The sequence below is a fragment of the Megascapheus bottae genome, chromosome 2 (assembly GCF_031878675.1).
Source record: "Megascapheus bottae isolate mThoBot1 chromosome 2, mThoBot2.hap1, whole genome shotgun sequence".
Taxonomy (NCBI): Eukaryota; Metazoa; Chordata; class Mammalia; order Rodentia; family Geomyidae; genus Megascapheus; species Megascapheus bottae.
Genome location: NC_143510.1, coordinates 84758483 through 84902661, shown reverse-complemented (window position 1 = coordinate 84902661; position 144179 = coordinate 84758483). Strand labels below are relative to the sequence as shown.

General features: G+C 41.5%; 1 pseudogene; it reads right to left on the bottom strand.

The window, feature by feature from the left end:
* Nucleotides 1-44948: 44948 nt before the first annotated feature.
* LOC150067456 (adenosine 5'-monophosphoramidase HINT1 pseudogene) lies at nucleotides 44949-110643 on the bottom strand (annotated as a pseudogene).
* Nucleotides 110644-144179: the final 33536 nt, after the last annotated feature.

The following is a 144179-nucleotide window of genomic DNA, read 5'->3' as shown; positions in this document are numbered from 1 at the left end:
GTGTCAGAGACACAGTGTTACACAACCTTAGGGGATAATACAGACCTGTGTTTCTCTGTAGGACAATGTCTGTAGTGTTCTCTGGACTTGTTTCTGCCAGCTCTCTTTCAATCAGTCAGTGTGCAAGCTAGTATTCGATGCAAGCTCCTCTATTTTCATGGTAATGGTTTCACTCCTGATTCTTGTCACCTTTTGCAGCCTGTACACAAATCATACAGTTTGTTACGTGGAAACTATCTTCTGCTGTGTCATAGGCTTGAAACAGTTTGATGGAATTTTTCCTCTTTATGTGTCCCACAGGCACGCTAAGAGCTGATTGATAGCCTGCACCTCAATGGATTTTACAACACTAAAGTCATAGTGTACCAAGCACCATTAAGAAGTCCAAAAGTCCACTGAAGGAAGGCAGCTTACCAAAGCCTCTTTCTGACTTCTCTCAGGCCATGAAATGTGCTTGTTACCACGAGCTTTATCTTATGATCAGCTAAACCTCAGTGGACTTACTTCAAGGAATATGAATTTATATGATATGGCAGGAGCTCTTGTCTCTTTGATGATGTAACTGATGAACAAATTTTGATTCAGGTATTAATATTTTGGCCTTCCCTCAGAGAAATTCAAATGCTCAACAATCATCGAGCCATTTCCTAGCTCTGTGTTTTGTTTTGTTTTGTTAGTCTTTTGTTTCTACCCTATCCAATGTTAAAAGTACAAACACTTGCTGGCAAGTAATATGATGTTTCTTTCTTACATTCATTTCTTTACTTGTTCATTTTTCCAAATAGGATGGATGGTAAAATGCACCCCTGGACTTCTATTTCCATTTTTCCCATGCACACATTGGTGAGGAGAGGGGCTACAAGTATATCATACTTGCATACTTAGCTGGTGGGTCCAGAACCTCCACCTTCCCATTTATACTTGAGTCCTATCCCTTATGTCTGTAACAGATGTAGTAATGAGGTTGCCAATTTCATCATTAACACTATGTTCGGCAACTGCTTTCTGAGGCATAGATCTGTTTATGAGAATAGTAGATGGAAACTGACATAACTATGATGGGAAGCCGGATTTCAGCAGATCTAAACAGCAATACACATGCAAGGAAAAAAATCTATAAGTAGAATAATGTGAACATTTACAAAAATGCCCTATGAAAATATAATGGAATCTCTATGACAATCCCATTATGTTACCTTTCAAATTTGTGAATGAATCTGAATTGATTTAGTTTACTGTTTTTTGTTTTTTGTTATTTTTTTTGCCTCCCCAGGAACTGTCAATCCAATAGGACAGCATACTAAAGAACACAGTCCTGAATGGATTAATTGAATTGAAGGACTTAGGAAAAGATGTCTAGATTAACTCATGCTATAAATCAGATGAATTAGCAAAATCTTTCTCAGAAATCCAAACAACTTTGTATTCATATGCAGAAAGTCTTTCCAAACTTATGGAGGAAGAATGTATACTAGTAGAGAGTTGCCAGAGCAATCAGTTCTGAGCTCTATTGTCTCTTGAGACAGAAAAGTCAAGAACAAAATAAATAATGATAGATATTTTGAGAGTGAAACTACTGCCACCAATATGATGTGGGGAAAGGAAAGGAAGAGAAAGAAAAGAAAAAGGAAAAGGGGGAAGGAAAAGTAGGGAAGGGAAAGAGGAGAGAAGATAAGGAAAGGGAAGGAAATGGAAAAGAAGGAAAGGAAGAGAAGGGGAAGAGAGGGGAGGAGGGAGAAGAGAATGAAGGACAAGAGGAGGGAAGGGAAAGGAGGAGAAGGAGAAGGGGATGGTGGGAAGAAAGAAAGGAAGTTAGAGGGAAAGGAAGGAAGGGAAGAAAAAGAGTAGCAGAGAAGATGGGCTACAGATGTTCTGAAATTTAGATCTACATCTGCCATCTTCTAGATATGTGATTTTGAGAATATATTTATGTGTCCATGTCTCAGTTTTCCCATCTGTGAAATAGAATTAATGCTCAGTACCCCACAGGGAAGCCGAACAATGAAATATCAAGACAAGGCACTAACCACAATACCTCTCATAGTCATCCTCAATTGTCTCTAATTCTCCCACAGCTATTCGACTAGGAGTCCTAACGGTGCCACATTATCTTCATTACTACCTGTAAAAATAGTGCTGTTTAGATAAGTTATTCTCCGTAAGCAGTGAAACGTGTAAAGCTTTCTGTTCCCTCGTCACTTTGGGTTGGTTGCCAACCAGAAAATTTTGCAAACATAAAGATTTTGTCTGTAGCCTTGGGATTTCAATCGTCCGTGCAGTCAGAAAGATTTATTGAACACCTGAGATGAGCCAGACAGCCTACTAAACAATACTGAGGCTATAGCAGTGATCAGACACAAAAATGTCCTTCCCACATAATTCGAACAATCCAATTGACGAGACAGGCTTTAAACAAATAGTCACAAACATGAAAGCTGAATGAAAACTTTGATCACTGTTAAAGCTGTGGGCTTTCTCTTGTAAGAACATGAATGCTTTTTTTTTCCTTCTAAAAAATAAAAATAAAAATCAAGAAGTTAATTTTAGACAGCTATAAAAATCATCCTGAAACTCTCAAACAACTTGAAACTCTTTTGCCTGCTTTTGCAAGAAGGACATTTGGAGAATGAATGCCTGTGTCATGTTAGGAATGTATTTTTTTTTGTTTGAGAGCTATATTTCCTGCAACTGAAAATTAATGTAAGATGTTGGCTGGTCTGCAATGGGACAATAGACCGTATGAAATCATTTTGTGGTTTGATAGTTCATTATGAATTGGAAAAATCTCCACCCCACCTTCTCCTGTCCCTCTGCCTCATGCTACCACAAATAGCAATTAGCTGAACTAGAAGAGATTATAGTCAGGTACACGTTTGAAGTGGGGCTCTGTTTTAGTGGTAGTGGAGTTAAGAGTGAGAGAGTGGGAACTTTCAGGAGGAAAAGCTCCTTTTGTGGTGTGTTTTCAGTCTCTGGGCATCCTGGTCACTCCACAGACACCCGTGGAATCCTAGGGTATTGGGACCTTTTGTGTTTAACATAAGGACCAACCTCAAGGGCGTTTGCTGAGTGTGGAGATGGGGTGATGGCACTCATTCTGCAATGTGCAGAATGGCACAGTCCTCTTAACATTTGGACTGGGATTCATTGGAGATTCATTGGAGAAGAAGCAAGGCCATCGTGGGTTTCATATCTTAGGAATGAATCTAAGAGATATATATTGGGATTTCCAAATGATCTAGCCAATGTTGGACCCAGTACATTGAGGTTTTAATGTTACAGTATTTAAGCAAGTACATACTTACCCTTCTTCTAAATAACAGGGCTATAAAAACATCATTTCCAAGCCAGGCACTGATGGCTCATGCCTGCAATCCTAAACTACTCAGCAGGCTGAAATCTGAGGATGGAGGCTTGAAACCCGCTGAGGCAAGTCCATGAAACTCCGATGAAAACACTGAAAGTAGAGCTGTGGAACAAGTAGTAGAGCACTAGACTTGAGCCTAAGGAGATCAGGGACATCAAGCCAGGTCCTGAGGACCTGGGCAGTGTGCGCATGCACACACACATGCATACACACACACACACACACACACACACACACACACACACACACACACACACGCATGCATCAATTCCAGTTCTCTGAGAGATCATAATCAAGTGGTAGACTCAGCCCAGAGACACTCACAACATGACAGACTCGAAGAGTCCAGGAGTGGCCCAGGGGAGATGCCCAAGCCTCAGAGGAAAGAAGATGAATTCTAAGGGAAGAGAGCCACATTGATTACAAAAGACAAGCTTTGAAATTATAGATGGACAGGGGGAGGAGTTCCCCTCAAAATATACAAAATACATTCTCAAATGGATCGTTTTTTCCACTTTATACAGAGTTTGAAATAAAGGTATTTGACAAACAACAGCTTCATTTAAAAATTTTTCATGAGTCCCTGTCAGTTTATCTAACCTTTGCCCTTAGGTGTTACGGTCCACAAAGGGAAGAAATGGAATGCTCATAGACTTTCCTCTTTTGTCTAACATGTATTGTTCATTTACTGTTTTCTGATTCGCACACACACTAGGACATTTCTTCACTGACAAAGAGATCATCTGTGTGGAGTCACACTTGCCATCACAGTGCAATCATGAATAGTGATCCTTTTCACTATTGACTGCCCTAAATAGTGGGCGGTAAATTATGTTGTCACTCTAATTATAGTCCATGCACAAAAGCACATTTGGTCAAGACTAAACATCTGAGGCCCATTGCTTTTTCTTCTTTTTCTCTCTTGCTACCTTAATTAGATGACAGCAAGTCAGGCCACAGTCTTAAAATATTCTTTATAACTGCCACGATATTTATATTGTGAACTAACATTCTGGTATGCCTTCCCAATCCTACTTTCCAAAAATCTCTTTTTCAATGGAGATTTTTCTGTGTGCCTTATTATATACCTATAGCAGCAGGAGATGTTACATGAGCCTTCACCAGACAAATGCCTGTATTTGCCATGAATAACTTATCTGAGTTTTGTAACTCTAATAATCTCTAAGGATTTATCTGACCCAGGATAAGACAGTCTACCCAGGCTTCCTTTAATTTGGGGCTTTGAAGAGCTAATGAAACTGAGTAGTATCTGGAATGCATAACATTGTGTCACTTTGTAGTTTTAATAATCTTGATCCAAATACGAATTTATACAGACAGATTTAGGTTGTTGATGTCCAAAGAACCATTAGATATCCATGAGTCCAGCTGTGCATGGTGATTCATGCTCAAAATCCCAGAACTCAAGAAGTTGAAGCAAAAGGGTCACCAGCTCAAAAACAGGCTGGACTACATATGCAGACCTCTTCTCAAAAAAAGAGGAAAAAGTCACAAGCTTGCTATCTTGAAGATCGAGGGGGAAATGATTACTTCAACAAAAACCAGTGTGATTAGATGGGAGGAAGATTCAGAAAGGTTACATTGTAAGAATGTAAAAGGAGGCTGCACTTGAGTATGATTTCCTTCCAGTTTTGCCAATATTAAGAGTGATGAAACTGAGTCGGCTCAGAAGGAAATACCTGATTGATTAGTGATGTCTGCCATGGTCATAGAAATCAAGAGTACTATAGTTGCATCAAAGTCCATTCAAGAACTTTGTGGAGACTAATGACCCATTAATAGTTGCAAGATCAACAGATTAAACCCTTCATTTCATTGTTGACATGGCTTTGGCTCCGATAGGGGAAAGCATTTTTCTTTAAGTTCTCCAACTCAGTTGGTTAGTAGCTCAGTTATTAGTAGCCAAGGCTCTGGTCTACTGGATATTAGAACATCAAAAATCTGGAGAAAGGTCCAGGAGTTTGGCCTAGCGGTAGAGTGTTTGCCTAGCCTGCACAAAGACCGGGATTTGATTCCTTGGTACCACATACATAGAAAAAACTGGAAGTGGTGCTGAGGCTCAAGTAGTAGAGCTCTAGCCTTGAAAAAGCCCAAGGACAGTGCTCAAGCACTGAGTTCAAGCCCCAGGACTGTCAATAAAAAGTCTGAAGAAAGGTACAAAAAGGAAGAATAATGAAAGTACCTTTCCTCTACTTCAGTTTTGCTACAGGTTGTCCTTATACACAGAAAAATCAGAAGAAAAATGATAAAATTGAATAAGACTGCTTTGAATGGCTGTGGATATAACACAAAACTCATGGGCAATAATGGATAACACCCCTTTCCTTAACAAAGGAAGTTTAATTTTACAACATCTCGGTAGTCATTGAATATCATCACACTTTTCCTCTAAGAAGTAAAATCAGGATCATACAGGATTAGGCAGTATCTGGGCATATGTCCTCTGTTTGGAATTTTCCAGAAAGGACTGGAATGAACTGTGACAGCTGTCAAGTGGCTTTTAGAGAACACCCTGTTGTCCTCTTGCTAAGGAGCTCAATTGTGCAACAGGAGTCACTCAATTTATCCTTTAACACAGCTTGATCCTAGCTTTATCGCTGAATTCCATTCACCTCATTCATGCATTGGCTTCTGTCGTGTTCCCTGCTTCTTTGGGGGAGGCGGGAAGGAAAAGCTGGGGCTAGATAAAAATGCTGAGATAAATAAAGGAACAAGAAATGAACACCTCTGAGCTAAAAGTGCTGTTAGAATCTAGAAGTGTCTTTCTGATTTTTGAAAGGATGTCTATTGCCTCTCCTCAATAAAATTCTACTCTAAATGGTACCGTCGTGATGAATCTGGGTCTAGAAACACAGGCGACTGCTTATACACCAAAACACAGACATGTTATATCATCAGGGGACAAGTCACTAAGCAGGTAACTATGGAACATAGGTTAGCTGTAGTAGATCTGCAGCCTACATATTCCAGGCCCTCAAGATCCAGCATGCCCCCACTTCACTCTGCATATCTACCTTCACCCCCAGGCCTGTTTTTCCTGTGGTATTTTTAATTTAGTGCACACTTCTCCCTGTCTCCCAAGGTCCATATCGAACTGGGTATCCAGGATTGTGGATCACTCCTCTACATCATCTCTCTATTTTAACTCCCTACTTCTTTGCTCTCATTATCTTTGTGCAGGGCCCCATGATTTTGCTGAGGTTTCTTCTTTATAGTTCCTCCACTTCCTTTTCCTCATCATTCCTCATTCTGACCTTAGTGATCTCCCTAAAGCAACAGAATCTTTTTGTTTGTTTGATGATGATGATGATGATGATGATGATGATGATGATGATGAGTTGCTGGTCCTGGAGCTTGACTTTACGGCATGGGCACTGTCCCTGAGCCTCTTTGTACTCAAGGCTAGTACTCTACCACTTGAGCCATAGTACTACTTCATGATTTTTCTGAGTAGTTTATTGGAGATAAGAGTTTCATAGACTTTCCTGCTGGTGCTGGCTTCAAACTATAATCCTCAGATCATAGCCTCCTAAGTATTACAGGCATGAGCAAATGGCATGGAGCACAACAGAATCCTTAAATGTAAGTATTTACATTTTTTTTTTGCCAGCCCTAGCCTTGAGCTCAGGGCCTGAGCACTGTCCTTGGGCTTCCTCAAGGCTAGAGCTCTACCACTTGAGCCTCAGCACCACTTTCGGCTTTTCTCTATGTATGTGGTACAAAGGAATTGAACCCGGGTCTTCGTGCATGCTAGGCAAGCACTCTACCACTAGGCTAAACTCCCAGCCCAAGTATTTACATTTTTATTAATTGTGTTTCTTACAGTCCAATGCCCTTAGTGAGACCTTTCACCTCAATCTGCCAACATTTCTTCTCATGCTTTAGCACCACACCCCCACCGCATTCGGTGATGCCATAGACTTGCCACTCAACTCTTGCACACCACCAGGCATTTCCACATAGTCTTAATATGCTAGAGTGATTCTCCATTTGGCAATTTATATCTATGTTTTAAGATCTAGTAATAGCCAGGCGCCAGTGACTAAGGCTTTTAATCCTAGCTTCATGGGAGGCAGAAATCTGAGAATCACAGTTTGAAACCAGCAAAATCCAGAAGTGGAGCTGTGGCTCAAGGGTTAGAGCACCAACTTTGAGAAAGTGGGAAAAAAAAAGCTCAGTGATAGTATTCAGGCCCTGAGTTCAAGTCCCAGGAATAGTATAAAAATGATCTAGTTGTGTATTATATTGAGAGTCCATTAGGCATATTTATTTTTTATCTTCTTTAGATCCCAATCTCAAGGGACCTCCCTTTATTGAGCTCTTGAAATTAAGAGACTGTAAGTTTAGTCTCCCCATTAGAAGGCGGAAATTCTAAATATAAAGAATATCTAATAGGTATTCAAATCCTTTATCCACATTTAACCTTAAATAAATCTATCCAAAGTTTATCACTCAAAAGTATTTGATAAGGAAATGAACTAAACACTTACCACAGTGGTGAACAAAATTAGGCATGACCTCTGTTCTCAGAAAGCTTGCAGCCCAACACAGAAATTAGTGTTGAGTAAATACACATTACAAATCTATAAAAATAAGAAGTGCCAAGGGCTGGTGGCTCATGCTTATAATTCTAGCCTCTCAGGAGGCTGAAATCTGAGGATCTCAGACAGCCCGGGTAGGTAAGTCTGTCTCTGGGACTCTTTTGTGTTGTTGTTGGTGGTGGTGGTGGGACTTGAACTCTGGGCTTGGGTGCTATCCCTGAGCTCTTTAGTTCAAGGCTAGCGCTCTACCACTTGAGCCACAGAGCCACTTCCAGGTTCCTAGTGATTAATTGGAGATGAGTCGCATGGACTTTCATGCCTGAGCTCGTTTTGAACTTTGAACCTAAGATCTCAGCCTCCTGAGTAGCTAGGATTACAGACATGAGCCGGCACATGGCTGTCCATGAGACCGTTCTCTCCAATAAACATTTCAGAAAAGGCTGGAAGTGGTGCTGTGGCTCAAGTGGTAGAGCACTAGCCTAAAGCACAGAAAGGATCAGGGACGGAGTCTAGGCCCTGAGTGCAAACTCCAGGATTGGCAAAAAATAAAATGGCATCTAGTTCACCATATTCAGTTTGTCTAAAGGAGAAAGGACAAGAGGATCTGGATAGAGGGGACAGTACTGAAGTACTCAAGATCTTCTACTTCAAATTGAGAAGCTTAGTGGGCAACCATGCAAGCATGGAAGCTTTAACACATAAAGTCATTGTGTACTTTAAGATCACTTTAGCTACAAGGTGGAAAGCAGTGGAAGGGGTGAACAACAAACGGGAATTTAGAATTTAGGGCCAAATTCTAAGTGAGGGAAAATGATAACTTGGACCAGCAAAAGAAAGTTAGAGGTAGAGAAATGTAGGTGGATTTGCAAGATTTTTTTGGAAGTCTTAGGCATATATCAAAATTTAGGATGGATTTAACATGCGTAATATATCAAATATGTTTCTATTTAGATCTTGTATATAAATGTATGTGTAAATGTAAGTATCTTTAAAATATGTTTATATATAAATAAAACAAATACTAATAAATATATAAATAACTACGTAAATATATATTTATAAACATCAGTATGTCAATATATTTATATATATATAAAGTTATAGTTTTGTTTCTAATATGTGCATGTTTAAAGTAAATATATCAAATATTATATAGTATTAATACTTTCATTAAATACATAATTATTCTATTATATATGTAGAACATATTACATAAAGTCAAGTAAGGCTGTAAGGCAGAGGCTGTTTGAGGTGCTACCTGGGTCCTACAAAGTAAAGATTTTCAGCACTATACTGGACTTTGAAACCACTTATATTTCTAGTGCAGATCTCAGAAACGTGGGAAGGCAGAATGGTAAGGGAAAGTCGGGATGGTAGCTCCCACCAATCCCTTACAAGTCGAGAGAAGGAGTGAGGACCACAAGAAGAAGGCGATAGAAGTTCATGGGCCAGGTGAGGGCTGCAACGGGCTATCTGCTGGGTGCACCAGTGCTCCCAGAATATGAGAAGAGGTGAGGACAGCCCGTGCAGGTTCCCAGGGGGACCCTTGCTGAGACGTGGGCAGTGAGTAGATTTCAGAGACACAGATGCAAAAGGAAGGACCCCTGGCAGGAGAAATGGGACCTGCATGTTCGTGAGAGGAGGAAAAGCTGTTGGAATGCATTTCCTTTACACTGAGAAACAAGACAGACAGCTTGTTACATATTCTCTTGAGTGATAACAAAGAGAATATGGTTGAGGGCACATATTAATGCCCAAGATGCACCCTTGACCAATCAAGTGTCAGAGTGCTTGTGTCTTTAGGTATCTGAAGCTCGGATGTGGCTGCTTCAAATACATTCAATCTCAGCTGCACCTCTGATTGAGCATTTCCGAGTTGACTGAGTTTTGGGTACTCAGAAAAACTCTAAAGTCTTGAAATCAATAAAACCTGACATTGAGTGAAATTCAACTAGGATGTGTGTGTGTGTGTGTGTGTGTGTGTGTGTGTGTGTGTGTGTGTGTGTATGGTTTGATGTTTTTTCTTTCTTTCCTTTTCTTTTCTTTTCCCCTCAGGGTCTTGTACTTGCTAGGCAAGCTCTCTAATACATAATGTTTGGGATGTATCAAAAAGTTACAATAGAAATTGAAAAATTCTAACTGGACAAAATTGAATATACATGAGACCAATGTTCCTTAAAGACAAGCTCCATAGATTAAAAGCGTATGACTCACTATGGACTGATTGTTAAGATATAATTTTACACTCGGCACAGTTTACGAAATCAAATACTCTAAAGCTGAGAATCAAGTTCCCCAGAGATTCTGATACTCAATAAATCCCCACTGTAATAATCCAGAAGTGAATTAGCATATTAGAAACTTAAGACTCTCTCTTATTTTCTACTCATTTTTCTCCTTTTAGAGAAAAGTGAATGAATATTAAACATGAAAAGCATATAAAAATTGTTGTATATTCAGCTTGGAGATTTGGATCCTAAATAGTTAACAGACAGGGAATTCCAAGGTTAAAATTCTTTCCACCCTCCCTGGCTTATACATAAATAATCTGTGTTCTTGTTTGTTCACGCTAAACAGAGACCTTCATATGTGATTATTTATGCTGTCAAGCAAATCACATAAAATAGAAGGTATAAATTACTCTATGGGCAGCTGCTTGTCAGCTTAGAGTATGTACATTTTCAACCTCTATATGGAATCCACATTGAGTTTGTCTTTAAATGTCATTTTAGGGGATCTGTCACTTTGGGTTAAGAGGAGATAGCAACCTCATTTTGCTTTGATGCACAGAGTCTGTCCTCGCTGTTCTTTACCCTGACCTCATTACAGGTCCACTTTTCAGAAAGTACAGAGAATCTACTCCATGAACAAGAACTCACTCAGATTTTGTATGCCAAAAGACCTGAGGTGATCTTGTTGACAAATCCTTCATCGGTTTCAGGTTTAGCTCATAAATGGGAGTGTTCAGAGAGTAAAAACAGAGTTAGGCTTCAATCATGATGAGCATAAAGGTCCCAAGTAATAAGAAAACTAGGAAGTCAAAACTTCATATAACACACACACGGGTAAATTCCTGGCTTTGGAGGAGGGGTAGGGAAAAAGCTCACCTTACAATGAAGTGAAGTCTGGGGGAAAATAAGTGGAATTACAAGTGAGTCCCTAAAGCAATGCATACGGAATGAGCAGAGACCTTCTTAAAATGCTGCCTAGAGGCGTATGAACCTCAGAGACAATGGACTTGCACATCCTGAGATCCCCTGGCAAGAGAAGGGACATGGACCCCAGAATAGGAACCTTCTTCTCTCCCCTCACAAGTCACGTCACTGGTCTAGAATTAAGCCTGGACTGCCAGCTCCTCACCTACTTGTGAACTGCGAGTGTAAGCATTAAATAATTGTGTCCACAACATGGTCCTCATCCTGTCCATTATCCTCTGTGTGTAACCACCCTGAAAGAATCATCTCATCATCATCATCTCCTCCAATCAGCTGACCTTAAACAACTTCAGCACACTTCCAGCTTACCTCAAAAGCTGGCAATAAATGTCCCTAATATCCTCTTTTTTTGTGGGGTGAAGGGCAGTGGTATGGGATTCAAGAGTAGTTCAAGGGCTTGAATTCAGGGCCTAAACACTGCCTCTTAGCTTTTTTTACTCAAGGCTGGCATTTTTATCCCTTGAGCCACTGCTCAATTTCTGGCTTTTTGGTGTTCCACTGGAAGATAAGAATTTCACTGACTTTCCTGCCTGCCTGGTTTTGAACCATGCTCCTCAAATCTCAGCCTCCTGAATAACTAGGAGTACGGCATGTGGTCAGCCTTGTTCTCGTTCTTGCAGTCAACCTTTCAAAGCTCATGACTTGGCTTTGGGGCAGAAGGATCCCTGTGTGTGTGTGTGTGTGTGTGTGTGTGTGTGTGTGTGTGTGTGTGTGTGTGTGTGTGTGTGTGTGTGTATTACGGGGAGGGGAGGCCACAGGAAAGCTCTTGGAGCCCAGCTTTGAGCCACATCGTTCACAGTCCAATAAAATAGCCCGGAGCTCCTAAAACATCTGCACACTAACTCATTTTAACCATCCAGGCGTTTGGAGTGTGTTTGTCTGAGCAGCCATGCTGGGTCCCTTGGCTCAGATGGCAGAATCCCTTCTCAAGGATACCACTGCATTCACTGCAAGGAGGGGGTCGCCTCATCAAGCCCTCCTGTCGTTCTTTTCGGGTGCTCAGAACAATTCAAGGAGACAAGGGGGCTTCCTGAATCACCTTCTCAGGTGAAACTGGAATGAATACATGTTTCCTATCATGGGCCCACAGGAAGAGACTCAAAAGAACCCAACAGCCCAATCAAAGATTACATGGAAGAAAAGGTTGAGGAATGGAAAAGCAAACGATAGCCAGTACTTTAGCCACCCATTTCATAGCATGTTTAAAACAAACTCCTTCAGACCCCAACAGATCCTGAGTGTCATAATTAAATGGGGAAAATGGAGCCATTATGGGGCCTTTTGCTTTCTTTGATCATGTGTTATTCTTGTGAGTAACGTGTAACCGGAGCTGAGACTCACCTCACAGGGGCAGCTGCTGCTGCGGATGCCTGCTCTCTGCTGCTTGCTAAGGCCAGTGGCAAGAGGAACGTCCATGAGGTGAGGACAAATAGCCCTCACCAAGGGAGACCCAGTGAGACGCATGGCACCAGAGAGCCACCCTCTGCTACGTGGTCCTTTGGCTCTCTATACACCAATTCTCTGTTCCTGAGAACTGGAATTTTTCTGCCTTGAAGGGGAAAAGCAGAGGACATGTCAATGACAGTAAAAGAAAGTCACAAAAAAGTAACCTCTGAAGTATTTTATTTTAATTTTTTTTTATTCTTTGAGGTCCCTGATTCACTTGCATTGCTATCTACTCAACAAACACACACACACACACACACACACACACACACACACACACACACACAGAGCAGCTGGCATGAACACACAATTGAAAGCTCAGTGATCCTTCTAGACTAAAGAAGACCAATGAAACTGAAAAGCAAACTGAATTAACAAGACCCTCTTCTCATTTGCCATGAGTGTGCTCTTGTTGATTCACTAGAGCGCCCTCATGTGACGCTCTGAGGTAATACCATTCAAGGCCTGGGAAAGGATGTTTCCATACAAAGTCATCATAATTCACAATACTGCTCTCTTTCTACCTGCAGGTCTTGAGCAAGACCAGAAAGACAGAAAGCATTTCTCCTGTGTGAAGTTTCGAGAGAGCGCCATCCAATGTGTGTCCAGCAAAACCTAGCAAGTCTTTGCATCAGCATCCTGAACTAAGGAACACTCTAAATGCTCACACCCACTTCCCTGAGCGGGAAACAGCTCTGGATTAGACAGTGACCAGGTAGAGGAGGGTTTAGTCTCAGACACTCCATCTCTTCCCCAGTAGAGAAGCGGTCAGCATAGACGGAACTGACAGAGCCAAGAGCCTACACACGGATTAAACCTAAAAGTGTATGATAGTACGATGCTTCTCAAAGTAGGATTCGGGGAACAGTTGCATCAGAATTCCCTACAGTGTTGGTAAGAATTGTGGATATCTTGTTTCCCTTCTGTACCTGTTGAATCTGTATCTCCACTACTGGAACCCAAGAGCCAGGATCTTCTTGAAGTTTTCAAGCTGAGTTTTCTGCACACATTTTGAGCAGTAATCCTCATTCTTCCATCTCCTTGAAGAATGGAGATTTATATGTGAGTCAAAGCTCTTTCCTCCGCAAGCTAATAAGATGACCTCAGGTACTATAATAAGGGAGCAGGAAAGGCAGTTGTAAGTAAGTAAGAGAGAGTACTCCAGTGATTCTATATTTCCCCCACTGCATATTCAGATAGAAAGAGCCAGCCATGTTAATCCCTTCCACGCTACCCCCACTCTCTAGCCACAGCACACATGTGCTGGGGTAGCAGAGGAAGAGAGCTTCCCAGGTAAAGAATTCTTCCTGGAAACTTCTGTATCCTGTTCAGAATGGAGAGGGACAATCAGAGACTTCACTTCTAGAGGACACCAACCCAGATAAGATGGGCCTGTTCTTCCAGTCCCTCAGCCTCCTTCCTAATGGGAAATTGTAGCTATCTAGTCTGTAGCTGGTACCTCAGGCCACCCACTTGTGTTTCTAGTAGACACTCATTTGTGGCTATCCCCACAATTATATTATTATGAATTATAACTAATATAAATGAATCCCCAAGGTTCTTGCACGTGGTTGCAGAGATAGGTGTTTTGAATAACAGATACAAAGCTACAGAAGCAGTTATTCACATGCTGAGTTTACAGTCAGGGTGGGAAGTGAACACTCCATGTCTCTCTTCTACCTAGGCCTCTATCATCATTTGTCTCTATTCCAGGGATGAGGGTCCTTTCTGTTCTCAGAAAGAAACAAACATTGCAGAATGGTCCTCACATGTTTCATAAGAAAACCCTAGGGTCTTGGATGTTTTCAACGGGATTTTGTGTGCATAACTTCTGCCCAGGGCACAAAACACTGAGAGGCCATTCTTATTTCTGTTCTTGGGTAGAGGGCAGAGTGAGCATGTGCCTTATGCCAACACCCTGATGTGGGAATGAGGCTACTTTTCCTCCCAGCAGATACTCAAGACCCAAGAGAAACAAGCAACAAACCAAAGAGAGCCTTGACCCTTGCTTACAAGACAGACAGGATTTAATACACAACTCAGTCACTTACTTGTTGTACGACCTGAGCTAATGGCTATAACCTCTCTAAAGAACTCTATTAATAATCCACGTGTTACGATGGTGATGATGGGGATTAGTCAAGTTAATTAAGGCATTAATATTAATTAATCATAATGAAGACATTAGATAAGGCATGAAACACAGTTTCAGTGTGTCTGGTATGTACAAGAGCTCTATTCATACTAATGAGTGTGACTATGTTTAGAAGTCACACTCCTTAATTTATGGCTGGGAAATCTGTCTAAGACCTTGTTCAGTACATTTTATAGTTCATTCTTTATTCTCCATTCTCACTCTCCCTGCCCTCCCCTCTCTTCCTTCATTTGATTGCATATGCCCTTAGAAGTTTTAGAATGTCTGAAAAACATATAGCTTTATTGTGTTTGTGTGTAGGTGTGAGTGTGTGCGCACTTGTGCTGAATTTTAATATACTCTACTGGTAGAGTGCTGTAAATTGTTTTCCACCTTTTGCACTTCACACTGGGCAGTGTGTTTTCGGCAGTATCCACATTATTGCTTGCCAGAAGCTCTCAACTTCACTAGCAACAGAATCACTTGAGGGACCTTCGAAGAATATTCATACCTAGGTCTCAATTCTAGTCGTTCTGATTTAATTTATCTAGGGTGGAGCATTAGTTCCAGGTCATTCCAAAGTACAGCCAGCACTAAGAATCACTATGGAAATAAATCCAGCTCATACACTGGACTGCTCTGGCCAAATAGAGGAAGAAGGCCCATCCTTTTTAGTCCTTAGCAAGTCCATGTAGTAAAGTCCAGTGATGATGCCCTGAAGACTGTACCTTGAAAGGAAAGAGGAGAGGGCAACTTGCATGTAAGTGGTATGAATGGGAGGGAAGAAACCAAACCTCCTACTCTGTCTCTCCCACAGTTGTAAGTCAGGAAGCAACTTGTCGATCCATTCTTTCGGTCACCTCCATGTGCCAGGCATTATGCCAAGAATGAATAATACCGCAGAGAACAGAGAAGTCAAGATCTCAGCCCTCAATAGCTTTCAACTCGCTAAAATAGTTTCTTAGCCCTATCCAGCATCGCCTCTGATTTGACTGGCATAGCCATGGCTCAGAATCTGCATCTTGACCAGCAGCAAGTGACACTGGTACCTATGCCCCCTTCAAGGCAGCCCCATCCATGCTGTGAGAATAAGACTATTCAGTGCACATGTGGTGAGTTTAACTCATTTCCCCTCTACAGCATTTTCAAGAAAGCAGAGTCTTCTTTCTTTTCTCCTTGTTCATTTTTGTGCAGGTACCAGACCTTGAACTCAAATCCTCATACTTTCACCTTTTTCATTCTACCTCTTGAGCCATGCTTCCATCTTGGCTTTTTGTATGTCATTTGTAGATAGGGCTCGGGCTGGCTTTGAACTCTGATCCTCAGATCTCAGCCTCATGAGTACCTAGGATTCCAGGAGAGAGCCACCAGCACCAGTTGCTTTTGTTTGTGATTAATGATCATAACCTGCATCTCAACCTGTCAAAATCAAATATAAATCGGGGTTTTTCTGCTAATCACACTTTGCAGAAGACCAAGAGTAGTCATTTCATATATCCCTTTATTTTGTTATTGTTGTTATGAGTTTTATTTTTAAATATATTTAATTGCACAAAACATCTATAATTACTTATTTAACTTTTCCTACATTGCTACATAGGTACCATCTCTATTGCACTTTAGACTTGAGACTATGGATTCTTCTTATTTTCTATTTTAAGAATATTTCAGGAGGGGCTGGGAGTTTTGCCTAGTGGTAGAGTGCTTGCCTAGCATGCACAAAGAGTAGGGTTCGATTCCTCAGTACGATATACATAGAAAAAAAAGCCGGAAGTGGTGCTGTGGCTCAAATGGTAGAGCTCTAGCCTTGAGAAAGCCCAAGGATGGTGCTCAGGCCCTGAGTTCAAGGCCCAGGACATGCAAAAAAAAAAAAAAGAATATGTCAGGATATTTCCATCAGTGTAGCACTACTTGTGAAAACATCACTCTATTTTTTTTGATTGCCTGAAAATGTCTTTGTTAGCCAAATTTCTGCAGATTGCTTTTCACTGGATTTAGAAATATTGTTGGTAGTTTTTGTCTGTTGGATTTTCAGAGATAAAGATATGGAATATTTTATGTTTATCATTATCTTAAGAAGTCAAGCTTACTGACACTCCTTTGACCATACTAGACCTTCTTGGTCACTCTGGTCTTAAGACTTTATCTTTCCTCTTTAATTTTTGACAGACTAATATGCTTTCTTACATGTGATTTTTCTTATATTCATCCATCCTGAGTATTCATTGGTTATTTATATCCAACCATTCTGTTTTCTTCTTGGAAGGAAGAAAAGTATTCCATGACATTTTCAAACTTTTTTCTTCTCTCCTAAAAATTGGGCCATTCTATGTTAAGCCTGTGTTCTATATCTTCTTATGCTTATTTTTGTGTTTTGCTGCCTTCATCATTCCACTTTTTACTTTGCTCATTTTTCTCCTGATACATTCTTCAGTTTGCTAATTCTCTCTTTTTTTTTTGCCTGTCCTGGGCTTGAGCTCAGGGCCTGAGCACTGTCCTTGGACTTTCTCAAGGCTAGAGCTCTACCACTTGAGCCTCAGCACCACTTCCGGCTTTTTTTCTATGTATGTGGTACCGAGGAATCGAACCTGGGTCTTCATGCATGCTAGGCAAGCACTTTAACCACTAGGCCAAACTCCTGGCCCCCGCTAATTCTCTCTTCAACTGAGTCTAATCTAGTCATAAGCATAATTTAATGATTTCTTAATTTTATCCCTTTTCAATTTTAAGATAAAAAAAATCATCATTTTTGCCAGGCATGGTGGCTCATGCCTCCAATCCTAGCTACTCAGGAGGCTGAGATCTAAGGATCAAGGTTAAAACCAGCTGGGGCACTTATCTCCAATTGATCATTAGAAAATTGGAAGTGGGGATGTGGCTCAGGGGTAAGGCTGTAGCCTTGAGCTGAAGAGCTCAGGGACAGTGCCCAGGCCCAGAATTCAAGTCCCATGACCCACCAAAAAAAACCAATCACCACTTTTTATGTAAATTTGAGTCTTGACATTTCATTGTTGAAACGATCGTTGTTTCCTCTATTTTTTTAATTCATTCACTTTATTTTTGTTATAGAGGTGATGTACAGAGGGATTAAAATTACACGAGTCAGGTAATAGTACATCTCCTTTCCTTCAGCGTCTTCTGTTCCCTCCTTCTATCCCAGTCCCTCCCTCCATCTCCACCCACAAGTTGTAGTTCACTTTCATCAGTGTCCAGTGAGCTCTACTGCTGCTCCTTTTCGCCCTTTCCCCTTCAGTTTCCTCTGTTATCTTGAGCTTATTAAATACATTTAAAGCCTCCATTTGATAATAGAATCTCCAGCCTTTACTTGAAGTATTTTTCTGTCCTGTCTTCGATTTTTCAATCTATGCACTTTGTTTACTTGTATACATTGCAATTGTTTACCAAGTTCCAGACATTGTGCATGCAAGTTTCTAGATTAATTCGAGACTATGAATGATGTAATCTTCCTCAAAAGATAATTCAATTTTTTTTCTGGAAGACAGTCAGGGTAAAGGTAGATCCTTTTATTCCAATTTAGAACTGAACTAAACTGGAGCTGTGTTTGAGAGTTTGGACAGGTTGATCTCTTTCCAGTTGGGACTTGCTCTCACTGTGCAGCCCTTTAAGAGGACCTAATGCAAAACAACAAAAACAAAACAAAACTTTTTTTTTTCCAAACCAATTACCTTACTTCTCAATAAACTCCTACTCTTGTCTCCTATACCACTAAGTTTGCCAGTAGCTCTGTCAGCTATGTAGGTTCATAGCTGTTCATCTTGTTGGGCATTAATCTTGGGCCAACAAATTCCTTGGTGAGAAAAATTTCTACCCGTTTTCTGTACAAAGAAAGTTTACCTATAACTGATAAAGGAATACTTCAATTTATCATCAGATACCCTGAGTAGTACCTAGAAATACAGAAGGCACCATGACTCCCAGGGGAAAGAGGAAACTCAGTCACAGTATGTTCAGAAGCAAGCCAAGTAGTAAACTGAGGGTTCGATTATTGGACTCTTTTAGCCATGAATTTCCATACCTAACAGTCTCAGCCACAGGTGTCAGATCAGATTCTAGCGGTGGAGAGCAGACACAAGCTTCGAGTCCTGGCATGATGAAGACAAAGAAGTTCCTTGGTAAGAAGGAAGAACAAGGCCAGTTCCTAGACGGGGTGAAGAAGGAAATGCATTCCCAGCCCTTGATGACAAATCACAGGGGTTTGGTACACATGGACTGTGAAAGCACACCAGTATTTCTAGCTCTAGTGTTCTTCAACAAAACAGATGATGACAAACAGCCTTGTCTACAGAGGGCTCCAAGACTGGCTGTGATCGATCGTAACACCTCTGACCAAGTGGTGCTAAGGAATGAAGAAGTCAGGAGTTTCATTCTGCCAGTGAAGAACAAGTTCCTTTGTACCTGCTGGTTAAGGCATCCAGTCTTCCTCCTTTACCAGGAGAGAAAGAAATTTCATCTTTCCTCAAAAGGAAGAATCAGAGGGAGTGTGGCAGAGTCAGGACTTAAACCACTCTAGGATACTGACCTCACACTCAGAACAGAGAGATGGGCTCACTGGTGGCCACGTGAAGCAAATGGGACTTCTGTTCCTCTTCTCTGGGAAAATCAGCAGGACCCTTATAGTGAACTGGAACTCTCCCTGTCACCAGGCATCCCAAGGCAGCCCCACTCCCCTGTGTGTGGATAACTGAACATTCATCCAGAGCTAGCATGATGAAGCAGCATCTCTCCATATCCAGCATTACAGGTGTCAACCTTGAATGGAAGAGCCAAGTGAGAGTTCAAGGATCTGAGTTCAAACCTTAGTATGGCACAAAAACAGACAAACACAGATTGAACAGGACACAGAAACTCAAACCTATAATCCTGGCTACTTTGGAAGTTCTAAAAATTGTGTTTCAGGGCAACTCAAGTACCAAGTTTGCCACACTCCATTTCAACAAATAGCTGGGCATGTACCTATTATTTTAGCCATAGGGGAAGGACAATATCTGAGTATAACAGCAAGCTCTTTTCATTGCAGTCTGCCTGGACATATAGAGAGACCCAACTTCAAGAATAACAAATGCAAAAAGAGCCTGGAGGCATGGCTTAACTGGTAAAAGCACCTGCATAGCAAGTACAAAATCCTGAATTCCAACCTCAGCACTACAAACAAAACCAAACAAAGAAAATAAATTTGGCAGGGCAAATTTTAAAACACTATAAGAAACTTCCTTTAAATATAATGAAAATAAAAACTGGGAGAAAGATAAAGCATGCAAATACTAATCAAAATAGGATAAGATGGCTATCTCACTGTCAGATGCATATATGCTTCAGAGCAAAGAAATTACACAATATGGAGAGGGACATGATATTATAAATGTGAATTCACCAAGGAGAAAGCATTCTGATGCCTATCCAGCCAACTGATTTCTGACAAAGGTAAAATTCATTCAATGGAGGAAGGTTAATGTATGGTGTTAGAGCAAAAACATATCCCTTAAACTAACACACACACACACACACACACACACACACACACACACACACACACACAATGAATTGTGACCTGAGCCTAGCATTGTGGATTTAAATTAATTCAAAACTCAACATCTATGTGAATGTGGAAGATGTAACTCTAAAGTTTTTAGGAGAAAAATCTCCTGCATCTGGGCATTGGTGAAACATTCTTAGGTAAGGCATCCAAAGCATGCCTTCTGCCACAAAAAAACCTCATCATTTTAACTTCCTCTAAATGACAATCTTTTGCTGCTGTAAAGGACCTTCAGAGGATCTCAGATAACACATGGGATTCCCTAAAATTGTGTGTATTGGAGCATGAACTAGTCATGTGTGCTGAACTAAGATGAATTAGAAGATTTGAATTGATCAGAGTGGTAAAGAGGACACATGTTAGTCACAGGAAATATCTTCTTAGCTGCCCATAACCAGAAGCCCATTGATTTCCTTAGGACAGATTGATCTGAAGAAGCAAAAGAAAGAAAGAAAGAAATGTGGGTGAAGGATGGCTTTGGAATGATACCCCCAAATATCATGTTCATTTCAGGGAGCCAGAGTGAGTGTAAGGTTTCAGAGGAGGAAAAAAAAAAGAGGAGGCACAAAATTCCATTCGCCTTCTGAAACATAAGCTCTGACATGCATAATCACTCAAGCCCCCAAATTTCTGCCTGGAATGCACGCTTCTGGGAGGAGCAGGCCCGCAGAGGGTGACTTAGATGAATCATCGAAATGGAAACTCTTCAGAAGTTGGCTTTGTTAAAAACCAGTTCAGAAGGTTGTGGGAGAACCAGTGCATCCTATGCTTAACTTTTCTGTCTTTGCTTGTTCTCCATCTTCTCTGTAAGTATCAGTTGCCATATTTACACACTTGTTATTAAGTTACATTTCAGTGTTAGGCTTATTTATTGTATAGGGACTGGCTAACTACATACACCACTTCACCCCAAATGAGTGTCCACCAGAATGTCTAAATGGATTGGTGTAAAAGAGCAGCAAAGACAGGTCAAGGTCTGTATTATGGAGGAAGATAAGAGTGAGGTGAGACTATCTCGACTCCAGATGTATTAGCCTCTCCCTCACTCCATCTTTTCCCTCCCTCCCTCCCTCCCTTCTTTCCCTTCTCCACCCTTTCTTTTCTCCTTTCCCTTCCTTCTTTCATTCTTTCCTTCCTTCCCTTCTCCCTTTCTCCCTCCCTCTCTCCCTTCCTCCTTTCTTCCCTGTTCCTTATTTTCTTTCTGCTTTCACTTCTTTTCTCTTTTACTTCTTCCCCTTCACTCCCTTTTCTTCTCTTTTTTCTCCACGTGCTCCCTTTTGCTTCCCTCTCTCCTTCCTTCCTTTTCTCTCTCCATCCCTAAAAAAAATCAATTATTAGAATCTATTATGCAAGTCACTAAAGATATAATATCATTGCATGGTATTTCTTATGAAAAGAGAGTACTTTTCAGTAGCCATTATCTGTTCTAAACATTTATGGACAAAAAGCAATGATTAACAGTTAGTTTAGACTTGCTAATATGCCCAGGGAAATCTTGTGCCCTGCACAATATGCAGTAATACCTGGATAATAACTAGTTTCCCCATATTATAGTCAAGGAACTGGAAGATCAGAAAATCAGCGTAGCCACCTCAGAATTGGAAGCTTAGCACTTCCTGAAAGCATCTTATCTGAAATCCTCTGTCTAAGAAGTACTCGATAGAACAAATGATACTCCATAGAATAAATGAGCTTTCCTAAAAGCATATCCACAGTAAGTCTTCCAGACCCATGCGGAACAAGACTTGTGAAGGACAGTGCTCATAAGGCCATTGGTCTCAATGGGAAAGTGAAGCTACCCAGCCGTCCTCACTGCTGCTGGCCATATGGCTTTTGCCCACAGCTCCTGCCTTATCCCACCCAGCCCTCCCAGCAACGCTGTGTAGTGTCTGCAGTGATCTCCACAAACAGGAACACAGGACCCGAGTCTTTGACTACCTTGCTGGGGCTACTACAAGGTTAAGCATCAGAGCCTGGACTTAAAACACATCTGTGGGGTGAAAGCTGACACTCTCATTGCCAGCATTGGCCCATGTGTCTCATTTAATCATCCACCTGACTATAGGATACATTCCTCCAACCCATCTGTGGGGTGAAAGCTTACACTCCCATTCCCAGCATTAGCCCATGCTTCTCATTTAATCATGCGCTTGACTACAGGATACGTTCCTTCATAAGGGGCTGTCATTTCATCCTGAAAACCACAATAAACACAGCCTCAGCGTGGTTCCCCCATGTTAGAACAGAACACAATTAGACAATGTCATGCTGCTAGCTGGAGATCCCAAGCCAGGTGAAATCCCAGCAATGAGATTTCACGCCAGGTTTGTCACAAGAACCTGGTATGTAACTCATTTCATTATCCTCCCTGCTCAAGTTTACAGGTGATCGTGGGGCCAGAATGTCACCCATGCACTTGAGATCAGGAAACTTTGCAAGGAACCAGATGGCCCAGTGTGATCTTCAACATGGTTTGTTAGTATCCTGGTATGCTACTGTTGTGTGCTCATGCTCTGGCATGGACCAGGAACTCATCACTGCATCAACAAATTGCAGATTGCATGAACAGTGCCCCCGCCCCGCTTTTTTATTCTTATTTTCGCTAGCTTTAACACAAATAAATTATCTTCCTACTTAGCCTAAAAAGCCTAAAAAGCTTGGAAAGTACACTGTATTTGGAGTCTGCCATTCAAAATTAAGAACAGAGCCTCATCTGTTTTGCTTCTGGAGATAAGGGTAGATAGACACAGACTGCCTATGTTCAGACTCCACTTACAACTTATCTCCTGGGTGCTTTGCCTCTCTGTGAAAAGTGGATTATGATCACAATGTGCTTCTTTCAGATAAGAAAGTCATGTTTGCACAACCCTGGTGACAGCAGCTCCCAGGTCCCCAACGGGACCTCCTGCTGTACTAGCCTTGCCTCTCTATGGCACCTGAAAAGTAAAATTTGCTCAGTTCTCAGTTTCCTAAAATCTGAAAACAAGAGTCAGTTTGCCCTGCTATGAAGAAGCAGCAAATTCTATTTCTCTACATCTGGTTCTGGAGGCTTGCCTCAATGAACAGACCTTAAAAGTGCCTGTGAAAGTGCTCCATAAGTTTTAACTCACCTATTTAGGATTTGAGCTACAACTTACATTTGAATAAATTCATGAGCTTCCTTGGTAGAATAATACAGGTTAACATGTTGTGTGAACACTTAAGTTTGGGAACAAATGTAAGTTCCATAGCATTCCCCGCCGCTCACCACTTTACAGACATCCTCCTCCCTCCCCTCCCTCTCTTTCTCTTTCTCCCCACCCTTGCTCTACATTCTCTCATCCCTGCTACTTCTCAGCTTCCCTGGGATTCTCCCCTCACCTGAGAAGATCCTCGAGCTGCTGGGAACCTTCCTGCTCTCCCCCTGGGAATGAAGTCCTTTCCTTGGTCCTCCCCATCCTGGTCCCTTCAGTGGTACCCAGTGCCCAGGAGTGTCCAGATGTCACAGACGACTGGATCTTAGCTAAAAGAAGATGGGAAAAGAGGAGGTAAGAAAATGAGACCCAAATGGAAAAGACTCCTAGCCAAGAACCCAAAGACATGAGAAAGGTATGAATGGAAGCAACTACACCAGGAAGGGTACAAAAACAGCCAATCACAGGCCTTTATCTGAGGATTCCAACTCACTAAGCTCCTACTTCTTCCTTTTTTTGTTTTGTTTTTTGTTTTTTGTTTTGTTTTGAATGGCTCTCCTCAGATATCAGCGTCACCCAGCCTAAGCTCCCACTTCTTATCCAGAGGAGTGTGGCCAAGCAAAATGCACAAGGGTAAAACTGGAGGTTGGGGGAAAACTAGAATGAAGATTCTTCACATTACTCTGCTTTTGCATTTCCTACCTCCAAACTAGTGTATAGGACTGTTGTAGTGATTAATCATTATAAGTGCTACAACAGTATCTACCCCATGAGTAAACACTGCTAACTGTACTGTACTGGTTTTTGGATGTTATAGTGGTTGTTGCCTATAACAGTACAGGGGATTGAACTTAGGGCCTTGTGCTCGCTAAGCAGATGTTTTAACACCCCTAGTCCTAACCATATTGGGTTTTTTTTTTTCATCAGTCATGCTTATACAGCAAACAGTTCTGGGGATGCAGATAATGGATTTTGGAGTCAGAGATTTACTCTCAAAGTCAGCTTTGGTAACTTTCTGGTTATAAAAGAGCGTAGCTCAAACACACCACATTGGAAGTTCTGCTCCTTATTGTGTGGGATTGTATCACCTTCCTCGCTTCCTCAAGTGTTCCTGCATGGTTCTATGAGGTATTTCTCTCTATATATATAACAATGCTTTCTTACACTGATGCTTGTTATACGGTGCTGGTCAGACTCCAGGAGAGCATCCTGAGACATGAGCCCAGGCTCAGGCAGAGAGTCAGGGTGTCAGACAGATGGGAAGATATGGGTGGTGGGTGAAAAGAGCACTGGCTTTGGAATCTGAATATCCAGTTCAGATATTTCTGCCATTTACTAACTGTGTGATTCAGAAAAATTACTTAATCTCCGTGAGTATAAGCACTATGGAGGAATCAGATGGGGAAGCATGTATGAGCCAGGAGAATGAGTCAGGATTCTGCCTGCTCGCCAGACACAGAAACACACTCAACCTAGGTTAAACCAAAGAGGAGTTGGCCCAAGCGAATATCCGAGCAAATTTCCAAATGGAGCCTCTTCCTCTCCTCTGTGATCTGTTGCTCCTCTACCACCTTGAGTTCCTCTCCCTCTTTTTCTTTTCCAGTCCACCACTGGTGTCTTCACTGAGCTGACTGTTTTTGTTTGAAAATGCATGGGTTGTTTCTATACCCCATCTCCTCTCTACTTCCCTATAAACTTAGTTTCATGGAAACAGAAATCTCAGAAACTTTGCAGCAAGGACTTTAACAGACTTGCTTAGAGGTTTCCAACCCTACCCCTTAGTCATTAAAAAAAAAAAAAAAGATTCTTCATAGCATATTGAGCCACATACAATGGGTATACATTTTGAGTTGGAATTTCTAAGGAAACTTTCCAGTGTCTCAAATTTAAATAGCTTCATAGGAAGGCTCAAGAAGTTTGACAATCCAATCTAGGACAGCAGACATGACATCCCACATTCTGGAACTGTGATCTTGATCTCCTTGTTCAACCTTTTCCCATTTTCTTGTTATTGTTTTTGTGTGTGTATCAGTCCTGGGGCTAGGCATTGAAGCAGAGTCCCTAAGCATTTTTGCTCAAGGCTAGTACTCTACCACTTGAGCCACAGCTCCACTTTCAGCTTTTTGGCGATTAATAGGAGACTAAGAGACTCATGGACTTTCCTGCCCAGGCTGGCTTCCAACTGGGATCATCAGATCTCAGCTTCCTGAGTAGATAGGATTACACGTATAAGCCAGCAGTGCCTGGCTTCATGTTTCCTTTTATTCCATGACTGAGCAACTCCTATCTCTAATGTGTTCTCAGGAAAATAACCCTCAAATATCCCCTTTCCAGTGGAAAACTCTGGGTTATCCTGCATGACTTAACTCAAGCATGTCTCCAGGAAACACATTCCTTTTCTCTACTTGGATTAAATAGATGATGTTGTGCTTATTTGTCTGGTTTTTTCTCATTATAAACACTTCAAGGTCAAGAATTACCATCATCCCCTCATTATAGTCATTTGAGGTAGAAGGGGGAGCAGGGGAGAGTAGGAGATTGTTTAGACTATAGAACCCAACCCACAGTAGGTGCTCAAGGAATATGTGGCAAATGAAATTGTGAAGTACTGGGAGATTATCCCACAGAAATGAACTCCATGCCGAAGTCCTGGTGAAACAATCACATCTCATTTTTCTATTGCTGCTTAACAACACTCCTGAACTGTAGCAATTTGAAACAAAGGCAATTGTTTTATGACCTCTCCCACTGTCTGTGAGGTGAGACTTCAGTAGTGATGGGTAGTTGTGACTCAAGGTCTCTCATTCAGGTGCATTCTGATGGTGGGTGAAGCTTGAACAGCACTGGGATGGGACCAGCGGAGTCTGAGGCTGGAAAACTATCCTCTGTTTTCATGGAGCTCTTAGGTCTCTCCATGTGGGCTCTATGCATAGGCTAGTTTGAGTAGTTTGAGCTCCCCTACAGAATGGGTTTCAAGTCAGGTGAAGGCTTGCATAAAGACTAGAGGTTTTGACAGTAATCCAATGAGAAAAGCAGAAACCAAGCTACCATCTACAGTCTTGACTCAAAGTCACATATCATCATATCTGCTGTCCTATAGCAGCCAAAATAGTTGCCAAAACCAATCCGACCTCATTCCATATGGCAAATATTGAAGAGTTTGCAAACCAGATGTCCTCCTAGCTATTCAGGAGGATAAGATAGGAGGATTACAGTTTCCTGCCTAGCCCAAGAAAGAAAGGCAATAAAACTCTTATCTCCAATTAATCACCAAAAAGCCAGAAGTGAAGCTATGGTTCAAATGATAGAAAGTTAGCCATGAACAAAATGACTCAGGACAAAATGACTTGACCTAGAGTTCACGTCCTAGGACCTGGTTGGGGCGGGAGGGGATGTGGGGAGAGAAGCATTTGCAAACATATAGCTAGGTACGATAGTACACCCTCATAATACCAATACTCAGAAGGCAGAGGCAGGAGGATCTGAGTTCCAAGAGAAGAAAAAGTTAGTAATGATACTCTCTCAAAACAAAAACGGACTGGGGAGATGGTTCAAGTAGAGAAGCGCTTGTCTAGCATGAGCAAGGCCCTGGATTCAATTTGTAGCTCCACAAAATGATGGTGAGGATGATGATAATGACGAGGAGGAAGAGGAGGAAAATAGCAATGGTAGAAATAACAACAGTAGTTAAAAGATGAAGCACATAAAAATGCCAATTTGCAACTCAAAAGCAATTGAGTAGGGATAGTAAATCTATCAACAAATTTGAATATAGGATGGGCTTTACTTATTTCATAGTTTTTCTCAAGAGAATAGTATAGTCCAATATTCCTGAAGGAAGAACTCTCAGGAAACCTCAGTATGGACCCATATTTTTCACAGTGAACTCCACAAAGACCTATTGGCTTCTGGAGTCCTCTCTAAGCTCTTGTCTCCAGAGCCAACACTTTTGCTGGACTGAGAAAGTCTGTCTTGCTCTAGTAGGCCAACAGCCAGAGTCCGCAGGGCCTCCAGACCCAGACACAAATGTGTAGGGTGGAGTCCATGATAGCAGAGATCCAGGCTCAGCTGGAAGGCAGCCATGGGCTCTGTTGGAGCAAGAGGCTGCAGGAAGTGGAAGAAGCAGGAAGTCGTCTTATTGACAAGTCCCACCCCTCTTCCATTTCCCAGGAGGTCAGGCAAATGTCATCAGATGAATTTTTCCAGACATGAATGGAGGCTCTAATAGGATTCTGACAGGAGACTGCTCATTATTGCTACTTTCTTTCTTTGTCTCTTTTAAATCCAAATTCTACCGCAGCTGAGCCCCACATTAGCAAGAAATGGCCACCCAAAAGACCAGGGCAATCTGTCTGTACAGTCAAAAGCATGCTCTATGACTCCTTCCAGGTTTGCAGTGAGACATGGCTTTGGGCACATCTGAAGACAGAAGGTGGGGAGTGGTGTTTGGTGACAACATAATGGTGTCCAATTCTGGCTGCCCTAGACCCCCAAATCCATTGTCTGTTTCTCTGTTTCTGAATGATTCTTCCCTGAACAGAACAGCTGGGGCATTTTGTTTCCCATTCTTTGAACATGGCTGGGTTTAGATCTTTCCAATTTCTTGTTCTTCCTCAGTTCAACACACACAGCAATAAAATCGAGAGCCATTTTCCCCAGTATTTCGTTAATGATTAGAATCTGGCAGCATCTCCTTTTACAAAGCCATCCTTGGGAAAAGTTCTCATTCAAACACTCGAAATTTTTTTTTTAACCAGTGAGTCCCTAGCCTTGAATATTTTCAGGCAATCTGGATCTTATTTTAACTGAAACTAGTTTATTCTCCTCAGAACAAAGGAATGCCAACAATTCAGCGGTCCTTCACACAGCTACGTCACCAGCCAGAGCCTTTCTGCACTCTGAGAAAAAAAGGCAGTGGTGGCCTTGGGAGATTAGAAATAGAGAAAGCTCTTGATGGCTGTATGGCATCTGTTTTTAATTGTTCTCATTCTTTATACTAGGGGGCGGGGGAAAACATCCAAAGAGTGTGCTGAGTTCCAACGTACATCACTACTGACAGTTTTGGGGGGACCAAATGTGATCCCAGAAGTGCAAGCCACATTTTAATAAGAACCTGAATGTGGTCAATGAAATTGATATTCAGGTTGAATTTTTTTAAACACCAAGAATGAAATATTGGATCAAGGTCCTAGATGCCAAGAGCCTTTCTGAAAGGCACCTGCACCATCTTACAGTTGTACTTAGGAGATATCTAGGCAGGCTGGGAACACAATACCAAAGAGTCTACCTTGGCCATCAAGAAAGAGTGAGATGACGTCCCAGAACTCCTGGATCCCAGGTACACTGAGAATGTCCTCACCATTTACACTCATGTCTCCATCTTTCAGAGGCATCAGAAAATAATATTTTTCTACATGGAAGAGTTATTTTATTTTTAAACCATTATCCTAGATGAGTCATATGAGTAACCCTCATCTTAACTCTTGCTCTTTTCTCTCCCTCTTCTTCTCACCTTTCTTTCCTTCATTCAGTTGGTCAACACATATTTATTGAATATGAACCTATGTGCATGATTATCTTGGGAGATATTAGAGAATATAGGAAGATAGTTGCCAGAATGTGCTAATGTATGCTATAGAACAAATAATCCCGAGCACTTAATGTTTTCAAACCGCCATGGTTTATTCGCTTTGTGCATTTTTGCCACCTTCAGGGATCTCCCCTAATACTCCAGCCCAATTAAATGTGTTCACTCACAGACACCACCAATTATAGACTTGCTTAGCAGATCTCTTACTCCCATGAGGCAAGCTCTTAGCTGGCAGAGATGGCATCCCCAGCACAGGCTAGACAATAGCAGGTCCTGACCTGAAGGCTTTTGAATAAATGGTGAACGAATATGACTCATGTACTTTGTGGCATTAGGTAATCAAGAAGATGGAATCTGATATAATATTATATATATTCTGATTACCTCCACATATTTTCAACATGACCTTGACAAGATGCTTAGCATGTATTTAATAGGTAATATATTGTAGTATACTATGTATTATATATCATATAATATACATAGATAATATATTTGTATATAATATTATATATATCATATAATACATAGTATACCATAATATATACATATATAGGTATTATATAAAATAAATATATGAAGTATACATTTTATATTTATATACTATATTGCATGTAATATAACATATATAAGAATACATATTGTATGTTATATATGTATCATAGATAATACAACAAAAGCCTGCTTGAGTCATAAGAGGCGTACTTTCAGGCCTCGCTTTGGAGAAATAAAAGATCTATACAAAATCAGAAAAACTAAGAGTGTATGCTGATTATCTTCTATCTGCTTATAAGAATATAATCTGTTCCACACACATTATCTCATTTAACCTATCCTATAAGGTGGGAAGCTATAGCTCAGAAAACAATCCAAATTAGTAAAATAATCTATCCAATCCAGCAAAAGCATGGGCCACTGTTCCTCTACCTGACACCTGAAGACCAAGGCTCTTTCCCAGAGTGCCCATGAAAGTGAAGTCCAAATTAGCAATAATAATGACAACGATGATAATGATGATACTGATAATACTACTACTAATAATAACCTAGTTAGAGGCAATCCGTAAAAAGGAAGGCGAGAGCATTCAGATCTCAGGAAATCTGAGGCCTTCTGGGAGACCTTGATGAATGCTGTGAATCACATATACATGTGTGCATGTGTGTGTGTGTGTGTGCGCACAAAGCTTATGTATGTCTGTAGATTTACAGACACACAAAAGGCTGGCCACCCATGGATTCCAAATCATTGCTACTGGTAAAGAAATTATGTTGTGCATCAGGCTCTGTATAGTCACTTCACACAAATGATCTCTTTTAACCCTTGGAAAGACCCAAAGACGTAGCTACTTTTATTTTCTTTCTTACATACAGGAAAATTAAGATGGAGGAGTTAGGTAACTTGCCCGACGTCACACACAGGAAGCAGTTACTGGCATTTGGATCCAAGTGGCTTTTAGAAAAGAATATCTACCTACCACTGCCTCTTTCGACCATCCCCGGCCATTTCCAGTCACACAGAGCTCCCCTCCCTTCTCTGTCCAAAAGCCAGATTTTTGTTTTCTCACAAACAGACTCTGACCAATCCAGCAAGAGCATGGCCACCTGTTCCTCTCACCTGACACCTGTAGACCAAGGCTGTTTCCCAGCGTGTCCATGAAAGTGAAATCCATCTGATTCTACAACTACCCTGGTGTAAAAAGAAACCCATTCCAGAAGTGTTACGGAAAATCATGCAGACCCTGAAATAGTGAGTTGCTTTGTTGAAGTAGAAACTTCCTCTCCACCACTCTTCTCATCACCTCTCCTGAGGAATGTGAAAAAGAATTCTTCCTCCTCAGAGTATCAAGTGTACCTAGGACTTAACAGTCTCTCCCACATTCCCCACTGAGTTATGTTACCAGTTCCTCCACATGACGCCCAGGAGTGTTACAGCATAGCAGGAAGGAAAGGCCAAGAATCATGGGAAGGTCTCCCACTAGCACAGAAAGGTAGCATGCCCACAATTCATTATGCACATTTATTGGAGGGCTGGTAAGCAAATCAATGTCATCAATGATTTATTTCCTAATTTGCTTTGAGTATGCACCTCATAAATCAGTAATAGAAAATGGCATTAAAACACTGGTGTTAACTGTCAGCCAAAGGCAGTGTACTGATTCTTTTAATTAAAAGAATGTGTGTGGTGAATATGTCCATGTGTTCCATGAGATATGGTACATTTTTAAATTGCTTTTTTTCACATCAAAAGCCATAGTAGGAGTTTGGAAGAGGATAAAGAACTGTAAATTCACAGTAAGCAGCCAGAGTCTCAACATTTCTGTGAAATGTACAGTAACTTAGCTCATCCAAGGGCATTGTGGGAACAGAGATAATATTCCCTGGTCCCAAGCCAGCTTCAATAAATGCAGAATACAAGCACTGCTGACATTCTATCAGAAAGATGCAGAAAACAATGAGCTATGACATTGTATCTTTCAAGTCCCAGATAAATTTGACTGTGTTTCCTCAGGAAGTGTCTATGGAATATGGAAATTAAGTCATTATTCTAAATTAAGACAATCAAAGTTGGCATGATCACTTTCCTCAAATTCTGAGGTTGAGGCCATAATAATCAGGAGAAATCAACAAAAATTAATATGAAAAAAGCATACAATAGTGAAGATCTATTCCTAGGGCTATGGATATGATCAGTGCTCGCAGAGTCAGATGACAGAGACAGACACTAAAATGTACCTGAGACTTTGGAAATCAGGAACAAAGGAAGGTGGGAGGGAAACCAACAGTACCTACTCCAATATTTAATGTTAATTGGCATCTAATGACATTCAAATTTTTCTTCTCCATATCATCACTTGGATACAATCCTCCAGGAACTCAGGGGTCCTTGTGTGTTTTGTTCTAGGATATCTCTCAATTATGTAGAAATTTCCCGACCCATAATAGGTGTTCAAGAAATACTGGTTGATGAGTAAACTGCTCACCACATTATGGCACTCTCAGTTTACAAATGTGGAAACAGAAGTTGAGAGTTACACAGATTCCTGTTTTGCTAGTAGGTGTCAAAGAAGGCCTTGAACTTGAATTTGCCAAACATTGAATCCAATGCTTAGTTAAATCATTTTTCCCATCTGTTTTACTTATAAGATTGTCACAAAGTATTCTGGAATTTCAGGATACGTCGGTTTTCGTTCTTACTGGGAAAGACATCATAGAGAAGGCGTGCACAATTTCTACATGGAGCTCTAAAGACACACATTTCTCAGATAATAACTTCCTCTAAAGCAGCATCAAATCCAAGATGTGGTTAACTTTTCAGGCAGTAACTAATCATAAATATAATGTTTGGTCCTAGTTTTAACTGCTGTGTCTAATGGAGTGAATCAACCTTCACCTTACCACGTGAACATGTAAAAAGGCAAAGGGTTTATATGATCTGAAGAGAAACCACAGTATACTCCACTATGTGAACACTTAGGTCACAATGTAGTTTGTCTGCATTATGATATAGTCAGTGCACTTGCACTATTGATCCACCAACTTCCAGCAACTATCTACTGAGTAGATTATGGGCCATGAGATGGCACCTGCTTCTATACTGTGCCAGGTGGTATGCCAGTCTTGAAGAAGAATGAAACAGGGGATAGGGTGAGAGTCCTAGGGCAGTGAGGTGAGAAGGGGAAGATACATATGACAGAAGAGAAAGCCTATTCTAAACTGGCATTTAAGAACTCTATGTGAGGGGGCAGGTGAGTGTCCTAGTGGTAGAGTGCTCACCTAGCATACATGAAGCCCCAGGTTCAATTCCTCATTACCACATACATAGAAAAAGCCAAAAGTGGTGCTGTGGCTCAAGAGGCAGAGCACTAGCCTTGAGCAAAAATTGTCCAAGGACAGTGCCCAGGCCCTGAGGTCAAGCCCTAGGACTTCAAAAAAAAAATGACGACTTCAATATGGCCATACAGGATGAGGCTAAGTGAAATGAACTCCAAGATGGAGAAACAAGAGGTTTATTTTTGTGATTGTTGTTCTTAATGTATTATGTGAAGTTATTTATTTTCTCTTTTTTCCCTTTATGGTTTATCTCATGTTGTTACTGTATCTGACTTTAGTACCTGGTATATTGTATATACATTTATTTATTTGAAATAGGGAAGGTAGAGGGAGAAATAAGATGATTGTGAGGGGGTGGTGGGATGGAAAGTGGGGGAAAAATATGAGAAGAGGTATCAGTGTTCAAGAAGTAATGTACCCACTACCTGACAGTGTAATCCGACAATAAAATACAATTTTAAAAATGACTATGTTAAAATAAGAGAGTGAACCCACCAATCACTAGGGTAAACATGGAATGAGAGAATGGACAGAACCAAGATCCTGAGACCAGGGAAGATATATTGTGTCTGAAGAGAAACAAGGAGGTCACTGAGACCAAATTAGAAGGAGATTAGAAAAAAAAAACAAAAAACAAAAAAGAAGAGGCATTAGGATTTAAAAGGTCTGGGGGTCAGAGGTCGTACAAGCATGGTAGGGCTGGTTCAGGGGCCTATATACATCGTTCAACTTGCCTTGTTGATTTCATGAGGAGGGGGGACCCATTCATAGAGGCTATCATCTAACATTCACCCATGGTTAAATGAAGGTGACCCAACATTAGGAGAAATCATGAGTCATACTGGAAATGAGGGTGGACTTGGGTGAGAGGGTCTGCGGTGAAATCCAGGTTCTCCCACAGATTTGCTATCACATAATGCTATAGTCAGAACTCGTCCCCAGAAATTTATGTGTCAACCAATGAAACAGCAATCATCACAAGGCAATAGGTTGAAATAAACTTTACAATTGGGGGCAGGGAAAGTGGGAGAAAAACATGGGGGGGGGGTACCAATGTACTCACTACCTTATATATGTAACTGTAATCCCTCTGTATATCACCCTGACAATAATATTAAATTTCAAAGAAAGAAAGTTAATCCCTTAAATAATAGTATTGGGAGGCATTTGGGTCCAGAGCTTTCTACCATGAATTGCACCCATACATAGAGCTAATAAGTTGTAGTGGTCTGCAGAATATAGTGGGGCTATAGGTCACAATATCTTATTTTACGTTTTATGAACAAATAGAGGTGAGGAATTTGGAGGCTCCAAATACCAAGGCATGATAAGGAGATAGAAATGCTAATTATTCTAATTTGATTGGTTTGAATTATATAATTGCATTAAACAAACGCACTGTATCCTGTGAATATATACAGTTACTGAAAATGGGCCAATTCTTTTTTCCTTTGAGTCTGGCTTACTTCACTTAATATGATTTTTTCTAAGTCTTTCCATTTCCTAACAAATGGGGCGATGTCATTCTTTCTGACAGCAGCATAGAATTCCATTGTGTACAAATACCACATCTTGTTGATCCACTCATCAACTGAGGGACATCTAGGTTGGTTCCATATCTTTGCTATGGTAAATAGTGCTGCAATGGACATCATTGTGCTAGTGGATTTAGTATGTCTTTGTTTCTGGATGATTGGGTAAATGCCAAGTAGTGGAATTGCTGGGTCATAGGGGAGCTCTATGTTTAGTCTTTTGAGGAACTCCCATACTGCTTTTCATAGTGGATGAACGAGTTTGCACTCCCACCAACAGTGTAGTAGTGATCCCTCCTGGCCACATCCCCTCCAGCATCTGTTGTTAAGGGCCAATTCTTTTTGAATGCCCAGGGGAAAGAAACATTAACTATCCTCATTTGGTTACAACCTACTATCTCTATATCAAGTTATATTATTGTACCTGATAAATTTGAAAGGGTTAAAATAAAATACTAAGAGAGAGGTTTGCAAAAGGAGTTATCTCTCTCTGCATTAATACCCCTGGAGACAGTGTTCACATCATTCAACTTTTCCATCAAATCCCGTATAAGGATCTACCATGAAAGTTCTCACCCATTACTGACACCTTGGCCTTGGGCTCCTCAGCCTCTAGAGGTAAGGCACTAAGTTTGTATATTCTTTTTTAAGTTGTTTATTATTATCTTTAAGTAGTTGTGCAAGGAGATGCCATTCAACAATGCAGTTTGTGTATAAAGTACATGGCAATTAATGTCATGTCTTTCAACATTCTTATCCATCCCTGCCAATTATTCCTTTTCTCACTTTCCTTAATTTTGTAGGATATACATTGAACTTCTTCACTGTAAAACAAAAACTCCCTATCTTGGGTATTCTCTTATAACACTAAAGAGGAAACTACTCATATTCTTTGTTTCTGACCAAATGATGTAACTGCACTCAGTTCTTTTCTTTTTTATCTTAAAATATAATTGTTATACTGACCTCACTCATTTTTTCTGGAAGAATTTGGCAGAATGACTCAGTCACCGTAATTAAAACAAGTTTCTGGTATGTCATTATTATTCAGTTAATATGGCTATTACCAAGGCTATTAAAATGATTATTGTCGATGCTATTTGTTCCTGGTATTGACTCAGCACAAGACTCGGGCTCTACCAAGCCAGGCTTGACATTTAAAAGGAAAAGGAGAAGGGAAAAAACAAGATGATGAGACAAAGGACAAAGGGTGAGCCAATGTCACAGCGATATTCACAAGACAGCATATTAGAAATGAACTTTACAAGACAGCATGTTAGAAATGAACTTTACAACTTGGGAAGGGGGTGCGGGGAGGGAAAGTGGGAGAAGAACACAGGAAAGGCTCACAATGACCCAGAAGAACTATACTTCCTACCCTACAAATGTAACTGTAACCCCTCTGTACATCACCCTGACAATAACATAAAATTTCATAAAGGAAAAGGAGTCTTCCCAGAACACACACACACACACACACACACACACACACACACACACACACACACACGCCATTTGTAGTTGCCCTCCTCTTCCACCCAGTGTTAGAAATCAGGGGCCTAGCCAGTTGAGGCTAGAGTGGAGGAATTAAAACAAGCCTCTTTCTTAGCTCTAGGGTCTACATCTACTAAGCTCCCTGTGGGCTTCTCAGCATCCCACGAACACGCTGCTTCCTTCACCTGATTCTCAAGGGCACAAATCTGATTCACCCTCTGCAGACTCCAACCTGTGATTGAGGCTATAGTCTAGTGTGGAGAAAGGGGGCACCACTAGAAAACCTAGAAAGGAGTGGGCAGTCTCATCTCAGCTGGGACACTGCAGCGTGCCTGCAAAGGCTTCAGCATTCCCCCTACCAGAGAGAAGGAAGGGTTACCATTTGTCTTGCTCCATTTTGTGGGAGGATATGACAGAGGATGTGAAGTATTAGTGTCAGGCCAGAGGGAGGGAGGGAGGGAGGATTTTAAGAACACACCCCCCCTTTCCCTAGGGAGGGACTGGGCTTTGAAAGGCTGATGTGTGGCAACCCATTAGAGCAACCTGAGACAATGGAAAGCATCCTTTCTAGCTCCTATCCCAGGCCTTTCCTTTCTCACTGAAACAAAAGAATGCAAACACACTTTCTGCTGTGGCACTGTCTAGAGGAAAAGCACAGTTCTTAAGCAGTCTTTTATTTAAACTTCACTTGCTATGGTCCAGGCTCCCCCAAAGGACTCCTCACTCACCCGTCAGGACTACAGTTCCTGTGACATTAAGGGTTCAGCCCCACCCCTGGTCCCCAGCCAGTCCTGATTTCTGGCGGTTTCCTTTTTAATCCATTTGAGCACATATGTGAGACCCCCTATGATAGGCAGGCATGAGGCCAGACAGCAGGGATTCCAAGGTGCATAAAATATGAGCCTCTGCTTTCAGATCTCACCCTTGGGCCTCAGTCTTACACTGGCCCCCACTCACAAATACTCCCCAGCCCCTCACCCTCAAAGAAGGCTTCTTAGGAAGCTCCAAGAGCAACCTGAGCACCACACATTTTCTTAGTGAAGTGGGGATGCCATCTTGGCCATGTGGTAGATGGTAAATTGGGTTTAATTGCCACCATCTTGTCTTCATGGTGAAGAAAGGGGAAGACCCACTTCCCAGGTAATGGGAGTGCCTGAATTCCTAGAGGCAGGGACAGGGACTAGGACAATAGGTTAGTGGACCTGTCAGTCATGTGTCTTGAACTTGGGAGACTCTTGAGTTTCCTGGTACCCTGCCCCCTGACCCTGACACTATTGGGGCTGAGACCAGCTCAGGTACCATTATGCCTTGCCTCATGTGTTGTCTCCTGTGTCTCCCTACTCCTGGCTCTGCTCCAGTCAACATGGCATCCCACTTTAGCTCTCTCCTAGAGCTGATCTGGTGGTTTGTTGGTATTGTTCTTTGGCTCTTTCTTTCCTCTACAGCTCTCATGGCTCAGTTTTCTAACAGTGTAAAGTGAATAGGCGGAAGTGCAGGCTCTGTGATAATAGTTCACTTACCGATGCCACCTCTCCAATACAGAGTTCAAATTGAACCTCTTAAAAAATGTGGCTTTTCTGTATCTCACTGATTGGGTCTACCTTACAATGTTTAGGGGTGGGGGGCTACTGTGTTTCCTCATCTGCAAAAAAATGGGAAATTTTGCACTACCTATCATGCTTTGAGTCTCGGGAGACAGCAGTTACAGAAGAATCTGTAGAAATGCCAGGATGTCACTGGATGCAAGTAAGGATTTGTGAAATTTCCCTCTAAAAGCAGCGACTCTTCACTTAGGGTCCTTGACTTTGATTGTAGAATAAGAATTTCTGGACAAGTCACAATGGTAAGAAAACTTGGCAAAACTTTATCGAGTAAGTAAGCAAGTAGACAAGCAAAAAGCAGGCAAGCAGACAAGCAGAAAGACATGGGCATACTCTCAAAGGGAGAGAGACAGAGAAAGGGGGGGCACCCCTTGGCTGTAAGAGGTATTTATATGGTAAAGGCAGGGGTTCTGACTTTGAAGTTATGCAAAGATATATTTGTCTTCGCTCTAATCATTCCTGGTGTTACACATTCTGAGTTCCTGGATGTTTGGGGCATTCTTTCCAGGTAAGAATGAATCCTGCTATAAAATAGATGCTAGTCCTTGAGATAAAGAAGACATTTCATTGTCTACAGTTGGGATAGGAAGTTTCTTAAGTTTAGGCGGAGCATTTTTCTCAGTAAGGCATACATCTTGCCAAATAAACATTAATTCTTGGGGTGAAAAATGCATCGCTCAGGAAGGAATGCACACTGCAGTCTCTCTTTGGAAAAAAGATAGTGTTTATATGTTTCCAAATACCAGGTTTCTGAGTTGCCTTCACCACATTTCATTTTCCTCAATTTATCCCGCCTCCTTTCCCCGTAAGTGACTGTGGTCCCTCAATTTTAAGGGAAGTAGATGAATGACTATCTCCTATATTCGCCTTCAGCTTCAGTTGTTTGTTTTTCTTTTTTTAATTCCTGGCAGTTGTTAACCATGCCTCATTTTCCCTAGTCTGTCCAGCCTCAAAAGGACTTAACATTTTCTCAGGTGTCATGAATTACAAACCTGTACAGATGATGAGATAGCCTACCAGGAAGCATCAATGTGAGGGATTAAGACTCCCACAGACTCCTTCTGGCTTTATTCCAAAGTTTTTATTGAACTCCTGGCCACATTTAAGGAATTGAAAGCCATCTATAACCAGAGCAAGTAGCCCTAGACACCCACAGAGCTTTCTTGATGTCTCTCCTCAGTGACCTGCATTTCTTGGACTCCAGTTTCCCTTTCCTGTTTGAAAAGCTGTTCACCAAAAAAAAAAGAAGAAAAAGAAAGAAAAACAGCAAAGCGAAGCCAAAAGTAGATCCTAAAGAAAAGGAAAAAAATAAGTATTTTGTCACCAACTAGCCTTAGAATTATACCAGGTTGTAACTCTAATCTTAATCCAGCAAACCATGTGAAAGGCAAACTGCAAGGAGGCCTCCCTGGGACACCAAGTAAAGGAACAATTGTTTGAAGAAATTTTACCTTCACCATACTGAATTATACTGTGGGAGCTATCTTAGGCTATTTTTCCTTTCATTGATAAGACCCAAACTGTTTCTAATCCTTAATCTTCTCTTTCAGAGAACCCAGAATACATTGCCTAGAAGTTACTTCTAAAAGAGTTAGAAAGTTCAATGTATTTTTCCCCAAAGTAGAGCCTTTCAGGCACTGTGAACATTGTGTGGGGCCTGCTACTTTCTAGATGGGACATATTATGGTCCCTCCTTGGATGGATCTCAGCCATGCACACACACCCATGCCAAAGAGAATTGGTGTAATTCCCTAAGCAGCACCCCAAGAGGATACCCAAACATAGAATGCACCCTTGCCTTTCTCATTTCACACCAAGGAAAGAGGCCATAGTAAGACTGGGAGGAAAAAAAAATGGGCATGTTCCCTTTGGGTTTTTTTTGATTGGCTCTCTTCCAATCTGCCTCGCAAATTATAAGAAAATATAATAAAATATATGTTGACTTTCATGGTAGCCGTTAGTGCCATATGCAAATGATATTCTCTTCCCCGCTCCTAGGCCAGGCTGGAGGACACTATATGAACATTTTGTGATGGAGGGACTGTGGGACTGCTTGTGGCCAGTGTTTAAGAAGTGGACAGAACACATATTTATAATGACATAAAATTATAAATGTCAGGGCAAACTTCAAAAGTTTCCAGTGCAGCATGTAAGGATTATAGATATCACTGCATTGGAGCAGTAAGTACCTGAATAAACTAAAAATTAGACTCTTTTTAGATATTCAAGGAAATGAGGTCACTCCGCAGTACTGTAGAGACAGACAGGTACCTACAGAGAACCATGACTTATTGGGGTAGAAATGTCCACATGAAACAGTAATGGCATAAGAAAAGCTGACGTATAATTACTGGGTTATAGCAGGCGCTGTGTGGACAAGTCTGAAAGTTGAAAAAAAACTCTCAGAAATCTAGTTAGAGGAAGATAATCCCACTTCTGTGAAGTTTACATTCAGAAACTGCACAAGGCTCTCAAACTGAACCTTCAGGGCATTTTTCATTTTGATATACACCAGAGCATTTTGTTTTGAATAATGTTTCCTCTTTAGAGAAGATATTTTACCAGAGCCTAACCTGTTGGGTTTATAGCTGAGCCTAATCTAACTGAGGAAAAGGAAAACCCTGACTCAGGCCTCCTCTAGTTTTTTTGTTCTGCCCAGTGAAGCTGACAGGCCAGGGGCACAGAGTTTCCAAAAGAGTGAGACCTAAGCATCCTGCTAAAACCCCTCGCTCTCCCTACATCTTAGCATCACATTATTAAAGACTTGTTACTGCGCTTGCCTTACACGGCACATTATGTTCACATTGCAACTAAAATTTCAAGGCATATTAAAAGGCACAAGACACAACTACAAGAGAGAAAACTAACATCAGAACCAGAGTATGGCAATGATGTTGAAACTATGAGACGGGGATTTAACGACAACAAAACAAACCCCAACTGTGATTCATACGCTAAAGGCTTTCAAAGACCTTATAGAAATCCATGAATAAATAGTACAAAGAGATAGAAGAAATGAACAAAAAGAAATGCTAGAGAACAAAAGTAAGTAACATACTACACCTTCCAATTATCTATAACAGAGGATTCTTTAATTATCTTTAAGTACTTGTATAACTAACAAATCAGTTTATGTGTACAATGCATCTTGATTGGTTGTCATATGTCTTTCAGCATTCTAACCCGCCCCCTCTACCGATCTCTTCACTTAATTCTTAATTTTGTGGTATATACCATCAATTCTTTTTTCATATATTTTTTATTATAATTAATAGAAGGGTTACATGATATTTGCCAGATAGATGGTGCATTAATTCCTATACATTGATACCCTTTCACATGTCTTGGTCCCCATTTCCCTCTCCCCCCACCCCCACCCCTCATCTTGTTTTCCCCCGTTCCCTATCCAATTTCAAATAACCAAAGACAAATATATACAATATATCAGGTAACAAAGTGAGATACTGTAATAATATAAGATAACCAAGGTACAGCAAAAGAGATGAGAGGTAACATAGTACCTTAACAACAGCAATCATTCATTATATGGCTTATGCTTCTATATCCTACAGATCCTTTCATTTAGCGTCCTACTGTATGGCCTTTTGTATCAAGGTTTTGCTCTATTGCAAATCTCTGCTAGGAGAGCCCAAGGTTTCTACTGATTATGACAAATGAGGGAAACCATTGAGCCTATGTTCCTTTGAGTCTGGCTTAGTTCACTTAATATGATTTTTTCTAAGTCTTTCCATTTCCTAACAAATGGGGCAATGTCATTCTTTCTGACAGCAGCATAGAATTCCATTGTGTACAAATTCCACATCTTGTTGATCCACTCATCAAATGAGGGACATCTAAGTTGGTTCCATATCTTTGCTATGGTAAATAGTGCTGCAATGAACATGGTTGTGCTGGTGGATTTAGAATGTCCTTGTTTCTGGATGATTGGGTAAATGCCAAGTAGTGGAATTGCTGGGTCATAGGGGAGCTCTATGTTTAGCCTTTTGAGGCACTGCCATACTGCTTTCCATAGTGGTTGAATGAGTTTGCACTCCCACCAACAGTGTAGTAGTGATCTCTCCTGGCCACATCCCCTCCAGCATCTGTTGTCATTCGTTTTCCTGATCCTGGCCATTCTAACTGGAGTGAGGTGGAATCTTAGAGTTCTTTTGATTTGCATTTCTTTTATGACCAGAGATGTTGAATATTTCTTCATGTGTCTATAGGCCATTTTTGTTTCTTCTTCAGAGAAGACTCTTTTTAAGTCTTTGGCCCATCTTTTACTGGGATGGTTGTTACTTTGGAGATTAGTTTTTGATTGATTCAATTTTTTGAGCTCTTGATATATTTTAGATATGAGGCCTTTGTCTGTTGTATGGTTGGTAAAGATCTTCTCCCACTCTGTAGGCTTCCTAATTATTTTACTAGCTATGTCCTTTGCTATACAAAAGCTCTGCCGTTTAATGCAGTCCCACTTATCCAGCCTTTCTCTGATTCGTTGTGATGCTTGGTCCTTATTAAGAAAGTTTTGACCTATGCCAAGGAGGTCTAGTGTATCTCCTATTCCTTCTTGTAAAGTTTTCAGAGTGTCGGCTTTTACCTCCAGGTCTTTGATCCTTTTGGAGTTAATCCTGGTACAAGGTGACAAAGAAGGATCCAACTTTAGTTTTCTGCAGGTGCTTAACCAGTTCTGCCAGCAACACTTGTTGAAGAGGCTATCTTTCTTCCATTCTATTTTTTTGGCTCCCTTGTCAAAGATTAGGTGGCCATAGGTCTGTGGTTTAATATCTGGGTCTTCAGTTCTATTCCATTGGTCTTCAGGCCTGTTCTTGTGCCAGTACCAAGCTGTTTTGATAATTATAGCTCTGTAATAGAGTCTAACGTTTGGTATTGAAATTCCTCCTGTGCTGTTATTTCTGCTAAGAAGTGTTTTTGCTATACAGGGTCTTTTATTATTCCATATGAAATTTTGGATTGCCTCTTCTATTTCTTTAAAGAATGACAATGAGATATTGATGGGTAATGCGTTGAATTTGTAGATAGCCCTTGGCAAGATTGTCATTTCACGATATTGATTCTTCCAATCCAGGAGCATGGGAGGTTTTTCCATTTCCTCAGTTCTTCTTTTATTTCCCTTTTCAAGGTTTTAAAGTTTTCATCAAAAAGGTCCTTTACATTCTTAGTTAAGCTAATTCCTAGGTACTTTATTTTCTTTGAGGCTATTGCAAAAGGAGTTGCTTTCTTGATGGTTGCCTCATTCCTCTCACTGTTGGCGTAGAGGAAGGCACTTGATTTTTGAGGGTTAATTTTATACCCTGCTACCCTTCCAAAGTTTTGAATCAGCTCAAGGAGCTTGGGATTAGTGTCTATAGGATTCTTTAAATACAGGATCATGTCATCTGCAAAGAGGGAAAGTTTTACTTCCTCTTTCCCTATTTGGATCCCCTTTATGCTTGCTTCTTGCCTTATTGTACTGGCTAGGAATTCTAATCCTATGTTAAAGAGGAGTGGAGAGAGTGGGCATCCTTGTCTCCTTCCTGATTCTAGAGGGAATGGTTTTAGCTTTTCGCCATTAAGTATAATACTAGCTGTGGGTTTGTCATACACAGCCTTTATTATATTGAGGAATGTTCCATGGATTCCTAGTTTCTCCAGAGCTTTTAACATAAAGGGGTGTTGGATCTTGTCAAATGCCTTTTCTGAATCTATTGAGACAATCATGTGATTTTTGTCCCTGCTCCTGTTGATGTGTTGAATTATATTAATTGATTTGTGTATGCTGAACCAGCTTTGCCTCCCTGTGATGAATCCAGTTTGATCATAGTGTATAATTTTTTGATGAGTTGTTGTAGATGGTTGGCCAGTATTTTGTTGAGAAGTTTTGCATCGATGTTCATCAAAGAAATAGGTCTATAGTTCTCTTTCTTTGATGAATCTCTGTCTAGTTTGGGGATGAGGGTTATACTGGCTTTGTAGAATGAGTTTGGTAAAGAACCTTCATTTTCAATTTCGTTGAAGAGCTTGAGGAGTATTGGTGTGAGCTCTGCTTTGAAGACCTTATAGAATTCAGCTATGAATCCATCTGGCCCTGGGCTTTTCTTAAGTGGAAGTTCTCTTATTGCCATTTCTATTTCAGTGCTTGAAATAGGCCTGTTTAGTTGGGTTAGTTCTTCTTGGTTCAGTGTGGGTATGTTAATATTGGCTAGGAATTCGTCCATTTCTTCTAGATTCTCAAATTTGTTGGCGTAAAGGTTTGAGAAGTATTCCCTCATGATACTCTGGATCTTGGTAATTTCTGTCATGATATTAGCATTTTCGTCTGTGATTTTGTTTATTTTGGTATGCTCCCTTCTTTTTTTGGTAAGATTTGCTAAGGGTTTGTCAATTTTGTTAATTCTTTCAAAGAACCAACTCCTTTTTTTGTTGATTCTTTCTATAGTTTTTTTGGATTCCAATTCATTTAATTCTACTTTGATTTTAATAATTTGCTTCCTTGTAGTGGGATTAGGGTTGGTTTGTTGCTCTTTTTCCAGGAGCTTAAGGTGACACATTAAATTGTTGGTTTGGGATTTTTCCAATTTGTTATTGTAGGCACTCAGAGCTATAAATTTTCCTCTGAGTACTGCCGTTGCTGTGTCCCAAAGGAGCTGGTATTTTGTGGGCTCCTTTTTGTTAAATTTCACAAACTGTTGGATTTCTGTTCTGATCTCTTCGATGACCCATTGGTGATTCAACAATGTGTTGTTCAGTCTCCATGAGTTACAGGGTTTTCGTTGGTGGAGATGTGTGTTCAGTTCCAATTTGATGCCCTTGTGGTCTGAGAGAGTGCATGGAATAATTTCAGTGTTTCTGAATCTGTCCAGGTTTGTTTTATGGCCTAAAATGTGGTCTATTTTGGAAAATGTTCCATGTGCTGCTGAGAAAAACGTTTATTGTGTTGTTGCTGGGTGGAATAATCTGCAGATGTCTGTTAGAGCTAGTTGGTCTATATAGTTGTTCAATTCTAAGGTTTCTCTGTTGAGTTTTTGCCTTGTTGATCTGTCCAAAGGTGAGAGTGGTGTGTTAAAGTCACCAACAATCACTGTGTTTCGATCTATGTATGGTTTCAGTGAAAATAAAGTTTGCTTGATGAAGTTCGGAGCTCCGGGATTCATACCATCAATTCTTGATTGCATTTTTACTCCCTTTCCCCACTTTCATCTGAGCAATGATTTTGACAAAGTTAGTATAATGGAAACAATTGAAGAAAGAATCTCTGGACTTGAGGACATGAAATTAGAAAATTTCTTCTTCTTCTTCTTCTTCTTTTTTATCATGCAACATTTTTTTTTAAATTAGGCATAAGTTTTTAAATATCTTTAGTCATACATAGGAAAAAATACCTGCCGTTTAACATATTGAAACTCTAAAGCCTTATCTCTGCCTGGAGAAGGAAAATTAACCTGAATCATACTTAACCAGGAGGCCACTGAATCTGTTGACCCCCGAGGACAGGGAGATAAATGCAGTCAGCTGTCATCTACACCTTCATTCACCCCCATCCCATAGCCCTTCTTCAGGCCCAGGTCAGCAGCACATTTCTTGCCAACAATCATCAAATATCCAAGAAGACTTCCATTATCGTCTTCAGCTACAGAAATTTGGGATATGTGTTTCTGGGCAATCACCAGAAAATGCGTTTGGTGCTTGAGGGGAAATGTCATGGAAAGCAAGACACCGGTCATCCTCGAAAATGATTTTGGTGGGGATTTCCTTGAGGCTGATCTTCCTGAACATTGTGTCACCCCTTCCCCTCCCCTGCCCCCGTCCACCCAAGCCTTGGCAATCTCATTGGCTATCTTGGCCTCCCTCCCGCACGGCCAAAATAGAAAATTTCAAATGTGAAAAACAATAAAATACACAAGAATAAACTTAGTCGAGGAGGTGAAAAATCTTTGCAATGAAAACTATAATCTTGAAGAAGAAAACTGAAAAAGACATCAGAAATGAAAAGGACCCTGGCCATACTCATGGCTTGCCAGAATTAATATCATGAAAATGACCATACTGCCAAAAACAATCTACAGATTAAATGAAATACCCATCAAAATCTCAACATTGTTCCTAAAAAAAAATCAGAGAAACCAATCCAAAAGTTCACATGGAAGCACAGAACTTCTCAAATACCAAAAGTAATTGTAAGTAATATGAACACTATTGGAGGCATCACAATTCCAAACTTCAAATTATAACTCAGAGGCACAGTAACAAAAACAGCATGGTATTGGCATAGAACTAGACCTGAATACTAACCAACTGAACAATATAGACAACTCAGGAATAAAACCACACAGCTGCAGCCAACAAATTTTTGCAAGACCAAAACCATATAGTGAGAAAAGAAAAGACTCTTCAACAAATGTTTCTGGACTGGAAAAACTGTGTACCCACCTACAGGAAGCTGAATATAGATATCTATTTCTCACCCTGTATAAAATCAACATAGTTCAGTGAATATTTCTTACCCTGTATAAAAATCAACTATAGTTCAGTGAAAAAGTTCCAAGTAAATTCTGGAAGATTTAGGCACAGGTAAATTTTTTTCTTACTAGGACTGCAGGTGCTTAGGAGATGGAACAGGAGTTGAAAAGTAGAACTATATGAAATTAAAGACTTCCTTCATAGCAAAAACAAAACAAAACAAAACAGACAACAGAGCAACAAAATGAGAGAAAATCTTCACCACATATTCAAGATCAAAAAATTAATACTCAGAATATATAAGAAGCCAAAAAATATAAGAATAAGTAATCCAGTTAAGAAATAGACAAATAAACTGGATAGTCCTCAGAAGAAGAAATGCAAATGGATCACCGATAAATGAGTAAATGCTCAACATCCTTAGCCATAAAGAAAATACAAATCAAAACTACACTAATATTCCATCTCACCCCCATCAAAATGGCATCCAGGAAGAAAACTAATAATAACAAATGGCTGGTGAGGATGTGGAGAAAATGGAATCTTCACATAGTGTTGGTAGCACTATAAACTAGTACAACCACTATGAAACAAAGTATTGTGGCTCTTCAGAAAACTAAAAATTGATCTTCCTTATGACTTCTACAAAAGCCTGTGCTGTGTGTGACAGTGTGTGTGTGTGTGTGTGTGTGTGTGTGTGTGTGTGTGTGTGTGTGTGTGTATGTGTGGTATTTGTATATCTGTGAATTCTGGGCCTGGAAAATAGTTGGCAGAAAATGAAAGTGAAATTTCCCACAGCAAGTATCTAGCATTTTGTAACTAACTTAATGACATGTACCACATGTCAAATAACTTCAAATATAACATTTAATCATCACAATTACCCTGGAAATAAAATTTTAAGTGTAATTCTTATACTCATTTAACAGATGAAGAACCAGAGTTTGAGGACATGTTTCTCAAGGTCACACATTAGATCCAGGAGGAAGAGGTGTTTTGCACTTCAAAACTTTATGCACTTAACCACTATGCTCTTCTGGAATTTTTAAACTTCCTACATATTTTAGAAGAATAGTATGTTATTCCATTCTATGGTATTAAAACAGAATGCCTGCAACTGAGTAATTTATAAACAACAAAGATTTGTTTCTTCCACATCTGATGGCTAACAAAGTCAAGGGTGTTTCCTCTGGCAAGGGGCTTCTTGCTGCACCACTCCATGGAAGAAGGCATACTGGAAGGAGAGAAGGATGCAGAAAAAGAAAGGGAGAGGAAGCCAAAGTTGTTTTTCTAAGAAACCCATGCTCCAGAAAATAACTCCCTATTGTGATAACAACATGAATCCATTCATGAGGGTAGGGCCTTCAAGACCTATCACCTCTTAATAGGCTCCACCTCACAACCTTGTCACTTTTGGAGATTAAATTTCTAGCATAGGAGCTTTGGAGGACATGTTCAAACCATAGCAAATGGCAAACACCTGGGTGGGTCTCAATTACTACTCTTGAATGTACTGAATGCACAAGATAGATTCCTGTCTAAAATATTTTAATGTCCTTGTGTTTTCTGCACTCAAGCACACAAAGCCAATGTTTAACAATTCCTTTCTTTTAATAGGCAACATGACAACTACATAAGCCAAAAATTCTGCTACAGATTGTAACCATCCAGGTGGCATTTCTGTAGCCTTATTGGCACATTTTTTGCCTGTTTTTAAAATTTTTTTTTCAAGAAGAAAATACGGCTTGGCTGGGTGGGAAATATGCTTCTTTTTTCTTTCTTTTTTCTTTTTTTTCCTGGTTGTGGAGCTTGAACTCTGGGGCCTGGGCTCTGTCCCTGAACTCTTCAGCTCAAGGATACCACCCTATCCTTTGAACCATAGTGCCATTTCTGCTTTTCTAGTGGTTAATTGGAGATAAGAGTCTCAGGTCTTTAGTGCTGGCTTGGCTTTGAACTGTGCTCCTCAGATCTCAGCCTTCTGACTCGCTAGGATTACAGGCTTGAGCCACCGCACCTGGCTAACATGCTTCTTTTGAACAGTTCAATCTCCTAAATCAGGAAAAGCAAATTATTTAGACTAAGGGGAAGTAAGTTTGACACCATCTCTTTTCTCTTTGTACAGGTCAAACATAAATTTGGGAGAATAAAATTTTCCTGACTGTTCACAAATGTAGTCTAAGAAGGAGGGAAATGGATATTGGTTATATCTATATCCCATCAGGATGTTTTCTGAGTAGCCCATAGAAAACCAGTTGTCCCTATCTTCAATTTATATGGAGACATCCCATCCTCTCTCAACAGCACCTTCAAGCTTAGGGAGAGAGGACATAATCTTAATCTGACCTCTCATCTCCTCCCAGCCACGCACAATAATCTGCTTTGCACTTAAATTGTTCCATTTTATGCTTGGAAGTCTTGCTTGATTGCTTCTAATTTGTCCCTATCGTTTTTTTTTTCAGAGATAAAAGAGATGTGGCTAATAAAGATAAAATGAGATGTGACTCAATCCGGAAACCTTCAATAGAAATACTGTAAAAGAAGAATTTACAGTTTGTTTTTTCTAGACTGGGACCTTGTAGGAAGGAAATCTTGAGCTGTTGATAGCCATCTTGTCACACAAAATGAGAACTGGCCTCAGAATGTCAGTTATGCAGAGGCTCAATGGTTTCCCTCATTTGTCATAATCAGTGGACACCTTGGGCTCTCCTAGCAGATATTTATAATGGAGAAAAACCTAGATACATAAGGCCATATAGTATGATGCTAAATGAAAGGACCTCCAGGATATAGAAACGAAAGCCATATAATGAGTGATTGTTGTCCTTAATGTACTATGCTATCTCTCATCTCTTTTGCTGTCCCTTGGTTATCTCATATTTCACCTTGTCATCTGATATATTGGATATATGCATATTTGGTTATTTGAAATCTGATAGGGAATGGGGGGAAAACAAGATGAGGGGCAGGGGTGGGGGGAGTAAAATGGGGACCAAGACATGAGAAGGAGTATCAATGTATGTGAAGTAATGCACCTTCTATCTGGTGAATATACTGTAACCCTTCTATTAATCACAATAAAAATATATGGAAAAAATAAAAAAATTTTAAAAAAGAATGTCATTTATGGCAGAAGAAATAGTAATTTCTTACAATGACCTTTGGTCTGAGGAACAAAACTCTCTTGAGCCAAAATATACTATCTTTTAATTTCTCATTGGCAACCCAAAAGTCCTAAATTGAGAAAGACCAAGATTCATCAAATAACTACTATGTCCTTCTTGCCTTGGGATCATTTTGCTGAACTGCCAAGAAACTTCTGGAAGGTAGACATTATTCTTCCCCACTTTACCAGTAAGAAGATTCAGCCTTAGAGGTTACAGTTATTTTCACCAGATTACTTCTTACACATTGATGCCCCTTCTCATGTTTTTGTCCTCATTTCCCTCCCTTACCCCCTCCCCTCATCTTTTTTCCCCTTCCTATTTCAAATATAGATATTTAATCTGAAAAAAATAATAGCTATTGGGATCTTGGATGATGCTTCAATAGGACTGTGAATTAGGAAAAAGATACAACATTAAAACAATAAAAATACATATAAAAAAGACTCAGCCTTAGAGAAGTAAAGAAAGTCACGGCCAAACTGATTCAATCCTATGTCTTCCTGGCTCTAAAACTTGGGTCCTTTCCACTGTGGCACATCACGGGAACAAATCCCTGTAGTCACTCTTCTTGCTGGGGTTGGAAAGCATTCTGAACCAAAGGGACAGATTTCCTAGCATTGTTGCTGCCCTGCTGCAGAGTTCACCATACCTTTCCATCTGACCTTGAACATTTTGCTTTTTTAAATCTCAGGCTTTTTGGTGTTTTATTGTTTTTGTTTTTGCTGGTTCTAGGACTTGAACTCTAGACCTGGGTGCTGTCCCTGGGCTTCTTTTTGCTTAAGGCTGGCACTCTACCACTTGAGCCATAACATCATTTCTGGCTTTTTCTGTGACAAATTGGAGATAAGAGTCTTCCGTACTTTCTTACCTGGACTGCCTTCAAACCACAATCCTCACATCTCAGCCTCCTGAAGAGCTAGGATTACAGGCGTGAGTCACTGGCTCCTGACTAGGTTTTTCTAATTTGTTTCTCATTCTTGAACTATAAGAAAATCACAGGTTTGGGACTAGATAGTCTAAGTTTCTAGTTCTTTCCCTTTCCCAAAACATTGAATATCAATTCTTGATTATTTTCTTGAAATTCCCAAGATAAATACTAGAAGAACCAGACATTGAAGCAAGCCAACAAGTGAAGTTTTCCTCAAGCAAACCTCCTCTCCTAATTTGGGCAGATGGATGAGGTATGTGTAATTAAAACTGCAAAAAAAAAAATAAAATAAAATAACAAGCTTCCGGCCAAGTTCTCCCTTCATTTAACCATACTCTTGGGGGTTGATTTGAGAAGGGGCAGCGGATGTCAAACCCAGAGTGGAATTTGGCCTAATATGAGGATTCTTATAACTTCTAAATGATGTCACTGTACTTTCTTGAGAGACTGAGAAAGTGCTGAGTTTAGTCTATTCACCTCTATAAAGAAAAACTGGAAACCACTGGGTGTGGGCCAGTACTGACCAATGTTATAAAGCTCAGAACATTTTTGGCAAGGCAAAACTGTTTGGGGACAGCCATACCCAATTCATGGTGATTTATGGTACTTCTTTTTCTGTTTAATAGTTGTTTTCTAAGATAGGAAATAATAGCCCATTCTTGCAAATTGACTCAGAGAAATTAGGATTGCTCAAATGATTTTAGTATCTGTTGATTCCAGAACCACTATGTTTGTAGACATCACAGCAGAAGTTATAGGGAATGTATGAGCTAAGTTTTCCTTCTGGAAAGTGTAAAGATAACATAATGAAAACATTGTCTCCAGAACACAAAATCAATTTTTGGTTCTAATTAGTCAAATAATGGCTTTGCCTTCCTTTGTTTTGCTAAGAATTAACCTCTGCTGTGTGCCAGTGGCTCATGCCTATAATCCTAGCTACTCGGGAAGCTGAGATCTGAAGATCACAGTTCAAAGCCAGCCTGGCACAAAAGTCCATGAGACTCTCATCTCCAATTAACCACCCAAAACCGGAAGTGGCACTGTGGATCAAGTGGTAGAGCGCTAGCCTTGAGCTGAAGCTCAGGGACAGAGCCCAGGCCCAGAGTTCAAGCCCCAAGACTGGCACCAAAAAAAAAAAAGCCGGTATTCTATGGATTCCATTCTCCCATCTCCACATGGAGGTCCAACAGCTTTAAAAATGTTGTGGGTAGGAGCAGGTTAGACTTTAGAGTGAGAAGGTCTAATTTTAAATCTTTTTCCATCCCTCACTGGTGAGAAAACATCAAATATTTTTGTTAATCATCTGGAAAATAAAAAGTAATTGCCATAGTTCTTTCTCATGGGGCTGTTATAATGATTAAGCGAGTCCGTTGAAGAAAAACACACATTCAATCATGCCTAGCATGCAGTCAATAAATGTTACACAGGACATATTGATGATTTGTAAACCAGGCCCAACTTTATTTCTATCAGGACCACTGACAACACTAAAGGCAGCCTCGTCTGTGTCCATAAAGACTCTTCCCTCCCCACCGACCATCCTGTGTCTCATCACAGGATGAGATTCTGGCTGACCACAGAGTGAACCACAGCTGGCATAACCACCTTTAGGAAAGCATAGAAAGCAAGCAAATGACCAGAACAAAGAGGAAAGGCAGCAAGGGGACTTGGCTCGGGGAGCAATGTCATATCACAGCAACAGCAAGACCCAGGGGAAAAGAGACGTGTGATGACTTAATGTTTTAAAATATATTAGTCAATACAGCCTGGTCCTATCCCAGAATCTAGCTGATCAGATAAGAAGGCCTCTTTTTCTCAAGGACAGCACCCAGGCCTAGATCCTCAGGTTCAAGTCCCATGATGGACCAAAAAAAGAAGTCCTCTTTTTCAAGAGGAAGGGTAGAAGGAAAAAGGAAACAAAGGGACTTAGAAATGCTTCCCATCCTCTATCCCATTTCCTCCTGGTGATACTTCCTATCTAACCCATCTGGAATGCAGGTTTCTGGACTCCTTGCAAATGTGACTTACTACAGCCAAACAGGTAGGACTCTACTTTCCATGCCTACTAAGGAATCAAGATTTAAGAACCATTCGTCTAATTCCCATGGAGCCCATGAGGAGTGGGAGTGGATTAGGATTCATGTTGAAGTAGTCCTATTTGAGCAAGAGGTACTGCAGCATGGAGGAGGAGCTAAGAGGCCAGCTAAGCCCTCATCCCATCTCCATCTCCATTGTGTAAGTCACCTGAGCAACCCTGACACCTCCTAGGCTTATCTGCCTCTGTTTGTTGTTTTGTCATCATAAGAAAGAAGCCCTCTTCTGCTGTCTTCCCAGCTGAGGTGAGATGTGAAAGAATTTTGACAAGTTATATAACCCAAGGATTATTCCTATGAACTCAAAAATAACCAACCTTCTCTACTTCCCCTGCAGTTATGGAGAATCAGAGCTTTCTGTTTTCCTTTCAACAGACTCTCCACAAAGATCATATTCACCGGATAATTGCAGGCTTCATTTTATTCAACTCATGGATTCAGTCACAGGAAGAGTGCCCATAACTAATGGGAAGGTACCGCATCATTTCAGGCAAAAACATTTTCAGAGAAAACCTGTCTTCTCTCCTAATGGAACAGTCACTGTGTTTCAGCTGTATTGACTTTCCTCTTGATCCAGGCCTGAAAGTCTCTGCCTTTTAACTCAATCTCAGAACTCCTATGTGTCCCACACTGAGTCCTTTTCCATCCCCGGTGGATGGAGTTCTGTCTTTGTCTTCATTTTGAGTCATGGTCTTCCTATTAGCACATCACCTCAAGAACTTACTTCACCACCTCCAATCACCATCTACCTGGAGAGAATGTTTTGCACATGCGTGATCTGCCTTCCCTAAGCTCACGCCCTCAATGACCTCCTCCTGGCACACTCCACCCCTGCTGTGGCTCACGCTTATAGCTGTAAAAATGCCACAAATTATGATCTACAGCTCAAGGCTACCACCCTACCCCTTGGGCCACAGCACCACTTCCAGTTTTGTGATTAATTGGAGATAAGAGTCTCACAGATTTTCATGCCCAGGCTGGCTTTGAACCATATCTTCAGATCTTAGCCTCCTGAGTAGCTAGGATGACAGGCTACCAGAGCCTGGCAAGAGACATCTTTGATGAGAGCCTGCGAGTGTTTGCTAGTTGACAAGAGGACTCTAGAGATCTAGAGAGGACTCTAGAGATCTTACACCTACCAAACCTCTGCTGTGGAAGTCCCCTGGGGATGTTCCTGGCTGGAACCATAAGCAGCCCTGTTCCCTAGGGATTCTAAGATCCACTGAGTGATTTGGCTTGTTTATGTCACCATCAACTGTGTACTTCCCTGAAAATAAACTACATTCCACTGAGATCTTTGGAATTCGATTTTTATCCCATGCCAATCCTCTAAGGATTCCAGGCAGGAAGCTAGAAAGAGCTGATCCACAATGGAATCCTTGAGCCAGTATGCCTACCCTCCCTGGCCTGCCTCCTTCTGAACTTCTAGTTGTCTGAGATAGAGAAACACTCCCTTGATTAAGCAATGATTGGTAAGATTTTCTGTTGCTGGTGACCAGATGTACCCATGGTTGAGTAAAAAGAGCCAGAACAAGGTCCCAAACTCTTCTGTCTTTAACACCTAACTGTTGTAAACTGTGGCTTATTCTAGGCTGTGCAAATGTAGGGGAAAAATGAGATCTTCTAACAAGGTCAGAGAAGTCTTGGCTAGCAGTCATTCTTCAATCCTTGCTTCCAGGTTCCTAGCCCACAACACTAGCATGAGGAAGCATGATCCACAGCCAGGCAACTTGTTGTTTCAGTCCAACGTTGAGCTTACTAGCAACTAATTCAGCAAGGCTTTGGGGTGGGACTGGAGTAAGACACCAATTTGAGTCTCTAGTTTGGTTGCTAGGAGCTAGTAATTCCTTTCGTCCCATTACTCCCTAGATCTGCAAAACTCCATCTCTGCCTCAGGAAATTTCATGAAACCAGAACCTTGATCATCAGAGGCATAGTCTACCTCAACAGCTGAACCAGACAGTCCCTTCTGCTTTGAGTGACAAAAAGAAGTCTTCTTTGCTACATGTCCTAGGAGACAAACAGGCCTCACAGAATGTGATCTAGGTCTGTGTCTTATGGCTGGAAACATAGATGGAAATAACAACATAAGGCGGTCAGTTCCAACTAGTCAGAACCTGGCTCCAGACCATACCTACAGCATCAGAATGAAAGAAAAGATCATAGCAGAGAAAGAGAGCTTAGAGGACAGGAGGAAGAGAGCTGCCAGCAGATGAATGGTAAAGGAATCCCTTTACCAGGACTGACACGGCATCCGTCCGCTGCAGCAGGTGTCACATCTCCTTTCCTTGCAAACACAAGATGCCTGACAGTCTGAGTGGATAATTTGTCAGGTGTCAGGCCTTGTCAGCCATCCCTGCACACACATTTTGGGTGGACCGAGGGCAAGTGAAGGGCAGTGATTTTATTTTAAGGCATCAAAGCTAGAAGAGCCCCAAGATATACTCAGTACAACAGCCCAAATCATAGTGCAAGCTATTAACTCCATTCTGTAAGACTAAATGAATGACCCTCTCACCCATTCCAGGCCACCAGACACCAGAGCCCAAGACTTCAAGAATGAGACCCAAAAATGTATCTACAGGAAAATGGAATGATTTTTGACTTTCTGCCCAGACTAATAAACTTCTCCATGTTTGAAAATTCTTATTTCAGTTTTAGTTGTCCTGCCTTTATCCATTGCATTGAAAAAAATCAGTTTAAATTTCTTACATGTTTAGAACACTCAGGGATCTACCTTCATTTTTTAGTGCTTAGCTGTGTGCATACACACATATGCTTACAAGCACATGCTTGCACCAGGGGACTTGGCCAAATGAGCCTGGGGGACAAGTCTTGCATTCTTGATTATAGAGTTTTGGCCACAATAGTTGTGTCTGAATCTGTGTATTTCAGTTTTACAACTAAAATTGTTAATCAGCTATATATACACAATTTTTTTTATTTTAATCAGAACCCCAGTAGGAACATCAAATCTGCCTGTGTCCACTCTGAGCAGACACACAATAATCCTTTTGGCTTTAAGAATGGTAGTAGAATAATGCACAGAAAGCATTGGATCTTCACAGGTCCCTAGGATAGTGAAAAAAGTAATGAACCCCTAAACTGACATGCAATTTTATGTATATACACATGTACAAATTTTCCTTGGAAATGATTCTTAACCTGCATCATATTCACAAAAATCTCTGAGCCCATGGTACATTTGTGAAATGGAATGACAATAAAGACTTGTGATGAGGATTCAACTTTTAAAATGTGTGGAAATTTTGGCATGATGCCCAGTACATATGCCATGTACTTGGTTATGACAAGAAAAGAAGAAAGCCCACTGAATTTCTCTATGCTGTCCTCATTCTATTCTTAAGCCAATCCAACAATTAAGTTTACTCCAGATTACCAGATTTGAAAGCTAAGTTTTATTTTTTGACTTCTTTTACATTGTCAATTTGCCAAGATCTCCTATCTTTTCATTGTTACTGTTTTTTTTCTTTGTAAGTATAGTTTTAGAACCCACTCTAATATTCTTGTCTGATCATTATTATAAAATGCAGATCATCCTAAACTTTGTATCTATTTCTTTCTTTACTTTAAATTAGGTTATATTTTCTTAGCTCTTTGATTTCTGAGAAAAAGTTTAATATGTCCTGGTTACCATGACTTTTTATGTTGTGAATGCTTGGGATTGTTGAATTTCTTAAAGACTACTTGCATTCTGCTTATAGCAGGCATTTAAGTTGATTATACTCTGGCTGCAAATGCAGTACAGATCAGTTCAGCCTGTTTTCAATCTCCCATACTTACACAAGGTTCAGTCAGACACTTGGGCAGAGATTGTACACAGAATTTGAGGCTCTTATTTTCTGGCTCTTTCTCTTCTGGCACACTTCCCTTATTCCCTAACAGCTTTCTTATTTGTCTTACCAAGAAAAAATAAAAGATGTTAAGCTGTTCTGTTAGAGTTTTAGCTTCCTTGCTCTGTTGCTACCCTGAGGGCAAAGCAAGAAGAAAATAACTAACTCAGCCTGTACTCTTTATCTCTTCTGTTTCAGTTCTCTCTATAATATTTCTAATTTTATTTTCTCTCTTGGGTTCTCCCATAATTATTTGGGAAGGGACCAGTTTTGAAGGATTTCCTCCTTAATATCAGAAGTAAAACACTGAACAGTGGGTTTTGATACCTGAATATTCAATCACTGTTTCACTTCTGTGCCTCTGGGAAAGGGCTTACAGTAGAACTATCGATTTTACTATTAATTCTACAAAAATGAAGAGATAAGCTGAAAGCTTATCACATTTCTGGAAATTATTGGTCATAACTGGGAAACATGAAATAGAAAAGTAACATTATCCAAATTGCTGTGGGTTTGTTGTTGTTGTTGTTGTTTGTCAGTCGTGGGACTTGAACTCTGGGCCTGGGTGTTGTCCCTGAGCCCTTCAGCTCAAGGCTACTGCCCTATCCCTTGAGCCACAGTGCCACTTCAAATTGGGATTTAGAAAGGTCACTCCTACATCACCAGCCAGGAAAGGTGGCTCATGCCTATAATCCTGGGCCAGCTATCCATCGCTTATGAGAGAAAAATAATGTCCACTCCACTAACTGAAATCTGAGATCTATTGATTGAGTCAGTAAGCTAAGCCCCTCAGGCAGCTATGATTGACTCCTGGTAGCTATATAAGGAGCGAAAAAGAGAGAGAGAAAGAGAGAGAGAGAGAGAGAGAGAGAGAGAGAGAGAGAGAGAGAGAGAGAGAGAGAGAGAGAGAGAGAGAGAGAGAGAGAGAGAGAGAGACAGAGAGACAGAGAGACAGAGACAGAGACAGAGACAGAGACAGAGAGGGGGGGGAGGGAAGGAGGGAGGGGGAGGGGAGAAGGAGAGGGAGAGGGAGGGAGGGAGGGAGAGAGAGAGAGAGAAAGAGAAAGAGAGAGATGAGAGAGATCAAGGGATGTAAACTTACAACCATAGTGCCTTTCTCTTGCCATATGCTATCTTGCCCTACCATAAGACTCTACTGGCAAGAATGTCATCACTGGAGGCTGTCTCTCAAACTTATACAAGAATCATGAGCCAAAGTATTCATTTTTTTCTTTATAAATTACCCAACCTCAGATATTCCAGTATAGTAACACAAAAGCTAATATAATGCCTGAGGAAATTCTGAGGGATGAAATCGTATCTTTATTAGATGCAGAATTCTTTCTTTAACATTGATATTAAAGTAGTAGGGAAAATAATTCCTGCTAAGGAAGATGTTCACTATAAGGTCAAAATATTAAGACTGGACTTCCCAAGAGGCTGACTTTTAAGAGTTGAACTTGGGGTAGAGGTGAGGGTGGAGGCGTGGCTCAAGTAGTAAAGCATCTTCTTGAGTTCAAATCTCAGTGCCACTAGGAAAAATAAGATTTGGAGAGAGAAGCTTCCAAAACAGATTTACAAATGATGTTTACTGAGGAGGAAGAAAATGAACAAGCTGAGGTCCACATAATCACATCACAAAAATAGCATTAAAAAAGACATATGCCTCTATCGTAACACCAGAAAGAGACTACGTGTGCCACAGACCAATGGGGTCCATTGAATAGATCAATACACACTCAACTAGTTATCTAGCTGATGATAATCTCAATAATATGGCGTGCACAAAAAGTTTGGTAGCAATTAATTGAAGACTGTCTTCTTGAAGTAGATATTTTAATGCACTTGTAAGTGTAAATCTGGGGACACTTAGGAGAATAAATGCATGATTGACTGAAGAAGTTTCTCTGTAATTATCAGCAGGAAGGGCCTTGTACAGTGTTCTGGGAATTTGCCAGTTGAGATAGATATCAGAAAGAAACTTAACAAGGGAGAGATAGTCTAGTCCAATTTATCTTTACTATAAAAATCAGCAAAAACAAAGTTTTAAAGGCAAGTTAACAACTTTCGCTTCCATCACTAGGAGAAAGACACATGTATAGGAAGCCATGTTGGTTCCTATCCGTACATACCTACCAAGCACCAGTTTTCTAGATAAGTACATCAGAATTCATCTGTTTACCAGCCACAACAAGGTAAGACCAGGAGTCAGTCATCAAAAACCCACTCATGGGACAATATATTTTCAGATCTCTGAAGTTTGCCAAATACACTCATATGCATCCGCTCATTTTATCATTCCATGACAGGCATGTGAGATCTAGGACAACAGTTATTTATGCTTTTTATAGTTCAAGTTAAGGGATGCAAAAACCAGTGAACACAAGGGCTAGAATTGGATCCACAGTTTTTAAAATCTCAACTCTATTTCTCTAGGGTTCACCAGGCTGACTTCAAACAGTTTTGTATACAGAAAAGGCAAAAGCATAAGAAGGGATAATCAAGTTCAAAGGCAAGTTTGGAATGATGGCATAGAGGCTGAGCGCATGTGAGTGGGGCTGAAATGGGAGGGAAGGGGGGTGGGAGGGCAATGATGAGAAGTTCTCAAACAGGACCTTCACCAAGAAAGGCCACTAGCTGCTTGCTTTTTCTGGCCCCTTTTGCCAGCTCTCCCCCCGCCCCCCTTAAGACTGTCTGCCTAGGATTCTTTCCCATTTCTCAAGTGAAGTTGTAGCTCTTCAGTAGACAGTCTAAGCCCAGGAATGGAATAAGATTATCTTTGTGTTTATTTTAGTCTCACTTTAAGGGTCTTATCACTAGCAAATCCCCCATTATAGTTCACCATAGCAAAACATGCTAGAAAGAGCCACTCTGAAAAAAAAAAAAGAGGGAGGGCCATTATTTTCCACAACCCCATTAAACTGTCATGAAGTTATTCTTTATTTACAAATGCAGATTCATTCTTTATACCCACAGGCCCAGAGGAAAGAAGCAGCCATGAAATACTGAAACACGCCATCAGTTTTTGGTATCTGGACTTTGGGGAACTTTTTTTTTCAGGAGTTTTTGAAGAATTAGCTTTCATACTAAACTTTATTAAATTCTAACACTAAATTCTTTCCCCTTTGCAGAGGACCCTTCAGCCATCAAAACTGGAGGACAGCCCACATCGGATTAATTCCAAATGAAATGTAGAGGAGGAGCTTGAATCCTCCGAGTACAGACACATCTGTCTCATTAAATTTGTATAGACATTCACAACAAAGACTGACTCAATTACATCCCAAGAATGATGATTGGAGAGGCTGACAGAGCTTGAGGCCTGCTCAGGAGTCTCTTGGGCATCGCAAAGACAGCCTCAGTGAAAAGGCAAACATCACCACTCCCTCCCCTGCCATAAAATAGTTCGGGGGGGGCCAATTTTAAAGAGCAAATAGCTTGGAAGTGCCAATTAGCCTCATTGGGTTTTGTCCATTTTAATTTCTTTTCCCTTACTAAATCAAGATCTGTAATGATTTAATTCTAACTTAAAGTCTGGTTAGCTATTTAGAGGCCAAAACTGGTAACAAATAAAGTCTGAGCAAAATCTTAGCTTGGGACCCAAAAAGAGACTTGCTTGCCTTGCTGAGGTAATTGAATTGGTAAAAGTAAGAATAAAGAAAATTCTTTGTTGGATAAAAATAGTGATGCATATCTACTACACACACACACACACACACACACACACACACACACACACACACACACACACATACTTTGACCTCCTACACTCTTTTCAGGAAATAGAAACAACCTGTCCTCAGCTGCTAGCAACATAAAGCAACTATTCGGAGGTTCTGAGGGTTTGTGGGAGCTTGCTTATTTGTCTTCACAATTTTTCTTGAGATATGTCATATATCCCAAATCTAAGAAGAAAATCCCTCATTCTCATGCAACAAGCCTACCTGAAATGAACTCTGGTTGGGACACAAAAGAGCCAACAGAAAGTCCCATAGATAGTAGGACAGCAAAAATCACTGCTAAGCCTTTTGTTGACTCACAGCATCTAACTAGCCTATCTAGATAGGCTTTAATTACTAGACCTACAACTTTATCACATTTTAATGTGTCTGGAATGCCCACGTGTCTTAAATGCTTCATTTATCTAGCATAGTCCAGTTCATTTCTTTTCCGAAACATGATGGATAAATTAAGAGGGAGTCTGGAAATAGGTGACACTGGAATAGCAGAGAAATATCATCATCATTTCATTTAAAGTGAAGATAGATGCCATATTGAAAGGGATTTTAGCTGATAGATTTGTAAATAAACTAATAGTTGACTGGACCAGTAGGATACTCAAGTACAATGATTTGATGAGTTTGTAAATTTGTGATTTATAATGTTTATTATTTCCTGAGCGAGAGAGTATCATACCCAAAGGCATTTGTTAATAGTGATATACTGAATAATATGGCTAAAGCGAATGGACATGTCCTGATGAAAGTTATGAATGAGCATCTAAGCTAGAACAATACTTGAGTCCAGAAGGACAGAAAGAGTAAGACTGACAGACTTGGAAGAACAGAGTAATAGAAATTTGATGATCCATTAGATGTTGACAGCCTACATTGACCTCGCATGCCACATGGACCTGAATGTTGAAGGCATGGATACTTAAATCCGTAACTCTACCTGTGCCTCCAGGCACGGGCCTACCACATCCTTCAGTAGCCTCGGATTTTGCATCGCATACTTAAGTTTTTTGAGTTTGTGGCTCAGAAACCACAGCAGGTATACCAACACATGCAGCATCCTTTAAGACAGAGGAAAGTTCATTGCAAAACAGAGATAAAGCTTAAAGGCAGCATTTTTTGTGTTGTAAGAAAGGCATGTATGGTAAGCTGTCTAGAAACTCTATCTCCTCTAAAACTTCACCAATGATGAAACAACACCTCAAGCTGAGCAGTGTTTTTCTGATCTCAAGGAACTAATTACATAGATCTAAACTAGAGTATCTCTCCATGGGTTGTCATGGGTTTCAAATAAAATTCAGATTCTCAGGTCCAGTTTTCCCATTGCTTTATGTACCTGTATTAACTATTATTAAGAAGAAGGGACCGGGAGTTTGGCCTAGGGGTAGAGTGCTTGCCTAGCATGCACGAAGACCTGGGTTTGATTCTTCGGTACCAGAAGTGGTGCTGAGGCTCAGGTGGCAGAGCTCTAGCCTTGAGAAAGACCAAGGACAGTGCTCAGGCCCTGAGTTCAAGCCCAGGACAGTGTTTGTGCTCAAGGGTAGCACTCTATCACTTGAGCAACAGCTCCACTTCTAGCTTTTTTTTTTGCCAGTCCTGTCTTGAGCTCAGGGCCTGAGCACTGTCCTTGGACTTTCTCAAGGCTAGAGCTTCTACCACTTGAGCCTCAGCACCACTTCCGGCTTTTTTCTATGCATGTGGTACCAAGGACTCAAACCCTGGTCTTCGTGCATGCTAGGCAAGCACTCTACCACTAGGCCAAACTCCAGGCCTGTGAGTACATTTTTTGAAGTGTTGCTCCCTCCCTCATTTTCTTCCACTTTTCCCCTCCAAAGTTGTAAAGTTCATTTCCAACATAGTGAAGAGTATCACCGTTGAACTGTGTCACCCTTTGTTCCACGGTTTGTGTGATTCTACTTCCTTTCCCCAAATCAGATAAACTCGCATATAAGACAAAGGGTGCAGAAAGTTAGAAAAAATGACATACCAAAGGGAAAAAAAGTCGCAAAAAAACTGTTGCAGACCATATAATAAACTTCTCTTGTTGGAGTTCATTTCAATAAGCAACATTTGATATGCTCATATAAACATAGCTATTGAGCTGCTGTGGTCCTCTCCTAAGAATATCCTACACATATTCTAGCCATTACAAATGAGGGAAACCATGCAGCCTATGTTTCTTTGGGTCTGGATTACTTCACTTAATATAATTTTTTCCAAGGCTTTCCATCTTCTTACAATTATTCCTCTTCTCTAGATGCTACAATTCTTCTTTGCACAGATAAGAAATTTGTCTACAGTCTAGATAATAGCAGTGGCATATATGCAAGTCAGATTCAAGTCCAGAGTACTACATATTGCCAAGTAATTCTTATAAGACCAACTCACACTAAACATAGCTAAAAACTCTAGGAAAGAGTTCAGTAACACTCCATAGAGAGAGATATAAAAGCAAAAAGATACTGGGGAAAAGGGGTTGGTCATTGAGGGCAGACAAAAACTCCATTAGAAAATCCTGTATTACTGGCTAGAACAACCAAAGGACAGAATATAAATTAATCACAGCCACTGGAATGTGTGGGGGCATAATTCCAGGAATAAAAAGCCAGAAAGAGAAAGCTCTAAAATTCTACCCAGATCTCTGGCCAGCCTTTGAACTATGAAGACATGAAGAAAACTCCAAGAGCATACCTATAGAAAGAAAAGAATCCAACTGAGGTTAGAGATACACCTGCTGTAGGGGAAATAATATTTACAGTATCCACTAGAAAATTGATTCTACTTTTGAGAGGAATATAAACCCATCCAATGCCTCTATAACATTCCCTTTACAGAATCCATGATGCAACCCAATATGCCCAACAGACAAAGAAATGGGAAAATATGATATGATATAGTTTCAAGAGAAAAGATAGACAATACAGAATACCGAAGATGCTCTAGTTATGAGAATTTGCAAATAAGGATTTTAAACAACCTTTGATTGTATTTAAGGATATGAAGGGAATTTGACAGGGTAAATGAAAAGGTACATAAAATATATTCAAATGGAAATTCTAGAACTGTTCACTGTACCTGAAATTAAACTCCCTTAGATATGATTGGTAGTTCACATTGAATATAAACATAGATCAATGGTAACTAAATCAATCTGAATGGGGGTTGAGAAGAAGTAGGAAGAAGAGGAGAAAACAGTAAAACAATTTGTGTGTGTTACTGTATGTGTGTGTAAGAGAGAGACAGAGAGATAGTGAAAGACAGAGAGAGAAATAAAGAACTAGTTCTCAGATAATATCAAAGACCTAACATGAATGCAGTTGAAGTTAAATAAATGGACGAACAAGGGAGTTAGGATGAGCAAAAAAAAACTTTAAGAAGTAAGGACTGGAAATTCTTCAAATTTATGAAAGGTCTGCAATAAGATCCAGGAATTCTAATGATCACCAAATAGGATAAATACAAAAGAAACACATACTTACGAATATCATAATCAAACTGCAGAAATCTAAGATAGAAGAAGTCTTTAGAACTAGAGGAAAATGACACATTACCTAAAAGCAACTGCAATTCACTTCAACATCAACTTTTCCTCAAGTACCAGAAAACAGTGCAATAAAATATTTCAGCAAAAACAGTCATGGTAGACCCAGTTGGCACAAAAGTTCAAAGGCAGTGCCCAGGTCCTTAGTTTAAGTCTCAAGTCTGGCACAAAAAAATAAATACATAACAAAAATTAAAATGTCAGTATTTAAACTATGCTGTTAACTAGATATCTATATCTATCCAAAATACACTGAGAATGAAAGCTAAAGATATTTGAATCAAAGTAGCTGAACAAAGGAGTGACAATTCCACCCCTTCCTAAAGCTAAAGACATCTTGAATGAAAGAAAAGTAAGATCGTGTATTTCTGGTAGATTCACACTACTCCTTTCTGCTTCCCTCCTGCCCCTATATAAAAGTGACTCTCAGTTCTTCAGACTGAGTCTGAATGGAAACGAGCAAATAAAAACTTCAAGAAGGAATGACCTCAGTGATGAAGGGTAAATACAAAGTAAATGAAACGGACTGTAACTGATTCCTTAATTTAAGCAAATCTGATAACATTGAATTGTTTAAGCAAATCTGATAACATTGAATTTGGGGGTCTATGACATATACAGCCATAGCCCATGACCACAATAACATAAAGGATGGGAAAGTGGCGCAGTATAACATTAATTCTAACTATATTGTTAAGAGCTATGGATGTATGGCTGTGGAAATGACTAAGACACAGTACAGATAGTCCAAAATACCCAGTAGATAAAACTACAATTCTTTAAAAAAAAAATGATGATGATGCTAGAAATCAAACCCAGCCTCACACTTGCTAGGCAGGCCTCTTCCACTTGAGTTACACCCTCTTAGCCTTTTGTTTCCAGTTTGTTTTTCAGATAGGGACAGGCAGAGACTTTTATTCTCCTATTGTTCTCTCCCAAGTAGCTAGATTACAGGCATGCACCCTCACTCTAAACCTGATAAAATATACTTCTATACATTTTCTGTTAATCTAAGAGAAAAGCAGAAAGGAAGATGAGAGAAACAAACAAACACCAACATGTACGACCAGAAGACAACCCAGTGGGCTGAGAGAATATGAAAGAAAGAGTGCTTGTCCAGCATTTATAAGGCACAGGGCTTCATCCTGTCTTATTACTTAGCAAGCCTCTCCCTTGAGTTAGGCATGAATACTTGGAAACTATAGCTACAATGATGAAACCAAAAAGAAGCCACTCTTTCAATTTCAGGAAATCATGGATTTTTCTATCACATATTAAGAGCTCAGCACCACTGCAAAGCCTCAAGGGAAGAATGATCAAAGGGGCCTCACTCACCAGAAGAGGGACCAGCAGGACTTCACAGAGCCGCTGTAGTTAAAGCCAGGCAGGAAGGATGTGTGGAAATTCACACATATGCTGCAGGGGAGGGTGGGAGGGGAGAGGGGTTGTCAGAAAATGACTTGGATAATGTCTGGAGAAAAGAAGGAGGAAAAGAGCTGAAAGAAGCTGGGGGTGGTATGCTACCCTGAGAAGGGTGGGGAGATAAAGTTGGAGAGGTAGATGATGGACAGAACAATAAGAGCTAGGATCTGTGGATCCATTCTAAGCTTGAGAAACCGAGCTCTAGGCCCCACCAAGAAACTTGCTCAGGATTACAGGGCAAATTGGGCACAGAGCCACCCTGGATTCCTTCTTCTGCAGGTTTTTAAGCCCAGACTTGCCCAATTGATTTCCAGAAAGCAGGACTCCCGTCAGCCATAGCTGTAGAAATGCACTGATGGGCACGGGACCTGCGCCCAGGCCTATGTCATTGCTAAGAACAAACAGTAGGCAAGATCACTTTGGGCCTTATTATTCACCTGGAACTGTTGGAGCTAATTCATCCTAGTGACAGCTTGCTGGATGCTAGTTTAACCTGCCTGGGGCGAGACTTCACTTTACAACACCAGGACAAAGCCTTGCTGAAAAATGATGAATGTCTTCTGGAAAAGAATAACATTCTGATAAAGACCCTCCAAATCACTCTTTCCAGATGAAAAAAGAGTGGTTTTCCTCTCCTATGTCTACAGTCATCTTACAAGAAAGCTAGTTCTATCTCCGGGCTGTGAGACAGAGAACCTAAGAAGGTTCTCTGCAGTTGCCTCTGGCCTTCCAAGAGGAATTATAGCATCTTGTGGTTCCTGTTAGGGAACCTCCTGACAGACCCCGAAAAAAAAATCAGGATTTCTGTCCAAACTACCTTACAGGGCTTTTTATTGCCCAGAACATGGATGCTGTTCTATCAGCATTTGGGGGGGTAGATATTTGTTTGGTACTGTTGAAAGTTATTCTTTTGTGTTAGTGGTAAGTTTGACTCTTTTCTTATTCATGTAAGTCTCTTGTTTTCTTCTTAGGGAAATGATCAGGAATAAAGAAGGAAGAAGACAACAAAGATAAATAAATGGAAGCAGGGAAAAATGACTTCCAAAACAACATTGGATAAGCCGGTGCTGAAGATCATAGTTCAAAGCCAGCTCAAGCAGGAAAGTCTGAGAGAATCTTATCTACCATTAACCACCAAAAAGCCACAAGCAGAGGTATGGTTCATGTGGTAGAGTACCAATCTTGAGCAAAAAAGCTAAAGGATAGCAGCAGGTCCTCAGTTCAAGCCATAGTTACTGACACCAGAAAAAAAAAGCAGGGGGGGGGGATGTAGGGATGTGGGTATTTTGTCATCTTTGTGCCTTCCTGAGCTTCCCTTTGTAGGGCTGTTTGCCTGAGAAAAGCCAGATAAGTAGGTCCTATATGAACTGAGGCTATTCTATTCTAGAACAAGCCTAGCTTGTGGTTGTGAGGATCTCTTGACTTCAGAGCCCTAAGGAAATCAAAACAGAAATTAGAAGTCAGGGAAAGCACTGACACTTTGAGGAACAGAACAGCATGGTGGACTGAGACTGAGAAAGGAGAAGAGTAAGCAGTCAGCAACTGTTAGCATTTGTTTGTCTCCAAGAGTCAGCAGAACACATATACTCACCAGCCTTAGTGCAAGTGAACCCATGCACTGTACATGCAAACACCATGCCTAAAATCAACAATCCACATACTGTGACCAGTTAAGGACTGGGATTGTGCCTGCCTAACTGTATCTGCTTCCTAAGCTACTTTTGCCATTATACTATAGAATATCACAGCTAGTTACTGCTTGCAACCAAGGTGCACTTAAAAAAAAAAAAAAGCTTTGGACTGAGTGTGATGACACATTGCTATAATTCCACTTACTAGCTGTGTTCATAGTTTAGTGGAACAGTAACGAGTTAGGCTTCTGAGGGAGCAATATCTCAAGTTTGACTATGAGCTCTTCTACTCACCTATTACATGACTTTAGGGAAGTTTCTCCAACTGCATGAGCAAATCTCAGGATGAAGAGTGAGACAGGGCTGAGACTTTCTAGTCATGGCTAGGGAACAGGCTGCAGTGAGAATTCTGGGAAGAGCAGATCTTAAAAACTCACAGGACGCTGGGCATTGGGTCTCATGCCTGTAGTGCTAGCTACTCGGGAGGGTATGATCTGAGGATCACAGTTTAAAGTCAGCCTGGCCAGGAAAATCCACGAGATTCTTATTGTTAATTAATCACCAGAAAACCCGAAGTGGTGTTGTAGCTTAAGTGGTAGCACACTAGCCTTGAGCAGAAGAGCTCCGGGACAGCACCCAGGCCCTGCGTTTTGGGACCAGGAAAAAAAAAAAAAGCAACCCACCCCCAGGAGTTCTTGAGTTCAAGCTCATCTAACAACTCAGCCTTCTACTGTGATGTCTGCCTCCGTGATTTAACATCTATGTCCTTTTTTCCTCCCTTCCAATGGTGGCTTCCAGACCAGTGATGCTGAAGCTTTCTCCTCTTTTCTCTCAAGCCGTTGATGCTTGACAACTAACCATGAAAACACACGGTCCATCAAGTGGTAATAAATTCTTTGGTTAAAAAGTAAAAAAAAAAAAAGACCTATAGAGCTTGTCATGGGTATAGTATGTAGGATGTGGTGGGAGAGAGGGTTGTGATTCTGAATTGCTGATCAGGGACTATCTCCTGGCAAAAATGAGATTTGAGAAAGGATGGGAGGGGGCTTCTTAAACTCACTGTTATCAGCCTGTTGGTGGGGGTGGAAACATTGAACCGCCCAACACATAATACTGGCCCCAGCAAAGTCCCAGTAAGGGAGAGTCTCCAGCCTGCTTTCCTTTGCTCTCCTTTGATCCCTAGGCATATTTTAAATGTCCATGTTATCTAGACTTAACCTACTCCTCTTTGGTTACCTCATCCCTTCCACAGCTTTAGCTCTTGCTCTCTGTACTCGACCCTCTCCCATTGCAGTTATCAGAACCATCCTCTTGAAGTCACCCTGAAAGGGACAAGTCTCCCATTGCCTTATAAGTCACATCATATCTAATGGCGGCCTCTCCTGCACATTCATCTAGAACCTAGCATAGAAACTAGTTCATTGAAGCTACTTGGGAGAGCTTCAGTAAATAAGTAAACAGATGAATAATGCATTGCCTATACTCTGATTGGATATCACTCATTCACCATTGCATTATATTAATTTGAATGTCCTATTAGCATCATAGAAAGAGAGAAAGAGAATTACTCCTTTGTATTCCTAGAGCATTCGCTCCAGAATCTCTCTCCTGTGGATGCCAGCATCAGAGGATATCAAATTCCACACACAGAATAACATAATATTTGCATATTACCTATGCACATTCTCCTATACACTTTTAATCATCTCTTTATAATATCTAGTACAATGTAAGTGATTGCTATGCTATATTATTTAGGGAATAACCAGAGGGGAAAAAAAAAACTTTGCACATGGTTCATACAGATGTATTTCTCCCCAAATTCTTTCCGTCCAAAGTTGGTTAAATCCACAGATACAGAATCCACAGATATGCAAGACTGATTGGATATGTTGTACACACTTCCATATATCATAAAATCTGTCTACTGTTGCGATACTGTTCTGTGATTTACATCTCTCAGTATCAGATTTCAACATTTTTGAAATAGCAATGTTAAGGCCTGCCCTTAGAATTACTTAGTTCATGATATGTTTGAAGAAGATTAAACCCAAGGCCTGGAGTTCCAGGGTAAGAAGGCAGACTAGAAGTTTCCTCTATGTGACTCCATGGATGAGGAGAATCGGGGTGAAAAAGGAGTGAGAAAAATGGAGGGCATCTAGAATCCAGAATAGCTAACTGTACAGGGAAATATAAAAGGTATGTGGAGAAGTGTAAAAAAGACTCCACAGCTCCAACCCTTGATGTCGAAGGGCAAGGGGGAGCCAAAGCCACAACCACAAGTCCCCAGTAGCCCTGGTGACAACAGATGACAATCCTAGATGAAGGAAAACTGTAGAGCCCACAGGCCTCAAATCTAGTTGTGGGATTAGATGCGTCACAGGCCAGCATTCAAGATGAAATCCATAGTGGAGCTTCTCACTCGTCACAGTACCAGAGTGAGGTGCCACACTGTGGGGAATTATTCTTCCAGAATGAGCTACTCTGAGGACTAGGAGGCAATGAACAAGAACACTACCGAGCCTGGGATCATCTTGCTATCAGATGTGATGGCCACAAGAAAGGGTCATGGAGAAAGGGAAGGATAGACATGGACTCGTTAAGTAGTTTAAGCAGTGGGGAACTTGGGCTGTGGAGAGTATGGTGGTGGTTGGCCCTGCCTTCTATGGCAAGAAACAAGCTTCCCCACCTGAGCATTACTGTAGATACCAACAAGGCCTCCAGAGCTACCTCCCTTCTACCCAGTTTGCTGCCACATGGGACTGAGAGCTCTTAGCCCAGTTTGGGTACATTGTTGAGTCTCCACAGCTTCCTCCCTCTCAGAGTCCATTACTACTAGGCAGGATCAGAAAGGGCACGTCACGGCATCAGAACACCCATTTCTCTTAGGTTTCCCCCATCATGGCAGAATAGCTTCTCTATTTGTCTCTCTCCTTTCATCCAGCCACTATGGAATCAGTATGGAGGTTTCTCACACAAGCTAAAAGTAGAACTTTGTTATATGATTAAATAATGGCACCACCCATATCTGGAGAAATCCAAGTCAATCTACCATCCAGACACCTATGTATGCATCTTCATCGCAGTGCTATTCACAGTAGCCGGGTTGTGGAATCAGCCTAGGCAATCTTCTCGCATCCTTAACAGTCTAGAGAATCTTAGCTTCTCAGTGAGCCGCTCTGTTGATAGGAGCCCAGGGTATTCTCCCCCAGCAATGGAAGTAGTATATATCAAATAAGACGTGGGTGCCAGAGTGAGAAACACTTTCTTGGTTCCAAATACCTCCAGTTAAGAGAGCTGACTGGAAGGTTTTCAACCTCCCTTGGCTGCAATGATTTCATCAATGGGTACCATATTACCTCTCTCAAAGAGCTCTCCAGTGAATGGCCTGACATTGACTAATCCATTAGCGTTGCTAACAGCTACTCTTCCAGCACCCCTAGCTTTATCTGAGAAGTGTGAAATAGAATGGTGTGTATGGTCAGGCATATGGCAGGGTGTTTGTCATTGGACAGGACACTACCATTTCTGGGTAGAGTGACTTTGGGTTTCTCAATAGAGACAAACACAAAACCCATCCTCTACTGTAATTCTGAAGACTGAATGAGTTATCATGTGAAACGCACTAGGGCAATGCCTGACACAGGCGGCGTAATCACTCTCCATTCCTGTAAATGTGAAGATAGAACATGTGAAATCTTTACTCAAATCTCACACCAAGGGCAGGTAAGAGCTCTGCTGGATATCAGGAGAAAGAAAGAGACAGGAGAAGAAAATGGCTGACCCAGAAGACTCCTTTGTGCTCCAGGTGCATCTATCTTGGGGACCTCCAGTGGAGGCACAGTCATTAATGGCACAAAAAAAAAGTTAGATGCTGGGCACAGGCAGAGCTGCCTTGGGGCCCAGTGGCCAAGTGGAATATAGAGATGAGGAGGAGGCCTATCTACAATTCTGGGAGCTGCCAGAAGGAGCCTAGACAGAAACGATGGTATCACTGGCAGTAGAAAAGGAAGGAGAATCATCCTAATACCTGAGAAAACGCTGAAGAGAAAAGGGGTGCTCAAACAGAGGAGGGGATACTGAGTGATGTTTTCCAGCCCCGGAATTTCCCATCCAATGCAGGAGTCAAGAGATGGAGCTTTGGTCCTGGTGTCCAACAAGGCAAGGACATGGAATGATGGACATAAGAGTTGCAATGAGATTCTAGATATGGAAATGTATTAATGGCAGCGTGCCTATCATAGTATACGTGTCCCCTAGATGCCAGGAAGGCCATGAAATTTCTCCAGAAGGAGAGCTGAAAATATCTCTGATGAATCTTAACATCATTTTTTTAAAAAATCATCAGAATCATACCCACTGCTCACCTCAAGCTATGCTGTATGTAAGAGACAGATTTTCATCCAGTTGGCCGGGGGTGTGGGGGGGGGGGAACAGGGGAGACATAACATATCCTTTCTGCAGCCCCTACTTAACACACTAAACGTTTTCAGGCAGGAGAAAAATATTGGAAGTCGGCAAGGGCATCTTGACAGCATTGAAATTTATGTCTGGTGGGGATGAGATAGTACCCCACATTTTTAAACAGTTTGGGTCAGAGGAGAAAAATGTAAAATTGGTCCCTAGCTAATGAGGCCCTGATCCTCCTTTTATGGCACCGTAGTATGCAATTAAGGTTGGCTTCATGTAAACTGCCAGCACACTCAGACTTTTAACAGCCTTATGTATGTCAGGAAGGAAAATAAATAGTCCCCTGTTTATGCGTTAGAAGTAGGGAATCATTGAGATAAACAGCTTGGGCCTGGCAGGTGTGATTTCTTTCAGCTTAACGTGATGGATTTTCCTATGGCAACTGGAACTGATAGGGCCAAACTGTTGATGGAAAAAATACACGGTGCAAGTCTGACAATTGTAGAAATGCCAGATCCAAGCAGACATTGTCAGACATTCAGACTTCCAGTGTTTGAGAATCTAGAAGGGTAAAGAATATAGAAACACAGGCAGAGAATGCTCATTCTAGAGCAGGTGGTGTCCTGGGGTCTGCAGATCTGCCTAGTGAGCTTGAGAAGGTCTAAAGTCTACCCAGATACTCAACACTGGCCCCTAGGTCTCCCAACCTAATGTTATCTCAGTTATTCCAAAGTGCTTCTAAGCATCTTGCAAAACTCATGGATCATTGTGCTCAGGTTACAGACCTGGGTTTGGCACTGACTGGATGGATTACCCATGCCTTGTCTATAATCAACCTTCTTTATCTCCTAGAGTCTCCCAAAAAGTGGGTCTGAGTGTGTCTCAAGCTCTCCTTCCATTTAAAATGTTTCAATGACTTTTCCTCTCTGATCAGGGTAAATATCTCAACAGGATTTGGAAGAAATTTCTCCAGCTTGGTTTGTGCCCCAAGATCCTCAATCCTCACTCACCAAACAGACCCTCCAGTCATCCTGAAGTATTAACTCTTTCCCCAGAGATAGGATACAAGAGAAGAAACTGCGTTATACACAGATTTCAGATCATGAATAATTTTTATTATACCTCATACAGTACTCGAGACATTGGTTTCCTAAATTACTACTTAAACACCTAAAATTCAAAAATTGCCTATAAGATCTGTGTTTTTATTTACAATAACGGACATAAATCTGGTAACTCTACTTAACTCCTAGTGGGGACTACTTTTTCTTATTTTGAGGCCTTTTCAGAATGTCCTTTCTTTTAGCTAAGGCCTTTTTGCCTTTGATAGTGTAAAGTTACCTGTACCTGTGGCCTCCATGTTAACAACTGTGTTTCCAAACATCTTGCATCCAGGTGAATCATGTGACTAGAGCTCACTGGAGGAAGATGAAGGCAAGTTCACCAGCTACTTCTACTGCAAGTGCTTAGGTTAGGAACCAGGTGATCCTTCCTTCCTTATTTCTCCATTTCTGACTGAAAAAAAGGATCCTAAAGGCCTACGTGATGATTGATCTAGAGAACAGATGAAGTTCAAGCCACTCCCACACCAATCACATCAGCCATTCCATGGCATCACTGAGCCATAGAGATCATTTGTTACAGCAGCTACCATTCCCTTTGCACCTATACTTAATCTTTGGTCCTGGACTCTGGTATCCCATTTTCACTGAAAGTGCCTAAACTGGGTTAGTGGCCCCTCTCAATACTTCCAAACAGTGACTCCAATTGTAAAAGTTTGGAGAGCCATTGGTAATACATAGTTGTCCTTCCCCTTATTTCCACCAAGTGCAAAAGTCATTTGAACAAAATTCAACTCATGATTTGCCACAAGAAAGTCAAGTTGGAGTAGCTGTCCCAGCCAGCAGGCTAGTGTCACAACGTGTCTCAGGTCGCCTACTGATCCAGAAATAGAAATACTTTAGCTAAAAATGGGCAAACAGATTCTGACTGCCTGGAATTGGAGCTTGAACAGAGAGACGCAGGCAGCTTGAACCAGGGGGCCTGGATGAGTAAGCCCAGGCCCTGGTTTATCTTAACAGGAAGCGCTGTAGACCTCTGCTTCTGCATTGCAGGGTCTGCGTGGGTTTCTGCCTTTCCTGATTTAATTATCTATCTGCTTATTCTTAACCTTTTGGCCTCTTTCTACAACATTTTTTCTTTTTCAGAATGACTTTCTTCAGTTCGCCAACATCAAATTTCCTGGCACACTTCACTGATTCCCATGGGATAAGGACCAGATCAGATGTCACTGTTCTGGTCCCACAATCAAGGCCACCTCTTCCAATCCTGCCCTGTGCCTCCACTGTGCTGAGCCAGCCCACTATCCACAGTATCCAGATCCAAGTCTCCAACTCCCCTCAAGCTTCTAATGCTTTCCAGTTGCAACTATTTGACATGGTGATGTAGACTACTTTTAGCTGTCCTGTTGAACGACTATGTCTCAAACTTCCCTATACCAAAGGTGGAGTTAAACACAACCTTTGTAGATGTGCCTTTCATTGAATAAAAGAACAGCTTTACTCCAGGGGTGAATTCGGTTTCTCTCCTGACAAGGGAAGCTAACAGCTGGAAGCTTTCAAATATCTTCTAATTTTTCTTCTAGCCCTAAAGATACTCACTTCAGGCCCCAAGGAAAACCCCATTTGCATCGTATTTTGGAGCCCCATCTTGCTCCTGTGAGAGGCACTCCTGACCTCCTTCCTCTTGCAATTTTTCCAAGGCTGTTTTCCTTCATGGAGGATTGGGGAGCTACTTTGGCTCCTATAGGTCAAATAAGCCTGGATAGTATCCTTTCTGGCTTCTCCCAGAAAATCAGAGCCAAGGGCACTAATCCAGCCTCACCACGCTCCTCTGGGTCTCCGGACTCAGTCCAGGCATCTGGCCTTCCTCATGCAGCTGAGGTGGACAGGCCACGTGGCCGCATGCAAATAAGAAACAGGCTGCACTGAGGTGGTCCATATCTCACTGTCCACTGCAGGCCAAGGGGCGTAACCTTGGGTGATACAGTTGTCCACTAGGTGGCCAACATGCCTCCCAGGAGGACTACCAGCATGCTTCTCCTTCCCACAATCCCCCAATGCTGCCCTAGCTAACACCTTGATTGTAACCTCCTGAAACCCCCATCAGAAAACTCAGCCTCCACAGGCCCAGAATTCCAACATAGAAACATCATGGGAACACAGGGAGATTTGTCACAGGACAGTGGAAACCAATATGGCCTATTAACAATTTTAATATTTACCCTTAAGACATAAGGAAGTCATTGGAGACTTTTAAGGAAGAGCCAAGGGTGATAAGGCTACGGGGACAGAGTCTGAGGGACCCCATGTAATGGTGCAGGACATCATAGGTGGTAGGTGAGGCAAAGCTTAAACTTTGGAAACTGAAAACAAGGATCCAAGTGCAGATCAAATGCAGCTTCCTTGGTAAGGAAGAGTTATGGATTTAATAGCTTAACAATGTGGATCACCTGACCAGCAGAGCTTATAAGCCATCCAAGAATACACAGCACAAAGGAGTAAAGGTAAGTCTGGAACTCATCTTTTCTGATTTTCAGGGCTAAAAATCCAGGATTTCATGGCTAAGCCTTAGAGCAACCCAAGCACCCTTCCCTGGTCTTCATTCTTCTGTTCGTGTGACCCAGGGGCCTCAAGCACACGCTGTGGCCCTTTTGGACGATACAATCAGGGGCTGTGGCCAGGATAAAGCTGGCTCAGTCCCTAGATTCTCTCACATGCAAACTGTGCAGGACACAGAACCCACATAGTCTGGATTTGTCTTCATGTCACTTACAGATTCTTCATGAGGATTCTTCCAGGAATTAAGAGAGGAAATTCTGACAGAAAGAAAGGGTGGGGGGCAGCAGAGGCAGGAGGGGTTGGGGGAAGTAGGTGAGATCTTCCATCTTTTCTTTCAGCAAACTACAAGGACTCTGGTGTCATCAGTGCCTTTTTGCCTTGGGTTCTGGGAAGCCAAAACTTAAATCCTCAATTATTATAGACTCTTGAAAGGAGTCTTTCCTAAATTACTTCAAACATCTCTTTATTTTAAATAATCTTATCATGTATGGATTTTAATACTATTCTCCACACTTCAAATAAAGGGTATGTTTTCACATAGGTAATTCAAGAAATGATTAAATAGAAATTATAAAGAACTTACATAAATCAAATAAGAAAATTTTGGGCATGGTAATAGAAAAGGCAGTAATGGGTAATCTGATAAGATAAAAAATAAAAAGATAGAAAAATGCAACCCTGAGGAATTATTATAAATAAAAAATAAATAATTACACATATCCATTGATTATGAAATAGTAACTAGTTTGGAGAAAGGCAATGGGGAAAGGGTAGGCTTTGAATGAGGAAAAAAAAGAGTATGCTTTAGGAAAACATTTGAAATGTATTTTGACACTGAAATTTCCTACTTTGTGACTTTGTTTCTTTTTTCATATATTTTTATTGTAATTAATAGAAGGGTTATATTATATTCACCAGATAGAAGGTGCATTACTTCACAAACATTGATACCCCTTCTCATGCCATGGTCCCCATTTCCTACCCTGCCTCCCCCCACTCATCTTGATTTCCCCCCTTCCCTATCCTATTTCAAATAACCAATCAAGCATATATAAAATATATCAGATAACAAGATGAAATATTGTAACAATATGAGATAACAAAGGGACAGCAAAAGAGAGGAGAGATAACACAGTACATTAAGGACAACAATCACTCATTACATGACTTTTGTTTCTATATCCTGGAGGTCCTTACATTTAGGGTCATGCTATATGACCTTATATATCTAGATTTTGTTCTACTGTGAATCTCTGCCAGGAGAGCACAAGGTTTCTACTGATTATGACAAATGAGGGAAACCATTGAGCCTATGTTCCATTGAGTCTGGCTTACTTCACTTAATATGATTTTTTCTAAGTCTTTCCATTTCCTTACAAATGGGGCTGTGTTGTCCTTTCTGACAGCAGCATAGAATTCCATTGTGTGTAAATACCACATCTTGTTGATCCAATCATTAACCAACGGGCATTTAGGTTGGTTCCATATCTTCCTAAGGGTAATAGTGCTGCAATGATCATCATTGTGATAGTTGATTAGTATGTCCTTGTTTCTGGACGGTTGGGTAAATGCCAAGTACTGGAATTGCTGGGTCAAGGGGAGCTCTATGTTTAGTCTTTTGAGGAACTTCCATACTGCTTCCCATAATGGTTGAATAAGTTTGCACTCTCACCAGCAGTGTAGTAGTGATCCCTCCTGGCCACATCCTCTTCGGCATCTGTTGTTATTAGATTTTTTGATCCTGGCCATTCTATCTGGAGTGAGGTGGAATCTTAGAGTTGTTTTGATCTGCATTTCTATTATGGTGAGAGATAATGAGCATTTCTTTTTTTTCATATATTTTTATTGTAATTAATAGAAGGGTTACATGATATTTGCCAGATAGATGGTGCATTAATTCACATACATTGATACCCTTTCACATGTCTTGGTCCCCATTTCCCTCCCCCCCACCCCCACCCCTCATCTTGTTTTGTTACCTGATATATCGGATATATTTGTATTTGGTTATTTGAAATTGGATAGGGAACAGGGGAAAACAAGATATTGAGCATTTCTTCATGTGTCTGTAGGTCATTCTTATTTCTTCTTCAGAGAAGACTTTCTTTAAGTCTTTGGCCCATCTTTTAATGGGATGGTTGTTACTTTGGAGCTTAGTTTTGGAGTGATTCAATTTTTTAAGCTGTTGATATATTTTAGATATAAGGCCTTTGTCCGCTGTATGGTTAGTGAAGATCTTCTCCCACTCTGTAGGCTTTCTAGTTAATTTGTTAGCTATGTCCTTTGCCAGACAAAAGCTCTACAGTTTAATGCAGCCCCACTTATCCAGCCTTTCTCTGATTTGTTGTGATTCTTGGTCCTTATTAAGAAAGTTTCAACCTGTGCCAAAGAGACCTAGTATATCTCCTATTCCTTCTTGTAAAGTTTTCAGTGTATTGGCTTTTACCTTGAGGTCTTTGATCCATTCGGAGTTAATCCTGGTGCAAGGTGACAAAGAAGGATCCAACTTTAGTTGTCTGCAGGTGCTTAACCAGTTCTGCCAGCAACACTTCTTGAAGAGGCTGTCTTTCTTCCATTCTATTTTTTGGCTCCCTTATCAAAGATTAGGTGGCCATAGGTCTGTGATTTAATATCTGGGTCCTCAGTTCCATTCCATGGGTCTTCAGGCCTGTCCTTGTGCCAGTCCCAAGCTGTTTTGGTCACTATAGCTCTGTAGTAGAGTCTAACATTTGGTATTGAAATTCCTCCTGTGCTGTTCTTTCTGCTAAGAAATGTTTTTGCTATATGGGGTATTTTATTATTCCATATGAAATTTTGGATTGCCTCTTCTATTTCTTTAAAGAATGACATTGGAATATTGATGGGTATTGTGTTGAATTTGTAGATAACCCTTGGCAAGATTGTCATTTTCACGATGTTGATTTTTCCAATCTAGGAGCATGGGAGGTTTTTCCATTTCCTCACTTCTGCTTTAATTTTCTTTTTCAGGGTTTTAAAGTTTTCATCAAAAAGGTCCTTTACATTATTAGTTAAGTTAATTCCTAGGTACTTTATTTTCTTTGAGGCTATTGCAAAAGGAGTTGCTTTCCTGATTGTTGCCTCGTTCCTCTCACTGTTGGGATATAGGAAGGCAGTTGATTTTTGAGGGTTAATTTTATACCCTGCTACCTTGCCAAAGTTTTGAATCAGCTAAGGAGCTTGGGAATTGGCATAAAACAAACCTGTGCAGATTCAGAAACATTGAAATTATTCCCTGCATTCTCTCAGACCACAAGGGCATCAAATTGGAACTGAACACCAGTCTCCATCAACGAAAACCCTGTAACTCATGGAGATTGAATAACATATTGTTGAATCACCAATGGGTCATCGAGGAGATCAGAACAGAAATTCAACAGTTTATGAAATTTAACAAAAAGGAGCACACAAAATACCAGCTCCTTTGGGACACAGTAAAGGCAGTACTCAGAGGAAAATTTATAGCTCTGAGCACATACAATAACAAATTGGAAAAATCACAAACCAACAAATTAATGTGTCACCTTAAGCTCCTGGAAAAAGAGCAACAAACCAACCCTAATCCCAGTAGTAGGAAGCAAATTATTAAAATCAAAGCAGAATTAAATGAATTGGAGTCCAAAAAACTATAAAAAGAATCAACAAAACAAGGAGTTGGTTCTTTGAAAAATTAACAAAATTGACAGACCCTTAGCAAACCTTACCAAAAAAAGAAGGGAGCACATACAAACAAAATCATAGATGAGAATGGTAATATGACAGAAATTACCAAGATCCAGAGTATCATGAGGGAATACTTTTCAAACCTTTATGCCAACAAATTTGAGAATCTAGATGAAATGGATCAATTCCTAGCCAATATTAACATACCCACACTCAACCAAGAAGACCTAATCCAACTAAACAGACCTATTTCAAGCACTGAAATAGAAATGGCAATAAGAGAACTTGCATCTAGGAAAATCCCAGGGCCAGATGGATTCACAGCTGAATTCTATAAGGTCTTCAAAGCAGAGCTCACACCAATACTCCTCAAGCTCTTCAACGAAATTGAAAACGAGGGCTCTTTGCCAAACTCATTCTACAAAGCCAGTCTAACCCTCATCCCCAAACCAGACAGAGATTCATCAAAGAAAGAGAACTATAGACTCATTTCTTTGATGAATATTGATGCAAAACTTCTCAAAAAAAATACTGGCCAACCGTCTTCAACAATTCATCAAAAACATCATACACTATGATCAAACAGGATTCATCACAGTGATGCAAAGCTGGTTCAACATACACAAATCAATTAATATAATTCAACACATCAACAGGAGCAAGGACAAAAATCACATGATTGTCTCAATAGATGCAGGGACTTTGTTTCTTTGGGGGGGGGGACTTTGTTTCTTATAACACAATATACATGCATGGAAACCTATATATTCATTAGATATTGGTTTATAATATGGAGAAATTATAAACCTCCATCTCAATGGTACAATGGAATCATGGTATCGAACTGTTGATCTGAAGTTCAATATTAACCTAGGACAACATTCACAGCAAGCTGGGCACCAGTAGCTCACGCCTGTAATCTTAGCTACTCAGGAGGCTGAGCTCTGAGGACCGAGGTTCAAAGCCAGCCCTGGCATAAGAGACCATGAGACTCTCATCTTCAATTAAACAGCAGGAAACCAGAAGTGGTTCCCGGTAACATACCTGATATATCGGATATATTTGTATTTGGTTATTTGAAATTGGATAGGGAAGGGGGGAAAACAAGATGAGGGGTAGGGATGGGGGGGAGGGAAATGGGGACCAAGACATGTGAAAGGATATCAATGTATGGGAATTAATGCACCATCTATCTGGCAAATATCATGTAACCCTTCTATTAATTACAATAAAAATATATGAAAAAAAGAATATTTGCATACTCACCATTTTCCTGACATGCAGCATGATGAGATTTGTGACTCCTCCACAAATTTTCCACTTCCACTAAATAATGTGCACAAATATAAATCACCAAAAGAAGATGAAAAGATTTCATTTTTAGCTCTCAGTGAGCAAGAGGCATGGCCAGTGCAGCAGGTACAACAAGAAGTGACCTTCAGCAAGGACAGCCCCACCAAATGAGATGCACAGACGTCCTCATGCGTGCTAGTGAGAAGTTGTCTAGAACTTGAAGTTACCTCCTTGCCAGTTCCCTTCATCACTGCCCTAGTACGGCCCCGAACTCCCTATCTGGAGTTCAACAGCTCAATTAGAACCCAGATATCTGAGTCTAGAGGCTCATTATAACTCTCTCCTAAACAACATGGACCCTGTCCTGAAGATTTGAACAGCCCATCTTAATTCCCTCATTCAGCTACATACAGATTTGTCACAGTCACTGAAGACTTTGTGACAGTCCTTTCATTGTTACTGGTTATGCATGTTAGACTTGTGTTCCCACCACACAGCCACTAAACCCATGTGACTCTTTCAATTGAAATTTAAAAATGTATAAATCTGCTTCTTCAGTTGTGCTATTGAGTATTTCAGCACTCAGAGTCCACATTAAATGATCCAACATAGAATATTTCCACCATCACAGAGAGATCTGAACTTTGAAAGGCCAGGAATGGTACCCAGCTTACCACTGTGGTCTCAGCAGCCAGCAAAGTAGCTGACACCCAACAATGGAGAAGTGAGGAATTAATGATCCAATCCATCAAACCTAAACCCACTGATGTTAAGTGGGAACAGGGGCTAAAATTTCAGCCAAATCCCAAAGGTAATTATGGGTGGGTCAAAAGGAGAGTAAAGCATTCCGGATGGAGGGGGGAGGACTTGATTTAGTGAGAACTGTGAAAGAGTTGGCACCCTCAATCTATTGTTCCCCAGCTCTTTTCTCACTGCCAATTAGAATAGGCACATCCTAGGCTGTGTTTTCTTATCACGCTTCCTCCAGTGTGCATTGCAACATGACTTAGTATTGTAAAGTTTGACTCTGATTAATTGGGCTCTTGGCAACTCAACAGTCAGGCAATGTTTAATTTTATTTTTTTAATTTTTTATTTCATGAGTAAGTTCTGATTGAAGGTGAAAAAATGCCCTCGAGGGAACTACAAGATGTTTCCCAAGACACTTTTAATCCAAATGCCCACTAGATCAAATGTACTCATGACTCTGGCGTGTAAAGGAGTCACAGTAGAGTTTTGCACAGAAGCTCACTTCAGTCCCCAGGCAGAAGAATTCAGCCAGACACTGGGAAAAACAGCCAGTCACCCACAAAATTTAAGAGTCATTTTATATCTGATTTACTATTAACTCAGACTATATGGGATTGAAATCAAGCTCCACTACCTACTAGTCTCATGACACCTCTGAGCCACCAGTTCCCTTTTGATAAAGTAGAGAAGTATTAAGAGCCATTGTAGGTAAAGCACTGTAATGTTGTATGTTCACTTGACTGGGCCACAGGAGACCCATATATCTGGTTAACATTATTCTGGGTGCTTGTAATAGAGTTCTGGGTGAGATTCACATTTGATCTGGGCAACTGGGGAAAACAGTTTGCTGAATGAAACAAAACAAGAGTAAGGAGTAATGTGTTCTCACTATCTTCCCACCTTGGAATCAATCTTCTGCTTTTAGGCTTAGACTCAAGCTGAAACCCATATTAATGGGCTCTTCTGCTTCTTGGGTCTATAGCTTAAGACTGTTAACTACACCATAAGCTTTTTGGGTCTCCAACTTTCTGATGGTAGATCTGGGACTTGGCTTCTTCAGTTCTGAGAGCAAACTCTTTGTATCTTCCATTGCTTATGTTTCTCTAAAGGAACTTTGAGAGAATTGCCAAGCACAATAAATGCTTCATAGTAGTTGGCTAAATAATTAATAAATGATTAAAAGCTAGACATTGGTGACTCATACCTGTAATCCTAGAAACTTAGGAAGCTGAGATCTGAGGATCACAGTTCAAAAGCATCCAGGGTAGAAAGTCCATGAGACATTTCTTTTTTAAAGAAAAAATCATTTCATAAACTATTCAGAAAAAGCCAGAGGTGGTGCTGTAGTTCTAGTGGTAGTGCTAGCCTTGAGAGAAAGAATCGCAAAAACAGCATCCAGGTCTTGAGTTCAACTCCCTCCCCCACCTCTCCCCTCAGGACTAGCACTAAATAAATAAATAGTATATATCATCCTATATGTTCAAATATATTTATGAAACTGATGCATGAGAATGAAGTTAGTTATTGTTACAATATTTCACCTTGTTATCTGATATATTTTATATGTGCTTAATTGGTTTTTTGAAATTGGATAGGGAAGGGAGGAAATCAAGATGAGTGGGGGGAGGGTGGGAGGGAAATGGGGACCATGTCATGAGAAAGGGTATTCAGTGTTTGTGAAGTTATGTACCTTCTATCTGGTGAATATAATGTAACCCTTCTAATAATCACAATAAAAAAGAAAAAAAAGAATGAAGTTAGTGATTATACTGATGATTATTACATCAGCAACTGCCTTTTAAATGATAATGGAATCTGAACTCAGCCTTATGTTTACTAAGCAGTCACTTTACCACTGAAGTCCCAGCTCACATTAGCTATCATTTATTACGCTCCTACTTAGCACTAACCTTTACAACAACTTAGAAGCCCCCTCCATTACCTTGCTATTTTACCTCATTTCTACCTTCATTTGAACGTCATCATCCATGTTAGGAATAGTGCAATAATCACTTATTTAGTCCCCTGATGTCTACTCTAACTCACCTAGGGCAGCAGGGAGGTACTTCTTAATGGCAAATAAGATCTCATCACCTTCATATCTAAAACCTACCCAGGATCTCCATCTAACAGGGTGGTAAACTGGATTCAAATTTGTCATCAACAGCATCTACTGTGCTTCACTGACTCCCACTGTCTCTTCCAGCAGGATGGGGTTCAAAAAGAATAAAGAATCTGTTGTTCTTAATGTACTATGCTATTTCTCTTCTCTTTCTTTGCCCTTTGGCTAATCTCATATCTGACTTTGTTACCTGGTATATTGTATATATGTTTATTTGTTTATTTGAAATAGGAAAGGGAAGCAGGAGAAACAAGATGATTGAGAAGGATTGGGGGAGGGAAATGAGGACAAAAACATGAGAAGGGGTATCAATGCGTGAGAAGTAATGTACCGTCTATCTGGTAACTATAACTGTAACTCCTCTATACATTACAATAAAAATGAAAAAAAAGAATCTGTCAAAGGCTGTCCATAGATTAGTGAGTAGGATTTGAACTCCACACCTTTCTCTCTTAATCAGCGTGGCAGGAAGTGTCACACAAAGCACAAAGACTCTGCCACATCAGTGCTCTTGGCCCATTCCCAGGCAGGGAGGGTTGCCAGGGTCCATTGATAACCTCTTGATTGCTTTGATCCTTGAAAACACTTTTCAGAGAGAGTAGAAAGGAAATGGGGTGTTCTCTGGCCCATGTCTACTGTTCTTTAGGGTAGCAATAAACTCAGTCTCCCTCGGAGCAATCCTGAAAGCTTCCTCACCCACCCAGGGCCCTGTCTCAGCTCAACACTTCCGCTCTCTGCTTTGCATTCTTCCCGCGGTGTTAACATGAAGGGAATGCCTGCACCAAGGCAAACATCTGTCTGATAGTCTAATGACACAGCAGGAGGAACTGTCACACAGACACATCACTGATTCTGTGTTTATATTTGTCCTGGCAGGCAGACTCACTTGGGAATTAAACTATTCCAACCTCCTGTGGGTGATCTCTGCCCTTTCGATGAACATTAACCAGCAAATGTTTCAGGCTGATATTCCATCTTTTTTAATCTTGAATGTTACCAATAATTAATTCTACTGTCTGAATGGTCACACAAGTATATAACTTTATAGCTAAATATCCTTAGAGTAATTTAAGTGTATGTATTAAATGGTTACATGTCTACATAATTTCAGTTTCTAGCTAGATGCTGACATCTCCCAAATTTATACCCCATTCCAGACATTACTCCTAAATTCCAGCTCCATCTATTTAGCAGCCCCACATTTGTGTTTCAGAATCACAAACTCGGCAAGACTTAAACTGATGATCTTCCTTCCAGAGTCTGCATGCCCCTCCACATTCACTAACTGATAGCTACCATTCAAGCAGATGCTCAAGTTCCCCTTAACACCACCTCTCTCCCCATTAGTCTATTAATCTATTAGATCAACCTATATACATATCCTGGTGATCTGCTAAATTTATTTGTGTCAGTCTGGTCATTTCTTTCACAATTGCTATATTAACCACATGTGGTATGGGGCCAGAGCAGTGCTGCATGCCCGTAATCTCAGTGTTTAAGGGGATGATGAGTCAGGAAAATCACAAATTGGAAGCCAATCTGGGCTACATACTGAGCCACTGTCACAATCACCCAGCAAATAAAATGGGAGATCCATTGGTAAACAAAACAGACATACTCCGTAGAAATCATAGTCATGGGGCCGGGAGTTTGGCCTAGTGGTAGAGTGCTTGCCTAGCATGCATGAAGACCAGCGTTCGATTCCTTGGTACCACATGCATAGAATAAAGCTGGAAGTGATGCTGAGGCTCAAGTGGTACAGCTCTAACCTTGAGAAAGTCCAAGGACAGTGCTCAGGCCCTGAGCTAAAGCCCAGGACTGGCCAAAAAAAAAAAAAAAAGAAATCATAGTCATAAACTACAACCATTAGTTTGTTGGACAAATAAGTAGTATGCATAAAAAAGTGTTATATGGGATAAAGATGTTATATAGTTTCATTACTTTGCAAGTATACTTTGTGCTAGAAGTTATCAAGGACAAGACATAGTATAGTAACTACGGGCATAGACTTTATAATTAGACTAAATCCTCTGCCCAATACTTATTGTGTGGTATGTATGATTCTAGGCAATAGAAACTCAGCGAACAACAAGATCTTTCTAATGACCAGAATCTTGACACACTTCCCAGAGTTTAGGAAATTTACTATCTTGGTAGAAAAATTAAATTTCTTCCCTTCACAACAAACAAGTGTTCACCTTTTTGACTCCTGCAGCTATGGTCCTGGGCATATAATGATTTCAGCCCTTAGACTGCTAATGTTGTTACTGGGTTGCTCTAGCTACAGGAGTTTCTAGTAACTAACGAATAGCAGGACTGCTAAACTGATTCAGTGCTGTAACTCAGGGTATCATTTCATGCCTGGCCTATTAAGGCTCCTCCATATCTTTTTTTTTTAATACAGCTAAGCAGTATTTGAAGTCTGTTATTTGTAACTAAGAATCCAAGGCTATACACTTGGCTTTAATCTCAAGCCCAGATAAATTGGATTAATATCACTGGGTGGATTCTTAGAGTTCATTCAACTACAGTTTTCCCACCTTTATAATGTATGCTCCAGTGTATGGCTGTGTTGAGAAGATTGTATGGTTTCCTTCGGGGTCTTCTACCTTAGTCACTCTTTTCCTTTGTGGAGCTTGAACTTGGGGTTTGGCTACTGCCCCTGGGCTGCCTTGTACTCCGGGTTAGCACACTACCATTTGAACCACAGCACCACTTCTAGTTTTTGAGTGGTTAACAGGAAATATGAGTCTCACTGGGACTTTTCTGCTGGGGCTAGCTTCAAGCCACAATCTTTAGATCTCAACCTCTTGAGTAGCTAGGATTACAGGTATGAGCCACCAACACCCAGTTCTTCATGCACTTTTATGGTGTAGTAATCATTCTAAGAATTAAGAATTCAAAATAGGAATTTCCATTTGTCCTCTTTCTTTGGCTCCTTCCAGCTTTTTCTTGGGTAAAATACCTCCATTCTGAGCCTCCAATGGTAATATTTCATTTTACAATTCATTATTTGTCTATCCTATTATATTTGATCTTCACAATCACCTTGAAAGAGACATGTAGGATACTTGTCTTCATTCTTGTTTTCCAGAAGAAGAAACAAACTCAAAGTCAGAGTGACTGAATATAAGTTACAACTGCTGTTTTTATTCTACTCGAGTTTTAGGCTACACATGGCATTTTAATTTTCTGTGCCCTGAACTAAAAATTATGCTTAAAAAGACAATAAGCTATAGAGGACTCTCTCTGTTTCTGGTACCTAGAACCTAGGGACATAACTTAAGAAAAGTCACTCAAGTTGGGTATTTCAACTAGAGCTATGACTGCTGGACAGATGATACAACAAAACCAAGAAAAGTCAGGCTCTCTATAAAAAAGCAGCCAAGGTCAGTGTCAGAAGCTAGGATACCTGATAGTGGTTGAATGGAGATATAATAGCAAGTACTTCTTGCATTTTCTAAGTTTAGTTCTTCAATTGTTCCATCAGTTTTAAAAGATACTCATCTCTTTCAATACATGCATTTTCTTGTTGAAAATATGCTGTTTGTATCGAATAATCCTGAGGAGTTACCCCCGTGGAAATATGCACCTGGCATACTGAGATGTTCTCTCTGATGCATGAAATTCCAAGCAGGATTTATGTATGGAAAGACTAGCCTCTCCTGGGCTCTATCCAAGCCCCAAGTCTGTAAGAACAAGGATGCCTTGAGTTGCTTATAGGATGGACTCTTAGCAAAGATCACCGTGACCTGGGGCCAGCTGGTTTCCTGTGTCCTCTGTCCACACTCTAAATTCTACCACCACATATAGTCAGCTGAACACACAAGCAATTCACTACAGATCTTGGCCAGTCCAGTAGGCGAATGCCTGGAAGGACACTGTGAGAAGATATTTTCAAAATGTCCTAATGAGCATCTACCACCCAGAAGAAACAGGCATAGAAAGAAAGGCAGATTTATTAGAAAACCTAGTAAAGACTATTGCAGAGACTTGGATAAGTCCTGCTGTTTATCAAAAGGAAGGGAAAGGCACATTAAACTCTGCAATTAGGCTGCAATGGAATCTTCCCAGGCCTTTCAAATCTCCCTCCCATGGGGCTTGCGTGTATTGAGTTGCTTGCTTTTCCAAGTAGTTCCATAGGCCTTTGTTGTCATCTTTGTGTTGTTTATTTTGCAGATGAGGCAACTGACACACAAAGTGGTTAAGAGCCTTGCTCAGGGACACACAGGTATGAAGTGGCAGATCTGGGAATTAAGCTGGCTCCAAAAGTCATATTCTTTCTACTAAGCCACGGAGCTCTTTTCTGTCCCAAGGCAATTGTCAAGAGTGTTTGCCAAGAAGTGCTAACAACTGATGTTTCTGACAGTGGAATGAAGAGGAAGTCTCTCAGTGGCCCGGGTGACATGTGGGAGTGTCTGGCATGAGATACGGGTGTGTAGGGATGGGCTGGGCTGTCAGAGGGGCAGAGTGATTTCTGACTTGGTTGTTTTTCTCAGGAAGTTCTGGTGGGGTAGTCAGGAAGCGTGAAGAAGAAGAGAGGGGAGTAGGGGGAAAGGGAGCAGAAGGCTAGAGAGAAGAGGGAGAGGGTGAAAAGAAGGGAGGGAAGACTTGCCTTTATGTATACCCTCATTCCTGTTCTGTCCAACTCCAAGAATAGCTCCTCTCTGGAAGCAGCTGTGCCCTTCAACAAGCCCATCAGTGTGCCAGTGTGCCAACCGAAAATGGCACTGTTGGTCAGTGATGCCCTGGCCGATCCCCTTCTGAAAAAGAACCTGCTTGGACTATATTAAGTAACCTACCCAGGTTTCATTTGTTATTGGAAACAGGAAATGGAATAACTTCACCTTCCGCAGGATGTCTTTGAAGATGATTTAATTAATGACCTTCTAAGGGCACATCCGGTTCTACTCACCTGGATCCCCAACAGACATTCAAAACAAGACAAAAGTTGGAGGAGAAAAGCAGCCAATTGAAGAGAGGTACTTTGGTTCCACCACGACACCCATCTTCCTAAAAGGAGATTTGAACTGGCTATGACAAAAACCATGAAGAAATATCCAAAGAAGACAAGTTTGCCCCTTTAGTGAGGCGGGGGGGGGGGGTTACAGGTTCCTTTAGTGAGGGTGTTTCCCCAAACACACTTGGTCTCCTGGGCCACCTCTGCCCCAACAGTGAGTTGTTAACTGGCTGATAACTAGAGCTAATTGGTTCTGTTTCTTCAGGGAGTGTTGTTAATGTATTAATACCTTGAGGAGGGGAATCTGGTCTCACTCCCTCCTTCCTATTCTCCTGGGGAAGTATAAGGCTTGGTAGATTCTGTTTCCTTCAAGATGATTATTTGTAAGGCCAGTCCCAAAGATGGCATTTTGGTCTCATTCACCTCACTTTTTAGACTCAGTTCAGAATCAGGGCAGAAATAAGACATTGGCTATACCCGCTTACAAAACAGCAAAACACCGCTATCATGATGAAAATGATCATTATTATCATCATCATCATCAATCATCACCATTGTCCTTCAGAGGCAAACTCAAAACAATAAAAATGTACATATTCATCTCTTTGACTTATTTGGAGCTGTCCCAGTATTACTGTGAATGGCCTCAAGAGAAGCACCCATCCTCTGAACCCAATCTTTTCCCCTCCCTGGCCCCTAAGACCCCATCCATCATTCCACACCCACATAGCTTCCTGAATTCTCAGCTTGCAAACTGTACCTTCAGAAGCAGCAAGCAGAGGTCACTCACAATACAAAGAAAGGCTGTCATAAATAATGTCAAAGTCCTCATTGTCCCTCTGCCTTGGGCCAGGGCCTTGTCAGGTCACCCTTGCAAAAGCCTGCCAAGTGTCTGGTGGGAGGAGGGGGCCCACCCCTGAGCCTGCTCAGTCCCTGGAGGATCTGCAAGCGTTTCCACATATTGAACTAAGGGACTTGAGGGAGAATATGACATCCTGTGTGTATGCAATTGTATCTTCTTTGCCCATTACTTTGGAAACCCCAATGTGACTATTTCCAACTAAGGGGCAGTTGGTAGGTTTTGTGAATTATCAAGGAACTGGATTGGGGCAGCATATGTGACTCAAGGTGCTTAAAGGGAGACTAGTGATGACAGGTCCTGAGTGAGAGGGACTTGAAGATGTCTTTGCATAACACTTTACTATAGATTCAGGAAGAAGGTACCTGGATGTATTCAAGGAGATTATAGGGCAACCTAAAGCTCCCCGGAACTGCATTGTCCCTTCACACTGCCACAGCCTGGGAGACACTTCCCAAAGCCCTAGCCTGCCACCCCTCACAAGACCTGTCTGTGTATGTGCCACAGTCCCTGTTCCCCTGATTGAATCTCTGAATTTTCTGTGTCCTTCTCCGTACTTTCCCCCTTTCCTCAACTACAGTTTTTCCCACATCATTCCTACAGAACTAAAAGACCAGTGAGATTTGTCAAGATCTTAAGTCACCTCTGACACCCAGCAGAGCCAGGCACATGGAAGAGCCTCAGGAGATATAACTGAGTAGAAGTATTTTATTTTCTAGTGCAGGCAGCTCCTGTTCTAATTGTCTGAACGTCCTAGACTCTCCCCCAAGAGCTTCACAGTAGGTCACTGGATATGTAGCTGTTACAGAAAACCTGGTCCGGCTGAACTATCTATGCTTTCAGTTGGAGAGAAGAACTTAGCAAGCTCTTCCTACATCTGCGTCCTAGTGATGGAGGATGGAAAATGATGCTACTACAAGGCTTTCCAAGTATTCCCTAAAAGCGATCCTTCCCCTACTGCCCCAGCAATCTTCACCTAAAGAGCTGACATCTCATTTCACTCCTGGCTTGGTTAAGAACCAGTAATAGATGGAATGTGTCCATATTAAAAGAAATGAGGCACATGGTGGACTAGATCCATTACACTGTCCAGGGTCCCTTTATTTTTGCTTTAGGCAAACTCATAAAGAAAAGAGGTGAACCCTTCTTGTCTGGAATGGAAGGAACAGCCTTCACGCGGATGATGGAAACCATTCGAGAAGCCAGAGGGGACTGAATGGAAAGTGACAGTGGCATTGATTATTTCTGCAGCCACAGAAGAAAAAGGATAGACAATTCAGATAAAGGTAAAAAGGGCTTCCTGGAGCCAGTGACCACTACAAATATGTAGTCCTATACAAGTTAATTGCATCTTGTGTGAGGTTGGGTTTAAAAGTTCCTGATAGAGGAAGTAGCACGGGAAAGGGCAAGAAAGAGCGTGGCACATTTGGGAAGCTGGGGCAGGAAAGGAGAGAGGAAGAGATGTCATTCATTAGGCTCAAAGCACAGAATATAGGAGAGAAGTTGAAAGATGAGAAATATTTTTCAAGTTCTTATCCATGGGCAATGAAATATCATCGAAGAACTTCTGCAGGCAACTGCTTGACTAAATATACATTTCAAGATACTAATCCTGGCAGCGATATGGAGATAGATGATGAATGGAGGTGTGAGGGAGGGTGGAGGGGGAGAATTGGAGGTTGGGATCTGTTGTGATGGAGGTAAGGTTGTTGCATCTTGGGCCAGGGTGAAAGAAGATGGATGGGAGAGAAAGTAAAGGATCTAGACAGTACTTCAGATGTAGAACTTGGTGAATGGTGAGGAATGAGGTTGGCAGAGAAAAGTCAGGGCCAATTCCCAACTTATAATTCTGGGATTCGCCTTGTTACGTTATAGGCAGGAACTGAATACCTGAGCAGAATGAAGAACATGCCAAATAGACATACCCATTAGGTGAGCTGGTCCTTCTCACCAGCTCTGCTCCAGCTATAGTATAGCTGTCCCTGAGCCAGGCACTGGTGACTCATACCTATAATCCTAGCTACTCAGGAGGCTGAGATCGGATGATTGTGGTTCAAAGCTAGCCTAGGTAAGAAAGTCCATGAGACTCTTATCTCCAGTTAACCACCAGAAGACCAGAAGTAGAGCTCTAGCTCAAAGTGGTAAAGCAATAGCCTTGAGCAAAAAAGCTCAGGGAGTATGCCCAGGCCTTGAGTTCAAGCCCCATGATTAACAGCTATGTCTATGTATGTATGTATGTATGTATGTATGTATGTATGTATGTATGTATATCACATATATGATATATATATATATATAGAGAGAGAGAGAGAGACAGACAGACAGACAGACAGACAGACAGACAGAAACAGATACAGATACAGAGAGAGCTGTCCCTGGATAAACAAGCAGGGTGTGTGTGTGTGCATGTGTGTGTGTGTGTGTGTGTGTGTGTGTGTGTGTGTGTGTGTGTGTGTGTGCTGGTTTTGCATGGAGTCGATAGGAAACCCCATTCAGGCTTTCTGGCCTTGTACCCTTTAAAAACTTGCAATAGCAACAGGCAGAAAAAGTAGCAGGGAACAGGGATGATCATACTTGCTCAAATACTAGAATACCACTAGACCCTCCAGCTTTGCTTCCCCTCCATTCTTGTCCGTGGGAATTGAGATCTTGGGAATTTAAGAAATGCAAAGGGGTAAAGGGTGAGGGTCAGGCTCCTGTGCCTTATTCCTAATTCCTCTCCTATTTACCTTTATAGGCCTAACACTGGCCCCTGGTCAACACCAGCACACTCCTGGAGCAATGAGAAGGGAAAGCCTCACCAGCAAGGCCTCTCCCATCTCCCACCCTCCATACTAAAAGAGGTTCCTTCTTGGGGTTCTTGTGGAAAGAGCCCCTCTGGCACACTTGCAGGGAACGTTCTCTGACTACAAGCGCCTCCGCATCCGCCTCCACAACAGAATTCCAATGAAGCCCCCAAGCATGCATTCCTTGAATCTATTCCAAGCTCTTAGGGAAACTGGCACTCTGTCCAACCACTTAAATGCTGAGTGCTGAGAGAAAGGAGTGTGAAGGAGCACTGGATTAGGAGCACGTATTGGGTTACACCAAGTCCAAGGTGCCCATTGCTCTGTGTCTAGGTGAGCACAGCCTGGTGGAATTGTATAGTACTAGAAGCCCAGCTGGAGGGTCAAGAAACCATGAGCCTGTCCTGAATACTGGACCTGCCTGTGCTGTTTCCCGCACACATCACAGAACCACAAGTCTAGCATCTCCAGGTCCAACACATTAGATTCCTTTTACAGGTCCCAGATACTAGCAGTTCTGGGCCATAAGCACCATAGCATTCCCCAAAATGTGAATTCATGACATTTATTTGTAATGAGAATAATCCCCTCCCCTCAAGAAAAATAGAAAAATGAAAACTAGAAAGCTCAGGCTTGACAAAGGAGCCAGAGAAAACCACCCAATAGCTGACGAGGTTTCCCAAGACACAAAAAAATTCTCCTCTCTCTACCACGTGATGGTAAATCCTGCCAGACCCTGAGCTTGCATGGCTCATCCCCACCCACCATGGTTTAACAACAGTCCTCTGGTGTCGTCTGCCAGCTCCACACTCAGCTCCCCAACTCTCACCACCAAAGCTCCTTAATGACAAGCTCAAACATCCCAGGCCTCTTTCCCAGCCAGCAGGCTGCATTGTTGACACGAATCTCTGGACCACTCGATGACATGATTGTAGGAGAAACAAAGGAAGAGCATTCATAATAAATCCTGATCCCAAATTAAAAGAGACATCATTAAAATGTCTGGTTTCTCCCAGTGACCTTGGCAAAAAGAAGAAAAGGGAAGATGTTTGCTTGCTGGTTTTGCCATCTTTAATTAGCTCTTTCTCATCGCTGCTAGGAACTGAACTGTGTCTCCCCTCTGAATTCATTCGTTGAAGCTCTAGTTCCCACATCTCTCTGTGATGGAATTTGATGGCAAGGCCTTCGGGAGACAGATCCTGAGAGTAGAATCTCATGAATAAGAGTGTTATCTTTAGTAAGGGTCACAAGAAAGATGCCCTCTCTGTCTACCACACAAAGACATAAAGAGAAGATGGCATCAACACATCAGTGAGGCCTTACTAGACATCAAACCACTGCCATTTTAAACTTTGGGCTTCCAAACTACAGAGCCATGAGAAACAAGCACCCAGCCAGGGTATTCTGTTACAATAGTCCAAAGGGATTCAAATACTCCCACCTCCGACCTGTTCCTCTATTATGGCCTAAGTATTATCCCTGCCCGCTAGAATTCTAGGAGCAACCTCATCTGAAAGACCCAATGGTTATGGAAGTTTGAAGCAAGTGGTAGGGGAATTGAATAATGATGACAATTTGAGAAGAAAAGGCAAAGATGGTATATACCTTCAAGGGAACAGTTAACAAAGCTGGGAACCAGGAAATAATGTATCAACTCATTGACTGACAGAGAGTACTTGCTCAATAAGTATTTGTTGAATATATGAGCAAATGAGTCTCTTCTGGTCTCTCCAGAAGCCTTAAGGAAGATTTTCAGATCTTCCAAAAAAAAAAGTGACACTTAAGAAATCAAACAACCTATACAAGATAGAAGGGAAGAAGACCCTGAACACAGATAGGATATCATAGGCACAAAGCAGGTAGTTGTCAATATTCCTGGGACCACACTGTCCAGATGGTTCTCTGTCCTCCAAGTGCTCAGAAGAACACTTTGAGCTTACCTTGTTTAGATTATACTTCAAGTATCTCTTCCTTTACATTTGCAGTGGTGGGAATCTATCACTTTTTTGTTCCACCATTGCCATACAAGATGTAATAAAGATGTAGGGTTTATTTTCTCTGCCAGTCCTGGGGCTTGAACTCAGGGCCTGGTCACTGTCCTTGAGCTTTCTCAAGGCTAGAGCTCTACCACTTGTGCCACAGCACCACTTCCAGCTTTTTCTGTGGTCCAAGGAATCAAACCCAGTGCTTCATGCATGTTAGGCAAGCACTCTACCACTAGGCCACATTCCTGGCTCCAAGATGTGTTAGTTGCTCCTTTTGTTCCAATTATTTTTTAGCATCTTCTTAGACCTTCACCCTTGTCCTGTTAAAAATGTCTTCACAAGCAAAGTGCAGGTGGCTCATGCCTATAATCCTAGCTACTCAGGAGGCTGAGATCTGAGAATCCAGGTTTCAAGCCAGCCTGAGGCAGGAAAGTCCATGAGACTCTTACCTCCAATTGATCACCAGAAAACCAGAAGTGGTGCTGTGGCTTAAAGTGGTAGAGCACTAGTCTTGAACAAAAGAGTTCAGAGACAGCACCTACTCCTTGAGTTCAAGCCCTATGGCCAAGAGAGGGGTGGGGGAGAGAGAAGGTCACAAATGATCCTTGCATGATGACAAATAGTTCATTCCTCAGAAAGGCAAAGCCAAATTTCAGAAAAATAAAACACCAAGAAGCAGGTAGGCGCTCAAAAGTGGTGGGGTGGTGTCAAGGGGAAAGGGGTGGCCAAATGAAGAGAAGAGGGAAAGAATGCGATCAAGTACCCAGTGTATATCCTACAAAATTAAGGAAAGTGAGGGAAATCTTTGCAGATGACATGATCCTGTACTTAAAGAACCCTATGGACTCCACTCCCAAGTTTCTTGAGCTGATTCGAAGCTTTGGCAAAGTAGCAGGGTATAAAATTAGCCCTCAAAACTCAATGGCTTTCCTGTATGCCAACAATGAGAGGAGTGAGGCAGAAATCAGGAAAGCAACTCCTTTTGCAAAAGCCTCAAAGAAAATAAAGTACCTAGGAATTAATTTAACTAAGGATGTAAAGGACCTTGATGATGAAAACTTGAAAAACTTGAAGAAGGAAATGGAAGCAGAACTAAGGAAATGAAAAAACCTCCCATGCTCCTGGATTAGAAGAATCAACATCATGAAAATGGCAATTCTGCCAAGGGCTATCTACAAATTCAATGCAATACCCATCAGTATCCCAATGTCATTCTTTAATGAAACAGAGGAAGCAATCAAAAAAACTCATATGGAGGGCCGAGAGTTTGGCCTAGTTGTAGAGTGTTTGCCTAGCATGCATGAAGACCCAAGTTCAATTCCTCAGTACCACATACCTAGAAAAAAAGCCGGAAGTGGTGCTGAGGCTCAAGTGGTAGAGCTCTAGCCTTGAGAAAGTCCAAGGACAGTGCTCACACCATGAGCTCAAGGCCAGGATTGGCCAAAAAAATTCATATGGAATAATTAAAGACCCCAGATAGCAAAACCAATCCTTGGCAGAAAGACCAGCACAGGAAGAATTTCAGAGCTATAATAACTAAAACAGCTTGGTACTGGCACAATAACAGGCCTGAGGACCAATGGAATCGAACTGAGGACCCAGAAATCAACTCACAGACCTATACCTATGGCTACCTAATCTTTGATAAGGGTGCCAGAAAAATGGAAGAAAGACAGCATCTTCAACAAATGGTGCTGGCAGAATTGGTTAAGCACCTGTAGAAAACTAAAGCTGAATCCTTATCTGTCACCCTGCACCACAATTAATTCCAAATGGATCAAAGACCTTGAGGTAAAAGCAGATATGCTAAAAACTTTTCAAGAAGGAATTGGAGATTCACTAGGTCTCCTTGGCACAGGTTGAAACTTTCTATTAAAGACCCAGAAACACAAAAAATTAAAGAAAGTCTGGACAAATGGGACTGCAATAAACTGCAGAACTTCTTCGTGATAAAGGACATAGCTAGCAAGTTAAATAGAAATCCCACAGAGTGGGAGAAGATCTTCGCTAACCATACAGCAGACAAAGGCTTCATATCTAAAATGTAGCAACAGCTAAAAACTTGAATCTGTCAAAAACAAACCCTCAAAAAATCAACCATCCTAGTAAGGGAGGGCTAAAGACTTGAAGAGAGACTTCTCTGAGAGGAAATAAAAAAATGGATAAAAGGAATAAAAATGAAGAAATGCTTGACATCTCTGGCCATAAAAGAAATGCAAATCAAAACAACTTTGAGATTCCACCTCACTCCAGTTAGAATGGCCAGGATCAAGAAAACTAATAACAACAGATGCTGGAGGGGATGTGGCCAGGAGGGATCACTACTACACTGTTGGTGGGAGTGCAAACTCATTCAACCACTATGGAAAGCAGTATGGCAATTCCTCAAAAGGCTAAACATAGAGCTCCCCTATGACCCAGCAATTCCACTACTAGGCATTTACCCAATCTTCCAGAAACAAGGGCACACTAGAGCCACTAGCACAATGATGTTCATTGCAGCACTATTTACCATAGCCAAGATATGGAACCAACCCAGATGTCCCTCAACTGATGAGTGGATGAACAAGATGTGGTATTTGTACACAAAGGAATTCCATGCTACCATCAGAAAGAATGACATCTCCCCATTCATAAGGAAATGGAAATACTAGGGGAAAAAATCATACTAAGTGAAGTAAGCCAGACCCAAAGCAGCATAGGCTCCGTGGCTTCCCTTACTTGTAATAATTAGTTCACATCTAGGCTTCTCCTACCAGAGGGTCACAATACCTCAAAAGCTATGCACATAAAGTCACATAGAATGACTAAATGAACCCTAGGACAGGGAAACAAGAGGTTTATCTTTGTGACTGTTGTTCTTAATGTACTATGTGAAGTTATTTCTTTTCTCTTTTTTTTCCACTTATGGTTAATCTCATGTGGTTACTGTATCTGACTTTGTTACCTGGTATACTTTATATATACTTATTTGTTTATTTGAAATAGGGAAGGGAAGGGAGAAAACAAAATGATTGGGGGGAGGAGGAGGGACATGGGGGACAGAAACATGAGAAGGGATATCAAAGTTTGAGAAGTAAGGTACCCATTACCTGATGAGTGTAACTGCAACCCCTCTTTACTTTATCCCAACAATAAAATACAATAGAAAAAGAAAAGTGAGGGAAGGAGTAAGAATGTTGAAAGGCGTAACATGATCAAGATATATTGTGTTCATGAACTGCTTTGTTAAATGGCAACTCCTTTATATGACTACTTAAAGATAATAAAAGAAATCTTTGGGGGAAAAAATAGAGATGAATTTGTACAACATGTTAAATTTCGAAAATACTTTGATTCATATTAGCTTGTGTAATCTTCATATGACTTGAATTTTTATTGCTGTTGTTATTGTTGCTATTATTACTATTACAAACATCAAATTTAAAAAAAAATAAAGTTCCTCTTGGTGGGATTTTCCTAAGAGGGCAGAGCACTGAGAAGTGCATGGAAATATTTGAAGCAGGCAAAAGTCATAAGCACGAATGCAGACCCAGAAAACATTTCGAAAGCAAAGCATTTCTACCGTAAGCAAAGGAAGCATGCCAGTAAAGAAAAGGGAAAACAGAGGACAAGGTCAGATGACCCACAGACAGAAGACAGGTTAGCTATGAGCTAAGGTAGTGGGCTTTCCTGACAATTGATGGATAGCACAATGCTGAAGCTGATCTAAAGTCACCATGTAACCCCTGCACCCATCTCTTCAGCCCCTGTCCCACATCTGTCTTTCCCTTGTTAAAGCCAAAACCAGAATTGAGGCAAAACCAATATACCCATCACTGGAATCCATTCCATTAATTTACTGCTACTCCTTTTTCTACAGAGTAGTGTCACTGTCCTGGAAAGGAGTCAGCTGATAGACAAGCAAGGTGGAACCCAAATCCAATATTAAGAGGATGCATATAGGCAGTAGAAAGAGAGAGAGGAGTCTCAAACCTTTTTCGCCAGCCTCTCCCTAACAGGGAGATCCTCTGAACACCTGTGTTGTACTCTGAGAAGAACCCAAGATGTGGAGTTTAGCACCTTGTGAAAGTCACACCGGTAGGAGTCTGTAGAAATGACACCTAATTAAGCACTTTGCCTCTCTTGCATGTTGAGGCCACTTGACATAAATTATGATCCCGTGGGGTGAAAATGAAGTGGTACCTCTTTGAAGGTAGTTTATGCCTTTTGCAAGGCATAGGTTTACTTCTCTCTGTATAGACATAATCTCAGCTTATCTAGTATCCCCAGATCCTGGAAACCAGAAGTAAAATTCTGAGCCCATAATTCCCCCTGCTAAAGGGGAATGAATAATCACAGCATTCCAAGACCATCTCTAAACACAAAGAGACAGGAAGCAGGGGAGGCCGGAGAGCTTGTCCCCAGTGAGCCCAGAGCTCAGCCAGTTGGAGCAAACCTGGCAAGTAGAGGCCCGCATTCTATCTGTTAGAGGCCTTTAAACCCCATGGCTTTATCAGGAACAGGCCTGCACAAGGGCTAGCTAGCACAGACTGGCGAAGTGCTGACCTGACTGGGGCGCCTGGTCCTCTCAACACCACAGGCTCACACCCACAGCACACGAGCCCTACCCAACAAGTGGCAAGCCACCACAATCTTAAGTAGGAAGATACTTCCTTTAAAAAATGAAGCAGGGGCCGGGAGTTTGGCCTAGTGGTTAAAGTGCTTGCCTAGCATGCATGAAGACCCGGGTTCGATTCCTTGGTACCACATACATAGAAAAAAGCCGGAAGTGGTGCTGAGGCTCAAGTGGTGGAGCTCTAGCCTTGAGAAAGTCCAAGGACAGTGCTCAGGCCCTGAGCTCAAGCCCAGGACTGGCAAAAAAATAAAAAATAAAAAAATAAAAAATGAAGCAAAGGGCCAGGAATTTGGCCTAATGATAGAGTGCTTGCCTAGCATGCACAAAGACCCAGGTTCAATTCCTTGGTACCACCTACACTGAAAAAAGCCAGAAATGGTGCTGAGGCTCAAGTGGTAGAGCTCTAGCCTTGAGGAAACCCAAGGACAGTGCTCAGGCCCTGACCTCAAGCCCAGGACTGGCAAAAAAAAAATTAAACAAAGTAAGCCAGTCCAGAGAAACATAGGTTGCATGGTTTCCCTCTTTTGTGGGAGGTAGAATATGCCTATAAATCTACAAGCAAACAACTGGGTAGTAAGCAAGAAGTTACAAATGAATTAACTGAGGTCTAATAGACTCTATGGAGAACACAAATAGCATAATTCTTTAAAAGTCAGAGCCCAACAAAATAAGTACCAGGAAATGGATAGCTGCAAGAGGATAAGGTGGGGAGAGGGGCAAAAGAAAGAAGGGGAGTAAGATACAGACAAAATTTCATTGTATATATCATAGAATTGAGAAATAGAGGGAGGGGCAGGTGGAAGGAAAGGGTGAAGACATTGGAATAATGACACAGATCAAGATGCATTTTACACATAAACTGCTTTGTTAAATGGCAAAAAAATTCAAGACATAATCTAAAATTAAGATAAGCAAGGAAAGGAGTGAGTATGTTGAAAGGAGAAACTGCTTCCATTGAAAGGAGAAATTGCTTCAGTGACTAGAAATTCCTTTGGACAACTACTTAAAGCTAATAAAAAAATTCAAGAAAATTAAGCAGTAGTTGACAATTTAAATAAACATCTCTACATCTGTATTAAGTGCCTACAATATGCCAAGCATGTACACATTGTCTAATCCCCACTGTATCCCTCAAAGTTCTCATTAAATGTGATTGGCGAAGTTCAGATGAAAGTCAATGCAGTTAGCAAACTGAGAGGAGTTGTGAGGATGGTATATGTCTGTACTCTCAGCACTTAGGAGACCGAGGCAGGAGGATCTTGAGTTTGAGGATAGCCTTGGCTACAAAGTGAGATGTCTCAAAAATTTAAAAAAAGTTAAAATATAAACATTAGGAGGGAAGTATTTGAATCCATTTACTTTCTGGTTGAAAAGCCAGGCTTAGTTCACTAGGCCCTACACCCTCTAAGGAAAATTTCACATGACCTGAGGAAAGCATAGCTTTGCAAGGAACAGAAACACTGCAACACCTAGAAGGGGGAAAGATGGATCTAGAGTCCAAATACTTCTTATTTGAGGTTCTCAGATACTTCCAAAGGATTTGTAGGCAGAGTTCAGGGACTATGAACTTGGGAGTGAATGTAATCTTTATTGCCAATAATCCTAACTGAAGTGTGTTCAGTTATGCATGTAGAACACAAACCACAAGGGCGTAAGCAGGTCCTGTGACATTGAGTGGCTAGAAATCATAATTTAAAAAACACATTATAATGTTACAGCTCCTCAGAAGGCCCCTCTCCACTTGGAAAATACAGGCATTTTTAGATTCACTGGTAACTTCTGTGGCATAATAAGTAAGTATAGAACCACTTATAGAGTCAGGTATGCTGGATTCCCCCTGGAATCCCAGACCACAAAATCAAGGCTAGCCTGGGCTACATAGTGAGACAAGGAGGAGAAGGGATGGGAGGAGGAGGAAGGAAGAGGAGGGAGGAGGAAGAGGAAGAAGAAAAGGAGGAAGAGGAGGACGAGGAGGAAGAAGAGGAAGAAAGGAAGAAAAGGGGGAGGAGGAGGAGGAAGAGGAGAAGGAGGAGGAAATTTTGTTCTTGAGACTCCCTCCAAGTCAACTCCTCTGAGGCGGCAGCAGGTGATCCAGGGCCCTTCTGCTAGACCTCATTCTTAAAAGTTTCATCACCTCTCATATCTTTACAGTATAAACCACAACTATAGCATCTATTCAAGGTTGAGAATCTTGGCTCCACAAGCAGCGCAGAGAATGTGATGTGGATGACCTTGCCTTCCCTTTCCCCTTAAATGAACTTTCCATTCATATGATGCTTACTTAGAAGGCTATGTCCTGGCTGCTGGGGACAAAGCAATGTTCGAGTCATTGTCTTTACCCGCTCAGGTGTATTCCCTAATGGAAAGATCAACCACACACAGATCCGGTTAAATGAAGTCAATAGCTATTTGTGAGCCACAAAACTAGTGACTTCAAGCTGGGTGCTGGTGGCTTACACTCATAATCCTAGAAACGCGGGAGGCTGAGATCTGAGGAATGTGGTTTGAAGCCAGACAGGCAGGTACGTCTGTGAGACCCTCATCACCAATTAACTAGAACCCCTTCCCCCCCCAAAAAAAAGCCAGAAATGGAATTGTGGCTCAAATGATTGTTAGTCTTGAACAAAATAGTTCATGAGCAGAGCCTAGGTCTTGAGTTCAAGCCCTAGGTGAGAACACACACACAGACACACACACACACACACACACACACACACACACACACACACACACACAGGGTGACTTCACATGGTTCATCCAAAATGAAGTTCAAGACCTTCGGGCGTGCACTGACATATCCCTGGGGTGTGTTTACGAATCTTGAGACTGGAGACATGACCAGCCGAGATTCAAATAATGAACAAGCAGAAGGAAGTTCAAATGACAAAACTACAGGAGATGACGACACCAGAAGCAGGCAGCGGCACCGAGGCTTCCTGAGCCCCACCAAGCCGAGCTTCACCCTGGCTCCTGCCTTTGCCACAAGCTACACTGTCTTCACCCCAGTTTCTTCCACAGAGAGATGTTACCTCAAACCATTGTGTACCAACCACCGAAGACCCTAGCAGGTTCTGGCTGGACTCTTCATGTCTCTTCTTAGTTTGTGACCCTCAGAAGAAGTGGGATTGTAAGAACAAGAGTGACCTATACCTGACTGTTGTATTTTCAAAGTGGCTCATCTGGTGTCTTGATTGCCTAGCAAGTGTCCAAGACCCTGAGTTCAACTCCCCAATACCTAAGCTCTGTCTGTCCTCTGCCTGTCTGTCTACTGAGAATATAGGAGAAAGTTGCCTGCTTATGATGATACTTATCCAAGCCCCATCAAACTGCACTTATGACATCTTTCCAATGATCTAGGACAATTGTAAATTTCCCTGATACCAAGGATAAGATGGGAGAGATACCTCTGGAAATTATCCCTGCTTGCTTCTTTCCTTCTTCTGTTTCTTCCTTCCCTTTCTTCCTTCTTTCTTTCCTTTCTTCCTTCCCTCCCTTCCTTCATTTCTTCCCTTTCTTCCTTATCATATTTGTTTCCTTCCTTTCCTTCCCTTCCTTTCTTCTTTCATTCTCTTTCTTCCATCTTTCCTTGTCTTTCCTTCCTCCCTTTCTACCTTCTTTCCCTTACTTTCATTTTTCCTTCCTTCTCTCCATCTATTCTTCCTTCCTTCAGGGTGTAAAGAAATGAGTTCTCTGCCCAGCTTGGGAGGGGAACCATACTATGGTTAGGAAGACTGCAGCTTTTCTGAGATTGGGATGAGAGGTTCCCTTCAAAATGGTGCTTGCTGACCACATGAAAGAAGTTCCCCATGGTGGACTCAAGTGCCAAAAACTTGCCTTTAGATCTTGCTGAATGACCTAATTCCAAGAGATTCCTTATGGTCCCTTCCCAAAAGACGTAACTAAGAATCTGTTTCCTGCCAGCTCTGGCAGGTGGAGAACAAAGCCAGATTTATTTGCATTAGAAAAATAAAGAAAATGTGATGCTGTTCACACCCAAAAGGTCTCAGAACAAATCCACACAGGTTCCAGCTGGTAGAAGGAACTTCAGCCCAATCTCTCTCCAAAAGACCTGGGGCTTCCAGGACCTTGGGTCTGCCTGAGAACAACTCTTCCCCCCCCCCCTTTGAAAACATCCCTCTGGCTGGTGCTGAGGAGAGGACACCACCACCATCCAAGGTGCCATCACTAACTCAGTGTGTGTGTTTGGGAGACGATCACAGTAATTTATACTTCTCCATCACCCCACATTCCCCTACAAGCTTTCCAGATTCTGTAACTATGACTCACCTCAGCTACCGCGGAGGGGTAATTCTGAGCCAAGCACACAACACACCGCAGTGTAGCCAGAATGCTAAAAAAGAAAAAAAAGAAAGAAAGAACTCAGCTAATTACAAGTGAAACACTCCCTGTCACGTACAAGCCAGCTGACTTCATGCTGGGGCAGCAGAAATGTGATAAAACTCCCAAGTTGGTCCCTCAATATTTTAAAGTTATGATCTCATAGCCGAGCACCTCAGCCAGCGGCCCTGAGCCAGTCTTTGAAATACGACCTCAAAACAGGGGCTGGTGACGGAGTGGCCACCTCTGGCAGAGTTCATTTGAAGTCCCTTTTCCTGGGAGGTGTCATCCTTCTCAGACTGCCATGAAGAGGCCAGCTGACAGTGCTACGGTAAACGCTGCACTTCTCAGACCTCCAGCAGCCTTTTCTGTCTGACCTACTTACTTGGCACTTGGCCACCCTTTCTCCTGTACAGTTATCCAACCCCACTCAATCAGCAGAATGTCTGCTTGGAGGCATGATAGCTTAGTGGTTGAGAATGCATTTGGATTAAGAAATGATATGGGTTTGAATTCCACAGCTCTCCATCACTAGCTGTATAAACATGGGTGAGTAATTGAATTGGAGCCTCATCTCCTCATTTGCAAAGAGGAGGAAATGACATAAACCTCTTATGAGGCTTGACAAGTGTACCCACAACCTGTCGCTCACATCCTGCCACCAACAATTGTCTTGGCATTTCCGGGGGACTGTTGGGCTCTGGTTCAGTGGGAGAGGCTGTGGATAGTGTTGGATGGTTCTGGGCTTGGAGATTATAGAATTGCTTGGTGAAACATGTTGGTGATTCTCGGCTATCTGTGCATGATCATGACCAGATGTTTCTTGATAGTGTCAGAAAGAGGAGAGGGTCCTGGCATCTGCAGAGACACTCAAACTATTAAATTTTTCCCTGAGGAATCAATGCAGAGAACTCATCAGCCTAGCTTCCCACGCTCTCCCAGTTCAGTCTGACTAGAATGATAAGAATTTGCCCTTGCTGGGGAAGAGGGGTGGCATATGTCCACGATACTAAGTCCTCTGGAGGTATATGTAAGAGGATTGCAGTCTGAGCAGTAGCCTAAGACCCTGTCAGAAAAATAACCCAAAGGCAAGAAGACTTGGGATATGAACCAATGGCCCTGAGCTCATTTCCCAGAACCTCCAAAAATATGGAATTCACAGGTGCCTGACACAGAAGACTAACCACGCCTGGACTTGTAGCCGAGAACCTGGAATCACATTTGCGATCTCCCTTTGTGTGATCTTCAAGAAGACAATCACTCTCTCGGCCCCATTTGCTTTATCTGTCTACAAGCTTATCCTAACATATCTTCCATGATCCATGAGAAAATAAAATGTAAAAAAGAAAGAATAAAAGAAAAGAAAAATACTTTGAGTAATACCGAGTAAGAGAACCAAACTGAACAGCAGCAAACAGTCACCTGTCAACACATCGGCAGCTGCCTAGGGCATCCCAATTTAAATCAGCAATTATTTATGCCAAGCAATAAGCTAGTTCTGGCCCTGAGAACCTGTTAGACAGGATGGGAGACTTATCCCAGGTGCCACTGGAGAATTCCCAAGCCACAATGCAAAACAGTGGCCCTGAACTAGACAGAAACCACACTTGCCATTCTTCGTGGGAACCAGCAACTCCTTTCAGTTCCTGAAGGTGGCTGGCAGGAGCCTTTCGTGCAGCTGGGTCACCGGGGATGCTGCCGCTCCATGAGCCAGTACCTCCCTTGCCTCAAGACTGTCATCTTTGCCGAAGTCTCAGAGGATTTTAAATTCTCAAAGTAACATTGCTCAGGATACAGGGCATTCTACCTCCTCCATCCTGCCCTCCAGTAAACCAGTCATTCTCTTGGGTCATGCTATGTTCCACCAGACTCCATGCTATCGACTCAGCATCTGCCGCTGAATAGAACTTAAGATGGCTTATACTCAACCATGTGGCTTTCACTCCATGAAAATCCTCACACCGCAGGCTAAGAAAATCAGAATCCACAGAAGGACTGATGTCTCCAGCAGAGCAGGGCAACTGTGTGGCATGGACAATGGAAGACTAGCACAGGAAGGAAGGGTGGAGGGGAGTAAGAGTACCTGGCTGGTTGTGTTCTCAGGGCCTATATCTGAACCAGGATAAATGAGGCTACCCAGGCAAGCACAGCATAAATGGAAACAAGGCAGGGAGAGAGAAGATGTACCCAGAGTGTGGGTATCTGGCTAGGGAACTGAGGAAGACAAGTACGAAATGGAATGGGCTGAGTAGCAAGGTTCTCCAAAGGCAACTGCTATTCCCTGAAGGACCTGGGTAAAGAAGAGAAGTTTGAGCCACCCGTGCCAATGATGAGGTGACACCGACTACCAGAAATGCAGAGAGGAACTAGCAACAGGGCCTACACAATAGCCAAGAAGTGATGACAACTGGAAAAAAGGAGCTGGAGGATGCAGGAGACTCAGCTTCTGAGTAAAGGAGTGGGACAAGAAGAAAACATGAAAGTAAACCTGGATTTCAAGCCCCACCAAGGAAAGAAAGAAGGACCTCAGAGGGTTATCAATTTCCAGGGTAAAATAATGAATCTGAGTCTATGATTTTAAGTCTGGAGAAAACCCTTTGCCTGCCATCTGCCTCTGCTGGCTGTCAGAGACAGGTCCAAAACCACCGGCCAAGACCTGCTCTGCTTTGAGCCTTGTGTTCCTTTCCATCTTCTGAGGCTGGTGACACTTGCACAAGATTCAATCCCTCTCTTGATGTAGAAAACAGAGACTTCTGCTCTGTCGTCCTCACACTGACAGGGCATACCAGTCTTGCATAGAAGGGATTTGAGACTACAAAGATCTCTCATTCTAGCAAGCCACATAAAGCACCTCTGTTCCACTACCCATAAACCAAGCAGTGAGTGAAGTTCAAGGGCAAAAGGATTGAAACCTACTGTTGGTCTAAAGTTTAGAAGCTCAAGTTTAATCATTATCCAGAAAAAGCAAGTATGTCGGCATCTTAGGATGAATGAGGCACTGGACCTGGCTCCTTGGAGGAAGCAAAGAGCTGTTATCCAAGGTCTGTGCCATCATGGCAAATGGGACTCTGGCAAAACAAACAAAACAATAGCACAATGAAGCTGTCCTCCAACTTTAATCACAGCCCTCTGTCTCCAGCTGGATCTGTCCTAGTTGACACTTTGCATGTCTATTGTATATGCATGTCTAATGCGTGTCTACTGTATACCATGTCTATTGTATATCTACTGTGTCCATGTCTATTGCATGTCTCTTGTGTGTCTGTGTCTATCGTATGTCTCCAGGTCTATTGCTGGCTCTTGTGTGTCTGGGCCTATTGCTCATCTCTTATGTATCCATGTGTATTGTAAGTCTATTATGTTGGCTGTTGGCAATAAATCGCAACCAGCTATTCATAAACAAACCTCTAATGTCTAGAGCTCTGCCTGGTCCAAGAAAACATGTCACCAATATTTATCAGTCTGGTCAGGACACTTAACAACAGGGCACACAGATTTTCCCATACCACCCAGACTTCCAGACCTGTGGTCCTCTGTCTCCCCTCATTCATTGCTTCATTCACACATGCATTCAACAATCAAAGCCATATCATTCAACCTCCAGAGTTGGCAAAACTGTGTTTACACTGTAGCGCTACCACATCCCAGCAGCTGTGTGTCCTTGGACAAATTACACACCTTCTTTGTCTTAGTTTTCTCATCTATTATAGAGATAATAATGAAATGATCTCCAATGAGACCTAAAAACAGAATGAGAAAAAAAAAACAGATACATTTGTCCTTGTTGTAAACATCTTTTCTTTTTTTTTTTTTGCCAGTCCTGGGCTTGAGCTCAGGGCCTGAGCACTGTCCTTGGACTTTCTCAAGGCTAGAGCTCTACCACTTGAGCCTCAGCACCACTTCCGGCTTTTTTCTATGTATGTGGTACCGAGGGATCGAACCCGGGTCTTCATGCATGCTAGGCAAGCACTTTAACCACTAGGCAAAACTCCCGGTCCCTGTAAACATCTTTTCTATTATTATTATTACTTTCATTTCAAAACCAAGTGAAGGTGGAAGATGGTATTCCTATCTCATGAAACCCAAAGTCCCGAGATACAAATTGCCCTTCCCAGAAATCACTCTGTTGAAGAAGATGCTCTATTTTGGCCTCCATCTGTCACAATCATTGTTTCACTTTTCAATCAGTTCAGAATTTTGATGGTGGGGGTAGAAGAAAGAAAGCAAGTGCTATTTATTGGGTGCTGCCTTGAATCCAGAATTATAAATAATCCCATACATGTGTGTTGCTGAGATTTGCTTCATTGGTTCAGTGGAACAGTTCAAAGGAAGAACTGATTTTAAACCCAAATCTGTGCAGGGTTTTTTTTTTCTTCTTCTTCCCTGGAATCCCACCGGCATCCTCATCAACATTCCAGACACTTGATGATCCTGTGATTTCTAGCAGAAATTTACAGTTTCATTATGGAAAAGATGAAAACAGGGCTCCCTGCCCACTTACTCTTCTTAACCCATTTCCCCCCTGGAGCCAAGGTTAGCAGTGTTCATTACTGGCTGCTTGCTTTTTGTTTAGATCATCCCCTCCTTACTGAATTCCAGATCTTTATCCAGGCCCTTGTGTAGGACAGAACTTCTTTTATGTGGTTTTTTCCTTTATGATCTTCTAGGGCCCAGCTACCTTTAGTAAACTAAAAGTATCTTTGGCTCCCTGGTGATCAGGAGCAGGTTTCGTTTGTGTAGGCAGACTCTTGTTTGGAAATGGTGATTGCATGAAGCAGAGAGATGCTGAGATTAGGAGCCAGGGCACTCCAGTTCAATAAATCAATCCCCTTTTAATTGTGTCCCTGTCAGCCCACATTCTTCCCCAGACAGGAGGGCAGGGAGCTTGTTAGCAAAGTGATTCCTCTCTCTCCTTTGTGTGCTGAGCTGATTGTCAATTAGATAAAGCAACAGCCAGGGCAGCTGGATGAGGCTCCCTGGTCTGTGTCAGTCACAAGAAAGAAACTAAATGGGTCATAAATACACTGGGGTCCAATTTGGAGATATTTCCACCTGGGTATTCATCTCTGGATCCACAACCAAATTCTGGTCCCATTTGGTAAAAATAATTGGCACTTGCTGCATATTTACAATGGCTTTAAGTTAAAGATCACTAAATTGTTGGCCATGGTTTCCCAGTATGCTCCGGAGGTTGTCAGACAATGAAGCTTGTCTTCTTTTGGGCATCTCCATGTTGCCTTCTCCAAGATGTCTCTATTGGTCTTCTTCTTTTAACAGTATGTATGCAGGCTGACACCCACAGAGTGCATGGAAAGCTCAACCATGCTATTAGCTGTTGCTCAATCTCTCTGGACATTGGAATGAAATGACCTGGAGCAATTCATCGCCTTCTCAGATGTTCATGGGCAGGGGTCGCTTTAGAATCTTGTGGAAATGTGCATTCTGACTCAAGATTCTTGAGGAGCAAATATTCCAACAAGCTGTATTCCTAGCATGCTACCAAGTGACAGCCAGTGGAGTCCACCCATGGACCAGCCTCAGAGCCCTAAGGACCTACAACTAACTTCTACTTTCACCTGTATCATGCCCAGTCTCCTTCCTGTTGCCTGGGTGCTTCATCACATCTGTGAGACGTGGATAAGTTATTAAAATCTTACCTGGATTCCTCCTTGGTTATCTCATGAGACAATCCATGGTAGGTGCTTGCAACAGTACCTGGCACAGAGTATGCATCTAATGAAGAATACCCTTTATCAGCATCTGCACTAGTATCACCAACATCAGGGACTGGCAAGGACAGCCCACAGCCAGATCTGTCCTGATACTTGGTCTACATTCAGGTGTTATCAGATCCTAGCCACACCTGTTCATTTCCATATTACCTATGGGCTGCTTTTGCACAACAATGGCTGAATTGAAACCTTGCAATACAGACCCCAGTGAGCCCAAATTCTACCACATTTACTATCTTCTTCTCTTCTCCCTCCCCCCCACTCAAATAGTTTTCCAACTTTTGGTCTCTGTCACTTATTCAACAATAAAAATGTATCACATACCTATTGGGTACTTGAGCCTTGGTGATAATAAAATTTGTTTCCTGAAATATCTCAGCAGCTAATCCTTATTGAATGAATCCCAGTGACATCAATAGGCTAAGGCCACCTGTCCCTTGTCTTTAAAATGTGCATCCTGACACCTGCTTCAGAGTGCTGCTATGTGGACTTTAGTGAGTCAATGTATGCTAAATTCTTAGAACAATGACTAGGGCAAATCAAGTGTTCCACAAATAGTATCCTCTTCTCACACATATAAGGCATTCTCATTCCAGTTTTACAGCTGCAACAGCTGATCGTTATTGCTCTTTTATGCATGTAGAAATGTTAATGGTCATGATCTTACTCTTCTTAATCTAAACCTGTCCTATGCAGTCCGACAACAAGTATCTCTTCATTATCTTCTCTCTTGCTCCCTCTGATAGTCTGGCTCAGGACAGTCTTCAAAGTCAATGCACCATGATGATTAAAAAATAAAATACCCTAGCTATATGCCCATGATCATATATTTATCTAAAGGAACTCCAAGAAATGGAAAGAAGATGTTTTATATTATTTAGGTGTTTTTTTCTCCTTGGTCACTGTTTTGGTTTTTTTGTTTGTTTGTTTTGTCTTGTATATGTTTCTTTTTTTGATATTTTTTTTTGTAATTAATAAAAGGGTTACATGATATTTGCCAGATAGAAGGCGCATTAATTCACATACATTGATACCCTTTCACATGTCTTGGTCCCCATGTTTCCATATTTTGGAGAGGGTTAGAGGAAGCAGAGAAATGGTGACAGAAGATGAACAAAAGGGTCAATGATATTAACTAGACCATCTCAAAAGTGAACTAGACAACTTGAGGGGTAAAGGCATTAGGAGAGGAAAATTGGGAGAAAATGAGGGAAGACGTGACACTGGTCAAAAAGAAATGAACCCATTACCTGACTTCTGAAACTGTAACTCCTCTGTTATGTTCCATTTACAATAACCATTTAAAAAAAAATAAAATAAAAAAGGTCAGGGAGAGCTCACGCTGGCTATGGGCACTGTTGAATGCATGCCCACCACAGATCATGGGCACTGAGGTAGGAAGAGTTTTCCTGTACATACAGAAAAGAAAAGGGAGACTTTAAGAGGCATTGTCACACTGCTGCTAAGAGATAGAACCAGGATTTGAACCCAGAACTATCTCACTCCAGGCTCACAACACACCCCTAAACCCTACTGTTTACAGTAAACATTCCCAATATTCTTACTGACGTCAGATATGATTCTAATACTTACCAAGAAACATCACCTCCACAGAAGTCAGTAAAAAACTTCCCCAGGCCTTTGGTTTGTGACAACTATCAGATAGTTGTATTGGGATCTAATTCCCAGAGATGAAGCCAGAATCTGAAGGCAAAGAATTCTCACAGCCATTTAAGAGGCAGAGGTGTCCCAGGTGACAAACCCAAACTCCAGGTACTAAGCCTGGTTGATGACCCTACAGTACCTTCACCTAAAGCCTCTGGGCCAGGCTTGGAGTGTGTGAGGACACAATGAATGGCAGCTAAGGAAGCTCTATACACGGTGGGGTAAAGAAAATTTTGGAAAGCAATGAGACCAAGGTTCAAATCCCAGTTCCTGCCATCACTAGTATGTTAGTTGCATTTCTCACCACTGCGACCGGAAGCCTGACATAAACAATTTAAAGGAAGAAGACTTACAGATTCATGATGGGGCAGAGCAGTTTATACCATGGTAGACAGGAAATAGAGAAAGAGAGTTACAGGAAGAGTCAAAGGCAAGCTAGAGACCCCAGTGACAAGCTCTGCCTCCCCAGGACTCCACTTCCTCCAAAAGGAAAGCAAACCCCACCACCTTCCAAGAATACATTCAAATTTTGAGTTCATCCAAGGATTAACCCATTCATTCTATGAGTCCTCATGAACTATTGTCCCTGGAGACACCCTCACAAACACACCTAGAGGTGTTTCTCAGTTCAATCAACAAGCAAGATCAACCCTGCTTGTTAACTTCCTGTCTGGGGACCTCAGTTCCTGTTCTGTACTAGGGGGTTCTCAACAATACAGACCTTCTGCCACCTTTGCAAAGATCCACAGGTGCTTTCTCTGATAGAAATCTGATTGGAGGCATGTGTTAACAAACCCTTCTTGTCTTAAATCAAGCCTTCAACGCTTTAAAAATTCTTCCTTTACGATGAACTTTATGCCAGGAGACAATAGATTCCTCTAAGAGTATGTTCTTGCACGTGCCATCCATATTCAAATTGCCTTTCTCCGTTGACTTACCTTTACATGCAGGCATATTCTTTCACCAATGATTGATTGCTATTTCAGTCAGCAAGTCTTTGTGGAGCACCTACTGTCTGGCTGGGTGCTACTCTCTGTGCTGAGACTATTGAACTAAAAAGGGTAGACAGTAGACTACTCAAGTGCTGGTAGTGAGGACAATGATGCAGCAAATCACTGTGGTTAGAACTCTGAAGTAACCAATATAGGACAGAGGGAAAGCAAAGGGGAGAAGGAAGGAAGTGAGCTGTAGATTGGCCAAGGGGCCCCTGGGTAATAGGAAGAACTAGGGCAAAGACAGAAAGAGCAATCCCAGTCCAGAGACATACAGATGCCTAGTGCAGCGATGGGCAGTGGAGGAGGAGATGCTGTGGCGAGGGCCAATGCCTTCTGCAGGCAGCAAGACATCATAGAAAGAGCAGGGGAGAGGAGCTGAGAGAGACCTGTGTTTTCACCTGGGAAGCTCTCACCTGGCAGCTGCCCAATCGATCAGAGTGCAGGTGCCTAATCTCACGGAGCCTCGGGTCCCGATCCATGAAGCAGGAACTTCAGAGGTAATGAGCATGTCCCATCTGGAGCACAGTCATGGCTGAGCAAACTCCTCTATCTAACATCTTCACTCCTAATAACCAGCAAGTTAGTTCGCTTTCCTTCATGTCCTCAGGGCTGGCACACTGTGAAGTAGGTTTCAGGGAATACAAGTAAATGTTTCCAGCCTCCAGACACCCCCTTCTTCTTCATTTGTGTTGAGTCTTCGCCCTCCACAAAGCAGAAAGAAGATGGGAAGAGAAGCAGGTACAGCTGAGAGAACCATGTGCAGGTCTGACCTCAAGTGAAGAAGAGGGAGGAGAGCATGAGACATTCTATAGTATACTGAGGTCTTAAAGAACAGAGTAAGGCTGTCAGAGCCTCTTCACATCAAAACCAACTGGCACAAGAGTCCCAGCGCAAACACTGTGGTAGCTTTCAGAGCCCCTCCACCAGGGACACTGCTAGCAGTCAGTGGTGTTCTACATCCAAGGACTTGGAGCCTCTACATTTTAAATTGTTTTTAAATAATAAGTAGGCCAGATGTAGATTTCAGTGTTAAGGGGTAGCAAGGTCTCACCCAGTTCCCATTCCAGAGGAACCTGCTCTTGAGGTACTGGCTCCCCCTCCATGGTAACCAGGGCCATCTGGTTTGTGCTTTGAGAGTTAGAAAAGGGTGCTTTCATTCTTCACTTCCAATGCAATGTGATCCATGAGACAATTCTAAACACTTTGTGTTACATCAAAACAATTCACTTCACCTTTCTCCTGTGCCTCTCCAGCAGGAGATGAGTAGAACCTTGCAATCACTAGTCTGCATTAGTACTGGTGGCCTGCTCACGGGAGGACAGGCCCAAAGCCTGTGAATGAATTAATTATATGGCAGGACAGAAGGAGCAAAGTCAAGGGAGCAGAAGGAAGTTCAATCTCAGTCACAGTTCTAAGCCACATTCTTCAATCTACCTCTGAATAATGAGAGTCTAAATCCTTAATTATATCTCATGGTTGCTTCTTGGCCAGAATTGAATCCCCTGGGAAGCAGAGTGATTAATTAGCACTTTGAAGCTCCAACAATGCCACATTCCAGATGCTTGTTTATCAAAGATAATCTCCAGTGACCCCACAGACACCTCCAGGCACTTCTGGAATCTCCACTCTGAGTGGTCTTCAAAGAGCATATTTATCATCTATGCTCATAATTACACCTTTTGTGTGGCATACTGTGGGCATTGGCCTTGTTCCTGCTGGGCCAGGCCTAGAGCCCAAGGAATCTGGAAAGAGAAGTTCTCAGCAGTTCCTTTTCTCAGTCTCAGCCACAAACAGGTTTCTCTCCTAGTACAGCCTAGCACACACAACCAAGAACTGCACTTACTGATGTGTAAAGTCTCCCACCCTGACATGGAGATCATCTAATGGCCCCCTGGCCACTCTCTTCCTTCTGGAAGCCTTTTGCATGTGGAATGGAGCCCTTCCTCCCCTAAGTGCAGCCACCATCCTGGGTGAGCTTTCAAGTACACACATAGACAGCCCATTCCATCTTTGACCTTCACCTTCCTTCATGTACAGTGGGGCCACAGCCATACGGAGACCTTGACTTCAGCAGTGACCTGCCCTGGAAATCTTCTCAGCAGAATTGGTTACCAAAGATTACACACTGGAGATGAAGGTAGGAAGATCACAGCCCAAGACTAGCCCCAGGCAAAAGCGAAAGACCCTCCCAACCGAAAAATAACTAAAATCAACAACAACAAAAAGCGAGAGGTATAGTTTAAGCACCTGCCCAGCAAGCACAAAGCCTTGAGTTCTAAATAATAAACAAATAGTGTGAATGTGTGTAATGATCCATTAGAATTTAAGCTCTGTGGTGGCCAAAGCTATGTTTGTTGTGTAAATGCATATGCAAAGCCAGTTATCCATTGCTGCATATCAGCAAACATCTATAATCCCAAGCAGTTTCTGCAAGCCAGGAGACTGGGATGTCTCCACTGTGTGACTCTAGCTCATGTCTCTCAGTATCTGTGGTTCAGATAGAAGTGCACCATCTTTGCTATCTGAAGATCTGACTGGCTCAAAATGGTAGAGCATTAGTCTTGAAGGTCAAACTTAGAAGAGAGCAATCAGATCCTGAGCTCAAGCCATAGTATACACACACACACACACACACACACACACACACACACACACACACATTTATAGTTCATATCATCCTCAAGGAAAATTCCCATCATCTAGACAATCTATGACTTGAAAGAAGGGCAGCGAAAACCTCATGATCTCTAATGACTTCTTAGCTGGATGGAATGGACCAGGGTTCTCTGAGAGGCCACCTGAGTGAAGCTACCTCAGGGCTACTGAGTCTTCAGGCCCAACCCCACTTTTCATGGAAGCAGTCAGCTGGCCCTGCAGCAGCTAACCTGGGAGACAAAGATGGGACCTGGCTATGCAGGGTGCGGTTGACAGCTGTAGCTGGGTATTATGATTTCATTGGTGAACCATTCTCCAGCTGCCTTCTTCAGGCTGCAAAAAACCTCAGAAGGAGACAGCCCAGCAGTGAAATCACCGTGGAGGCACCGGCACAATGGTACCCTTGTGCGGTGTAGCTTGTGACCTCATGGATCCAGAAGCACTGAGCCATGATCTCTGACCCAGCCCAGCTACACCCAGGTGCAGCCTAGTAACACCTGCACCGTCCATGAGCTAATGTGAATCCTCAGTTCCAAAGCAAGCCTCAGAATCAGCAAGAAGAAACAAGCCACATGTAGGTAAAAAGAAGAGACACTTGAAGGTCCTTCCATTGAAATAGGACTTGATCTCATTTAAACACAGGGGTTGTTCATATTCCAAGGGACATCCTAAGGGACAATGATTTATTATTTTATAAGGCATTTCCCCTTATTCTGAGAAAAATTGAAGAATAGAGCCACACAGAATAATTCCATGAATTACATTATAGGAGAATAAAAGGAATCCAGACATTAAGTGAGCATTAACTGGAACAAGGCACATGCACAAAATACATCTCATTTGTACTTTGTTTGGATGGTTCTATCTTTTATGGCCCAAAGCTTGAAGCTTCCTATCAGGCAAAGTGAAGAAGGAAACCCAATCACATTGAAAAATAAGTATCCAGAATTATTTATGCCAATTTTATACTTTAATACCTTTTTAATATAAAGTGTGGTGTCCATGAAATTAAAAACAGCCTGTTACTCAAGTAAAACACAAGCTACTAGGGGAAAAAATTCCAAGATGTACCATAAAAGGATGTTAAGGCCATAAACAATATCCCTATAAAGTTTCTAGTTTTAGGCCAACAATGGAAACATTGGAAAACTGTACTCAATGAGCAAAGCTTAGCCCTCAACCTATTATTGTTAAGTAAAGTCTCATTGGAATGAAGGATCTTCATTTGTTTTTACATATGGTCTATAGTTGTCTCTGTAGTGTAAAAGCAGAATTAAATAGTTCTAACAGATCTTCTACAGCAGACATATCCCAAAGTAAGATCAGGGTAAGGATATGTCTCTTTCCATGGCTATCTGTTTGCACTGATAATTTTTTATGGTCTGTGAGTATTATAAATATCCAAATGGCCAATGGCAGAAACAAGATTTCCACTACTACTCCTGTGACATGACTATAAGCAGACCTTGGGACATGCTTCTGAGCAATAGACTTGAAAAAAGTGACTTGCTTCACTCCCTGATGAGATTTCTGCTAGCTGGGGTAGAGACCTCCCAAAGGTCCACAAGCACACACCCAATAACCTAACTTCCTTCCACTCAGCCCCACCTCCTGAAGGTTCTGCTACTTTCCAATAGCATTACAGAAGGTGGCCATGCCCACACTGGGTGGGCCTTTGGGAGAGGAAGGAAGACTCTATATCCCAATTGTAGCACTGTTCAGCCTTACACAGAGCCAGTATTACACATCCATCCACTGATAATTAGCATCGGTCCACAAGGCAGCTGAACAGGACCTATGATGCCACCTGAGGCCATTAGATTTCTTTGGCTACAAATGACAGAAGTGATTATTTATCCAGAATATAAGTATATTTGGAGTCTACCATATGATTCACAAAATCAAAGAGTGGTGATTTGTTCTCAGAAAAGGACAGTCCAGGGGAAGGGTGTTCAATAGTGGAAGTGACACATAGCCTTAGCAGGACTCTTGACACCTCAATACACATACCCAACTGTCCATCAAAGTGTACTGAGTTATGCTTACAATGAATAAATCTCCAGTTCCAATGTCCAGCCTGAGCACGTGATTAATGATACCTCATTGTACATTGGAAGTCTGCTACAGGAGTAGATGTCAGGTGTTCTCACCCCTTAGCAAGGGGTGGTTGATTGATTTGCTTGGCTGCAGCACTCATCACATTCTGCATACTTCCATCAAGACATAAACACCAACTTCCACAAAGCAGCTTTTTATACTTAAGTAAGCTGTGTTGATTAGAGGAATGGAAGGATGAATAAATGAACACTCAGACTAATTCTGAACCACTCCATCAAATCTCCATCTGCTTGGGACCTGTGTCATTTTAGCCCCTCTGCCAAAAGAAAAAGGTGTCCGGAATCTCTTTTTCAATGTCTTCCTGGAAGTCCACCCTTTCTCCAGCTGCAGAGGCATCCAGCAGACTCATTCTTTCCACACTCAACCCCTGGCATGTGATGCTAGGAAAACAAACACTCGTGGGCACAGCTTTTGCTGTGTTGTTCTCCTCCCTGTAAAATGGTTCATGAAATCCTATAAACATCACCACAACGGTTCTTTCTGTCTCCAACAGGCGATGGTTTAAAGCTGGGATGGAGATAGAGGCAAGAGGCTGTTACAAGGGCTTTTATAGGCTTGGCTCTTGAGCCTCCAGAATGTCAGCATTGTAGATTGACTGGAGGGAGTTTGGCTCAGAGAGAAATTCTGGTGCAAGTGAGTGTTCCTGTGCATACAGCTGAGCTGAGCCATCCTGTGCATATGGCGGACCTAATCATGTGCCCACTACCGTCAGGTGCAAGAAGGACAGGTTCTGCTGGCCAAAGCTGAATTCCCTCATTGGCTGCTGACTACCCCAGCATTCAATGCTCATTCCTTCCAGGCTCTCAGCCCACAAAGGCCAAGACCTTGCTGCGTTTCATCACTGCTCTGTTCCTAACATCTAGTATGAGGTCACTGACAAAAGCCAACAACTATGGGGAAGAAATCATATTCTCAGCTCCATTGTTTTTGTGACTCCACAGACTCCTGACCTGCTGAGTCTCTCACCAGAGACCAAGTACCCATGAGCCCAAGCATGCAGGAGGGTGTTTGGCAGATAATTTTGCATGATGATGATTTGAAAGTGTCCTCAATACCAGTGGATTCCCGGGGCTCCAGGATCTGAAAGATTCTCCCTACCTCTGTGGAAAGAGCTCGTGAGGGACGAAGCTTTCCTTTCTTTGCTGGAGTGTTAGGGACCTGGGAGGGCAGAACAGAACAGATGGAGCATTTCACCTTTCTTTCCATGACATAAAGTGTCTAAGAATGTGTGGTTGCTCCAGTGGGGATGACAAGCTCATGAGTGTGAGGCCGAGAGGTCAGCCCTAACACATGCTATTCTACAGGGCTCGAGCATGGGCTTTTGGCAAAGCAGCACAGCAGGGAAGGGGGTGGAGGGTACAAAGAGAAGAGACTCTGACTTCCACTGCCCACCTGAGAACACAGGCCACCAATGTCTTGTCAATACAGTCTTTGAATATATGCACCAACATACATGTGCATACATGCCCATGAACCAGCAATAGACATTTACACACACCTGAGTGCAGATTCTTACACATGGACATTTGCATATACATGCATGTACACACACATGCACAACCTGAAGTCAGCGAGTCTTCCGTGCCCCCTAGACCTTTTGTACCCTTTTGTAATCTCCTTGATTCCATCTCATCTTCCTTCACTCAGGTGTCACTTTTGACACTTAAAACAGTGAAACTTGCCCACAACAGCCACTGAGACTTGACGTTGGGCTGCTGAGTTCCTGAATCCTGCTTTCTGGATTGCACCTCCTCCAGCCTCCATTGTACACTCAGGTTCCATCCACCTCCCTCCTGAGCTTGAGGCTGATGCCACCCTCCCTCTGGACTCTGGTCTAGTCCCTGATACTCTAGCCAGGACTTGATTCTTGGAGCTAAGTTATACTCAGCACCAGGCACTTCTTCATTCTGTATTCCCTCAGTGCTCCCATCTGAGAGAGACAGATGCTTCCCCCCACAGCCATTCATTCCAGACTGTCCAGTATGACCTACTCAGGGACCATTTCTACTGTACATTCCTTGTGTGTTGTGACAGTTGATGTCCACATTTAGAGACTCTTCATAAATTCCAGAACTCTGGAAAAAGCCTTGATGAGAAATAGAGGTAAGGATTATCCCACATTGCCTTAATTTTTGCAATTTTTTTTTAATTTGGCAACTGTGCATTTGCCTCAAACTGCATTACAACCTTGAAGCAACTGACCTCTTGGTTATAAACCCAGAACAAATCACTACGTAACCCTGAAATTTTTTAGGACCATTTAAGTAATGGAGTAATCACCAGGCATATCAAATTCTGGAATATTGTTTCTTTTTTTATTGTAATTAGTAAAAGGGTTACATGATATTTGCCAGATAGAAGGTGCATTAATTCACATACATTGATACCCTTTCACATGTCTTGGTACCCATTACCCTCCCCCCCACACTCCCCAACCGTCTTGGTTTTCCCCCCTTCCCTATCAAATTTCAAATAACCAAATACAAATAAATTCAATATATCAGATAACAAAGTGAGATACTGTAACAATATGAGATACCCAAGGGACAGCAAAGGAGATGAGAGACAACATAGTACATTAAGGACAACAATCATTCGTTATATGGCCTTTGTTTCAATATCCTGGAGGTCCTTTCAATTAGCTTCATACTAAATGGCCTCATGTATCAAGGTTTTGCTCTATTGCAAATCTCTGCTAGTAGTGCCCAAGGTTTCTACTGATTATGACGAATGAGGGAAACTATTGAGCCTAAGTTCCTTTGAGTCTGGCTTACTTCACTTAATATGATTTTTTTTCTAAGTCTTTCCATTTCCTATCAAATGGGGCGATGTCATTCTTTCTGACAGCAGCATAGAATTCCACTGTGTACAAATACCACAACTTGTTGATCCACTCATCAACTGAGGGACATCCAGGATGGTTCCATATCTTTGCTATGGTGAATAGTGCTGCAATGAACATTGTTGTGCTAGTGGATTTAGTATGCCCTTGTTTCTGGATGGTTGGGTAAATGCCAAGTAGTGGAATTGCTGAGTCATAGGGGAGCTCTATGTTTAGTCTTTTGAGGAACTGCCATACTGCTTTCCATAGTGGTTGAATGAGTTTGCACTCCCACCAACAGTGTAATAGTGATCCCTCCTGGCCACATCCCCTCCAGCATCTGTTATGGAATATTGTTTCTTATTTGGTGAAATTAATTGTTCTATTTTCCTTAATAGAACTATGCATTCCACCATTAAATACTAGGCTAGATTGAATTATTTACTTCTGCACTGTAGAACGGGAAAAAGAGTGATTTTACAGTGGAAAAACTTGGTAAACATTTCCATAATCAAACAATGTGTGAGTGTCCTGAATACTTTCATTATGGTAAAATGAGAAAAGTACCTAATCTCTGTGATATTCTTTCATCAACAGAGAGATAGAAAGAAAAAGAGAAAAGAAAGAGAGGGAGGGAGGGAGAGAGGGAGGGAAGGAGGGAGGGAGGGAGGGAAGGAAGGACCAAACATACAGAAGGGACCATTTATAATTCCCATCAAGGAATTACCAGCTCTTACCCAGTGATGTTACATGCATCCCCTACTCCTACTAGACTTCTTTAAACCAATACCAGATATCTATTATTAATTATTATCATTATTATTTCACCATTTTCCCAGCATGCATTCCAAAGTGGTAAAGAATCTTTGGGAAGGGCTGGGAGTTTGGCCTAGTGGTAGAGTGCTTGCCTAGCATGCATGAAGACCTGGGTTTGATTCCTTGGTACCACATACTTAGAAAAAGCCAGAAGTGGTGCTGAGGCTCAAGTGGTAGAGTTCTAGCTTTGAGAAAAATCCAAGGACAGTGCTCAGGCCCTGAGCTTAAGCCCAGGACTAGCAAAAAAAAAAAAAAAAGAATCTTTGGGAAACTATATAGGAGATTCCACCTGAACCAAGTCTTAAAATCATGACTTCTAAAGGGATGGAATTAGCAAGAAAAGAGAGGAACAGAAGGAAGGGAGGGAGGGAAGAAGGGGCTGAGAGTGTGGCCTAGTGGTACACTGCTTGCCTAGCATGTACAGAGATCTGGGTTCAATTCCTTGGTACCACATACACAGAAAAAAAAAATGGAAGTGGTCCTGGGCTCAAGTAATAGAGCATGAGCCTTGAAAAAGTCTGAGGACAATACCCAGGCCCTGAGTTCAAGCCCCAGGACTGGCAAAATTAACAAAAGTAAAAAGGAAGGAAAGAGGAAGGAAGGAAGGAAGGAAGGAAGGAAGGAAGGAAGGAAGGAAGGAAGGAAGGAAGGAAGGAAGGAAGGAAGGAAAGAAGGAAGGAAAGAAGGAAGGAAAGAAAGCAAAAAAGAAGGATATCCTTCAAGAGTACAATGAAGAGATAAATTGGGGGGGAGACTGAATACTTTCAAAAATCCATTTGAACACAGATGGTGGCAGCTGTCCAAGTGTTGTCTTATTTTGTTAGAGCTCACTCATAGCTCCTTTGCCTACCATTTACTGAGTATAGAATTCCATTTACAGCTCTTAGAATACTACAATGAGATTAAACAGACCATTGTTCCACTAAATAACCTGGATAGATTTTACAAACATAATGACAAGCAAAGAGTCAAACCCAAACCAAAACAAACCATAAATAGTATGCTTGATTTAAATTTATATAATGGGAAAAAGTAATCAATACCAATTTTTTTTTTAAAAAATCGTAGTGGTTACATTAGAGTGGAAGTGTGCTGATTGGAAGCATGAGAAAAATTTTTGGGGTGCCAGCCAAGTTCAATTCCTCGGTGAGGGTGCTGATTCCAATGTTGTTCATTTAGTAATTGCAGTCTACTCTTAGTGCGTGTACTCTCCTCTCGATCACTTTTCTCTACGTGTGTTACACTTCAAGAAAAAACTCTTCTGAAAGCTAAAAAGAAAAAGATACGCACATACTTCAAACCTGTTTAATTTTAACCTAAAACATATAAATGCACATTCATTCCCCACTCTTTTGATGTGGAGCCAATGCTTTTCTTTGAGAATGGGTCTGCTGACTATAGCTCCCTGTCTTCTTTCTTATAGAAACCACACCCATCATGCATCATCTACAATTTCCAGCAGGAGTGTCTTTGAAGTGGAGAGAGACCTTAAAGAGCCTTGTAAAGCAATTGGAGTGAGGAATCTTGATAGAATTTTGTGATTTCCCCAATCCTTTCATTGTCTCATCCACACCTAATTCCATAGCAATTTTCAAGATGTTGTCTCCAGTAAGTTTTTGTCTCAAAGTTTTCAGCTTAACATTGATAGAAGCAATGTTCTCTCAATTGCTCTCTCCCTCTCTCCCTTATTGTTAGTTAATAATTTATTAAATAACTGATCACTGAAACTGACATAAAGAGGTTTGGAACCAAATACTATAGGTCCTGGAGAGATATGGAACCTACTGATGGGCCAAATATATGTGCATATTCCTGGAAGTTACCCTGTGTTTTCAGACACTTCTTTTGGTGTGATGATGCATGTATCATCAATGAGTTTTGTAAAGGAAATGAGCATCCATTATTCCCCCATGTCTGTCATGTTAAGAGGTCTTCCTTTACTGCCACATATGCCTCTACGTTCATACCTGTTATCCTTAATGATTTTCCACACAGTTACCTTAGTTACTATAGTACAGACCATGCACCTGTTTCTTTATATACAGAATGCTTGGCTGGCACAGAGTAGGTGCTCCATACATAAATGCCAAATGGCATTTAGCAAAAGGCTAAATGAATGAATACACTTGGTCTACCCTACAGGACCCATCATGCTTCAGTCTGCTCATCTCTTAGATCATCTCCTCATCCACGTCCTCAGTCCATCCTGAGCTCCCCCACCCCAGATTGTTAAGCATATTTATCATTACACCTGCTGGTCCTCAGCATAAATGCTGCTCCTCCATGGCCTTCCATGTCGAGGTCTAGGAAGACTCAAGCATTCCCTCCTCATCAGAGCTCTGCCTGCCGTACTCTGGCATTGTCTACAATAGCCTGAGTTGCTTGACAAGCCCAGTTGTCAGAAGTTTTTGTCATGGCAGAGCTCTTTGACAGCATAACAGAGGACCTTGAGGGCTGGGGACTCAGTCCCTCAGTCTGGCACCACAATGCCAAAATCTTGCTCTGCCTTAGCTCAACACAGACTTGAAGGCAGAAGTTAGCTGGCCTGAGTTCAGATCTTAGCTGTGCCACTCGATAGTTGTGGAGCCCTGAGCATATTCTTTCTCTGACACTCCTCTTCTTATTAAAGAGGTGCAGTGACCTTCAGCTCTGTGTTGCTATGAGCACTAAGTGAGAGCTCCAGTATAAAGACCCTGACACACAAAGGCACTCCACAGGGAGAACCAAGAAGCATGGGCCCCTCTGCCATGGCTAGACAAGTGATCACCCATGTCCACCCAGGTCCCATGAGAGTCCAGCTATGGTGAGAAGCCAGACTTTTCAAGGAGGAAATACTCAGTACCCACGGGTGTGATGCCTAGATAGTCCTCTCTGTCTCTCTTCTGTGTCCTATGTCCTATTCCCTCTGTCCTTTCCACCCTCTTCCATATCCAGGGGCCCCCATCCCTGTGGGTAATTTGAAATTAAAATCCCAAAGTTATTTTTCATAAGCAAGAACAATCACTCCCGGGTCTGCTGGCACAGCATCCTGACAGGGGACTGGCAACAGCCAGCTCAAAGTGAGCCCTGCCAGGGGACTGTGCACATGCTTCTAAGAATAACTCAGTGTCCAAGAATTCCGCCTGCTCTATCGCAATCTGGGGCCAGTCGGCAGCTGGTTTGCATTAGCGTCCAGGGTGATGGTATTCCACTTACTACAGGGAGGCCGATATACCTCCCTCCCTTCCTCAGCTCCCATTCTGGGCTGCCATTGAGTGGGGAGGGTCTTCATCTAACAGTCTTGAAAGCATGAGGAAGGGGTCTGGTTAGAGGTAAACTACAGAACAGATGAAGCGTGCCTTCTGGGCCCTTTCATCTCATGTCTGAGTCATCCATCATATTTCCATTTGGGTATCGTCCGGAGCACCCCAGTGGTCTAATCTAAGTACCCCAAAGCCATAGGGCTATTCCATCTGAACACACTCACACAAAAGCAGCCAATACCTGGGATTTGTCCTGATCATCTCTTGTGTGTTCATTCATTAATTTACTATGCATTTGCTTCTACACAGAAATTAAATACAAAAGCCAAAGGGAACCTGGGAGATCACTTAAGAAAGCAGCCTGATCTATAGATTTACAGGAAAGAAAGCATAGATTCACTCACCTAAGGATATTTGGGAATGCCTGAGAACATCTAATTTTGAGTGGCACAAATAGGAGAATTCCTAGCATTTAGTGAGCAAGAACTAATGATATAAAAAATTAAAACTCAGCCACAGGCCACTGTAACTGCAAGCCAGACATACTAGTTCAACCTTATAATCCTAACTATTTGGGAGACAGAGATCTGGAAATCATGGTTCAAGGCCAGCCCAAGCATAAAAGTACATGAGTCTGATGGGCAGGGTGGCTCACCCCTGTAATCTTAGCTACTCAGGGGCCTGAGATCTGAGGATCAAGATTCAAAGTCAGCCTGGGCACAAAAGGACCTGAGACTCTTATCTCCAATTAACCTCTAGAAAATGGGAAGTGGGGTTTGGCTCAGGGATAGGGCGGTAGCCTTGAAGCTGAAGAGCTCAGGGACAGCACCAAGGCCAAGTTCAAGGCCCCCCCCACACACACACAAAAGTACACAATGGGCAAGCATGGCAGCAAATAAAAGAAATGCAATGTCTGGTGTAGTGGTGTATTTGTGTATCTGTCATCTCCAGAAACATGGGAAAAGCCAAGCCAGGAGCATTGTAGCCCATACAAAAATAACATGCAAAAAGAGGGTAGAGGCATGGTTCAAGTGGTAGACCTCTTGCCTAGCAAAACATACCAGAGAGAATACAATGATGATATGGCAGCATACTGAAAGTGTGAAGCTGAATTGGTAGAGAAACACCAGGAGGAATTAAGAACTTGTTCAAGGGGAAGCCAACCAGTAGTGGCTAATAACGGGCAAAAGTGAGAGTTAAGGTGGTATTTCACATGGAGGACACCAAACATGTTAAAAATCTGATCAAAACCTGATCTCATCTTTGACATAGGTCAATCCATTAAGCATTCATTCTGTTTTATTTTGTTGAAGAAAAAAAATAAGAAGTTTTATCAGTGATTCCTTTAGATCTGTGTTTAAACTTTTGTGACAACTTGACTGGGTCGTTGGGTGCCAAGAGAGCAAGTTAAATATTATTTCCGGGGGAAGGTCGCAGAAGGAGACTGGTAGTTGAATATTAAGAAACATGCCTTCACTAGTATGGGCAGACATGATCCAATCTCTCTGATTACCTACCTCTGACTTTCCAAAAGTGATACTTTATATATCCCCCCATCTCTCTCTCTCCCTCCCTCTCTCTCCCTCCCTCCCCCCTTCTCTCTCTTCCTCATTTTTCTTTCCTCTAGTCTCTCTAATCATTTCTCTCCTCTTTCGTGGGATATCAGTCTTTTCCTCTCAGTTTTTCCCTCAGAAGTCTTTAGGCCCTAGGACTTCCATTGGTATTCCATCCCCTTTGCCTTCAATTCTCAAGCTTAGGACGCAAGCTAAAGAACCAACCATCTCCTGAAGAGCCTAAGACAATATGAAAAGGTAAAGTAAGAATATCTTGGTAAAGGTAATGAAGATTGTTATGATTTTTTTTGTCTTATCTTGGCCAACCTAGGAACTAATCTGTTACACTGAGTCTTTTGGCAAGACATCTACTTGACCACCTCATGGCTCCAATTGCTCCAGTAAGCTGCATGGTGGCCCTTGGTACAAAACAGCTCGACCCAGTCCCGAACATAATGCCTAAAATCCTTTTCCCCCTGACATATGAATGTGCTTAGTTCCACCCCTGTGTAAAGGCTTATTTCTTCTTAAATGTAGTTGTTTGTTCTTATATAACTACAGTCTTCGTGTTTTCCACAGCAATGTTACACCTTTCCATTCTGGTCCTATTCTATCTGTGAGTCAAATGATCCTGGTTGATATTCAGTATGATAAGCAGTAACCAAAATAAGCATCCTGGGAGCCAGAGTCCTAAACTTCTCTCTCACTGGGGAGCCCAGAAGTTTCCATTGTCAATGTGGTTACCCTTTCAAGCCATGTACAGATGAAGAAAAAATGTTAATGTGATCCACCCCCACAAGTGCTAAAATACTCGTCCTATAGAAGAGAGTGGAAAATGCAGGTCATATGGAAGAGAAAAAAAATGGTGCCAAAAAGACAGAAAAGCTAGACTAAATTTGACATTTCATTCTTCCCCTACCCCCATGCCAAAAAAAAAAGCCACATATCTATAATCCCAACTCCATGTCAGATATTTCAAATGTTTTCATTGTTCATTACCCACTAGTCCTGCTCCAAATCTCAGACAGAAAAGGGGGAGGGTTAGACAATGCCCTACAGATGTGGCTAGCCCCTCTTGCCTAGATAAAAGACTTCTTTCAAGTACTGAGCAAATCTTGCACCAGGCTGAATCTCTTCTCATTCAGGAATGCCACGTGATAGGTGTGATGGGGCTGCTCGCTCCTTAGCTGTCCTCTTTATGTCAAACTCAAGCTTTTGTTCCCTGGTTCTAAGGCTGCCAGGTGTATTTTTGAGCAGCCACATGCTGGAAACATATGGCTAACAGAAGCCCTTGGGCTCCTGGACCAAAGCATAGCCAATGGCATTGGTGAGACATTCTGCAGTATTCCAAGAGGTTCCAGGATGACACAGGGTAGAGGGAGGGTGAGTGGGGACAGCTCAGAGTGGGCATTCAAGCAAGGGAAGGAGAAACCACATCAAGACTTCTCTCTCTACGTCTGAATAATGGTTAATCTTGGGAAAACACATTATGATTTATAGTTTTTCCATTTTATGATTTCCAACTAAAGAACTTTTTACATAGATAAAAATTATTTTAACATGTCAATAAAATTGTCATTAGAGATTCAAAAATAAAAATTATGTATATATATAATTAAATATATCCACACACCTATTCTTTTCCCTTGTTGTAATTGCAGTCTTCTAGGGGTAATTACTATTTTATGTAGTCATTAATAATTTCTCTTATTTTACAGTTTTATTGTATCTCTTTGCCTAAGTAATGTATCTTTACTTTAACTTGTTTGGAACTTAATAAAAATAAAAACCATACTGTCTAGTCTTGGATTACTTTTGTCATTTAAAGATGATTTCAAACTTCTTTCTGTGGAAGTTGGCAGCAAGTTTCATGAGGGTGGTTAGGTGGAGCGCACCCTGTCACATGCATGCTGCATGCTTTACAGACCTGCTCTTATACTGATGAACATTTTGGGATTGGTTGGGTTCCATGTCCTCGTTAACATTTGGTGCTGATGAAAACATGTGCCAGTCCCATGGCTGAGAAATGGTGGGTTGGGATCATAGTTTCCTGATTTGTTTTGATTTTTGTTTTCTGCTTAAGCCAGTCTGAACCGGTTTCTCTTGATTCTGTCACTTGCAACTGGAAAGAGCCTAATTATTCTCTTACTTGATATTATAGCACTCTCTTCTCTCCCTCCTTCCCCGTCTCTTCCCCTCCCTCACACCCTCTCTTCCTCTTCCCCTCCCCAGCCCTCCCCTTCTCCCTTCCTGCTTCTCTTTCTCCTCTCTCCTCTCTCCCCTCTCCTCCACCCCCCTCTCTCCCTCTCAGGCTCCTTCTCTCTTACTAGCATGTGAACTCAGGGCCATGAACTAGATAGGCCACCCACACCTACCAACTGAACCACATCTCTGGCTTCTTTGGCTTTTAGTATTTTCCTTTACAAACAAAAGAGAACTTTATTATTAAATAGTTGTACAATTTATAATTTCATAAATCACGTGTGAATACAATGCTTCTTGATCACTGTCATTCCTTCCATCATTCTCCCCCATGTTTCCCCTCCTGCCCCTATCCCCTGTTGGTGTTTTTCGAATTGAGTGTCACTTTTTCCCCAAGCTGGCTTGGACCACTATCTTCTTCTTTATGCATAACTGGAGCTGTTGCTCCTCTCTGGGGCAGCAACACAGGAACGGGGAGGGACACACAGGGCCAGCCTGTAGTCCCCCGGGAGCCGAGCGAGATGGTAAGTGTGGAAGACCCAGCCCTCCCCCAATCACCGGGGAAGAAAAAACCACGCTGAGTCAGAAGCAGTGTTAACCATGAAAGCGCATCAGATCTCTCTGCTGATCTCTGCTGATCTCTCGTTCTCTCTGATGCTCTCCTTCTTTATTGCGTCTGACAATTAGTTATATACTGTTAGGGTAGGAGAAGGTGGGCACTGGGAAGCTAGCCAATAGGAAGAGGGCCCCTGTGCTACCACTAAGGGTCTGGGTGGGGCTTTCAGGTAGTGGGCAGGACAGGTGCAGGAAAGCCCGCGAGACTTGAGCTGCTGCGAGACCCGCGAAACTGCCTTAAGAGAGGTATGCAAAAGACCAAATGCCTGGACAAAGCCCTTTAATTGCAGCTGAGCCAGAATCAGGCCTCAGAGATGGAGGCTAGGCCCCAACAGGAGCCACCCGCCGTGCCCAGCTTTTCAGTGACTAAGATGGAATCTTGTGAATTCAAACTCAGTCCCTCGGATCTTAGCATCCCAAATAGCCACCAGGATCAGGCTCTTACTTTGTTTCCTTTTTTACTACACACACACACACACACACACACACACACACACACATACACACACACACATACATTCTCCCTCAGAGACAAATATATCACAGGCTCCATTTTTCTCTCCTTTATTCATTCTGGAATCCTCTTGCATGATTCTGCCCAGCTCTCTGGGATGCTATTTGAGATGATTGACACTGCTCTGGCTGTGTTTTATAGTTTGAACCACTCCCTTGTTCATCTTTTTTTGTTCCTGAAAATAGTTTTTTCATATATTTTTTATTGTAATGAATAGAAGGGTTACATGATATTTGCCAGATAGATGGTGCATTAATTCCCATACATTGATACCCTTTCACATGTCTTGGTACCCATTTCCCTCCTCCCCCACCCCCATTCCTCATCTTGTTTTTCCCCGTTCCCTGTCCAATTTCAAATAACCAAATACAAATATATCTGATATATCAGGTCACAAAGTGAGATACTGTAACAATATGAGATAACCAAGGGATAGCAAAAGAGATAAGAGATAACATAGTACCTTAACAACAACAATCATTCATTATATGGCTTACGTTTCTATATCCTAGAGGTCCTTTCATTTAGCGTCCTACTATATGGCCTTTTGTATCAAAGTTTTTCTCTATTGCAAATCTCTGCTAGGAGAGCCCAAGGTTTCTATTGATTATGACAAGTGAGGGAAACCATTGAGCCTATGTTCCTTTGAGTCTGGCTTACTTCACTTAATATGATCTTTTCTAAGTCTTTCCATTTCCTAACAAATGGGGCAATGTCATTCTTTCTGACAGCAGCATAGAATTCCATTGTGTACAAATACCACATCTTGTTGATCCACTCATCAATTGAGGGACATCTAGGTTGGTTCCATATCTTTGCTATGGTAAATAGTGCTGCAATGAACATGGTTGTGCTGGTGGATTTAGTATGTCTTTGTTTCTGGATGATTGGGTAAATGCCAAGTAGTGGAATTGCTGGGTCATAGGGGAGCTCTATGTTTAGTCTTTTGAGGAATTGCCATACTGCTTTCCATAGTGGTTGAACAAGTTTGCACTCCCATCCACAGTGTAGCAGTGATCCCTCCTGGCCACAACCCCTCCAGCATCTGTTGTTATTAGATTTCTTGATCCTGGCCATTCTAACTGGAGTGAGGTGGAATCTTAGAGTTGTTTTGATTTGCATTTCTTTTATGACCAGAGATGTTGAGCATTTCTTCATGTGTCTATAGGCCAATTTTGTTTCTTCTTCAGAGAAGACTCTCTTTAAGTCTTTGGCCCATTTTTTAATGGGATGGTGGTTACTTTGGAGATTAGTTTTGACGTGATTCAATTTTTTGAGCTGTTGATATATTTTAGATATGAGGCCTTTGTCCATTGTATGGTTAGTGAAGATCTTCTCCCACTCTGTAGGCTTTTTAGTTAATTTGCTAGCTATGCCCTTTGCCATACAGAAGCTCTGCAGTTTAATGCAGTCCCACTTATCCAGCCTTTCTCTGATTTGTTGTGATTCTTGGTCCTTATTAAGAAAGTTTCGACCTGTGCCAAGGAGGTCTAGTGTATCTCCTATTCCTTCTTGTAAAGTTTCCTGAAAGCATTTTAATAGCATGTATTACTTGTACAAGGAGAAGAGTTTCATTGTGACATTTACATACATACGTATTATCTACTTGGGTCAAATCACTTCTCTCTCTCTCTCTCTCTCTCTCTCTCTCTCTCTCTCTCTTTCTCATCTCCCTTCCTTTTTTAAAAAATTGTACTTTATTGGTGGGGAAATGTATAGAGAGGTTACAGTTACATTCATCAGGTAGTGAGTACATTACTTCTCAAACAGCGATACCCCTTCTCATGTTTTTGTCCCATTTTCCCTCCCCCATCCTCTGGTTTCCCCTCTTCCCTTCCCTATTTCAAATAAAGGAAATCTGAGCTCTGACTTTTAAAACCAATTCAGCCCAACCCTATGCCTGTCAGAAATAAGTAAGGCACGATCCCATCCTGCAGGCAGATTGGCTTGCTGTCACCATTCAGGTACTTGTGGATCCTCTGCACAGCAGTTTTATTATCCTTATACCTATCCTATATAACAGGAAGTGGGCAGTCATAGACAAAGTACCTTGCAGAAACCTGTAGTTGAACTAGGATTGGAACTTTGGTCCAGAGTCTCCAAAACTCCATGCTAAACATTATCCTCCTAGAAGAGAGTAGGAACCTAATTGCAAAGCCCATGGTCCTTTCTAGAGAGTAAGGTTCATAAGGAAAAAAAAAAACTATCTTCCAGCTCTTGATCATCCTTATCTTCGATTATTCTGTGTGTCAAGGATATCTTAAAGAACATCTAGATTAACAATGGTGCCTTGCAGGCTAAATCTGAGCCCTTACTAACCAAGGATCCTACAACTCTATATTAGAGATGGCAACAGATACAAGGTTCTAACACTCACACTGTAGTAACCCACTACAGTGGATCAGCCTAGGAGTTGTGAAATCAATCATTATTGGTTCAATCCTAGCCATCTTCCATTTGTGCCATATGACCTTACCTAGCTCTATAGCCTCCTTTCCTCATCCACATGGGTATAATCTTAGCAACTGGTACTAAGGAGACAACAGACAGAAATGATTGGAATAGTGCCTGGCATACATACTCCACGTCCTTTCACTGCTGTTGTTATGATCCAAGAAACACTGCTCTCCCCTCAATCAATGCATACTTGACAAGGCAGATGGCTGTGATGTAGAGCAATACAATGTAATCAGCAGACAAAACACAAGCTGACAGAGATGAATCGGACATAGAGGCCATATCAAACCTCAGAGAAAGAATTCTAAACAAGAAGATACTATGTACAGAGCACAGGAGTATCCCACCTCCTCTGCTCCCCTTCTTATCTACCAACCATCATTCAGCATGAGCCTTCATGAGTCACCCAAGATTGTAAGAATCAGGCTCCTGTCTTCTCTTGTAGGTGAGAAATTCCTTATCCCCTAAGTGTCAGGGTCTCCAATCATTACTGTGGAAAGTAAGTACTCAAATCTATAGGATTTAGCAGGGAACGATGTGAAAGTTCTTTTGCTGACCCCAGGCCTCTCACCCCACATTCCCCACAAGGGTTCACCTTCATATCCTCACCCTGGCCTGAGCCTTTTCCAGAAGCCAGCCCTTGGGAAAGTGTCTCTGTAGGAAGAGGGAGACTTCAAGGTTGCTAAAACTCCCACTGCTCAGAACTAGGTGGTTTGTGTCCTCTATGAGATCCTGAAGCAAATCCTAGTCACCAGTCCTCTCTTACAAATTGTAGAATTCTTGTTCTATCTATGTGAGCCAGCTGGGAGACTTGGTTTTGCAAAAGATCAGTAGATTAAATAGTTTTTTTTCTGTCTATAAAATCTATTGCCTTTCCAAAGCAAAGAACAAGAAACACAAGGAGATGAGAGAAGCACAGGTGTTGAAGCAGAGAGCTCTGGACACCACCCAATGTCTCAACTATAGGAAGGCGGCTTTAGGTAGCTTACAGGAGTTCCAATCTAGATGCAAGAAGTAAACTATCTCTATTCATGGGTGGCAAGCTATCTCTATTCAAAATGGCTGCCAGAAGATCAAGTGCCTGATTTGCGGCCCTGGTTTAGGATGAAGTCACTATGTTGACTTTTCCATCTGTTTTCCAGTTCCCCTTTAGCCTCTACTCCTATTTTGTGTTGTTTCTTCTCTTTCACCTAATACCACATTATGTTTTATAGATTAAACTCAGAGACTTCTAAGTTCATTTTTAATTCAGGAAAATTACTACTATAAAATGGTGCCTGCAGGCTTTCCCTGTCCATCATGCATGTGAACTTTGTGACATTCTCAAGGAATAGATGCTAAACAAGTAGTCGCTGTTGTTAACATACCTGTGGTCCTTCATGATCTGGTGTATTCTGCAGACCCACCAGAGGAAACACCAAGAAAATGGAGATGTACAGATGTCACACAGGGAGACTGATCCCATTTTGTACTGAAGTGGTACTTGCCAGTAACTTTTCAATTAACCAGTAGGCCTGATTGTGGGGGAAAGAGCAACTAGAAATGACAAATAGTGATGGCTGAGAGTCTTATTTTTAACTTCTATAGTATAAAGACAATACCGTGAAGTTGACAGCAAAAGGAGATGCAGGTCACCGTGTGTTACCCCTATTAAAGAATGCTACAAGTAAACCACGTAAGTACCATAGAACCATACTCAGTACCAAAACCACACCAGCAACATTACTACGCCCTCAACCAGTGCTTCTACCATCAAAGACCACTGTGATTGTCATTACCCCATCACAGCTACCATCACCACCACCATCACCACCTCACCCATCACCATCATGATAATCACCAGCGTCATATCACCACCACCACTGTCACCATCTACACAGCCATCACCATCATTACATCCACCACTACCTCCACTCTCACCATACCGTCATCACTATTAGACCGTCCCATCTACCATCATTACCACCAAAACCCTCACCACCACTGAACCACCATCACCACCTCTCACCACTAACTGTACTACCGTCTCCTCCCCGTGATCAAGACCACCATCACCATCATTGTCAGGCCTGCCATTCTCATCACTGTCACTATCACTCTGGCTAGCCCAACCCCCAACTTGTGCTCATGATATTAAAGCCCAAATATGCCTTTAAATACGCATCAAGTAGATAAAGGAATTGGAGCAAAGGAAAAGCCAGGAATTCTTTAAATGAACATTGATATAAGTAATATGTTTTGCCAATGCTCTATTTGAAAAAAAAAGTCTAAGCCAGGCGCCAATGGCTCACACCTGTCATCCTAGCTACTCAGGAGGCTGAGAGCTGAAGATCAAGGTCCAAAGCCAGCCCAGGCACTAAAGAATGGGAGACTCTTATCTCCAGTTAATCACTAGAAAACCAGAAGTGGCGCTGTGGCTCAAGTGGTAGAATGGTAGCTTTGAGCTGAAGAGCTCAGGAACAGTGCCCAGGTCCAGAGTTCAAGCCCCATGACCAGTGGGGGAAAAAAATCTAAAGGCACAAAAAAAGAAGAGAGAGAGAGGCTAGAGATCAAGAATGCCACAGAGGAGGGAAAAAATGCTGTTGTCAGTCACCACAAGACTGCCATGTACCTTGTCAGGTAAAAGGAAGGGATGTATGCCTATGGGAAGTGGGAGGAACAGTGTAAAAGAGAGGAGGGCTGCTTTCAACCTCCCCCATACCACCTCGCCAGTGCCACACACACTGAGTGCTGGAAGATAGAACTTGAACTTAAAATAAAGAGCTCTTTTGTTCATTATTCCGGATTCTCTGAGCGTGTTTGGCTGGCTAACAGTGAGAGAATTTAATAATAAACGCTGCCAGACCTGTAGAGTTGTGGAACTGGAGCTACATTTTGGGGGTCTGTCTAGGGAGAAAGTGTTCTTTTGATCTTGTAAGTGAAGCGTTTTTCACACTGCCAAGATGGGCCTCCAGTGCCTCCAGTGTCTCATTACCAGAGTCTCTGATTGTATCTTGGTTTCTGAAGTGGCAGTGAAGAGAAAGATGCTGAGCCGTGATGGTGAACGGCCCTCCGTCTGCTACAACTTCCCAGCTTGATGTCATGCAAGATGTAAGACTTTTCCATTGTAAGAAAAATTTTGTCACAGATGAACTTGAGTGAGCAGAGTAAGGTCACTCAACTTCCTAAGACTTTGAGAAAGTTCTGGTCTTTGCTAAGTGTTTTACTTTGGACAAGTGTTTTTACTTCTCTGTGTCCTTAGTTTCCTCAACTCTAAGTACCTTGCTGTAAAGACTTAATAAATTTATATTAGTTAAGGACTCATACTTATGTTCAGTAATAGCATCTTAATTAGTAAGTTTATCTTTCTGCTCACACCCCTATTCTGCCATTTACCTATTCTTACTCTCACTCTTGCTCTATCTCCCTCTCTTTTTCTGTCCATTCATCTTTCTTCCTCTAATTCACCTTATTTTTTGTTTTATTCAGTTAGTTTTTCTATGTCTGTGTGAGTTTGTGCATGTGTGTGTGTGCATGTGTGCGTGCGTGTGTGTGTGTGTGTGTGTGTGTGTGTGTGTGTGTGCCTGTCCTGGGGCCTATGTGCTGTCCCTGAGTTGTCTTTTTGTTTGATTTTTTTTTCTCAAAGCTGCATTCTACCACTTTAGCCACCGCTTCACTTCTGGCTTTTTAGTGATTATTTGGAGATAAGAGTCTCACAGATTTTTCTGCCTAGGCTGGCTTGAACCACAATCTTCAGATCTTAGCCTCCTGAGTAGCTAGGATTACAGGCATGAGCCATCAGCTCACCAGTTCTCCTTTTTTAAAATCACTCAAAACACGTTTATTTCTGGGCATGGTGACACACACCTGTGGTCTTAGCACTTGAGAGACTAACAGAGGATCAAAAGTTTGAGTCCAGTCTAGGCTACATAGCAAGATTGTGTCTCAACAGACAACAATCCAGACCAAAAATTTATTGAGCTCTACTATATGTAGAAACTCTACAGACTTGAAGATGACCAGATGCTGTAATGCTCCCAGGAGGCATTCAGACTAGGAAAGAGAGGGCCCCAAGAAATAGGGTAAGAGCAAGGCTGGGGAGTCCAGAACTCCTGGAACCATTTGCAAGGAAGAGCCATTTGCAAGCTGAGTTCCTAGAAAGAAAGCACTATCCACTTGAAATGCAAACCTGACCTGGGCACCCTACCATCTTGGTTCCCACTCGCTATTACATCTAATGGAACTCCCTAAACTGGATTAGTCGTCCCCTAATAGGACCAGACCATGTTGGATGCTACTCTGTCCTACCCTCCAAGTCCTACTGGGTTTCACTTGCAAGTTTTGGTCAGCATCTCCTGGGCTCTGTCCTTGATTGTTTTGACACTTATTCCCCTACCATCCAGGACTCCATGGGTGCCCTGAAACCTGGATGCTTTATTGTGGCCTTTATTTCACTACTTTATAATTACCATTTACTGACTAACTTCAGCCTCTCGAGCAGAGAGCTTGGGTCTACCTTGGCATACACAGGGCCTACACTGGACCAAGAATCCCTTACAGGTTTCTAAACATGAACATCCACTCAAAGCCTCTTCTCATATAGGTCTGGCTTTTGAACCTGATCTAGTCAATATCTAAATACGAGAATCACTAGCCTCTTTCTTAAAGAGTTCAACTATAATGAAGTCCAAATGAAAACTTGACAGTGATACATTCCTCCACAGAAGAAACATCCTTCTAGAGAAATCCACATTGTCTGTAGTGTCACCAGGAGCTCATGGGATTTCCATAAGATCCCTCTGAAATGTCGATTGCCATTTTTTTTTTTGCAGCCAGAAAACAGCGTTTCTGAAGAATTGAATGTTTTTCTGAGACTCTCTGCTAGGAAGTTGTAAAGCCAGTACATCAAGTTCAACCTATGCCATAGGCCTCCATCTACCTGCCTCTACTTTGGACCAAATGGGGATGCCAATAAGATACCCCTTGGCCCAGGGAAAGAAACACCATTGAAAAAAGAGGTTCTTTTCATTATCTATCCCTTTACAGTAATTTAACAATTTCAATTTCCCTCAATTGTTTCTTTAAAACAAAAGCACAGAGCAAACTTGTAGAGTTGGCTGGGGCTCTAAAAGTCAAATTTCTGCCATTCCTTCTTTGGGGATCGTGGAATCCCTGGTGGCGTATAGCAGATTGCAGGCATTCCAGTGAGTGTGTAATGAAAACAGCCTGGTCTCTCCATGTGGGTCTAGGAGAGTACAGGGCTTGCTCAAAAGTCAAGAGTCATGTTATTCCTCAGCTTCTCACAGAAAGTCAGATTAGGCCACCTCCGGAAAACATTGGGGAGGGAAGGGAGGCCACCATGGAGGATACCCTTCCTTTGGGCCAGATTCACATCCTTACCAAACTCCATGTGGCATGCCCTGGGGAATCGTCTCATTGTTTGGAATTTAAACATCTCATACTTGTCCTCCACGATGCAGAGAAACTATGTTTTAGGTATGCCAAGAATTAACCAGCAAGGGCATCCACTGAATTGACAGTGAAACAGAAGCTAATGTTGCTGGTATAGTGGCCACATTGGTAGCCATAGCAGGAGGTAGGGAAGGGCGGTTGGGGGAAAAAAATTATAAAAATATGAGAGACTAGAGCTCCCTTTGAGTAGACCTACCTGAGAACAAATATGCTAAAGCAGTCATTGTTAGTCACCTTCGTCTCTTAGTAGGCAAGAAAGCTCACTTTCTGTCTACATTCACTGTGGTTGAAACATCTTTGATCTCCCAATTCAGTAAGAATCCCAAAGGGAAGCTAGCAGTGTTTTTGATTATTATCTTTAAAGTCTAAAATTCCTTAGGTGAAATTCAGTATGAAATGCATGCATGCAATGGGGAAGGTGAGTGGCTCTATTAACATCTGGGCTTTATTAAGGCAAAAAGCTATTTTCACTAGGGAGTTAAGTGGAGAAACCAAATTCCTTGATAAAGCTCAAAATTTCCAGGAATTGCTTGTAAAAAGGCATTTCTTCTGTCTGGTTCTTTTGTATGATACACAAGTACTATGAGTTCTTGCTCAGCCAAGCTGGGGATAAAGGGTATTATCTGTTTGTCGAATTGTCTAAAGCCTTAATGCTATGGTTCAGTGTTTGTTTTTGACATTTTGTAGAACATGCTGCAATCGACAATGCCTTTGCTCATATCTCCTGCTTTTTTATCTCTACAGTACGGAGGGAGGTAAGGGGACATGCCTGGCCGCACTTAACAGAAGAAGCTGAGGCTGAAAGCCAGCCTGTATTTTGGGCAAAAGCTGTTTAGCTTAGATAGTACTTTCCCCAGTCACTGAGCTGGAAAACCACCTAAAGATCTAGGGGACAGGAAGATTATAGAGTGGAATTCAAATTTTCCCAGGTAATGCTAATAAGAGCGAAGGCTGAGGAGCCACACTTTAAGTTTCAAGGAGATTGGAAATAAAGTGGTCTGGATTTACGGCTCACAATGGTCTCTTGGGAGTTCAAGTTCAAAGTTACTGTCATAGGCTGTTTGTGGAGAGCAAAGCTGTAAGGTATTTTTGTTGTTGTTGTTTTGGTGCCACTACCAAGGTTTGAACTCAGGGCCTGCTTTTTCCTCAAACCTGGCATTCCACCAGTTGGGCCACAGTTTCACTTCCAGCTTGTTGGTACTTAACTGGAGATAAGGATATTATGGACTTTCCTGTATGGCTGGCTTTGAACCTCAATCCTCAGATCTCAGCCTCCGAGAAGTTAGGATTACAGGTGTGAGCCACTGGCACCCAACAAGTTGTTAATTCTATAAAGCCAGACATGCAAGTTCTGAAAGCTTTATACAACTTCTTAATCTCATCATACAATCTAGCCTTTGCTCACTGGTGAAACAGGAGCAAAGACTAATATCACTTACAGGATTGTTTTGAGAACTAAAGGCAATAACACAGTTACACGACTATAGTAGTACTTGTCACATAGAAAGTGTTTGGCAAATGTTACCTGTTGTTTTTTTTATTGTAATTAGTAAAAGGGTTACATGATATTTGCCAGATAGAAGGTGCATTAATTCACGTACATTGATACCCTTTCACATATCTTGGTACCCGTTTCCCTCCCCCCACACCCCCCACCTGTCTTGGTTTTCCCCCCTTCCCTATCAAATTTCAAATATCCAAATACAAATAAATTCAATATATCAGATTACAAAGTGAGATACTATAACAATATGAGATAACCAAGGGACAGCAAAGGAGATGAGAGACAACATAGTACATTAAGGACAACAATCATTCGTTATATGGCTTTTGTTTCAATATCCTGGAGGTCCTTTCAATTAGCTTCATACTATATGGCCTTATGTATCAAGGTTTTGCTCTATTGCAGATCTCTGCTAGTAGAGCCCAAGGTTTCTACTGATTATGACGAATGAGGGAAACCATTGAGCCTAAGTTCCTTTGAGTCTGGCTTACTTCACTTAATATGATTTTTTCTAACTCTTTCCATTTCCTAACAAATGGGGTGATGTCATTCTTTCTGACAGCAGCACAGAATTCCATTTTAATCACTTATTGACCAAGTTGTAGTCAAGTCCCAATAGCAAAGATTCCCTGTCAGAGCCTGAAGTCCAAAGCAAGAGAGATAGAGGGGAGAGGGAAGGAGAGAGGAAAAAAGCCCAATAAAAGTTAACTTTGAAGTTACTCAGAAAGTAAAAATAAAATTTTATGATCCAGTAATTCTACTTTGAGGTATGTATTCTAAAGAAATTGAAATCAACAGTCCAAAAAGATATACACATTCCTGTGTTTACTGCTGCATCATTCGGAGTAGCCAAGTTATAGAATCAACCTGAGTATATATCAAAGGATGAAAGAATAAAGAAATCCACACAAGCAATGAAGCACTATGGGAACACTATTCAGCTTTCAAAAGGAGGAAATCCTGTCATTTCCAACAATATGGAGGAATCTAGAGACTATTACACAAAGTGAAATAAGCCAGCACTTAAGGACAAATGCTACATGATCTCATTCCTATGGAATCTAAGAAAAGGAGAATTCATAAAGATAGACACAGGACTGTGGTTGACAGGAGCAGGGAAAGGGGAATGAATGAGGACTAGAACCAGGATGACAAAAAGGTACAGAATGTCAGGTAATGATCTTCAGCCCAGAATGATCACAATAAAAAAACAATGCATTAGGGGCCAGGAGTTTGGCCTAGTGGTAGAGTGCTTGTCTAGCGTGCACAAAGACCTGGGTTTGATTCCTCAGTACCACATACATAGAAAAATTCAGAAGTCATGCTGTAGATCAAGTGGTAGAGTTCTAGCCTTGAGAAAATCCAAGGACAGGACTGGCAAAAAAAAACACAATGCATTAATATTTCAAAACTTCTAATTAACTAGATGTTAAATTTTTCATTACAAAAGAAAAAAATCACAGGTAAAGTGGCAGTGTGGCTGAAGTCAAAAAACATCAATCTTGCACAAAAAAGCCAAGCTAGAGGTTTTAACCCCAAGTTAAAGCCCAAGTATTAGAATGCACACACACACACACACACACACACACACACACACACACACACACAAAATCATACGTATATAACATGATAAACTTGTTCTTTGACAACCATTCAAAAATGTAAACATATATCAAAACATATATCACTAGTACCTCTTAAATATATAGCTGCCAACTAAACAAAAGATGATGAAGTTGATTATAATGAGTTAAGACACAAAGACCTTCTTGAGCCTACTCAGGTTCTCCCAGCCTAGTGGACCCTTTGATGATTCCCAACGCAGCTTCATTCAGTTTATTGAACTTGCTAGTAATTGTGCAAAAACTTCCTGTTCCCCAAATCCCTACATTCCCTGAAAGAAACCTAAGCAACAACAACACTTGGTGCAAAGAAGGTATGCAACCAAAATTATTTTTGTTAATAGGGGTTAACTATGGCCCACCTCCCCAAACGAATTATTAGACCTGAGATAGAAGGACTATTTCACTTACTCAGTCCTCTTGGTGACAAAAGTGGCTTTAAGGCTTCATTCTTGTAGTACTAAATAAAGTTCTAAGGATCCTTTGAAAACAAAGCTATAAAAAAAACCCAAATCAGCTGTGTCCCGGTGGCTTATACCTATAATCCTAGCTACTCAGGAGGCTCAGATCTGAGGATCATGGTTCAAACACAGCCTAAGGAAAGTGTGTGAGACTCGTCTCCAATTAACCAACAAAAAGCTGGGAAGCGGAGTTGTGGCTCAAATGGTAGAGCACTAGCCTTGAAGGGAAAAAGAAAAAAAAAGCTCAGCAATAGGGCCAAGACCCTAAGTTCAAGCCCCAGGCCTGGAATTTTAAAATAAGAAATAAATCAGTAACCAACCCTTAACCTTATCTCAGCTTTTCCAGGTACAAAATGGGAAGGGTGCTTTCTCCTTTCTTTGTCCTTCATAGATTCTCTCTCTTCCTCCCTTTGTCAGAACTCTGACACTAATATTAGGGAAGAGAAGTCCTACTGGCACCATGCTGGATTCACATGAGAATCACTAAAAGAAAAGCGGATGGGAACAAATATTACCAAATGCAAGCAGCCTCCAAAATTCTATGCTCATCAGGTTCAATCAGTGGTAGCTCCCATGTAAAATCCCTGCTAAACGAGACATAAGGATTTATGATCCAGCTTCTAAGCATCACAAAGCTAACACTCCAACATACTCTCAGGACTTGGTGTAAGACAGTGAGTAAAGCAGTGTTCCTGCTACACATAACTCGGAGTTAAACATTTCCCCATATCAGGTGGGTGAAGTAGATTCATTCAGGCATTCACTCATCTGACAATTATTGACTGAGCACTGAACTAGATGAAAAGATATATTTGTGCCCAAACCCCACAATCTCAAGTGGAGATAGGCATATAGCCAGGCAACCGCAATACACAAAATAAAGGACAGACTGCTACAAAAGTTTGTATACATTTTATAGAGTAATCACAAATCAAACATTGATGTAACTATAGAGCTAAATGGACAAAATTATCCTTTCCATGATTCATTGATCAAGTAAAAAAAAAATCAGAATATCTGAAAAACCCACTGATAAGCTTGATGAAAGCACGTATTTAGAATCCTATTTCCAGTGAAAGATACCCACAGAACCTTTCTACTCAGCATGCACCATGTTAAATAAGTCTTGATCCATCTCAAAGAATGGCTATCATATAGTAGATGTCTTCTCATTATGATTCAACCAAGCTAGACACAAATAATAAAGGTAATATTTTAAAATCACTAGGAATGTTCAAAATAAACTTATAAATTATTCTTGGGAAATGGAATCAGGAGTGGAAACTTAAAAAGATACCAAACTCAATTATAATAATACTATGCATGTCAAAAGTTATGGAATGCAGTCATTAAAGGGAAATTTATAGCTTGTATTAAAACAGAAGAAAACTTCCAGGTTTGTGTCAGATCCTTGTAATCCCTGCACGCATGAGGATCGTGTGTTTGAGACCAATCTGGATTATGTCATAATTTTCCTGTCTCCTGTCTCAAAGTAAACAACCAAAACTAAACAAAAAAAGTTAGAAAAGATTAAAATTACTGAGATAACAACCAGTTGAAAACATCATAAGGAAAATAGAATGATGCCAAAATAGCATTTAATAAAAACACACAAAAGGGTTCAACAAAGATGAAAATATTATTTTGAAGAAAACTAAAACCACAGATAAAATTGTAATGAGGCAATTCTTTCCATATATTTTTATTGTAATTAATAGAAGGGTTACATTATATTCACCAGATAGAAGGTGCATTACTTCACAAACATTGACACCCTTTCTCATGACATGGTACCGATTTCCCTCCCCCACCCATGCCCCACATCTTGTTTTCCCCCTTTCCCTATGCTATTTAAAATAACCAAATAAGCATATATACAATATATCAGATAACAAGGTGAAATATTGTAACAACATGGGATAACCAAGGGACAGCAAAAGAGATGAGAGATAACTTAGTACATTAAGGACTACAATCACTCATTATATGGCTTTTGTTTCCTTATCCTGGCGGTCCTTTCATTTAGCATCATACTATATGGCCTTATGTATCTAGATTTTGTTTTATTGTAAATCTCTGCTAGGAGAGCCCAAGGTTTCTACTGATTATGACAAATGAGGGAACCATTGAGCCTATGTTCCTTTGAGTATGGCTTACTTCACTTAATATGATTTTTTCTAAGTCTTTCCATTTCCTTACAAATGGGGTGATGCCATTCTTTCTGACAGCAGCATAGTAATTCATTGTGTTTAAGTATCACACCTTGTTGATCCACTCATCAACTGAGGGGCATCTGGGTTGGTTCCATATCTTTGCTATGGTAAATTGTGCTGCAATGAACATTGTTGTGCTGGTGGATTTAGTATGTCCTTGTTTCTGGACAATTGGGTAAATGCCAAGGAGTGGGATTGCTGGGTCATAGGGGAGTTCTATGTTTAGTCTTTTGAGGCACTGCCATACTGCTTTCCATAGTGGTTGAACAAGTTTTCATTCCCACCAACAGTGTAGTAGTGATCCCTCCTGGCCACAACCCCTCCAGCATCTGTTGTTTTTAGATTTCTTGATCCTGGCCATTCTTACTGGACTGAAGTAGAATCTTACAGTTGTTTTGATTTGCATCATTTTTATGGCCAGAGATGTTGCGCATTTCTTCATGTGTCTATAGGCCATTCTTATTTCTTCTTCAGAGAAGACTCTCTTTAAGTCTTTGGCCCATCTTTTAATGGGATGATTGTTTCTTTGGAGATTAGTTTTGACGTGATTCAATTTTTTGAGCTGTTGATATATTTTAGATATGAGGCCTTTGTCCGTTGTATGGTTCGTGAAGATCTTCTCCCACTCTGTAGGCTTTTTAGTTAATTTGCTAGCTATGCCCTTTGCCATACAGAAGCTCTGCAGTTTAATGCAGTCCCACTTATCCAGGCTTTCTCTGATTTGTTATGTTTCTTGGTCCTTTTTAAGAAAGTTTCAACCTGTGCCAAGGAGACTTAATGTATCTCCTATTCCTTCTTGTAAAGTTTTCAGTGTATCTGCTTTTACCTCAAAGTCTTTGATCCGTTTGGAGTTAATCCTGGTGCAGGGTGACAAAGAAGGATCCAACTTAATTTTCTGCAGATGCTTAACCAGTTCTGCCAGCACCACTTGTTGAAGAGGCTGTCTTTCTTCCATTCTATATTTTTTTTGCTCCCTTATCAAAGATTAGGTGGCCATAGGTCTGTGGGTTAATATGTGGGTCCTCAGTCCTATTCCATTGGTTTTCAGGCCTGTTCTTGTGACAGTACCAAGCTGTTTTGATCACTATAGCTCTGTAATAGGGTCCGAAGTTTAGTATTGAAATTCCTCCTGAGCTGTTCTTTCAGCTAAGAATTGTTTTTGCTATATGGGGTGTTTTATTATTCCATATGAAATTTTGGATTGATGAGGCAGTTTTTTAAAAAAATGGAACAATACAAATTATACAACTAAGCAATATTACAAATGAAATGACATATTATACTACCCAATATTTTGGACATAAATGTTTCATGTGAATAAATTTTGAAAAAATTAGATTCAAATATATGAATTCATAGGTAAGAGTATACAACCAAGCTGACTCAAGCAGACATAGAAATTCTATATAAACTTATAAATATTAAGGAAATTGGTTTGGCAATAAAAATCCTTCTGAAAAGAAACACAAGGCCCTACTGATTTTATAGGTACACTTTTAAACTTCTAAGGAACAGATCATCCAGATAGCTGCATTGAAATATCCTTTTCAGGGAATTTTTTTTAAAAAAGGAAAACATTTCACAACTTGTTTTATGAGGCAAATATGCCCCTTATACAAGAAGCAGACAAAACCTTTAAAAAAGAAAAATTACACACTAATATTTACTCATGAACACAATGTGAAAATTCTAAAACAAATAGAAGCAAATTAACTCCCCCAATGCATTTTAATTTTTTTTCTTGTTATATTTTGAGACCAGGCTAATTCATGCAAGAAAACACAAGAGAAATTTAGCATCTGAAAGTCCATAATTGTGATGAAATGCATTGGTGAACTAAAGTAAGAAATCCTGTAGTGTAAACTTGAGTACCTAGGAAATAAAAGCTGTAGTGTGAGCCCTTTGAATGGAGATCCAAAGAGAAGGAGTGAGGGACAAAGAGGAAGGAGACAACTCAACGATGAGCCATCAAGCTAGCTACCACTTGGGTGAGTGGTTCCCAAGGACAGCCTGAACTGCCACATGCAAAGATGCATCTTCATGACATCCACATATACACAGAAAATAAGGGTTGCTGAATACCAAGTGATATCACGGGGATGGGAAGGTCCACGCAGAGGGACTAGAAAGCTAATGGCTGCCAAAGTGCCCTAGAGCTGGGCAACACTCTCATAAAACTGGTCCCTGCAGTAATAGCATGTAGTAGAATAAGACAAGAAACCTATAAACCCAGGTACTCAAGAGGCCGAGGTAGGACGATCTCAATCTGAATTCAGCTCCTGGCAAAAGTATGAGACATTACCTGAAAAACAAACTAATAAACAAATAGACAAAGCAATTTTAGGCAAAAAAAAAGCAATGCTGATGATATCACAATCCCAGACCTCAAACTTTACTACAGAACTATAACAGAAAAAAAAACAAAACAAAACAAAACAAAAAACAGTTTGGTAGTGGCACAAAAACAGGCCCAAAGACCAATGGAAAAGACTAGAATCCCTAGATATACAGTCATCAATATTTGACAAGGGACCCAAAGAGGACAGCCTCTTCAATAATTGGTATTGGGAAAACTGGATGTCCAGATATAGAAAGCTAAAACTGGATCTCTGTTTGTTGCCTTGAACCATCAATGTAAAATCGACCAAAGACCTCAACATCAGACCAGAAACTTTGAAACTACCAAGAGGAAGTGGGAGAAACACTAGAACTCAAATACATACATAGGAACTTCTTGAAAAGAGTCCCAGGGACACAGCAAATAGGAGAGTGACTTGACAAATGGGATTATATAAAAAAATTAAAAGTTTCTGCACAGCAAAGGCCATAGATAGTAAACCAGGAAGATTGCTGAGAGAAGATCTTTACCAGCTATGCATTCTACAAAGGCCCCACATCCAAAATATACAAGGAGCTCAAGAAGCTAACTCCTTCCCAAATTAATAAACCAATCAATAAGTAGGCAAAGGAGCTAAAGAGAGAATTCTCAGAAGAAAGAAGGGCAAATAGACACATGAGGAAGTGCTCAATGTCATAAAGGAAATGCAAATCAAAACAACTTTGAGGGGCCGGGAGTTTGGCCTAGTGGTTAAAATGTCTGCCTAGCATGCATGAAGACCCGGGTTCGATTCCTCGGTACCACATACATAGAAAAAAAAAGCCGGAAGTGGTACTGAGGCTCAAGTGGTAGAGCTCTAGCCTTGAGAAAGTCCAAGGACAGTGCTCAGGCCCTGCGCTCAAGCCCAGGACTGGCAAAAAAAAAAAAAACAACTATTTTGAGATTCCATCTCTCACCTTCCAGTAAGATTGGCCAACATCAAGAATTAAAATGATAGGAAATGCTGGTGGAGATATGAAGAAAAGGAAGCCTACTGCATTGTTGGTAGGAATGTAAATTCATACAGCCATCCTAGATGGTATCCTAAACATAGAGGCTCCTAAACATATAACTTTCCTGTGACCCAGCCATACCACTCTTGGGCACCCACCCAGAACATTACAAGGCAGAGATGCTTGCACATCTATGTTCCTTGCTGCACTATTCACAATCACCAAGTTATGAACAAACTACAAGAGTAAGTGGGCTACTTTTCTACATGTACTTTCAGCACATGTTTAGCCATATGATATCTAGCATTATATAGTTGCAGTGACTAACACAGAAGATATAACACAGAAATGGACAACTTGGCCAGGGGAAAGCTACAGGAGACCCAGGAATGGGTCAACATACATATGGAAAAGAATGGAACTAACTGTTCATTAGAAGAGACAGACTATGGGCCAGGAGTTTAACCTAG